This window comes from Mytilus edulis, chromosome 7 (assembly GCF_963676685.1).
Source record: "Mytilus edulis chromosome 7, xbMytEdul2.2, whole genome shotgun sequence".
Classification (NCBI taxonomy): Eukaryota; Metazoa; Mollusca; class Bivalvia; order Mytilida; family Mytilidae; genus Mytilus; species Mytilus edulis.
Window position 1 is genome coordinate 12,177,029 of NC_092350.1, and position 144,179 is coordinate 12,321,207.

Sequence of the window (144,179 nt, forward strand, 5' to 3'; positions counted from 1 at the left end):
TTCTAAAATATTTCCCCATCATGCACAGTATCTTCGTAAAGGAGATATGGATTCCCGTTACAGTTAAAACGGAATAAAACTGTGTAATATCAAATGAAACACAGCAGATGCAAAATCTTTGCAAACAGGTAATTGTAAACATTGCAGTTCAGGGGTGAATTAAGAAAATATAGTCTTTATACTATTTATTCCTTTTTATTAAATATGAACCACTCTGTATTTTCATAAACAGATAGAAAATGGTACAGGTATGTTTAATTCTATTAAAATAACTACTTTGGATGTTTTTCAGTCACATGGCAACTGTTGTTAAGTAAGAGAAAGTAATGTTCCTTAAAAGGAGTTATCTCCCTTAGACCATTTGGAATAAAAAAGAAATCAAATTTACTCAAAATCAGGACTAGGCTACATATTTTATTTTTTTATATTTTTGAAAGAAAATTATTCTCTTTAGTTTGCATATAACCATTTTCCCTAAAACATCCGGTCTTAGGAGAAAATAGTGAAATTCTTATACTGCAATAAGTGGGGAAAGTTCATATTTTCCCAATATTCAATAAAGCACCAAGAAAAATATACTGTGTTCAATGGTTTAATATTACAAATTTATTTCTTACTTCACAAGATCTTTCAAAACAAAAAGTCTTGTTGATTTTTGTGATACAGTGTGTATCACTATTTCATCATTTTGCATGATTCTTAGCCAGACTGCTACTTAAATCAGCAAGCATAAGGTTGTATTTTTTAAATGAAATATATTCTATACATAAGGAATGTTTTACAAAAGAATAAAAAGCCCTGTGTGGATATAAGGTATCATAAGCAACAAAACAGTCTACAGTGCAGAATGAAGGACAAGAGGAGGGACTACAAATTGAACATGCAAACTCACAAATCAAAGAAATACTAACAACATCATGCCAAGACACGAAAAAAAAAAACGGAAAGACGAACAAATCCGCTGTTCAATCGTCATTGTAGTGTTTACCTGCAAATAGTTCACGCTCAAAATTTTCAATGCAAATGTATGAGTGAAATCATATGTATTTTCAATCCGTAACATCAATTTCTACTTTTCTTGATTTGTGAAATGTAATTTCTTAGTGTGTAAATAAAATTTCTCAATTTGTTAACAATTTTGTCTCGTTCGTTACATGAAATGTAAAATGTCATGTACGATCCAAGAAAATATGTTAACAAATTAATAAATTGCATTTACCTTTATAAAATTTACATTTCACATATCAAGACATTTGTTACTGGTGTTGATCAAGGTTATTACACACAGACAAAGAATATCACGATAGTATGTATGCGTCTTCTTTGGTTTATATTCAAAAGAAGAATAAGAAATTCATAAAGTGGACGGTAAAATACATGTTGCAAATGAATAAATAACAAGTTACAAAAAAAAAAATTGTATGTTACAAAGTAGTAAAATGTATTTTTACAAATAATTTTAAAAAAATATATGTAAGGCGAATACTCCCTTTCGTAGATATAAACAGTACGCCTTATTTGTAAGAAAGCATGTGAAAAGGCTGAAATAAATGTATAAGCATCAATATTATGGTGTATTTCTTAACTGTGTATTGCTATATCTTATGCATACACAATAATGTATACAAGTTAATAGAAATGAAAGCCGATCAAAAAAATATGAAGTATATAAATGACAAAAAATTAAGAAAAAACACAGAATACATGTATCAGAGTAAGTTGGAATTGTTTAAGTACCAAGCAATGTGTTTATTGGTTGGATTTATATTTCTTGGTTGGTTTTGGACATGTACGAGTATCGTAATTGTATATTGGCTATCAAACCAATATGATAGTAACCTTCAGTATTTAAAGCAGTGCGAGTTTTCAAAAAAGTATGAGTGGTTTTTAATGAAGATTCAAGACCGGATAAGCGATTGTTCATTTTTTATTTACCGACATTGTTCCTGCACATTCACACAAATGTGTTATGTTGTAATTTTAATCCCATCGATATTAGTTACGCAACAAATCGATTATGTCCAGTTTTTAGTCTTGAAGTTGCAAGACATTATCTTTATCAATTTCTTTAAGCTTCAAAGATTCGCATTTGCTTATATCGCTGCCTATGATCAGATCATGACCAAAATATGTCTAAAGAAAACCTCTTTTGTGTATTTAATTTGCTATAGCCTTAGATCCCGATCCTCTTTTCTTTCAATTTATCGTCGTCTTCACGTGAGTAAGTAGCAAGATTTCCAAACTAATAATGCAATATCTCAGTACAATGTAGATTCATCACACTAAGGATGTTTCTGTTTTTAATTCGGATATGTGCAGATGGGTGCAGTCTTAACATGAACGGCTAGTTAACTTTATGACCGGTGAAAATGAACTTTGGACCGGATTAATCGGGTCCTTTGAGAGAATGCATGTTAAATTCAAAACCTAAACTGGTCATATGACTGTTTTTATAACTGTCCCAATAGTTTACTTTATAACAGGTTCAATGTTGAAGTTAATTCAAGACGATGTTAACGTAATCACAACCAGTCCTAAACACAATTTAACTTGTGACTTAATCTGCTATTCAAAGCAGTCATTGATGTAAACTACCCTGTTTGAATAAGACCTGTTTTAATTAAAGTTAATTTGGGTCTGAAAAGCCTTGAAAATTATGAAAATTCTTATTTTCAATATGTGTATAGGCGATTGACACCTCCAAAGCTTGCAAGGGCAGATAGTAGTTTCATAAGTATGTTATTGCTATAAAATATGGAAACATGTACTTCGATGTATTCAATTTTACCGATAAAATTTAAGGATTTTTTTTGTCACTTTCAAAAACATTACATAGGACAAAGATATGTCATAAGAACTTCTAAAGACATGTCAGATGCTTTAGAAAACCAGGACCGAGCTGAATAATAAGATACTATTAAAGTTTGTAAATAAGATGAGGTTTGACGAAAATAAAGTTTCCTGAACTTTACTGAAATGTTGAATTTAAACATAACACATTCGTATAGATCATTATAAAACAATTTATTTTTGTGGTGTTTTTTTTTTTTTCTTCAATCTAACATTTGAGAATACATCAACCGTTTTCAGCAAATAAAGTAAAAAAAAAACGTGGACCAATTCTTCTTATCTCTCTTTTCCTAAATTTAGAAAGAAAAAAACTTGTTCGTTTGTAGTTTAGATTGCCTCCGCTTGAATTCGATTATAGTATACTTTTTCGTAAATGGCAAAATACCAGTAAACTTCTTTCATAAACAGAAATGGAGAAAAATATGTAATCTATTGCACAACTGGGAGACTGATAAAATTATAAGTAATCCGTTTTGTCTTAATGCAAATTTAAACACATATCAAACCGCCTTATATGTAGTATGTATTTTTATACATTTCTGTATTCGCGGCCTTTGGAAGCTGACTATGCAGTATCACTTTTTCTAATAGTTGACGGTCGTAGATCGTCGTACGGTGACCTATAATTGTTCACTTATATATCTTTAGTTCTGTTAGAGGGTCGTCTCATTTGCAATCATACAACATCTTCCTTCTTCATTTAAAATTGATAATGGAAACAGGGAATGTGTCAAAGATACAACAACCCAACCACAAAGCAGAAAAGAACCAAAAGGTCATAAATGGGGTCTTCAACATAGCGTGAAAATACCGCAACCGGAGTCAATCTTTTGCTGACCCGTAAACAATAATGTGTTCTTGTTCAAAAAAATTAAGTCAATTTGATATATACAGAATATCTCAATTAAAACTTTTTCTTCTTAACAGATTTGGGTTGTACAAAGTCAGCGTTACTGTGGACAATAATAAGTTATTTTGTGTCCGTGATGATATGTATGGTTCTTATATCAACCAGGTCATCGTGTTGTAGTTGTGAATCTATAAATGGTAAAATCTATATCTTGAATCATAAATTAAAAAAAAGTGTGTCAGTGCGTAAACAAATCCCAATAGTGTCCTTTTAAATATTTAAAAAAAAACATGTGCCGTCCTCATGGATGTAAATATATTTATTAAAAATAGCCTGTTTACCCATCCTATTTTAAATAATTCTTTGTCAAGCAAAAAATCTTCATTGAAAAAAACATACATTTACAAATAATTCCAAGTATAGCACGATAGCTTCTCATACGGAACAATAAGAGACAAAACATAAGTTTCCAATGATACATACATACACGAAGATCGTTTGTGTTCTTTGTCTTTTTGACAATGGAATTGCCTGTTGAATAAGACATATGATTTTAAATATTCCATTAGAATCACATTTCTATTCTCTTTTTTTAAGGATATCAACTTAGTACTTTTCTCGGTATTTTTGTTATTTTACTTTTGAGTAAACTTCAGCTGATGGTATGTTATCTTAAGTATTGTTCCTTATCTGCATGAGAGGTGATACGACACCATGGGAAAATCGAAAATGACAAGTCGATCAAAAATAGGAGACATCCCTGTCAAAAGGCGAAAACAGCCCCACAAAACAAAACTGACGATTTAGATACACAAACCTAGCAAATCCGTCTCCGCTATTGCCGCATTTAGTTTCACCATGTGTGAGAAGACGTTATGAATCTTACTTTCGTCAAGCGTAAAATTGTTTAACATAACGGAAAGATATCAGTTATAGACATTTTATCATATTATCATGTTTTCTACACATAGATGCTCGATAATTTGTGAAACTATTACTCTCACTCACCAAAAATATTCACATTGTGACTCGCAGCTGATATTGAACGTTTTAACAGATAGAAAACATGATACATTATGACATATTTTCTTATGGTGACCAGTTGTGTCGCTGTAATACCTTTTTTTTTTGTATCTTTACAGATAAAATGAATTCAATAATTAAGCGGTTCAAAAGACTTTGCAGTTCCATAAGAGATGTTCAAAATGATCTAAAGTTCATATCGGGTTCGTATTTTAGGTACAAATTAATGGCTGATTTGCTTTTTGTGTTGAATATACTATTTGCAGGTTATAATGGCTAGTTTGCCTTAGTTGGGCTTCCGTCGGTCATTGTTTAAGCTTCCTGTGTCACTGTCGAAAGCCCATATATTCGTAATATTATCCTAAAATATGTCTTAATCCTGTAAGACAGCTTTGTAAAAATGGGGATTTGCCTATCAGTTTACAAAGTATAATCAATACAAAAAGTACTTGACAAGATCTATACGACTGTCAGTTAACTCTCCATAGAGTTATTATCTTTTCAGTGTAAAAAAATGGTTTGAATGTTGAAGATGCAGGTGATCGACACATTCTCTTTCAAATAATTTAATTAGTTTTATTTCGTGATAACGGTTTAAAATCGTAAGACATGTAGGAAGTACTTCCTTAGCTCAACCGCTTACGGCTGACTAAGTATCTACAACGTGCACTAAGGGAAGCAATCCAGTCACACGTAATTACTTTTCTTTACAATTTAGAATTGTTTTGTTTAAAAAAAATGACAATTAAACTTTCATCAAAAGGAACCCTCATAATTTCTCTTAATTGTTATTGCAATCTTTTAGTTTAATACAAAAGTGGGGTTGATCTATAAAAAAACATAGTAAAGCATTACATAAGTAAAACGGTAAACATCGCAGAAACTAAAACCTCTGGAGGTCTAAGTACTATCTTCAGCAGTAGATATTTGTCGGTACAATATGTCAGTCTTGAAAAAGTTCAATGTCTTAAGGTGGTACCTAACACTACAGGGAGATAACTCTGTAAAGTCAGCCACACGTTTTAATTATGTTGTGTTTTTAAAGGAATATTAAGCTTCTCAATGATCAAAATTGGTGTTTGTCAAATTGCTATATAACCAGTGTAATTTTTCTGACAAAACGGTTGGTTCAAAATTTTAATTTTTTTTATATTTTTGTTAAAGTGTCAAAGTAAATACTTTGGAAAATTTTATGAAAATTAAACGAGCCAAATTAATTTTAGTGAAAGTGTTGGGTACCACCTTAATACGTTGTTAATATTTTACGGAAAATAAGTCTTTTGGAATTGTTTCTCTTGGGTTGTTGATTCATTGCGAGAATAATAACGTCTTCTTTTTTATCATAAGTATCAACATATACATGTATACATACACAAAGATGTTATTTTGTACACGACAATCAAACAACAAGCCAACACATTTGATATACAGGAACCAATTTTTAGTTGTTATAGTAAATGTAAAGATAGAACAGATAACTGAAAGATATAATCTTAATTCTATATAATATATATGTTTTTTACCTAAAATTTGTATCCTTCTTAAAATATATTATTGTGTATTGTCCTGAATCAGTTCGAACACAAATGCAAAAACAGAACGAGGTTAACGTTGTTTAATATTGTAATCATACATATATGATATGCATAATTATCTACAAATACTTGATTGTGGTTTGTCTTATATATTTTCTTTCATTGGTTAGCACTGCAATACATTATGTTACCGGTCATATGGTAATTATCTTTAGTAACGCATTGTCAATTACATGCTTTATTCCTGTATAATACATATTAGTGAAATAATAGGCTTCCACAAAAAGTGAAAGTAAATACTAAAGAGAAGCCAATATTTATCTCACCTGGCCCAAAGGGCCAAGTGAGCTTTTCCCATCACTTGGCGTCCGGCGTCCGTCGTCCGTCGTAAACTTTTACAAAAATCTTCTCCTCTGAAACTACTAGGCCAAATTTAACCAAACATGGCCACAATCATTATTAGGGTATCTAGCTTAAAAAGTGTGTCCGGTGACCCGGCCAACCAACCAAGATGGCCGCCATGGCTAAAAATAGAACATAGGGGTAAAATGCCGTTTTTGGCTTATAACTCAAAAACCATTTAGAGCAAATCTGACAGGGTAAAATGGTTTATCAGGTCAAGATCTATCTGCCCTGAAATTTTAAGATGAATCGGACAACCCGTTGTTGGGTTGCTGCCCCTGAATAGGTAATTTTAAGGAAATTTTGCTGTTTTTGAATATTATCTTGAATATTATTATGGATAGAGATAAACTGTAAACAGCAAAAATGTTCAGCAAAGTAACATTTACAAATACGTTAACAGGACCAAAATGGTCATTTGACCCCTTTAGGAGTTATTGCCCTTTATAGTCAATTTTTAACTATTTTTCGTAAAACTTAATTGACTTTTACAAAAATCTTCTCCTCTGAAACTACTGGGTCAAATTTAACCAAACTTGGCCAAAATCATTATTAGGGTATCTAGTTCAAAATTTGTGTCCGGTGACCCGGCCAACCAACCAAGGTGGCCGCCAAGGGTAAAAATAGAACATAGGGGTAAAATGCAGTTTTTGGCTTATAATTCAAAAACCAAAGCATTTAGAGCAAATCTGACATGGTGTAAAATTATTTATCAGGTCAAGATCTATCTGCCCTGAAATTTTTAGATGAATCGGACAACTCGTTGTTAGGTTGCTGCTCCTAAATTGGTAATTTTAAGGAAATTTTGCTGTTTTTTGTTATTATCTTGAATATTATTATAGATAGAGAAAAACTGTAAACAGCAATAATGTACAACAATTAAAGACCTAAAAATAAGTCAACTTGACCAAAATGGTCAATTGACCCCCTAAGGAGTTATTGTCCTTTATAATCAATTTTTTAACAATTTTCATATAATTTGTACATTTTTAATAACATTTTCCACTGAAGCCAAGTTCATTATAGATAGAGATAATTGTAAGCAGCAAGAATTTCATTAAAATAAGATGTACAAACACATCACCATCACCAAAACACAATTTTGTTATGAATCCGTCTGCTTCCTTTGTTTAATATTCACATAGCCCAAGGTGAGCGACACAGGCTCTTTAGAGGCTCTAGTTAATTATAAAGACTACATACCTTTTGCTCGAGACGAGGAGTATACACTGGTCTGATTCAAACACTTTTAGTCAGACATATATTTGTGAGTCTACACGTCATTTACATCTAGAAAATGTGTTTAGTCATGTAATTAACATTTTGACCAAAAGGGGAAACTTGTTTATTGAAATAGTGTCATCAACATTTGGCGTTAATATTAATTGGTTGTTCCTTTTTTTCTTTAATCAAATGTACATTTTAGTTTTTCTTTCAGACAATATTAAATAGTCATTTTCGCTACATATGATAATGAGACGGTTTGATATGATTGTCAATGAGACAACTCTCAGCAAAAGATCAAAATGACACAAATATTACAAACTATATAAACAATGAGCAAATCCCATACACATAGTCAGCTATGAAATTTCCTTTAATGACAAATGTGAAACAATTCAACCGAGACAACTAACGGTTCAAATTAAAGTATTTACACAATTATGAACAAACAAAAAATATGTTACACGTACATCAGCAAAAGAAACCTTATGTATTCTGAATAACAAACTCCTGTCTATGTATATTTACAAACAACTTTTACATAACACTTGATCGTTTATAAGATAAAGATAATATTTACAACTATTTTTAGTGTACAAGAAGATCTCTTTTATTATATATACTGCTACTTTGTTCTGCCTGGTGGGGTTTTTGAACTTACTGTATACAGAAAGTTGCCAATGTTAGTTATAATACATTTAGATTTTTTTAGAATATAAATTTTAATCGTATATTAGCTGAAGATGAATATATAACGTACATACGCAGTAAAACTGTAAGAAGATTTAAAAAACAAATACACAAAAGAGAAGCCGCCGAAAGTCTGACAACACCAATGAGCATCTAAAAGCCTGCACAACACAAACCAGACAGCTGAGTAACATGTAACCAAATCAAAATGGGGAAATGGGGGGGGGGGTGTAGGGGGTGGGGGTGGGGGCATCCAAAATAGTAGCTTTCCAAGAATGTGTTGCATTCGGCGGAGGTTTTTGTATCCAAATAATTCAATTTACGTCAATTGAAACTTTGATAACTGTATTTTACTTTACGCTCCGACAGCATCAATTGTTGATTTGTTGGTCGCAAATTAAGTTTACTGACGACGCCGCGTTAGCCGTCGGAGCTTAAACATGTTAAAAACAATATTGTTATCTTCTTTCTAATGACACTGACAGAAAACAACGTCAGATAATACATTTAAAATTTGACAAACGTCGTCTCGCTTTCGCGTACATTTTCAAAGCATCAATTGTGAACTGATTACATCAAAATTGGTGACTATATTCAATCAAAATGAAAGTTACAAGCCGTGTTGCATAAGAATAAAAAATTCTTAACATTATAAATTCGGTTAATAAAGGGTATTTACGTCAGTACGGTTAAAACAAAATATATGAACAGACAAAAAACATTTTCAGTGTATCATTCCAGTTCATTACTGTTCATTATCCTTATTTCACAACATCAAATTCAATCGAAATTTCTACAGAAGGAATTATTATGCCATTTATTGTAATTATCATCCGTGTTTCGTTTTGAAGAAGAAAACGTTTTCCTGGACTCTTGTAAGGATAGAGCAACAATTAAAACTATTAACGAAACTGCTTGATTTGAGGAGGTTTGCATTTTAAAAGACTTTTATAAATTAATAGATCATGAATAAAGAACAAAACATAGCAGATAAAAAGCATGGGTCCAAGTGCTTATTATCAGATATAAGCCATTGAAAATTTTGCGGGAAAATGATTATCTCTAGATTTTCATATAATTATAATTGACACTTTTTTCTTTCAAAAAAACAGTGGAGCTTAGTGAGAAAAATTTGTAATGGCACTACACGGATAAAGCCATCGGCCTCCAATTATCTGACAAAAAATAAAAAAATAAGAGGAGCGAACATCATTAGTAAAGATACGAATTTACATTTTCTAAGCTGTGCTATGTAAGAATATAATGACTGATTCAGGATTTTTTTTAGTTAAATTTGTCTGTGTCGGCCTGGGAGTTGTATTTGGAATTATAAGCAGTTTTCTGTTTCTGAACAACAATGGTAAATATTTTAAATTGCAACTTTGTGGTACATGTAAACTATTATTTATTTTGCACAGATAGGGTATGTAATGTCACATTCCTGACGTAAGATTTACCTTGTTCCAAAGGCGGGTGAATGTAAACCCGAGAATGTCGAATTATATGTCCTGTCTGAAAATGAATTCTATGAATTATATTTTATTTCATTTATCTTTAAATACCATCTTGTATGGAGTATAGTTAGTTATTCAATTTTTGTCCAAACTTACTGTATAGTTGCTACTATATGTGTGTGTATATGCTCATAAACGAGCCCTTCGGTTTTAAAAGATGACCTTTTTGAGAACGTCGCATGATAACGTTTCCGTAGATTTATTTTTTCCAGTGAATGCTTAATCTGTTGGTATTTACTGTGAACATTTTGTTTATATATAGATATATGCAGCTGTGTATAATGAAGTGTATAATGTCAAATCATAAAAAATTCATTTATTTATTCTGAAAGAAAACTTGTCAGATTTCTACAGCTTTTTTTTTTGTTTAGCTATAAATGGCCAACAGTTGTCCACGTGGCAACCTTAGATTTAATTCATGCCAAACTATAACATACATGTATGATCCTGCTGAAAATAAAATTGAAAAAAGAAATGTAGAATGCGTCAAAGAGACACCAACCCGACTAAACATCTAAAAAGCACAAAGCCATCAATGGGCCTTCAACACAGCTAGAAAATCCTGCATCCGGAAGCATATGCATGCTTCAGCTGAAAATATTTATTTGATCTATTCACAGGAACGATATATTCTACGGCTATCATGATACGCACAATCTTCGATAACAAGGATGAGGCTAATGGAGTTCAAATTAAAGACCGAACCATATCTTAGGTTCAACATGTCTTTTTTAGGTGGTTTCGGATGTTCAACAATAAAATAAATGTTTAAGACAATATTAGTATTTAGACCGCACGCATACGGTATGGACTGTACGCGTACGGTATGCCTAATTTTAAGATGTCGGTCAAGTTATAAGATACAAATGTATAATAAAGATCACCATAACTGAAATCTCTAATTAATTTTAAAAGTTTGATTGTAAATGAAATAGAAACTTAGAAAATATTTTCACTATCTAGAAAAATCACGTTAATTTAATCTGTTGATCTCCTGTATTGAGCATATCAGTAATACATGAGATTTAATCATGCTCGCTGAAATTGAAGTTATCGGATGCACATATTGTTGGAAGAGTATTTCAGAATATTTAGGAACTTTACTACAAAAAAACTCATAGATACTAGACAAAAACTATAAACAAAATCTGTCTAAAATACAATGGGAAAATACGATCAAATTAATGAGGTACCAATAGATTTGTTAAGCCTCTAACAAAATGAGCTGTTGATATGATCATTCTCGATTATTATGTACGGTTAATGATATATTTCACTTTATTCATCTAATTTTAAAAATATTAATTTGAAAATTCAATAAAAGATTTTGATAAATGTTTGTCAAACATTAACTATATGGTCCAAATACATATAATTTTATGGTCCACTTAATCTTGGAACATATGAGGATACTCAGATGGTCCGACCGTACGTCTACGCGTACAGTCCAAATACTCATATGGTCTTCTGGAACATTATGGATAGCCTTCTTAAAAGATTTTTATCTTTCAGATCTAGAATTTAACAGTCAACAGACTTGTGGTAAGATTTATTTTTTAAAGTGCAATCATGTGCTTTCTGGTATGCTATTAAAAAAAAGCACTCCAGAGTTAGGAAATAAAATTGAACCACAGAGTGTCTTAAACAATATTCCATTAATACTGGCTTTGATTTAAACATCTCTTAAAAAATGAGTCCTCGAATATCAAATTTGCAATAACACATCTCAGTAACTATCCAATCTTTTTATGTATCATTGATCAAAATTACTATTTTAGTGTTTTTGGGAAGGACATTCTCCTAAATTGGATTAAACTGAGGAATACTCGCTATGACCGAAATGACTTTATGAGCAAGCCTATTTGGTTTAATATACTTTTAAAATTAAAAAAAAAAATTGAATGAAAAATAATATGAGGCCGGAATTTTTTTTGTCAATTATTAACTGAATGAGAACAATGAATTTCTCTCTTTTCATCCGGTTAAAGAAACAGATAATATAAAAACAAACATTCTCCAATTCTATGGTATATATCATATGATCCAAGAAGTCGGAAGGAAGATATCAAAAACTGTAAAAATAAAATCAACATTACTTGCGATAAGTTAGACTGTTTGAAAACAGATCAGAAATCATGCCATATTTTTAAAAATTATTTTTGTCTACTAATCATGAAATCATGAAAACTCCATAAAGCCACAAAATAAACGGGAAGAACTTGCATATGGTATCTTTTCTATATGCTTCCTTTCGTGTATACTTTAAGTAATAAACTGATTATTTTTCAATACAAAATTCTGCACTTAATTTTAAGTACAAATGATCTGCTATATGAGAGTAAACTTAAAGAAACACACCTATGTAGTTTTTGCAATGAAACAAAAGGGCCAATAGAACATATATTTTGGGAACAAATATTTGATATGTAACACTCCTGCAATAGGTGAACAAATAGAAAAAAATGGGAACCACTATGACAATTAATTTTTTTGATACTAGAAAGATTACTCTTACTTAACTTTAAAATAAATGTGTAACACAACTGGATGCACGTTGTAATTGACGGTGTTAGTGTGCATCCTATAGATAATATATATATATATATATATGTATGTAAGACTTACATATGTGTTTCTTCTTTAAAGATAATTGGATTCAAGATATATGATTTCCAGTCTTCAATATAAATATAAACTTGTGTAAAAAATAATGTATTTTTCTTGTACATTGGTATAGAGAAAAAAACATCACAATATGTCACTACATAAATGTAAGGGTAAATGTACAAATAGAATAACTATGTTATATGGAATGTTGTATCAATAATAATCTATGTACAAATGTATATCAAGTAATTATATATAAGTTAATAGTATTTTATTTTTTTTGTTTTTATGTTTTTTTGTTTTTTGTTTAGTTTGGGAGGAGATGTTAATATAATAATATAAGCGCTGACACTGACTAATCAAAATCAGTAAACATGTATTGTATTCTTCTGTAATAGAAAAATGCATATATATAATTATGAGATGAAAAAATACAAATTAAAGAATCGTAAAAAAAACAACTTTTATTTATTTTCAGAGTTAGTTCCTGCCCCTGCTGACGTATAAATAAAGAAGCTAAATCTATAGAATTATGAATTTCAGACTCTTGTAAGTACTTATGTTTGGCCTATTTTGCTTTCATTATGTAAAATATTATTTTTTTGGTTTTCCTTTGTTTTAAAAGAACTCCCAAAATTGAAATACATAGATATAGTCATAATCTAAAATATGAATACAATGTATAAATATAAAAAAAGATAAGGTTAAATGCTCTACTTTTATGCATATGTTAATAATCAACTTAATCTTACTCATCTGTCATCACTCTAGTGTGAATCATATGAATACCTTAGAAAATTAAATGCTTTCATTTCCCTTCTCAATTCTTACCACATGTATTTTTGTTAATTATACCTGCGTGACATTGAACATGGACGGCACAAGGAGAGGCAACCAGAGCTTATTAGCATGTAAGGGTCAGTCAGGAAACTTAGTGTAGAATTGCAAAGTATTTAACAACTATAGTCAAAGGGAATCAGTTTTAATACATTAAAACAAAAACAAATACACACATTTATATATATACAACCTGTTAGTCAAATGCGTTTTGTTTAAATATACTTTTTTACTTTTTTTGGTCTTTTGGAAAATGTTGTTTGTGCTGTATTTAGACCCTTCTACAACAAAATTTGTTAGACCCTTCTTCAACGAAATTTGTTTTACACGCACACGTATAAAACTTGCGGTTTTTATCCAACGCAATCATAGGTTTGAACATAGTTTTCAATTTAGACTTGTTTGTATATATATATATATATATATATATATATATAAATATATATATATATATATATAATTTAAAAGTAAAAAACACAAAAAATCACGTCATAAATCGAACATTGTTTCTGTTAGCGCTTTCACCGCATCTCCAGCGGTTCATCAGACTGATGAACCGCTGGAGATGCGGTGAAAGCGCTAACAGAAACAATGTTCGATTTATGACGTGATTTTTTTGTGTTTTTTACTTTTAAATTATATTTTCTGTACCAAGGACTTTTTATTTATCAAAATATATATATATATATATATATATATATATATATATATATATATATATATATATATACAACTCGTCTAAACATCAACCCAAGATTGTTAGATCTGTAAATTTGCTTTCGCAAATTGTTTGTTCTTCCCTCGCCGGGATTCGAACCCATGCTACTGAGATATCGTGATACCAAATCGCCTGCACTGCAGCCGTCCCGCTAGATCACACGACCACCTGGGCTTCACACACACATATATATATATATATATATACAACTCGTCTAAACATCAACCCAACAATGTTAGATCTGTAAATTTGTTCTTCTCTCGCCGGGAGTCGAACCCATTGTACTGAGATATCGTGACACCAATTCGCCTGCACTGTAGCCGTCCCGCTAGATCACAGGACCACCTGGGCTTCATAAAAATGAAGCTTTCGGTGGCCGAGTGTTACTTTTCCACGTCAGTTTTAATCTAGCGTCGTACTACAGTACATGATATATAAGGAATGGAGATGTTATTTTATAATACTCAATTTAAACTTGTTTATATTTCTTCGTTTTGGCTTGTATTATATTTTCCCTCGGGATTGTATGATCCGTTCATCTTTACAATTCAAGAGTCTATCGTAAATTTTAGTAAACTATATGGCCTTTCAAATACCGCTTCGATCCCTATCATCACTGAAGAGACATGATGTGTCCAAATCCGGATCTGGTGTACGAATTTATGTACCATGGTATACCATCTTTGCCGCAAATTAATTGTTCTCTTCTTGGTTTAAAATATGCATAAAAATCCATTTTGTGACAAATTGTGATCAATTTGTTTGAATATTGTCAATGACAGTCAGCAGGGCTTAAGAACATCAGTTGTTCTACATGTTAGTCAAATGTGTTTTGTTAAGGTAGCCCAATACAAAGATTTGTTTACTTCCAATCTCCAACCTTTAACATGCGGTTACTTTCTTAAAACTGAGTATAAATTAATAAAAGAGGTATATATAGATAGATAAAAGATTGATCTTTTAAATGAATCCAATATTTTTGTTATGCAATCATTATAAAATCAATTATTATGCAATTAATGGCAAATTCTTGGTCAATTCACTTGAACGAATTTAGCTCTTTCATTTCTATAGCTACACAAAAAATGTTAACGTTATCTTAATCGATACAGCAGGAGCTACAAAAAGGTGTCTCGCATAAATATGTAATTAGTGTAAACATCCTAACCACATAAAAGTAGATAATTTATGATTATGTCTAACATTTTATCATTACATTCTATCTAAAATCTGTGACACCCTTTTGAAGATAATGGCTCTAGGAATAACATATCATAAAATCGACCCTCTCGTGGGATCCACGAAGAAGCTAATTTCAATTGAAAGTGGAAATTTCTTGTAAAATTTTGTAGACACAGTTATCATTATATCATTTTATAATACTAACATTGCATTAATTTGAAAGAGTAATCTATTATCTATCCATAGATACCACTTTTATAAATTTTCAAGCATTATAATGAAAGTTACAGCATTTTTAAACTGAGGAATTGAAGGTATTAAATCTTTGTATTGTGCTGCCTTGAAATATACTTTTTTCACTTTTTTGGTCTTTTGAAAAATGTTGTTTCTGCCATACGTAGAGTAAGCGTTTGCAATTGATAAATGGTTGGTTATGACTTTATCCAACGTTTTTCATTTGAATTAAATTCATTTCAGCAAAGTATGTTTCACGATTCATAGGTCCATAGGTCACTGACATCTTTAAATTACATATTTGAATCTCACGCCAAAAATACTATGTTACGTTATGTGGTTAAATCAGCTAGTAGGTTTGTTCTGTATTGCTTATATTCAAGTCTATCCAATTATCTACTTTGTAAGTTTAACTGTTGTTTCTATTGTCTAATAATAATACCAGGACATTGTCCTTCCATGTCGTTGTATCGAATATTTTGAATCTCTCGATATCATTCATCGTTTAGTCGGATCAACTTATAGTCTTATCGGTATAACTATTTTGATGTACAAAGAAGATGTGGTATGATTTCCAATGAGGCAACTCTCCACAAGTGACAGAAATGACACAGAAATTTTAAACAACAAAACAACAACGAGCAAAGCCCATACCGTATACAAAGCAATTTTATTCAAAAATATTAAAGTATTATGAATTTTCTCAGTTGTCTCATTTCAATTACTTTAATTGTAGGTTGATGTATACGACAATATATACATTTATTTGAAAGAAGTTTTAATGATTACCCGGGGCTGTACAGGATGTTTCCATATATGCTGGTTGACAAAATATTATGTGCATGCGTTTGTAAAAGTTTAAGTTTACAAAAAAGTTGATATTGTTGTGAAATTACAAACGACTGCATTACTATATGTCTCTACCTTGAAAACTACATAAATATGTTAGTGTGAGACAGAATAAAATTTCAATGTGTTGTCACTTCTTTTGAATATCGAACGTCATTTTCCTGTGGGTCATTTGTTTTCATTCTACTTAAAGTAAACCAATACTTATATATAAACAAAATGAACAAAGACCAGCTCGCGCGCTGGCATTTGTAAATTTCTCTTATAGTATTACATGTATGAACAATCATAAGCTCGTAAATTGTTTCAATCGCTAAAATATAACACCAAAAGTGATTGGTGATTAGTCATATGCATATATTGTAACACTCGACCGAAAGCAATACACTTATCAAAATGTGCGGCGTCCCGCAAGGTGCATTTTAAAGATGAATGATGAATTATTTCACTGTCTAATAAAAAAAAAATCCTATAACAATCCAAGTCCGGTCGATCCTCTATTGCAGACCTATGTCTTGCATTTATTGTTAATGGGTTCTCGTCCTGAACATGTTTGATGTATTTGCCATTCGATGTAAAGTGTTCACAAATCTGTTGAAAACTAAATATAATTTTTTTTTTTTTTTTTTTTTTTTTTTTTTGGTGTTCACACTACAGTGAATAATATAAAAATATAAAATCTCATGTAAATGTGTTCTACGACCTGTTTATATTTGCCTTCGTCAAGCCCTTAATTTGTAAAGTCAAGAATGTATAATACAAAAAGGAATCTAACAAAAAAACTATGCAAATGCATAAGGTCAACTTTGTTGATGGGAGTTGCTGAAAAGAATTGAAAGATAACAAATGAAATATTTAAACTAAATTGTCAAAACTAAACTGTAATCGCCATAGCAAAAACGAAGATAAAAAGACAAACAACAGTTTATAAAAGACACCATAGACAACTACAGACTAAACAACACCAACCAAACAAAAAACTAGGGGTAATTACAGGTGCACAGAAAAGTAAGACCGATCCTGATACAAATGTGGCACCCGACGTTTTGCTGTTGGTAGTACAAACCTGGTGACAGTTGGGGAGTAGGGAATAGGATTGATGAACAGATATTCCATAAAGGTCAGCAAAATCTCCATTGAGTCAGAGGATTTATCGAAGGGATGAGTATAACTTCACCACTTTCATCTCTTGGTATAATCACCCCGTATAACCCCGATACAAATGAATCCGGACGTTGACGCGTTCGAAGCGATAATCAGGACAACATTTAGGATGACAACAATTTTGAATGCCTCTCTAGAACTTATTTGAGTGTATATAAATATGTCAATGTGCATGCTAGTTTATTTATTCAATTATACAATTGTTGTTAGTTTTAGATATTGCATAACACGTTTGATAAAAGTGCTAGATGCAAAACGCACAGACGTGGTGCAATTTCATACGTTTTATGAGATAAACAATGCTGAATGTCTTTTCGTGCATACACCTTTGCGTATTAATACCTTTAGCAATAATAAATAACTATACGTTTAATTACTACGTGCCTTCAAATGTTCCCTAGAACTAAGAATAAACGCAATATCTAGTAAATAAGTTTTCTCTTACTGTATTGTTCGTTCCACCAAATGTGTCGCGTTCGTTGTGCGTTTTTAAATAATCACTGTACAGTTCGTTGACAAAAACCGTCACAAATCATTTTCTTGTCAAGGTATTCGAGATGATGTCGGCGACCCTTTTTTCTGTATTTTATTGTAAATGTTTATCCGTTAAATTAGTCAAAGTAGTTGAACTTAAATCACCAGTCACCCAAAGCCAAACTTGCAGTGTTTAACTAGCGTACATCTGATAGGAATGTTTCTATTGAAAATTGGGACTTTCAACGTTATTTCAGATGTAATGAACAGTTAATAAATATATTCCAGAGGAAATAAAGTTTCAAAAAGTATAGAACAGTCATTAAAACATTAATGACTTCCTTTTCACAATTTGAGGCTCTTCCAAATGCTGATGTTGGTCCAAATTCGCATAGACGAAATTAGACATAGGAGCTTGTTGAGCTTAGTTTGCCGAATGCCTTAGATGGCATTCCAACTGCTTTATCTACGGTTTTTTTTCTTTCTTTTTCACATATTAAGCTATTTAGATGTGGTGTGATGGCCAGTGATACAACTTTCCACCAAAGTTTAAATGAAGTGGTGAATAAAGTAATTATTATAGTCTAATGTACAACATTTAACATTGAGGAAAACCTATACCATATAGTCGGCTATAAAAGACACCAATATAAAAAAAATGTGGAAAAATAAAAACGAGAAAACTAACGGTTATTTATTTATAACTTATGGATTATTTATCAAAGAAAAAAAAATATGACAGATCTATATAACCTATGTTATACAGGCCCATGACGTAGGACCGACACGAAAAAAATGCGGCGGGATCAAACATGTGAGCCCCCAACCCGCTCTTTAACCTGGGACACTGGTGTAACAGCACAACTTATAAAAAAACATCAAAAACCCTGTACAGTTGCAATTGGCTCAACTCAAAATGTCAGTACAAGGCACAAAAACCATATACATAAAATATCGACAAAGGAGTAATTGTAGTAACTGATAGTTATTTCAAAGCGAATTATACTTAGAGGTAAATCCTGTATCTAAAGTATTAGTCAGTGAATATGTTCCAGACCGTATGAGTATTTGGACCGTACGCGTAAGGTCTGGACCGTATGCGTACTTTTTCAAAATATTCATACGGTCGGACCGTACTCGTACATGTACGGTCTGACTAATATTAAGAAGATGGTCAAGTTTACTAGATACAAATGCATATAACAGATCAACATAACTTAACTCTAAAATTAATATAAAAAAGTTCAATTGTAATTGAAATAATAACTTTATATTTTAACTATTTAAAAAATTCACGCTTATTAAATCTGTTAATCTCTTGTAGTTAGCATGTAGAACAGTAATACATTAATTGAATTATGATCACTGAAATTGAAGATATCGGATGTGGGAGGACATTTGTTTAGCATATTTAGCAACTTTACAAAAAAAGCAAATGCAAAGGAACATGCATGAACTGCAAACATGTAAATGTAAAAAATATTACATTACTTGTGGTAGCAGGTGTCACCTAGGGCGAGAGTACCAAAATACGATTCAGATATACAATTAAACAACTATTTAATTTCAATTGTTCGTTTGTTCATTTTTACAGCAAAACTTTCTACATTGTAGCCAATTTTCTTTTATTTTAATTTATGAAAGAATTTGGTAAAGGGTGACTGGGAAATATACTATTAGATATGGTCACTTTGGTCTTTTTCCTACCGGCAGGAAAACCTGACCAAAGTTGGCCACCGTTTAGTTGTGTGGGATGTAAAAGTACGCAGTCACGTCCAGTCCGAATGGGAATATACGATGTCTCGTGTACTGTACGAACCCTTTGAGAGGTCCATAAATGGCCTGTTGAAAGGCAACATTTGTGTCCTTATTCAATATACCTCATTTTATCCAGTGGCAGTCCAAACTTCCCTGACGAAATTTCGGAGGGCCTCCTTCCAGGACCTACATGTAGTATGTGTTGCTACTTTTTGCTTATCCTGAACGTTAAGCAGCCAACAATCAGCTATTACGTACGCGTGTCATTAACAAATAAAGGGGTTCAGAAATTGTTAAGTATTAACTGTGAAACGTTTCAATTTTTTATTGATAACTATTAAGACATGATAAAAGAAACAAAGCAAATGTCTAAGGTTAAGTTGATGGTTGATGATTGATGCTTTGCTCAACCGCATAATTTACCGATGACGCCAAAGGTAACTGGGGAACATAAATATGGTCCCTTTGGTCTTCTCCGAAATAAGTCAAAATTTGAATGAAATGCATATGGGTGGGTATAGACTTTTAGGTGCTTAAAGTACCAGAATTACCAATCATTTAGATTTTGGCATCACAGTAGAAAGACTGTAATGTTCGAGGAAACTAAGCATAATCTTTATACCTTGAAAATTAAACAAACAAAAAAAAAACATAATGGAAGAAAGCAAACCAGTTAAGTATCTCTTCATCTTTATATCTTTACATTAAAGAAACTGTATTACTATTGACGGCTATAAGTTACATGTTCATTGTATACACATATTCTCTAGCCTTAATGTAACTCTATTGTAATCTATGACCCCCTTAGACTCGCCTCTGAGATGCAGGTCAAAAGCCTATAATCCATTAATTGTTTTAGATTGCTGTCTACTTTAAAAAGAAGATGTGGTATTGAAACAACTCTTCGCAAGAGACCAGACGACACAAAAATGAACAACTATAGGTCCCCGTACGGCCTTCAACAATGAACAAAGCCCATACCGCATAGTCAGCTAAAATATCACACCGAAATGATAAATGTAAAACAATTCATTAGAGAAAACTAACAGCCTAATTTTTGCACAAAATAATGAACACAAAAATATATATAACTACTGATTACAAGCTCCTGGCTTTAGACAGGCACACACATAATATGGCAGGATTAAACATGTTAGCGGGCACCCAACCCACCCCTAACCGTACATTGACTGTCGTATGGTAAACATTTTCTAAAATGCTATCAAATTAGATATTCGGACGTGTGTATCTGTATGCTTAGTCATATTTGCATCTGTCGAGTTAATGTATTTCTACCAATTCAACTTTCGTATACATAAGGATTTTTTTACATGTACAAAATACCTCCAAGACTGTTTCGACAATACAACGGATATTATGGGTTGCTGTCTGCATGTTATGGTGGTAAATTATTTATTTTTAAACATGCATATTGGTTATAATCATATCAAAACATTATTTCATAAACACAAAATTCATTGACAAACGCAATATTGTGTCAACGAAGCGTACAGTATAAAAAGGTGTAATGACAACGAAGCGTACACAACATGAAAATAAAGATACTTTAAAACGTGTATTTTTTTTTTGGTTTCTAGACACAACACAAACATACGATCTTTATAAGTTTGTTAATTTTAACTATGAAATTTTCAAAAATGTATGTTATAAAAACTATGAGGTACAAGAAACATTAAGTTTTGAATATTTAAAAATACCAAGCACGTTTTATCTTTGATATCGTCGTGCGTTATTTGATGTTTGTATATAAAAATTCCACATATTTGAAAAACCTTTTAGTAACTAATGAGTATTATGGCAAATAATATATTGGAGCAAAATATCCGAAGAATAGATATTGAATTTTCTTTAAAAGTATTAATTTCTTATTATCTGAACTCAGTGTTACACGGTGTGTTCGATTCAAACGCGTCAACGTCCGGTTTCATCTGTATCGGGGTTATACAGGGTGATAATAGTTTCTTTGTGGGCAGAAACCCTCTATCAAGGAAATCATTTTTCTTCTACTAGACATTTTAACTTTTAATGACTCTCAACAATACTGTCTCATCTCTAAATATAAAACACAAAACAGTAAAACATATAAAATATCTAATAACAGATGTCAAATTGACTAGCAATTTTATTAAACTTATACTTTACCAGACGCTACAATGAATAAGTTATAAATCAACAAACCTCATCCACGGATTAGAGTGTTCACACTTTTTCGTATTGGTATATGGCGTTGAAACGAAAGGAAGGCTAAATAAATGTATGTGTGCGGTCATGAATCAGACATGCCATTGATTACCAGCATTTGAACCAGCCGGATTGTGTAACTCGTTCTATGCAAAGTTGCATATTAGAGAAAATACTCCAAAGAACTAACAATTCTCATCTTTCTACAACTCCCTGCAAACGAATCGACCGCTACTGGATTCAAGAATTGGGAACTGTGACACCATATGGTAGCAATGATAAAAGGGTATAGGTATTCTATCTACTTCTTGTTATGTTTTGGTGGTTATGAAAGCACAATATTACAATGGCGGGATGTATAAAAACCGATCCACACCCAAAGTATATTGCCAAAAAAAGACTAAATAGTTAAAGTTAAAATAGGACTAAAGAAAAACAATATAACAAGTAATTAAGATGATAAACCACGTCAGTACCTATAATCTATACTCAAAGACCATCATGTATTATTATTTATTTAAAGTTGACAATGAATATTTTTCAATAACTGCAAGGTCTTGGTATCTTCTAATGAACTTTTTTTTTAAGAAAAAAAACGAGACGTTCTTTGTCATAACCCTGGTTAATGCTTTTTAACTTTGTACTTGTTTGGCTTTCTAACTATTTTTATCGTATTAAATTATAAGCTAAGCTTGGTACTTTTAAGAACTTTTTCTTGATTTTCTGCTCAAACACTGGTATTATAAAGTTTGAATATCATAAGCAGGCTCTTGATTACCTAAAAGACGGCAAATTTATATCCCATAGTCGAAGTTAGTTTATTGCTGCTAAAAAAAAATTAAATTTGAAAGTAAAAAAATTATAGAAATCAAATATACTTCAGTTGGCTCTTTATATGTTCTGACTTTTGTTATTTTTTTCAGAAATTCGGACATTTAAAAATGTACGTTTGTATCCAAAAAAGATAGTTGTAAAGAAAAGTAAGTTTGGAAAGGGTTGAGAATAAAGCATCGTTCGAAATTGCAGAAGATCTTTTTTAGAAACATAATCATGTAGAGAGTAAGTGATGCATATAAATGACGTTTGAAGTGACTGAGTCAAGTTTTTTTTTTGTTTACTCGTCTTTCGTTTGTGCTTTATATGTACTTTGTCTAAAGATGTCTTTATGTCATAAATTTATGAAAACTCGGCTCACATCCAACTCCTACTACTTAAACACTCTAACTTCTCCAAAACAAGAAATGAAAAAAAACCTCGAAGAAATGTGTTTAATCATTAGATTGTTTTCTTCTTTTCTTATTAAACTCCTCCTTTCTCGGATCACCTGTGTCACACAAGGACAGTACTTGCACCATTCGAGAAAGAAAATTAGTACAAATTCGCACCATTGAAGAAATGTTTCAAATCATCAAAGAGTTCTAGATTGGGTTTTTTCCTCTGAGTTATTTCCTCCGCTCTTTGAGCACCCGTATCACATGAAGACACCTTTGACACGCACTTTTCGTAAAAAAGAGAAATACTACAAACAAGCACCACTGAGAAATATGTTAATCAACAGTGTTTAAGGTTGTCACCTTCTTCTCTTGGTTATTTTCTCCATTCTAGTAGCACCTTTTTAACTACGGGTCAGAAACTCTTATTGGACATTCAAACTCTAATAGAAGAAGAACGGACAAACTAGTCAAAACATAATGCATCAGTTATTGAAACACGAATACAAAGCTGTTTATCACCATAATCATTTCAAGAAGTCTTCAAGCATCACCCGCACGGGTTTCTTTCTAGTTGTTGTTCTAGTACTTTTCTTATCACTGGGCGTCCAACGTCGTTGTCCGTTAATTTATTACAAAAATCTTCACCTGGACCAAATACAAATTAACGTGACTTAAGTAATCCTTAAGGTATATAGATTTAGAATATATATCCGATGAACCCGGCCATCAACCAAAATGGTCGCAATGGCGTAGAATAGAACAAGGGTTGGTTAAAATGCAGTTTTTGACTCATATCGGTGAAACTAATTGAAAGCAAATCTGAAAAGGAGTTAACGTGTTCATCAAGTCAAGATATATCTGCCCTGAAATCTTGAATATCAAGATAGATAGAGATAAACTGTGAACAGCAAAAAAAGGTTATTGCCCTTTAAAGTACATTTATCACAATTTTTCGTAAATTTTGTAGCCCTTAAAAAAATCTTTTCCTCTGAAACTACAGGGCCAAAGTAAATGAATCTTGGTCTAAATCATTCTTAAAGTATCATGTAATATTATCAATGTATCCGATGACACCGGTCATCAACCAAAATGGCTGGAAATAGAACATAGAGCTAAACTGCATTTGTTTGGCTTATATCTATGTAGCTAAAGCATTTAGAGCAAATCTGACATGGAATAAGAATGTTCCTCATGTCATGATCTTTTTACCCTGATATTTTCAGACGCATCAGACAATCCGTAGTTGGTGTGCTGTCCCTAAATTGGTATTTTTAAATTAAGTTTACCGTTTTTGGTTTTTATCTTAAAATTATTTTAAAAAGAGATAAACTGTAAACAGCAATTATGTTCAGCAATGTACGATTTACACATAAGTCAATATGATCAAACTTTCAACTTTCCACTTAAGGAGTGATTGCCCTTTATAGTAATTTTTTTCTTAAATTTTGGTAATCTTTTACAAAAATCTTTCCACTTAATCCACTGGGAAATTAGAATTAAACCTAGCCACAATTATCAATAAGGTATATCTAGTTTGAAAAATGTATCTGATGACCCTGTTATTCAACCAACATTGCCACCATGGCTTAACATAAAACATAGGGGTTCACTATATAAGTCTAAGGGAAAAATGTAAAAAATAACTGTTACTAATGTTTAAATGTTGAAAACATTGATGATATTAAGGGGTCTACAGTAACTATTGTAAAACTACAATTTGATGACCAGGTTTTAATTTAACCATACTGGGTCAAGTTAAACCAAACTTGGCCTCAATCATTATTAGTAGAGATGTATATTATGTCAACCGTAGTTTACATAACTCCCAAAACAAGTCGATACAGGTTAGCGACACAGACAAAAGTTCACAAGCAGAATTATCGACTAATCTGTAGTACAAAAAAAAGAGTTTAAAACTTTTTTTATGTCTGAGGCACTTTATTGATTTAACTATAATCACGAAAACTCAAAATCAAAATTGTTTAAAGATTTATTTAGAAATACATGATGCCATTATATAACCAAGAGATTACTTGATTGAAATGTATTAATCAAATAAAACGGGTAAGCAAACAGCATGTTGCAAACCTTATCTATCATCAAAGTCATTTTCTGCAAGCTTCATCAACTAAATTTCAATGTAATTATGTGCAATTTCGTACTGTTGATCGTCTAGTCTATACACATCAAAATCTTCGTACGTATCCTGTATTTCCATGTAAACTCCGGTCGTACTTTCAAGGGGGTCTTCATGAGTTGGATTTGGTGTATTGTAAACATGAATATTGTGTTCATCCTCTGGAGCTGCATAATAACTGCCAGTATACAAAAATTCAATTTAATACATATATAATATTTCAAATGACATAAAATTCGTCAGGAATAACCTGACAAAAAAAGAATTTCTAAGATTGATATAAGAAACAAATTCTAACCATCTTATGTAATGTAATCAACAAAATACACCATAACATATTTCTACTTTCGCGTATGACTATTTCTTGAAATAGTTTAACTTATTCTGCTGAGCCAAAAAAAAATGAACAATGCTAAACAAAAGTACCAAAACATATATACATAATATTACTTAAAAGATATACATTACGTACATTGCTCTCGTTTCTGTTTGACGATAGAATGCAGCTTTTCGACTTGCTAAAAAATAAAAAAAATTGTAAATCTAATGCAGAATTTTACAGGATCTTAAATTTCAAGATTCTTAACCTTATACTGCATAGCTTAATATTTTTTGATTGATTTTTTTTAATCTTCTTACACATCTGATATAGATGTGGTGTTTTGTCACTTAAGTGAAGATAAAAATACTGAAATTTACATTACAAAATACAATATTCCTCCTGAACGGTTACTCACAGTTGAATATAAAACAAGAAGATGTGGTATGATTGCCAATGAGACAACTCTCCACAACAGACCAAAATGACATAAATTAACAACTACAGGTCAGCGTACGACCTTCAACAATTAATAAAGCCCATACCGCATAATCAGCTATAAAATGCCCGGAAATGACAATGTAAATCAATTGTTTTTTTATCAATTTGATAACATTTTTAACTGCCTCAGAAATATACCTTTGTTATATCTTATTGGGTTTGTAGTGATTTGCAATAATTCGATATCTCTGTTTATTGTATAGATACCTTTTTATTGTTAAAGACACTAAGTTAAACGGTATTTTCTTCCGAGTTGTGATGTTTAATTTCTGTCTCAGGAACTTATAATTACCATGAATAATGTCATATTGCAATAGCTTCCTTTAAAAATAAATCTATATTTCTTCTCCGGTTATTTCAATAATAATTGAGCTGACATTACCTTGGTTACAGAATATCTTTTTACGAAATCGGCTTTGTTTCGAACTTTTACTTACTATGTATATTTCTAACTTTCATGGTGACAGCCATTATACCCATAGTAAATATAAATACAACAATTCCTGTTAAAGCCATTGAAATATTTAGGAAATCAAATACGCCTCCTTCTACAATTTAAACAAGAAACGTAATGAAAGATATATTCAAGGGTTAATAAGAAGCACACATAGTCTATCAACTTTTTAAATTAGTAAGTTCGTTAGTAACATTTACGAGACGGTAAAAAGTCAAAGGCTTCATAAAATGCATGCAGTCCAAAATGATCGGAATTGATACGTTTTGTGGTATATTTTAAGCTTCCATTGATACTATATACCTTTGACGGTACCACACCAGTAAAAGGTGTTGACTGAATAAAAATGTCTTATGCAATTATTTAACGTCTATACATGCCACACGTTTGAAATTTTATTAGTTTATTAGTCGGTTTATGTAAAGCTTTTTCGTTCTCCAATTATATTGCAAACTTCAAAACAAAACTCAGATTTCATTAATTATTTGAAAAATACAATTGATTAATGTGCAAAGATATTCCATTAAATGCAATTAAATATGTTTGCGAATCTTACTTATTAGAAATCCAAATGATTTGTTCTGTTGTCTTTGGGTAACATATGGGTTCAGTGCACATAAGTCACGAAAAGTGTTATGAATTTCTCCGCAAATTCATAAGTTTAGACTATTAAAAAATAACAGCCTATCTTTCTTAAAAGCACTTTCGATTATAATGCCATACAATATATAACCATAATTACGTCTGTTTTTTTATAAAATGAATTCACTCTTGCATTCTTTTTATGACGAATGTCAACTCGCCATTAGACATAACCTTGGATCTTATTTTTCTGTACATTAGATATCGTGATGTGAAATTAATGTTCAAGCGTTACACACGGTGTGTACGTCAGCCATTAAGCTCTATACACAACACCATTTATAATTTATTATTTGAGAAATTTTCAATCGAACACTCAAGGTAACAAACATAAATTTGGGGTATGGTATAAACATATAACGTGTGTGAATCGCAACGGATAGCTACTCCTAATTTGCATGATTCACCTGACATGCGAATTCACACCTAGACAAAACGCCACAATTGGAAAAAGGACATGTTATAAGTAAAATCAAAAGATTTAATAACATACATTCGAGTATCTAAAGATAGATCTTAAATTACCAAAGTATATCGTAAGAGTGTTTATATTCAGACATAACATATCGTTCAACCAATTTGCGATATAAACCGTAATGACTGAAATTGGTCTGTTTTTACCATGTGTGGTGAAAAAAAACCCACATGTATATGTTAGTTAGACTTTAGGATTTGCACTACTGACAGAGGTAACAGCAATTGAAATAAAATTAAAGATAGAAATCATTGTATATAAAAAAAAACTCATCATAGATACCAGGACTAAATTTTGTAAATACGCCAGACGCGCGTTTCGTCTACAAAAGACTCATCAGTGGCGCTCGAATCCAAAAAAGTGAAAAAGGCCAAATAAAGTACGAAGAGCATTGAGGACCAAATTTCCTAAAAGTTTTGCCAAATACAGCTAAGGTAATCTATGACTGAGGTAGAAAAGCCTTAGTATTTCAAAAATTCAAAATTTTGTAAACAGGTTATTTATAAATATAACCATATCAACACAGTTGTCCTCCCTTTTAAAGTAAGTTTTACGTGTTCACTTGATGAAACCAATCTTTGTTTATAGATTTTTTTAAACGATATATCGCCTAAAAATAGCCTTTACCTTGTATTTGTTTGAATAAATGTCTAGTTTCACCAAACGCATTCCTCAGAAGCACAGAATAATCCCCTAGCGTGTGTCGTCTTATAAAAAGTTTAGTTGCATATCCAAGTAATATAACCCTTTTACCATAAACTTCTAAAGACACGTTTTGTTCAGCTGAACTAATTGAATACATTATTGAATTCGCTATTGTTTCAGTATACTTAAACCATGTTATGGACATATTTAGATCATTTCTGTAGTAATGCACAACATACGTCAAATTAGGTTCCTTGTGCATAATAGTCTCAGCTATTACTGGAGCATCTGAAATATACATAGAACGTGTACAATGAAGATAAAATAAATATAGTATGAATTTTCAAACAGAAACTAAAGCTCACGGTATATTGAAATTATGTTCTGGTAATAGTCGTTAGTTTTGTTCAGTTCTTTGTGAATAATCTAAAAAGCTTTTCTGTAAATTAATTGTATGACAAGAAAAAAGTTGGATATGGGTTGCACATCTGCTCAGTTAAAAAAAATAATGTCAATATGGAAAAGTGCAAATCGGGAGAAGGACACAGGAAAGACTATAGTTGACCAATTCGATCACAAAACATCTTTGGTATGGGTCTATTAGGACGAAAGTAGATTTCCGAAGTTGATATTTAATGTTTAGTTATATTTGTTTAATTATATTTTAAGGAAGTGCAAGACTCATTAAAAATAACATTTTAAATCAATTTTGCATCCCAAGCACTTTTCCTGGATTTTTCTGTCATTTTTAATGATTTGTTGGAAAATGTTTGAATTGGTTAACAAAACTTTGTATCATTAAATTACATTTAATGCCATACAAAATCAATCTAAGTCTGCGTGATATATGCATCGGGAAAATTCTTTCATTGGTTACACCCAATGAGAAAAATTTTAGAAGCTCTACATGCAAATGCATAATAGTGTATTAATATTCAAAATCGAAAACTTGACTGATGTAGTGACAATCTGAAGAACAACTTTGTTTGTAAATAAAATCCTACGAATGTATAAAGTTAATCACTAGGTACCACATGATGCTATGCAAATATCGTTCTTTATAACTAAATAAATTTAAGGCAGAGGTAACAAAACTACATACGATTGACTGTAATTTTCGTTGTCTTGTTCGAATCATATATTTCTTTTCCGATTTGATTCCAGGCTCTGCAGTCATAGTCACCGACATCTTTATATGAACATGAAGAGATTAAAAGAGTCGATGTGACGTTGTTGACATTTCCTTTAAGATATCTGATGAATTTTCCATTAATTGTATGCGTCCATAAGTAAAAGCCGTAGTTTTGCAGTTCACCGGATAAAACACAAAATAGCATAATATTCGAAGTTTGATTACACTGGACAGGATTATTGACTGTCAAGACCGGAGGACCTACAACATGAAATGGCAATAAAATTTAATTTTCTTGTCTCCACTTCCACTTACATATTATTACGTAAATATTGATTGTAATGGTGCGCTCTATAATATATAAAATGTTGAAGTTACCCAAAAGTTTTATTTCAACTTCTTTATTAGCACTAATAATTTCAAGAGCAATGTTGGCCGTTCAATGTTACGACCAGAACTCAAAGCATGGACTATTTTAGGATGAACATTTAGAAAAGCAACATTCCACCAAACGTCAAATTAACTGCTGAACTTACGCCTCTTATGAATTAAGAGACGTTTAAATCGGAATTTGTCCATTCACTGATTTGATAATGATCGCCCTTCCGATTGTTCCGTTCCTCTTCATATGTTGCTTTAACGTCTTCTTGAAGAATATTTTGTATATAATGAAGACACGTTTATGAGTGTGAGTATACGTTAAGCTGTAAAGATTTAGGTTATATTTTTTTATTAAATTAAACACTATGAAGATGTTTGTTTCCTCTGTTGGGTGATCATTTGCTGTAACATTTGTCGAACACAAGAAAATCTACTATCAGCAGCATACTACGTTTAGTAAATGCTTTGAACTGTGGTGATGGTTTTACGAATATGGTCTTGTGTTATGTTGGATCTGTGAATAAATTCTTGTAACAAAAGTTTGACCACGACCGATTACCAATGCATTATATTGATTGGCTAAATTTTAACCAATGCATATATGAATGAGGGTGTAAACAAGTAGTTATCTTATGTCAATAATAATTATAAAAGAACTGTTCATTCGTTTTTGATGTGTTTTGTTATTTGATTTTGCCGTGTGATTATGAACTTTCCGATTAGATTTTCCTCTAAGTTCATTACGTTTGTGATTTTACTTTTTTACAAGAGCTAATTCAGTATTCTATGTTAAAATATACCTTTTACATTCAACATGAAGAATTAATGGTTGGTGATTGTATTGTATCAAAGAATTCTTACTTGAAATCTTGAATATTACATTTGCTGATGTAGTATAATTCCTGAAGCGAGCTATACAAGTGCAGATATTTCCATTGTAACTTGCTCGTACTTGTATAAATAATGTTGCGGTAATTGTAGCATCTTGCTGCTCTAACTGCAGAGACGTAAAATTCAGACAATCCCAATGAATTTCAATTTCTAAAGTAGTAATAACACTACATCTCAGATTAATGTTTGTTCCAGATGCTAGAGGTACTCTTACTGGGGATATGTGTGGACCAGTTATATCTGCAAATCGAAACCAGGCATGTAATATTATTTGATCTACAAATGTATTTATAACCAGTGCTCTTGATGTACACGTATGATTTGTTATGATCTTTGGTGTTTTAACGCATCACTTTTAAGCACCCCTTTTGGGCTATTTCGTGGCGGTCAGTTGTTTTTGGTGGACGAATCCGGAGTGCCCGAAGAAAACCATCGACCTGCGATAAGAACATTGACAATCCAAGTCAACTGAGATTGGCGTAGAGTGCACCTGCACGAGGGATTTTCGAACTAACAACCACAGTAGTAACTACTTAGACCACTCGGCCACCGTATGAAATAATACATGTATTGCATATCAATGAAATATGAATGGAATGTGTTCGTATTTGACGATTTGTTTCACAAAGGTATACTTTGATAAACTAGCATGTTATCTCCAATGATAAACGACCTGAATTTTGTAATGTCTCGCCAATTCAAATATCAAACCTTGAGATGACGGAATGAAATACATAAGTTTCATGTTTTGCTAAAAAGAGATAATAGTTCTAAGCACATTTGTTTCTATAAGTTTAACGCAAAAAGATATAAAACAACTATTTGAAAAGCTTAAAAATCTTAAGGTTTAAAACTAAACAACCGAAACAGTACATTTTATGATATTGATTTTTGTGGTCTTTTATAACTTGCTATTCGGTCTAACCAATGCTCCATGTTTAAGGTCATACTTTGACCTGAAATGGTTTATTTCTAAAAAATGTAGCTTGGACGGAGAGTTGTCTTATTGGCACTCATACTTGTATCACAACTTCTTATATCTATGTACACTTGTAAGATGTTCGAGATAACCTAAACCTTAATAATATATATATAATGTTACCTAAAACCTGAACGGATATGCTGTCATTTCTAAAAAATGTCCTGTCTGTTTTAAATTTCATTGAACATACAACATCTATATTTGCTCTTTGCTGATTTATCATTATTCGTATTCCGTACGATTTTCCGTCCTTTGAACATTGACAAGTATCCTTTCGACATTCTGTCCTAGTATTTGCACTGTAACAACCGTTGCTTTGCTGTTTTAAGCTGTTCAATGATACTCCGTTTACGATAAATTCTGTTATTCCGCCTGCTGGCTTAATGTCTGATGAGCAGTTGACCCAAATTTTATCCCCTCTTTTGGCATACAGAGGTCCTTGGAGATCAACTATGACTGCTGCAGCTATATCTGTGATTAACATGATAGTTAATGATTTACTTTAAATTCATAAATTGGGAATAGGATGGAGTGATGTCTATTTGGCACTCATACCACATTATCTTATATCTAATTAAGAGTTTAAAAGACATTTGACAAATATCTATGTGTCTATTCATGTTTAGCCTTTTAATTTTTCGTTATGGTTTCGTCTTTTATACTATTATTATAGACGTTTGCGTTATAAATTGTAATTCCTTGATTTCCAAATTGATATTGGTCACTGAAACTCAGCAAAAATAGCAAGCTTATATATTGTTATGACAGACGTCCGTTTCCTCTACAAAAGACTTATCATTGTCGCTCGAATTAAAACAGTAAACAGTACAAACAAATATAATGTTGAAGATATCGAAAACCAAACATTTTAAAAGTTTGATCAAATTGGGTTAAGGTCGTCTTTGCCTTTGGAACGTAAAACATTCGTGATTTTAGTAATTTCAAATATCAAGTGATACAGACTTTAATGTATCAATGGCATTTTATGTCTGGTTTCTGATACCCTCAAAGAATATACGTCCACCAGTAAGTACATCGACCCAGTGGTTGTTTTCTAATCCACTTGCTAGTTTCTTGTCAGATCGGATGTCACTGTAATTCAGGATCTATTTTCAGACAAAGTGACAAAATAAAAGGACATTTAAACGCATAAGAATACAACCTGACAATGCGATGGCCAAAACATCAAACGACCATAAAAACTAACAATAGTAATGAAAACACAACATTGAAAACAAATAACCACACAACAATCAATAACAATAACGCCAGCACGTGGTAGTTCCTTTTGGTCCGTATGGGGTTAGCAAATTGCATATGGGATTCATGACGTCACGTCTTCTGTTAATGGTGATCTGATCTCTTGAACTTGTTATTTTTCATTTAAGAATTAAATGCTTCTTTTTGTAAAATCATTGTTGTGTAAAAGCGTTGATTGAAGTACATTTTGTCTTAAAATGTACGCATGGTCAACGCTTTTACAACCCTATAAAATTATTTACAGAAGCATTCAATACTTATATTTTACATTTTCTTCGCTATGATCATGAAAAACACAATTGCTATCAAGTTTTTCTTTTATTTACTGTTGTACTTTATTGTGGAAACGTATGTCATCATGTATGTTACAATTCATGCAGTTCATTTTGAAATGAAGAATGACGCTAGATTTCTGTTAGCTAACCAAAATAACGTATAACAATGAACATACATCTGATGTAATTATTGTTTATTGTTCGACAAAATGCGAAGTGGAAAAGTCCCGCGTGCGATAAATTCATGACATGGACATTGTTTCATTACTGACCCTCTTCGGCCTCAAAATCTACGGATTTACTAAACCTCTATGGATTCGTTCAGTTCAGTAGCGAACCATATAACTTGTATTCTGGGAAAATAGGTCGATCTTGCTCTTCATGGTGTGTTTTGGCTACGACATTGGAACATATCTGTCGTCGACCGTGAAACAGATATTGCATACCAGTCAACCAGCTCGTGATGTCGAAAATAAAATTTGTGAACATATGATTTCTATGTTTTAATAACTTCCTTGTAGCAGTTAACTTTTATTAATGAAATCATTATGAGACATACCAGCTGAAAATTTAATTAACTAGGATACATAGGGTACATCTACTCCATATATAGGCTGTGATGTTGCTATATAGGAATGGTAAGTTCATAATTTGGAAACCTCGAAGAAATATATTCATCTTAACACATCCATGAAATCGTTACAATGACACCATTTACACATGTATGTGCGACCATTTACATTAAAACACAGAGCAGCTTGACAATAAATACAGCATGTTCAGAGACTTGCCGCAATTGCAATGTTTCCTTAATTTATTATCTGAAATCATTATTTATATGAAAAATACAAATGTTGAAGAACATGTGTAAGCTGTTGCTTAATTATTTACAAGTTTACTACTTGTACTGCCGAAAGAAGGAATATAATTGAGATGGAATGAAAACAATGTTTTATAAAGCTTTTGATAATCTATCTGCTGCTCAGTGTTATCAATACTTAACAACTGTAGTCAAACACAATTAAACTTACCTTGAGTAAGAACAATAATAAACAGAATTAATTTCACATTCATAATGATAAGGCATAGACAAAAAATGAAATGAAAACATATTTGTAATATTTCCTTGTTACAAACTTTGTCCTTTGTCCTTTAAACTTTAAATTTTTCTATTCATTTCTGATAGTCTATTCATGTGTATCCTCTTTTAAATCAATAACTTGGATACTGATCAATATAAATTATAAAAGCAGTTCCAATGTGTTTTCCTTCCGTTGGAGTCAAACGACCTGTTACTCAACTAAACGTAAGAATCATTTGATTTGCAACCAGACAACTGTCAAAAATAATAACATAAACGGTACCAATTTTTCTCCACCAGATACACATGTCGACGATAAATGTCTCTTTGGTGATTATCGAGGCCAAACGATTTGAAAATTCAAAGCTTTAGAAAATGATGAAGAGCTAAATTTCAAACAAAGTCAAAAAAGAAAAGCAAAAGACGACAAGGAACTAAAGCCTTGCACCAGGAATATCTGTTCCTTAGTTTACAATAATGCTACACTGCAACTTTTGTATAAGTACTATTTCTGTACTTAAAATCTGTAGTACTGGCCAATTATATAAATCTATTTTTTAGTACCATTTCTTTTCTTCAAAATTATTGTTATATTTAAGTACCTGTTTTTACAGTACTTGATTTTTACATAAGGTTTTGGTACAGACATAATACCAACAGTGATCACAAGATTCCATGTTTGAAAATCATAACTGTAAGATATTTGAACAAGACTAACTTTTAAAATGCTGAAAATGTAACGATGTATCTAAAAATCTGTAATAATTAAATTTCAAGTACAAATCAAGTAGTTTAAAATACAGGTATCTAAATAATACAATAATTTAAAGTAACAACATAGTACTGAATATTAAAAGAAGATTTCCAGAACTTTAGATTTTTGGTACAGAAATAGTACCTATGCAAAAGTAGCTGTGTATTTTTTAAAGATTGTAATTTGTATGCGTATATAATATAATGTAATGTATAGGACTACAACTTAATTTACACAACAAACAATACAAATAAGCAACACTGACCACTAACAACTATGAGTTTTTCTTCCTCTCGTGCTTTGCGCATTTCTATCGAATCTACGTTATATGGTTGTTTATTTTCTTGGACTTTTATAGGGAGAAACTTAATTTATGTAACTATTTATTGCCGTAAAACTACTTGCAAATGACCTCGAAACTTTTATTAATGAACGGACCATACTACTAGGATAAGAGGACTCTTCTAGTATGTAACTCGGGATAAGTCAAGAGCACCCTACTGAGAACTTGATATACCGAGCAAAGTCATTGTGTAGGCTGTAATTTCTCTTTGTTGGTGTCTGGTTTGGTATGTTGTCCTCCCTCTAGGATTTATGGTGATTCATGTTATCCTTTTTGTAGTATGTAAAATTGATAACAATAATTTCAAGAAAATAATATAATTTGAAGATGCCTTTGTTCTCTTCATTACTACTACTACATTTAAAACAAGATAAATCATTAATAGAAGAAAGTCAGTTTTTTTACCGTCATAAATTGCAATCGTCCATGTACTGCTTCAGTTATGTTTTTTCCTGTATCCATTTCTATTTGAAGGATTAGTGTTTACGACTTTGAAATACAAATAACTGCGCCAAAAAGTTTTAAATGTTTTTGCGTCACTGATGAGACTTTTTTAGACGAAACGCGCGTCTGGCGTATTTACAAAAGGAGTAGGTTCAGTAAGACCCCTTTTTGGCCCCAAAATATAGCAGTTTTACAAGACGATTTTGAATGGTGGAATCCGCCATTGTTTTGACCGGAAATGTTTCCGTGGAGGTCAACTTCATAAAATTTGCATAAAGCGCGGGAAACTTTATCACATCAATGAAAAGAACATTACAGGAAACTCCGAAAGTGACGTGCGTCATATGTAAACAAAGGATCCTCATAGAAACGAAGACGGCGGAATTACAATGGAAAACATTCTGGAAAATGTGAAGGTCAGGATTATTACAGTGTGATCACATTAAAGGTAGGTCAGTAGTTGTTTTTCTTTTGACGATTTATGAATGGAATACGAAAAACTATATCTCGAGTGCATGCGATTGATATTGCAGATTATTTTTACCGATAACCGCTACGAATTTCAGGTGACGGCGACTATAGTCAATAGTTTTTTATGTTATGTCCTCTGTTCTATTATGTGTCTGTTTGTCTTTTTGTTTTTGCAATGGCTTTGTCAGTTTATTTTGATCTATAAGTTTGATTGTCCCTCTGGTATCTTTCATCCCTCTTTTATATAACTAGTCTAACTAATAGTATATGCAATGATTGTTAGGTGTACATCTGTTTGCACGTTTCCATCTGAACTTGACGTCATTTCAATTGTTCGTTGTCCAATGCTATTGTTATTTAAAAATAATCTTTTTTCAGATAAGAAATATTAGCCAACTTTATTTTGTCTATGGCATGATAATCAAAGAACAGGGTGTATCTAACCTTAAAATTAGATTCATGAATTTTGATAATGTTTGTGAGATATCATTAAGTATTTTAACCAATACTTTAAACACGACCAGTTATCTAGAAGGGACGTCTCAGGTGTAACCTATTGTTATTACAGAATTGTACTCATCGCACTTGTTTTATTGGAGCTGCTTTGAATCTCACTAGATTGGTTCGAATTAGCCTCAGATATATCCTCGTAATTTAATATCGATTTCGACAAACTGTTTCTTTTCATTTTCTCTGATATATTTTCAATCATAATCGCCGGTGTCTTTGTATCACAACATTCCTTCATGTATTTTATTGGATTTTCATCGTTTCCATTTGATTCGTTCGAATTTATTGGTAGAAATGAAAGAGTTAATTGTTCAAGAGACCCTTGTTTTAATTCAGAACGACCATAACGCTGAGGACACATTGATGATTCAGTGCTCGACGAATCTGATTTTTTTTCAAATTTATTTACTGTTGTGCTATATAAATGTACAAAATCAGAATCTCTGTGACATTGTAATATTTCATACGGCTTTAAATAAAAACTATAATCTACAACTTCCAAGTATGATCGATTTGATGGCGATGATGATTTACTAGTTTGGGAACAGCTGCTTACACTTGCCGACTCGGTTTTATCTTGCACACCAATGTCAGCAGGAACCTGTATCATCTCATTTTCATTTATCGACTCATATACTGACAAATTGTTTTCAATTTGACGCAGTTCTGTGGCGGTATTTGCAATGGAGGTTCTGCTTGAAACGTTTGGTCTCATAAATTCCCCCCTGTTTTCTAAATTCACAGTTCGACATTTCCGACTTATCCCAATATTCACTCCAACGAATAAAGACACAAATAATACGAGTCCACCAGCTAATGGTCCATATGTTATGCTAAGGTTACTGTCTGTAAATATAAATTGCATGTAACTTTGTATGCCCGTTCTTTGTCGTTGTTATCCTATTGACTATACACGTCAGACAAGGTTTTTTCTGTTTGTTTTTTTTTTATTGCGTGCGTGTTTGTATTTTGTTTTGGTATATTAACAGGATGAAAAGTATCTTGTTTTTTTTTAAATATTGATAATGACAAAGTGTCCAAACGACGTTTGATGGCTATTACAGCTTGTATGGTTATGGGTTTGAAAGGCCGTACGGCGATCTACAGATGATTCTACATTGGAATCCTCCACGATATTTGGTCTCAAGGATACATTTGTACTAGACGGGTGCCACATGTGGAGTGGGAACTTTTTGGTGATTTGATACTACCACTAGTTTTTGGTGTGATTCGTGTTGCTTTGTCCTTATTTTCTATTTTGTGTCTTGTGTAATATAATTGTCTGTTTATCTTTTTCCTTTTTAGCCATGGAGTGTATTTTCAATCTTTGAGTTTGAATGTCCTTGAATTTCCTTCCCTCTAATATCTTTCGCCCATCTTTTACCACATCTTTCTGAATTTGTATGTTAGCTTATGTTAGAAACTTGATATGTTTTACATGTTATTGATAGCCTCATTTTCAAAATCATCATCCACTTTTTTCTAATCATGATAACGACATCTTACTTTTGATCATTTTAGTGCTTTACATGTACAAAATGTTTGGAAAGTGCGAAATAAATCATATTTTATTTAATGTGAAGAAAGATCAATAAAAATAAAACTTTTTTCTATTTTTCATCTTTATTGGACCTCGTTTTTAATTGCCTACAGACTAATTTGTACCTGTGTGTCTTTCTGTTGTCATGTTAACATTGTGCTGTGTACTCATTTTCTCGTACTCATCACTATATATATTCTCTACAAATTAACATAAATTGAGATTTTTAGTGTTGCACTTTTATGTATTTTCGTTGTTGATTATTTCCATTGTGGTATAGTTTTAATCTGCGCTTCACACCTTTTTTTGTTTTGGTTTAGAAGAAAATATATGAATACCTATTATCGTAAACCAGTATAATCGCAATATATCTACTTTAAGCGCAAGCGCATAAATACACAAAAGTGGATGTTCCGCCTTATGCCCATCTTTACTATTCTACCAGGTATTCTCAATTTTCGACATCAAAACCAACAGTTTACATAGGATAAGAATCAGATCCAATTAAGTTATCTCTGTAAACCAACTTTTTTTCGCGGATATTTTATTTCGCGTTATACCAATTCTTGTCCATTTCCGCGGCTTTTAAAATTTGCGATTTTCTTATTTGCTTGATTTAAATCGCGATATTTTTCTACTCGCGAGAGTCGCGAAAATGAATCGCTTGCGAAAATAACTTGGTTTACAGTAATAAACAAGATTGTGCAACACGAACCCCGCCTTTGTTACAAAAACAAATTTCTCTTTCAAATGGGCATTTTGTATGAAACACGATAGTTTATGAATGTGCATTTTCTTTTATAAATAATAGTGGGGTATGCAATTGTTTTACCATTTTATGTCTATTTGTTTGAATATTAAAATTACATCTAACAAAGAAAGAGAAGAACTCAGTATACATAAACCAACTATTTGAATCAGTTGGAGTATTGCTATAAAACTGTACGGCATACGTCAAACTAGGTTCAATGTACCTGTTTTTCTAAGTGTTATAGGAGCGTCTATAATATACATACAAATGTAAATAAATTAATAAAGCTGAGTGCGTTTTCAGTATATATTCTATACAGAATCAAAACATTTAACTGTAGTTAAAACAACTGAATAAGGCAAACCTTATCATATACTTATACTATGTATTGGACAATATATCAAGAAATAAAGGCAACAGTACTATACTGCCGTTCGAAAGTCGTATCTCGATTGAGAGAAAACGATCCGGGTTTTAAACTAAAACCGAGAAAAACACATCAACTATAAGAGGGAAACAACAGACATCTCCTTATCAATTTTAATTGTTAGAGATGATTTGATATAATTATGATCATACATGTCACGTTTATCATTTTATGGCATTAGAAGAGTGGTGTAAAATAAATATGCAACCATACAAAAAGTGTTTTTATATGTTTCTTTTGATTTTACTGATTCATTGTTTGTATTTTCTTTTCTTTTTCTTCAGATATGTGGTGGATAGGTTGGGCAATTTTAATCAGAGAAAACAGAGAACAGGGTGAAATAAATTATTGCTCCTGAAAATACTGATACCATATGTACAAATTACAGTGACTGCAATACATTCTTTTGAAAAGATCTTCATTACATATGCTCAATGCTAAAAGTTTTGAAAGTAATTTGCTTATATACATTATAGACAGAAATCTAAAATAGCTTTTACCGATAACCTTAGTATTATTTTCGTATTATTTCCTGGTGCAACTTGCATTAAGTAAAACTTAATTTGTTAATAATACGAGAGTAATGTATCAATTAAATAAAGCTAGAATGGTAGCACCAGATAATTTGAGGATGTTGATCTTGGTTACTTCATTGATATTAAAGAAGAAGAAAATATTTACGATTGACTGTAATTGTTGTTGTCTTGTTCGATTCATATTTCTCCTTTCCGATTTGATTCCATGCACGACAGATATATTCACCGGAATCTTCAAATGAACATGACGAGATTAAAAGAGTCGATGTGACTTTGTTAACATTTCCTTTAAGATGTCTGATGAAATGTCCATTCTTTTTATGGGTCCATAAGTAAAAGCCATATGTTTGGAGTTCACCGGATAAAGCGCAAAATAGCATAATATTCGAAGTAACATTACACTCTGTTGGATTGCTTATTGTAATAAGTGGTGGACCTAAAAAAACAATGAGGAAACGTATTTGTTGACCGTTTATGGTTAAGGCAACACCTTTTATACTAAAACATATGTCAGCATTGATAAGTTGTGTAATAAATCAAAGGATTTATAAAATTAAGCAAAACGTTGCTTTGAAATTCTGACTATTTCTTATGAGCCTTTTTTCTATTCTTACACTTAAACACTCCTATATCCCATTAATGTGATATCTAAAATTTCTATAATATATTTGATGCTGAACATGTGTTGATTAGGTAAATATCTGGAAAAATTAAAGTCCATTGATAATTGTCATACTCTGAAAACCGTACGCTCATCAAAAATACAAATAAAAAGATGTGGTCACGGCATTTTCTATCACTTACAAAGTCTCATAAAATATAAATAGCCAACAAAAAGTTCTTCGTCAAAGCGATCGTTTTCTCTTGAACAATGTGTAAACAATTGAGAAGATATGGACAACTGTTCATTTAAAAGAATATGTTAAGGCTTCAGTTTCTATAGCCCAGGAAGAAAATTTACTAAATGCCTGTGATGACAAAATTAATATCAAAACCAATGTTACGCAATTAAAAACGAAAATAATGTAAAAGTTTTTCACAAAGAAATTTTCTTTTAATATTTTAAAAGGACATATGAGTCACTCATATTATTGAAATATATGATGCATGTCTGAGATAGTACCATTTCATTGCCAATACTTGTCTTTTTCTTAATCTAGATCATAGTGTCAAAAAAGGCCCTGTATGTGACGGCTCTAGGGCAAGTGTATTATTTATCATTTAGTTATGTAAACTTACCCTTCCGGAGCACCTGAGATCACCCCTAGTTTTTGGTGGGGTTCGTGTTGTTTATTCTTTAGTTTTCTATGTTGTGTCATGTGTACTATTGTTTTTCTGTTTGTCTTTTTCATTTTTAGCCATGGCGTTGTCAGATTTATGAGTTTGACTGTCCCTTTGGTATCTTTCGTCCCTTTTTTACTTGAGATTATTATTTTCAGTAATATAATAGGACACGTGACAAAGCAATGGCGGGTTACTCAGGTTTGAAGAACCCTATATAATTAACTAGAAAAAAAGTATTTATAATATTTGTTCCTAGCTTATGAAGCCTTTTTCAGCATTAATATTGGTGACTCTCACCTTACACGGAAAATTCACTTCAGACAAAGATTCAAATTTCAACGCAGGAATGTGAAAGCTCAAATGATGACAATATTTCTATACCCCCAGTCAACTCTTGGATATATTACATATTGGTCAATAAAGATTAATTGCATATCTAATGTCTGTTTTATTATTTTTTTTCAAGTCAAACCTTACTTGAAATATTCAAAGTTATAGTTGATGATGTAGTGATTTGCTTGAATCTTGCAACACAAGTGCATTTCCTTCCATTGAAACTTGATCTTAGATGTAGGAAAAATGTTGCAGTGTATGTAGCCTTTGTCTGCTCAAACTGAAGTGATGTCAAATTCAGACAATCCCAATGCATTTGAATATCAAGAGTTGTAATAAGACTGCAACTTAGATTAATGTTTGTTCCAGATACCAAAGGTGAACCAACTGGGGAGATCTTTGGGTTGGTTATATCTGCAAATCAAAGAGGAAGACTTGACCTTAAAAACACACCTAAAAAGCATTGCATGCAATATTTTTTGTTGTGACAAACATAATTTAATGCAACATCTGTATGGTATTTCTTTTTATTCAATGATTATTCAGCAAACTAAAATCACATAAAGAAATAGAAATGAATTTGGTGTGCCATGATTGTTGACCTGGTTTGAAAATATTATGTAACTCATTGTATCTTGCATCAATATGATTAAATTTTAGATATATCTTTTATTATCATCCTTCCGTATGCTTATATCTCCCTGCTCAGTCTCCCCGTAACTCTCGTATCACGGTTTTGAGGAAAGAGCAGGCATTATCAGCGGCGTCAAAATGTCTGAGGAGAAGTTATATGCAACGTCACAATCAGTTATGAAACGTTATCAAGCTTGCTTTCGTCAAGAGGGAAACTGTCTCAGGGAGGGATAAAAGACCAGAAAATGAACGATAAACAGATATTCGTGTTTTCTTCGTATATATATCGTAAACGAGAGCTTCGTGTTAGTGATATTTGTTTCTTGAGCTATATTTAACTTTTGTGCTCTAAATCATTGTTGGTAGAAAGTCTATAACATAAGTGAGGAAACCTTAAAAAATGCAAAAAAGCTGAAAATCAAACGGACGAAACTGTTAAATATCAGTTTTGCCGAGGGGAGCGCCAACCTTAAATAAATTCATTATTACCTAATACATTAATGGATATGCTGTCATTTAAATAAAATGTCAGACCAGTTTTAAATTTCATGGAACATACAATCTCTACATTTTCATCTGGTTTTTGTTGATTCATATTTATTCGTATTCCATATGTCTTTCCATTCTCGGAACACTGACAAATGTCCCATGTGCACTCTTTGCTTGTACTTGCCGAGTAGCAACCGTTGTTGTGTCGTCTTAAGCTGTTTATTGTTTCCCCGTCTAGAAGGAATTCTGCTGATTCCCCTGCTGGTACAGTATTTGATGAACAGTTAACCCATATTGTATCACCACTCTTGGCATACAAAGGCCCTTGAAGATCAACATTAACTTGTGTGGTAATATCTGTGATTGATATAATCATTTAAGAATTATTAAAAATTAAATAAGGGCAACAGTAGTATAACGGTGTTCAAATGTCATAAGTCGATTGAGAGAAGCAAATCTGGGTTGCAAACTTAAACCGACAATAACACATCAACTATAAGAGGAAAACAAACGATCAGTAGAAACACTAAAGTGAAACAACAAAATTGAATTGATTATGATTTTGTTTGTTTTAATTTCTTTTGTTTATTGAATTGGTTGACTAAATTTCAAATCTTCAAAGTTATCATAAGATTGTGTACCTTTGTATCGTTTTTCTTTAATGATCTTTGCAAAATGATAGTAGAGATGTTATAAGTTATATTCGTATAATATCTTTTAAAAAGTAAATCTTATCACTTACTAGTCATTTATGTTGATACATATAATTTGGGGAATTTTGAACTCTTTACGAAGAAGAATTTTAAGTGCACAAACGTACAGGTTCAAGGAAGTGCTCTTGACTCTTATGTCTTTCTATGAACGTAAGATTTTAAGTGGCTGTATAACATTTCTGTCACATTTTATGTATTATGACCAATTAGTCAAAGTTTAATATCATCTAAACCTTACTAAGTCTTTTATTAGAATTCCTAGATGGTTTCCCAATAAAAATGGATTGCTAGAAAGATTCCAGCTTGTATAGTATTTCCAAATTTCAGTAACAACAATAATTAAAGAATTATTCATCCACGCACATGCGCATATACAAATTGTTAAGCATTGATGACTATTTATATGTCAATTTTTCCAACTGAAGATAATGAACAGCTATAACATAATGTCCTTTATAGTCCTCTTCTGATCATGAAAGAAATATAGTATGACAGAGCAAATCAGTTGAAGTATTATAGTATTTCCTGTATCGGTCATGCATTAAAAAATGGAAAACAACAGGTTTAATAATTTCATACGTCCAAAGCACTTTTCTGGATTTACCTTCATCAGGAACGCTCAAAGCAAAACATTTGAAATATTTGAAATAATATGGCATGAAACATGTTTTTCAAATGCTTACAAAGAAATAAGTATTAGTAAATTGATATGTGCTTAGTGTTACGAGTGCTTCATTAAAACTAGTCCTCAAAATTCAGCTTACCTTGAGTTAGAACAATTACAAATGTAAACAAAGTAACACTCATTTTGAAATGAAATAGGCTCATTCACGAATTTTAATATTTCCGTGATGCATGGTTTGTCCTTGTGATTTGATATTTCCCATTTTATTTCATATTGACCATTCAAGTGCATCCTATTTTGAATCAATAATTCTTAATTGCATATTGTTAAATTGTAATAAAAAGTATAATTGTACTTCCTTCCGTATGTTTGTATTGCAACAATTAACCTAGAAATGTGTTTTTTTATTTATTTTTAAAATCCTAAATTTTAAAGATGGCGTACAGTTCTCGTAAATTATCTGAATTTTAGTCTTGTTCTTTGTTTTCACTTTCTTTGTAGATCCTTCCAATCAGGAACACCAAGCAAAAAGTAACCTTTTTATTTCTACTATTTATAGTTGGTTAATATATACAGCAACTATCTAGATATAAAATAGTTGACGTTCCAACCTTTATATAAAAAAGAGAATATCTGCAACAGAATTGTGCAATATCACTTGTGTACTTTTTTTTTATCGCCTTTTTTCCAAGGTTATTTATGGTCGTCTTGTTGATATAGTTTAACATCTAATCCTTCTTTTTTTAATGCATTTTTTATTTACATTGTGTTATGAAATTTATTCGTTCAGTGTATATTCATTTCTTCATTTCAATTGATAATATAGAATGTTCCTTTATATGTTGTGATATTACATTTTGTTTCAGTTTTGTTGAAGGTTGGCGTTTAAACCTACTGCAATTATTTTTTTGCAGCTCTCATATGTTATCAGGAACCTGATGTTCAGTGGTTGTCTATTGTTGATATGGTTCAGAAGTATGACTCGTTTCTCGTTTTTTTCTATAGATTTTAATTTTGGGTTTTCCTGTTTGAATGGTTTTACACTAGACATTTATGGGGCCCTTTATATCTTGCTATTCTTTCTGTGTCAAAGCTCAGGCTACACTTTGACCTATTTCACTTTTATAAATTGTGACTTGGATGGAGAGTTGTCTCGTCAGCACTCATACCATATCTTCTTATACCTATATAAAGTAGGTGCCAAGTAGAAATGTCAATACAATATCCCCAGTGTTTTAGCAAATTTATAATATATTTTTACATTTCTGAATTAAGCTTTACATTTTTCAAGAGAGCAATTAGGAAAATCATAATCATTCAGTAAAAATCGTACAAGGCGAAGGTTGACACACATCATGGTCAAACGAACGATTAACAGATAAATATACATTAATTTTTTTGTATACAAATAAAGTCGTTAACTTTCTCGTTTGAATTGTTTTACATTGTCATATCGGGGCCTTTTATAGCTGACTTTGCTCATTGTTGAAGGCCGTACGGTGACCTATAATGTAAATGTCTGTGTCATGTTGGTCTCTTGTGGACAGTTGTCTCATTTGCAATCTTCTTTTTTATACGCAAGAACTTAGAAATTCACACAGAAAAAAAAAGAAGTTAGCAGGACATTTACACCATCAAATAATAGGGAATTACTTCAGCTGTTCAAAAGGATAAGTGCTTCGCATTCCAACAATGACACTTGTTTAGAAACCTTTGATTTTTAGATTTGATTTTTATAAGTTACGCGAAATAACGTTTCAGCAAAAAATATTTGTACTCTTAACACGAATTTTCTAAAATAGAATTAAGAATGGCAACGGAGACTGTACATGACAGACTATAACCCAACCAAAGAGCAGAAAACAGCCCCATGCCTCCAATGGATCTTCGGTGCAACGAGGAAATCATGCATCCGGAATCAGTGTCAGCTGTTCATGTAGTTTAAATACTTGAGACCAAAATCTAATAGATCTACATATTAAGTAAAAAATTCAACACTAGGTCAGGACGTTTTGAACTTAGTGTATGTATAACTAAAGTCAATTATTTAGACCTAAGATGTTAATTTTACAAGTTTGAAGGAACGGATATTACTCTCAATAAAATAAGGGGTTGGCTCTACTAAACGGTATAAAACTTAAATAACGCGTTTTTTCACAGAAATATTGAATGGATTTAACACTCGATAATAAGCAACCACAACGAACATACATTCAAACATTTATACATTTTTAAAGACAAAGTTTAACACAAAAGGTGCTCAACGCAAAGTTAAAAGATGAAGTAATAAGCTATAAACAAATATAAAAGATGTGCTGCTCGTGGTGTTGAGACTTAAACTATATTCAGTGAATGCTAAAGCGTTTATACTACATGAATTTAACAATAATATTAATAAATGGTATTTGACGAAAAATAAATCTATGATATAATCAATTTCTTACACAAACAGTCCACTAGCTGTGTTGTTAATTACGTATAGGCAAAATTAGTTAAACGATTTCCATTTCTGTAAAAAATCCAGTTTGAATATATACAAATTAAGGTAAAGTATTTACATAAACTTCAAAAGCATCGAGTTTTGGTAGGAATGACAGAAAAGGCTTTCTTATAATGCATCAAAACTTTAACAACACGTTTAATAGTTTCATGCGTCCGAAGTACTTTTCTGGATTTACCTTCGTTAGGAACATGCAAAGCCGTAATTTTGAAGAATGTAAAATAACATAATCATTTTAAGAGCATTATGACAAAAATGACATACAAAAATAGTAAAATTATAAGAGAATGCAAGTATCAAGTATAATGCGAACGTAGACTCAGACAGGTTGACACAAGAAGACATGTGACATGTACAATGTATGACACAAACCAAAATATGTACCAGATGATTTTGATCTGAGATAATACTCCATATCAGATGAATCTGTGCAATCACGGTCGTAGAGTATTCCATAATATACCAGTATGAAAGCCGCACGGTGAACGCAGAGACAATAAATCGGAAAAGCACAGCAACATGTTTTAACTGAGGGTGTCAGATCACTATTTCAATTGGCGGAGTTCTACTACTAAAAAAAACTTGTCCTGTTACGGACAATCTTGATAAGAAGACTTGGTTTAGCACAATAACTCTCAAATTGTGTTGCAATTGCATGTACAAGTAAATAATTAGGGCTCAAAACTATCAAAATATATTTTCATATCGGTAAAAGTAATAATCATGTACGTTCATTTGAAATGAAAAAAAAATTAAAAAAATGAAAACTCTCTTTCTGACAATGGGGTTACATTTTCATATCTTCTAAATAAGAGTATGTGAATTGTTGGTCTTACATCTACATAGCAATTACTTCTTTAAACAGGCAACACCAATTGTAACTCTGGATAAACGCAAACATGTTTCATAGTGAGTGCAACTTCCACCAATTAAAAAGATTGTGCTCAAATAAATTCATCATTTTAATTACAAAATATTCAGCGCATATAACTTATTTGCGTAAATTATTTGTCAGAATGAAAACAAATCTTGACGGTGTATAACATACCTACATACGTACAATTCAATACAATAAAAAACAATCCATCAACCCATCCATCTACCCGTCCAATTCATTCATTAATTCATCTGTCCATTCGTTCATTCATTTCTCATCTATACATTCATTTTCAAGGTACATCACATATTTAATATAAACAATCATTTCGAAGCAGGGATGTAATTTATCAAATATACTTTCTATGATTACTAGTATTGCTATGCAGAGTATTTTTGCTTCATAACCTATCGCATTGAGTGGAAGAAACTCGCATAAAAATACTTTTTGTCTGTATAAGACATACAAGATATTTCATACTATCCCAACTCTCAGTTCGTGTATCTTAAAATAAGATCGATGAAATTCGTTGTTTTACCCCGTTTAAGCAATGTATGAAAAGATTTATGAAAATATGTTTTCGTGTAACGCCCAACACACATTGAGAAGCGATGCGATGCAGGAAAAAGTATGCTAATGTTAAATATATGAATCAAGTGAAGTGTTCAAAAGGTTCATAAGGAAATTGACAGTCAGTGTGTAATGATAAAAACCATTAAAGTATACCTGTACACATGATCTAAATATCGACAACAATGTTATCTAACTAGCTATATATATATATATATAGAGAGAGAGAGAATGACAGTTAACGGTTTACTTGATTACATAATTCAGTAGCACATAACACACTTGAATTTCTGCTTGTACATTGACTGGAAGTTCATATAAATAATGAAACCATATTTCAAATCCTCAGGTCACAACAATCGTTTTGCATTCACTTGCGTCCAAATTGCAAATAATACTAAAATTCATTTCAATATCTTGATTACTGCTCGCAACCTTTCTACTATTCTTGAGATCTTGAAAATCTTTGAATAGAAAATAATTAAAGTGATGTGATACAGGCCTATCAGAAATGATTAATATAAAAAGATTATGATAAAATACATTCAGACATTCAGGCTTTATATATTATTAAAATTGTTAAAAGAAGTGTAATGCCAAGGATGACAGTAACTTGATAATGAGAAGTTCATGCTTTGTATTTGTAAATATTAATATTTACAGAAATGGCTGGACTTGCAGAAGTTGCTGAATATCATAACTGATTTCTAGGAGTCTCTAGTGGAGAATTTTCTCATGTCTATAATGGAAGGTTTTCTCATCGGCAATCGTATCTAATTTCCCTATGCTTACATTGAGTACCTACGCAATACTTTCAGTATGACATCATTGACCGTAAGCTATACCTGTTTATCACTGTTTGAATTTGTCACAATTTATATATTTTGTTAAAAATCATCATTGCTCTGATGATCTTACAGCTTTGTCCTTTAATGTTAATCTGTTGATTATAATGTTGAGAAAATCATTAAAACAATACATGCATTTATACTTTTAAAATTAGTCCTTTGTGCATGTTTTTTTTTGTGAATGTGGGCGTATGGTTCAAGTTGTCAACTAATGTAAATACATATATTGTGAGTGCAAGCTCTATATTGGGCAGTTGGTGCGTTTTTGTCCTGAAAGTGGCGTTTAACAAGAAAAATCATCTATTTATAAAGGATCGATAGCGTATAACTAATAACATTATTTCATTCAGCGCTTGAGTGTAATATTTGATAAGTGTCAGAATCGAATAAATATAGTTGCTTTTTCTTCTATTAGAGTTTAACTCTTTGAAATTAAACTGATGTATTGCCCACAGATGGCAATGTTAAAGTTTTTGTACACTAAAAGTTTAACACAGCTAATAATATTACTTCGAACGAGCAAAACAAAAAGTTAAATCCGTGATATATGTCATTTTCGTCTCCGAATAACGCGTTGCAGGGTACATATATATATACCTGGCGTCCGTCCGTGAGTTCGTCCGGTCTTGGTAGCGCTCTTAAAGGTACAAATTTTACATGATTTGTACAAAACTTATACTATAAGTAAATGTCTGCCATATCTAGAACAAGTTCTAAAATGGTGAACGATCGACCATTTTATAAAAGTTTCATGTTCCTTGAATTGAAAATATTGAATAAGTTGGACATTGATATAGATTTATTTCGTCTTCAAGCCATTGTTCCACTACTCAATTGTCTATTCTTTTTACCAGCACACTTGGTACAATTAAAAACCTGATAATAAATTGTTCAAATAAGGCCTTCGAAAATAGTGGAATTAATTACTTTTGGAGTGTCAAGAACTCGTTGGAAGTACTTGATAAATTGCATGCTTATATTTGTGATTTTGAATCTGTTCAAAGTTTTGATTTTTCTACCCTGTATACCACATTGCCTCACATTCTCATTAAGAAAAAATTCACACACCTAATTAAATGGGCATTTAAAAAGTCAGAATATGAATATATATGTTCAACCTCTTTTAGGTCATTTTTTAGTAGTATTAAACAAAAAAACTATGTCAATTGGACATGCTTTGATACTATATAGGCCCTTGAATTTTTACTAGATAACATTTTTGTTCGCTTTGGGGATTCCGTATATCGACAGATTATCGGAATTCCAAGGGGGACTAACTGTGAACCACTTATTGAGGACCTGTTTTTGTATTGCTATGAGTTACAATTTATGACAAAAATAAGCAAAGACCCATCGAAACAACATCTGATAAACAAATTTAATAATACTTTTAGATATTTGGATGATATTTTGGCTCTCAATAATGACGACTTCAGTATGTATATTAAAGAAATTTATCCTGTTGAACTTACTTTAAATAAAGCTAATACTAACAATGACCACTGCCCTTTCCTCGATCTTGATATCTATATCACTAACGGAAAGCTGAATACTAAAATTTATGATAAAAGAGATGATTTTTCATTTCCTATCGTTAACTATCCATTTTTAGATGGTGACGTTCCCTTGTCACCATCTTACGGTGTTTATATATCCCAACTTGTACGATTCGCTCGTGTATGTAACAAAGTTTTAGATTTTAACGAGAGAAATTTATGTATTACTGAAAAATTATTACACCAGGGTTTTCGATATCACAAACTAGTCAAAACATTTACTAAATTTTATCATCGGTATAAGGACATCATTCGTAAATATAGCTCAACATGCAGACTTCTTATACGTTCAGGTATTTCACATTCAATTTTTTATGGAAATATTCTTTATAAAGCACAAAGGTGTCAGTATTCACCTCAAAAACTAACAAAACCTTTGAATAGACTTATTAAGAAGGGATATAGTTACGATACTGTTGTCAGGTCATTAAAGATTGCATATTTTGGCGTTAATATTGATTCACTTATAGGGTCTTTGCATCGGAACTAAACACATTTATTCAAAAACCAGTTGTTGGCATGACACGGGTTATGTTCTTCTCATATATGTTATGATGGTATGATACTAAACCCCTAACGGGAAGGATTGTGCCTGATGTTCGTATGATGAAATAATAATCTTTCAGTCAGTTTAATTGAAGTCTGGAGCTGGTATGTCAGTTAACTGCTAGTATTCGGTTGTTATTAATGTATTATTGTCATTTTGTTTATTTTCTTTGGTTACATCTTCTGACATCAGACTCGGACTTCTCTTGAACTGAATTTTAATGTGCGTATTGTTATGCGTTTACTTTTCTACATTGGCTAGAGGTATAGGGGGAGGGTTGAGATCTCACAAACATGTTTAACAAGCCGCATTTTTGCGCCTGTCCCAAGTCAGGAGCCTCTGGCCTTTGTTAGTCTTGTATTATTTTAATTTTAGTTTCTTGTGTACAATTTGGAAATTAGTATGGCGTTCATTATCACTGAACTAGTATATATTTGTTTAGGGGACAGTTGAAGGACGCCTCCGGGTGCGGGAATTTCTCGCTACATTGAAGACCTGTTGGTGACCTTCTGCTGTTGTTTTTTTCTATGGTCGGGTTGTTGTCTCTTTGGCACATTCACCATTTCCATTCTCAATTTTATTGAAACTCTGCTCTTTTATTCAACATTATAAAACGATTTACCTCATATATTTGATTCTGTTCAAGTGTTTCTATCATTTCATTCGTTGATTTCAATGATCATTGGACGTACAATTTGTTCATCGAGGTCATTTGCTTGTTGATCTAAAAAAAATAAGTAATTCATTTCAACTAAATAAACCAATATGTCATTATGCAAGGTAATTATATATCAACATAGAAATAAATGAGATATTGATGTTGTTACGTGTATTTTCAGTCACCGACGTGTGCACAACTTGAAAATATTGAGGTATTTAGAAGTTAGCGATATAAAATACAATGTCACTATCAAATACAGTAGATTCCCTTGCTAAGAACTTTGAAATATATGTCATTGGCAGTCTTATTCAAAGCATAATGACGTATTTGAATTACAATATTGTCGTTATGTCTGATTTAAAATATTCGGTACCCGGTAAGTGTTGATTCATTGGCAATTAAATAATGTACCACAACACATCAATCTTACACAAAGAAAATTTGTGTATAGCATTAATCGTTTTTTGAGAGAGAGCAATTTTCGATTAATCATACTTTGTATTATACAAGATTTCTTTAATGAATGGTGGTCTTAGGAATTATCGTGATGAGGTTATATCACCAAGCGGGGGAATCAGGTGTGGATTCTTGAATATTTTAAAGACTATTATATTATATTAATAGTTATCAAAGGTACCAGGATTATAATTTAGTACGCCAGACGCGCGTTTCGTCTACATAAGACTCATCAGTGACGCTCATATCAAAATATTTATAAAGCCAAACAAGTACAAAGTTGAAGAGCATTGAGGATCCAAAATTTCAAAAAGTTGTGCCAAATACGGCTAAGGTAATCTATGCCTGGGATAAGAAAATCCTTAGTTTTTCGAAAAATTCAAACTTTTGTAAACAGGAAATTTATAAAAATTACCACATTATTGATATGCGTGTCAACACCGAAGTGTTGATTACTGGGCTGGTGATACCCTCGGGGACGAAACGTCCACCAGCAGTGGCATCGACCTTTATTACAACTTTTTTGAAGTAACATTTAAACCTGTGATTTTTCTAATCATTTTCATAACTACTGCCCTTTCTCATTTGAAACATTTATTACATCGTTAATAAAAGAGCATTTTAACACAAATCTGAAACTAAGATAGCAATTCTATGTTAAAGTCCATCAACAATACTTGAAATACAACAATACAAAACACAAAAGATTATGTCATCATAAAAACTCATAGGTCAAAAATAAAAGGACAACGCCATGGCATGAAGGGAAAATTTAAACATATGTTTTGAGTTTTGTGGATTGGTGCTCCGGTAGGACAGGATTTTCCCACTAGACATGTGCTACCAATCGTGATGCTCATTAAAAAAAACAACCCGAAAAGATGACTAGATTATGGTAACTATAATTGAATCTGTCCGTTGTTCGTTTTCATCTATGAAACAGATATTACTAAACGGTCAACCTATTCATGATGTTGTCCGTAAAATATACGAAGGGAGTTTTTTTAATCTTTCTTGTAAGTTGCAATCCTCTTTCAAAGAATATATAATAGGAAATACAAACCCTGAAATATTATATCAGCTAGGAAATATATACTACGTGTACAGGCGCTACTGAAATGTTGCTGCATCGAAATTGAAATTTAAACATTGAGGAGCTGAAATCAGGTCTTTTGTCGTACAGTTTTGTTTTCAGCCGACCCTTTTTGGCAAGTTTTAATGTTAATCAGGATATGACAACCTTTTTATATCAAGAAGTTCCCTTAGGAAGTCAGCATCCTATACTTAAAAGAACAAGTCGACAAGAATAGACGCACATTTGGTTCCCATGGGAATGCCGATTGTTTGTTGAAAACTATGTCATCCAAACGTACCAAATATATTGTCAATTAAAAAGGTAACCATCTAGATAGTTTTAAATCTTTAGTCTTATGAACATGTGTCGATCAAAGTCGTTCTTCCTCATTACACTGTTTTGGTAGTTTTTTTCATTTTTCAGGAGCGTATTACTTATGATTTCGTATAATGTGAACACAAATGAGCGTAACGTATCAATCAAGATATGTAAATACAACAATGAAACAATGGTTATGTGATATATCATGACGAAACGCGAATTAAAACGTTCAATACCAGTGTCTTTACAACATTTATTTGAAGCACATGCGTGATATTTGTATCTGCGTTTGGCATATTTTTGTGACGATAAATTGTTGCATCCTTTCAAATTAGTTTGGTTAAACGTATAGTATATCAATTACCTGGAGCGTTTACTCTGTTCATATTTGTTATATTTCTTTGTTCAACTGAAATACAAATAATATTTACTTGATATTGTAAAAAAGATTGTGATGAATTTCATGTCTAATGTTGTGGAAAAATTTGTCTTTTAAATCAATCTTTTCTCTTCAAAATTTAAAATTTATCAGTATCGATGCCTCTTGAAACCAATGATGTAAAGTACACACGGGTATACGTCTCAGTCAAGATCTGCTAAAGCTCTTATAAGTAAAGAAATTATTTGTTTGAAGAAGGTAGTAGTTTGAATTATTTTCGTTACGCATTCGTTTTGTGTGGTTGTTTTTTTTTTTTGGCTTTTTTTTTATTCTTAAATGATTCTGATCAACAGTAACTGGTTCTAGATCACTATTTTTGTAACAGATGTATTTCGTCTATTATTATCGAAAGAACGCTCCCTTGTCATTTTATTCAACATTCAAATTGCTTTTCTGTACTTACAAATAAATTTGTTGTCTTAGAAGCAATTTATTCAAATTTCTAAATTATACATTAAAATGTGTTTACCTGCAAGATTAATAAAGAATGGGGTACTAACACATCCAAGTACACATCCAACAATTGGTAATATAATTCCAGCTATAGAATTACAATAAAAACATAATTTTTAACATACATTTAATTTTGTGATAACTACATAAAATGATCTGAATAACTTTTTATGTAATGCAGTGCTGCATTAATATTCAATTCATACAAATTAAGAAAATAATTTCTAGTTATTTATTTGAACGTGTACATGTTAGACCATAGCTCCTACACGGGGTAACATTTGGTCATTTTATATAGAATACTTAAACCCATATATCTTTTTAAACAAAATATATGCTTTACCTCATCATATGATGATTTGACAACGCTCATAGGAACACTGATTTATTTAGGACGCAATATATGTTTTCGAGCGGGCTAAATCGCTTGTTCCTGAACAAATGGGTTTTCACTGTTAAAACAAAATAATTAAATCAATCCAACTTTGTAAATCTCATTTTCTTTTTCGACCACTATCAATTTTCTATTTATGATTTTGACGCCAATACAGGTTGTTCATAATGTATCAGCGCATAGATAAAATGAAATGAAAACAACATGAAGTGTTGAGAATAAGTCACCGATTGTCAATCATCATTTAAAATAACTAAGAATTACATAACATACTTTTAGAGTGTGTTCTGTAATCCCAACAGGCAGTAATCTCAAAACTAAGAACGTCGTGATTTTTTAATTATTTTTTTTAGCCTCACTTAGAAGGACATACCATATGGAATCATTAGTTAGTTTTTATATGATATTTGACAACTATTTATAAAGTGGTGAGAGTCCTGGATTATGACAAGCACATGAAATTGTTGCTGTTAAATTCGTTCTTTCGTTACCTCTGCCCATTTTTTGGTTTAATTTCAATCAATAAACAGACAAAAGAAGTCTTCTTTTAATGTTTCGTTATGCACCAGATTTTCTATTTTCTTTAATGGTACATTCATTCGTGAATCTAAGCTTTACACAAACGTCAAATGCAAATGATGGGATGTAACGCATTGATTCTTTAAAAAGTTTTGATTTCAGAAATTATATTTTTTTAAGTGAATTTTGTTGATAATGGTTAATTTAAAAATTTGGAGGCTAACTATAACATTGATCTTGAAACACGAACAATGTGTTTTCGAGAATCAATTATTTAGAATTCATATTATACGTACAAATACACGTAGCATCATCGATAAACCCACATACTGCGCATATTCCGAAGAATAGAGAGATACATGTGAAGAAACACACAGTCTTCCACACTGAAACGATATTTGGTAAAATAAAGAAAATAGAAAATAAAACAATATTCGACTGAGCTGAAATACAAATTTCTTTAGACAAATCATTTATGAGTCGCATAATATCTCCTCTTGCGATTGAAAATCCTGCCATTTTTACGATTGTTGTCACTTCAAGAATTTTTTTAAATGTTGATTATATGTTATATGTCGTCGGTATATAACCTCTGTGAATTTCGGCGTTTATTTATGAAATTATCCTTTGTTATCAAGGGCATCACTCGACCAGTATTCAACACTAATATAAAATATTAATCCGATATGTTCTTTTCTGTAAATAAACTTTTTTTATAAAATGTGAAATATTCAAAATTCTTATACTTTTCTACCAAAGTAAAGATTGATAAAGCGTTATTGACACAAATTTTGGGAGATTGTGTTTGGCTTTCAAACTGTTTCAATTTGAGCATCTCTTATAAGGCTATAGACGAAATGCGTGCTAATGTATCAAATTAAAAGCCTGTACTTTTGGTGATTTTTACACCATAAATCAATAGATATGCACACCTCATACAAGTTATCAATTCACTCTATTTTTAACACAATAAGTAAATAATTATAAAAAATAAGTGTTGAGTAACTATGCTGTTAACATACCTGGAATTTTTGTGATGCACATGCACTTTTGCCAACTATCTGCAAAAGGTCAAGATAATTTATTGTATTTTAACATCAGCAGAATATAGGTTTACAATTAAAGACATATCACTTAGATTGTTAAAGGATTCATGAGCAAGTTACTTGAAAAGTAATATGATACTCGCATACATGTACATATTATAATATGGCATTTTATTTCTTTTCTTAAGGATGTACTTACATGAACATGAAGATGAGGTTTCGGAATTTGTGTCGAATATTTGGAATCCTTTGGGGTTTTCCTTTCAATACAGGGTAAAAGAGTTTGCTCCATAACACCTATTTTCCTTTTCATATATATATTACTTCAATAGCATAAAAAGGTCATTTACTAAAATTTCAGGAGATTTTAGATCTCTTTTCTATCGATTTAAGACCCAAAAAATACGAATGCAAATAAAAGGTAAAAGTCCCAGAATGCCTTATCACGCAATGTTTTTATATTTAAATATTTTGAAAAGGATGTCTATAATCTTTTTTTTTAGCTTATTTTGTATCTGTCCTAATGCTCTTTCGATTTAAAGTATCAATTTTAGATTCTTGATTTTTTTTTTATTTCACCCAGAAAGTAAAATCACAAAAAAACTATCTCCGACATAAATTCAAAACGGAAAGTCCCAAAATAAAGTGCTAAAAATCAAAAACTCTAACTCATAAAACAAATGGATAACAACAATCATATTCCTGACTTGGGATAGGCAACTCCCCAAGTAGAAAATTGGGGATTAAACCTGATCTTATAGCTAGCTAAACCTCTCACTTGTATGACAGTCGCATAAATTCCATTATATTGACAACGATGTGTGAACGAAACAAAGAGACATAAAATGTTAAAATGTCATAAATAGGGTAACATCAGTCAGCAATGTGTTATAATCGTAATCACTATGAAAACAATCACATATGTAACAAAGAAAGCATGTAGACAAAGTACCGTAGCAAAAACAAAAGATAAAAAAACAAAAAATATATTTGTAGCCATGTCAAATGTATATCACAAAAAACAGGCTCAACAGTAAAGGTAATATTTATAAAAACAAATTTAAAAAATGCTTTAACAAGTTATCAAGATAATAAACAACGTCACTGCCCATATTCTACATTTCAATACCATCGTGTATTATTAGTGGAATTGATACCAAATTATGAATCTTTTCTTGAACTAGAGGCGCTCAAGAGCCTGTGTCGCTCACCTTGGTCTATATGCTGCAGTGCATATTAAACAAAGGACATGTTTATGTGTTTTTATGGAGTTAGTTGACAATTTGGTCATGTTTACTTATTTGTAGATCTTACTTTTCTGAACATTCTTGCTGTTTATAGTTATCCCCATCTATCAAGATTTGGCTCAGTAGTTTCAGAGTAATTTTTTTTATAAGATTACAAAAATCTACTTATAATATATTAATTGTAAAAGGCTGAATTCAAAGGGCAATACCTCCTGAAGGGATAAATTGACACTTTTGATCATGCTTAATTATTTGTATAGCTTACTTTGCTGAACAATTTTGCTGTTTACTTTATATTACTAGTATTTTTCTAGCTAGTATAATGTTCAAGATTATAACCAAACACTTCAAAATTTATTTAAAATTACCAATTCAGAGGCAGCAACCCAACAACGGGTTGTCTGATGCGTTTGGAAATATCAACGCAGAAAAATCTTCACCTGATGAAAATATTTGTTACATGTTTGATTTGTTCTAAATGCTATAGTTTCAGAGATATATCCCAAAAACTGCATTTTACCCACATATTCTATTTTTAGTCATGATGGCCATCTTGGATGATTGGCGGGTTCATCGGATACATTTTTCAAACTAGCTACCCTTTAGGATGATTCAGACCAAGTATGGTTAATTTGGCTATGTAGTTTCAGAGGAGAAGATCTTTGTAAATGTTAACGTAGGACGACGACGACGACGACGACGGACGTCAAGTGATGACAAAAGATCACTTGATCCTTCCATGTGTAAAATTAACTTATGTCTCATTTCCAAACGCTCTGTTATGGTCTGCTTTTCACTGAAAACACAAAAAGCATATAATGTCTTACCATCAATCTTAGGCTTTATATACTCCCCTACTTTACACCACACCAGGATCCAAACTAACATAGCTCCAAAATAGGCAATCATTGAAAAGAACAAAACTTTATGCATGCATTGGTTACCTAAAATATAAATAGAAAGAAATAGGAATATTTTGAGTTTTTGTTATCATATCTTTATTTTTGTAGCATTTTTACAATATTTATATACGATAAAGTGGTCATACATGTGCATGTAATTAAATGAAAGAAGATGACACAAAGTTCAAACATAACTTTTTTTTATTAGAATCAGGGTTTTTAATGGTTGACCAAACTGTATTTTTATAATAACTTCTCATGTAATAAATAAAACTTCATTCAACCTCCTATAAATTGTATTCTGTGCGGAGAGTAAATTTAGAACAACACTCAGATTGATATTATTCAAAAAGATATATGTTATTAACGATATTATCCAAACACATAAAACCGAATCAATACCATACGCTTGTCCATTCAAGCAATTAAAGAAAACCTTATATTTTTCAGAGAAAACTTTACATTTATTATTTGTTCCTTTAATTTCTTTTTCCATATCAACGTACTTTTACGTGATTGCAAAGTCTCATCTTGCAGTAAAAGGTAAGATACAAATACTGAACTCAAAGGAAAAATCAAAACATTTTCATTTAGCAAATGACAAAATCAAAAGCACAAAAACTTCTAACAATTGTGATATTCCTGAGTCAATACTGTCATTTCATAATATAGAAAATGGTGGAAAATGTTTAACATATTTAGCACAGAAATGTGATAAAAAAAGTTATCATGCCTGAAGGTCATGAAGAAATGATACATATTTCGTTTGATTGATTGCGGTTTTTTGGTTTTTTTTTATTTGTCCTGAAGTGAAGCTTTTTTTCTCACCTCAAAGTTAAACACTATATGCGATAAATCAATATTCTATATAGTGAGAAATGTAAATGATTATACCTATTTTGCAATTTTTCATGATAAAGATAAAACCAGAGGTAGTAAGCCAAGGTTAAAGGAAATTACATGTTCTTTCTACTCTTCTTGATTACCTGAGATCACAACCGGCTTTGGTAGTGTAAGTGTTGATCAGTCTGCAGTATTGTTTTGTATACTGTTATTTGTCTTTTGTTTTTATTCTCCTTTTTCCCGTGGCATTTTCTATTTATTTTCGACTTATTAGTGTGAATGTCACTTCAATATCTTTCGCATCTCTTTTGCATTTCTGTCGCCTCTCTTTCATTCTCGAGATATATAATCCATATTACTTACTATTCGAGTCTGTATTGTTTTTGTATTTTTGGTATCCCTTGTTCAAATCACTACCAAGTTCTCCTGTTATACATAAGTATAAAATAAGAATGCTGATTTGGATAAAAAGGGATCATCTGAAGACACCAATTAATATAAAAAAGTTTAAATATCGTATAAACAGCGATACATAATTTACCAGTTAGTATCATATTAGAAATAGGAATCCGTATTATTATATCCAATATGTAGTGTAAAGTAAAATCACGAAAATACTGAACTCCGAGGAAAATTCAAAAAGGAAAGTCCCTTATCAAATTGCAAAATCAAAGGATAAAACATATCAAACGACTGTCATATTCCTGACTTGGTACAGACATTTTTAAATGATGAAAATGGTGAATTGAACCTGGTTTTATGTTTCAGTTCTTCAAACATGATACGTTATCAAAGAAAACAACAAACAGACCCGTGACTACAAATGAAAACAAACGAAAAATAAAATGCTTCATGAAAATCAATAAAAGTATGAACCCGATTCAGGCCAAATAAAATCAGAAAAGAAGAATTTCTTATTCGATTTGTGTCAACTGCTATATTCCTCCTGTCGTAAACGTTCATTAAAATGTGATATTTGATTTGCAGTCGTAAATATCTGTTGTTTACAGTTGTTGGTAACTTTTGGCGCAAACAATAGGTTTTGCAACCTGGCAATGAGACTTTTTTGCATTTTTTAATATCTACCTGCTATTTAAACTGCTTATAAATAAATACAGGTAGCTCCTTTGAGAGAGAAAAAAAACTCGATGGAATTAATACTATATTCAAATGATTATAACTGGTGTGAGGTATAGATATATAGATCATTGATTATATTATATGTACATGTGTACAAAGATAAATGATATTTATAAAGATAGATGTTAGATATAGGAAGATGTGGTGTGAGTTGCATGATTATTTAAAATGGGAGGTTTTTTTCTCATTTGTTTTTCACCAAAAAATGAGACTGTAAAAATCGATGGACCCCTTAGTTGCTTTCCTGGGCAACTTAGGGTTGATGTAAAAGGTGATTATTAATAAAAATAGGTTTAAAATTAAAAACAAAAAATATCTACCTGCTATATTCAATATTGTAACTTCAACTTTAGCAATATTTTTTTTGAGGCCATGAAGACAGGTCCAATTTCCATTCAGTGATTTGTCGATTTTACCTTGCACAGTAAATATTGTTTCTTTTGTTGTACTGTTCTGTGTTATGCTCCCATTTTTGTAATAAGGTTCACATTTAACGGATGATAGGACAGGTTGTAAACAGTCAGCTTGTATGTTCCCAGATGGATCAACAAAGAAAATAGAGAATTGTAGATGATCGACCTTGCAGGTAAGAGTCAATCTGTCTTGCGTTATTTTCCATTTGAAGCATGTATGAATGTCGCAAGGGCAAGTTTCTAAAAATTATATATTTAAACATCATTAGATATTGACAATTTACATTAACAAAACACTTAATTTCATAAGGCATAACCAAAGTGCATGCTAATAAGTCACCGTGACCGTGTATGACAAATTAGCAACTGTACGTTATTAAAGCAGCAATCAATGAACCATATAACATATATTTAAAATCATATGAAATCACGTATTATTTAAACACATATAAGTCAAGGCTTCCCAAGCGTTCACTTTAAATTTTTGTTCCAAGTGGTGAAGTTGAAATCATCTTTTAAAAGTTTTACGGATGATATATTGCGTTTGTTGGAGAATAAATAAAGGCAATAGTAGTATACCGATGTTCAAAGTCATAAATCGATTGAGAGAAAACAGATCCGATTAAACAACTAGAACGGGGGACCACACTAGAAGAGGACAACAGCGAAGCAACAAAAACAAACACCAACATACATAGAAACAAACTATTAGATAGCAATTGCCTTATTCCTGTCTTGATACATTTGGTGCTTCGATCTAATGTATTTTTTTTAACATATGTGTTATATACATGCATATTCAGATTTAATTTTGTGTCTCTAGAAACTGACCATCTTAAAACATTATCGTCAATTAAAGTTAAAGTTATAACCTTCATTTTGCTTACATACAGATTTAATAACTTAACATGAATGTTGTCATGATATTGTTCTGCGAAATATTGTTCTTTTTTTCATCGGGAATATTCAATTTATACCGTGCCCTTTTTTCAAAATGAGATACTGACAAAGGTATGTGACTGTCTATTTTAGTTTAACAATAACTTAAAATATGAAGAAAAAGTATATATTTTTTAAGACAGAATTTTCTTATAATTTGCCAAAATGAAGATTTTACTATACTTTTTTCAAAAATATAATAAAAAGTATGGGTCACCGTGCTATTTTTAAAGCTATGAGTCGTTAAAAATTGCCTAAATTTGGTTAGTTTGTTCATGTAAAACCACATTGGTGTGCATAAAAAAATTCTATGAGATAGAATTTTGAAATAAATTGTGAGAAGATAGGTTTCATAATATTTTTTAAGAAAATAAAAGAAAACATGGTGTCACCGAATTTGTTTTCTTGCTATAAGCCAAGTATAAATTTTGTACTAAAAGAGTTATCTCCCCTTAAATGGCTCATTAAAAAATGGTTCTAAAAACAAATTTTCTGTATGAGTTAAAATATTTTGAGTAATACAATAAATTACAAAGTTTTCTTTATAGGAATAAACAGTCTAACCATTAAATTGCAAATCTGTCTCCAAATTTGTAGATTTGGGCAAATAAATAGACCGATTTTGTACTGTGATTGTCCAATCTTAGATGGCGGATTCTACCTTGCGACTTTTTAAATAGTGATTGTCATATGTCTTTATCTAGGAGCCTCAAATTAAAAAATTCAAATCTTTACTGTAATAATAATTCGGAGATATCCATATATAAATTATCAAAGATCCTGTCAAAAAGAGTTGAATATACCGATAAACAAGTCATTCGTTAAAATGAACTGATAAGAAAGGGATTATGAATATCAACAACTGTTTTCAAGAATCTTATATATTTGATATCTGTAAAATGAAATGAATGCACGATAAATGGTGGCCATCTGCTGCTTTTTGATCGGGTTGTTGTCACTTTGACATATTCCCAATTTCCATTCTAAATTTTATGAAATTTGGATAATGCATTTACCTTGAGTGAGAAACATGAGAAGGAAGATGACAATTCCATGATATTCGTTAACAGTCATGGTATATCTGCATCTGCAAAATACATAATCAGAGTGATTTTGAGTACGGAATGAAATTCAAAACAAACATACAATGGCTTCAACATTTCTTTTACCACATCAATATATTTATTTGATTTATTCACATTGCCGTTAAATAAGAGTGAGGTTTATAAAACATTTCATAAAATAATAAATGATAGTTTCTGTAGCGATCAAAACAACAGGAAATTTGTTAATTGCCTTACAATTAGTACTTTATTGAAGATAAAAAATTCAGTTGCTTAATTATTATTCAATTATATAATCATATACCCGTAGCAAGGGGGTTTCGGGGGGTTCGGACGACCCCCCCCCCCCCTTGGCAACTCCTGGCTACGGGCCTGCATGCATATAATATGATAATATAAGATGTAAAACAATAAAGATCACGACAAATGGAAAGCTATTGTGAATTCTAATATGCACTGTTCTAGTAAAACCTGTACATAAAATTTGTATATATAAGGTGTACAAGAATTGTAATTAGCACGACATTGACGCTATTGTAACCAATCAAATATTCTACAAATTTTCGGATTTTTTGTTTAAATTTCAATTCTAGCATTATATAAAAAAGGGGAAATATATATACATCTATTACATAATAATTCACATAAATAACAATTGATTATTACCTGTACCATCATAATGAAATGAATTTAAAGATATGTAAAAACGACGCAGTGTTTTTCTTCCTCGTAACATATATTTATAGCATGTTCAGTCAGGACAATACTACCCATTCGCTATTATAATTTAAAGATATTCAAAATGGCATATGATATTTAAATGTTTTTCAGATACGTATTTACACGGTACTTACTATATCTACCCTAGAAATATGAGATCATCGATAAGACTGTAAAATTCAATGCGCTTAGTCATGCGAATTCGATATCCTTTCATTTTAAAATGCTGTTTAGATTTAAACATTAAAAGATTTTCGACGGCTATTTATAGAAAAGAGTCTACTGCGCACGAATACCTTAATCATGGCGGAAAAGACGTAGAATAAATAATGTGAGTTTTATATCATTTTCGAAAATTGATTTATCTCTACTATTAGATAATATTGCTATTCATTGGCTTCATAAATGTAGAAATTAGTTATAAAAGAGTTGAGAAAGATACAAAAGGAACATTCAAAGTTATAAATCGGAAGCAACTGACAACGTCATGGCATAAAGGAAAAAGACAAACAGACAAGCAAAATGACACAAAACTCAACATATAAAACTAAAGACTGAGTATCTTGAACCCCAACGAAAACTCAGGTAATCCGAAAGGGTAATCTGATCCTGATCTTCATGTGGGTTCTGTTGTATTACTAATATATGTATAAATCTGCAGTATAATGCGATCGGTCATATTCGAGGGAAGGAGGACGGTATTGTAGTTACATCATTTGGTACATGTCCGTTGTTATCTTTGAAACATATATTCTATAACAGTGAGCTTACTCGTGACGGTGTCTGTAAAATTTACGAAGCGATGGTTCAACTTCACTACTTGGAACACTTGGTTGAATAGTCTTGTGAGGAGCAACCCTCGCTTACGAAAATTCAGATAACTAATACAATCCCCTGCTCTTTTTACCAACTGGGATATATATTCTCTCTCAAGAAGAGCAGAACAGTTGGTTTTCAAACATAACTAATATGGTTTCCAATTAAAAAAAAAATCAAGCATCTTGATTATGTAAGTTTCAGTGGATTTTTTTTTAAATATTTTTTTTTCACGAAGTTTTATTTATCCCTCTTTAAGACTAGATTCTTCTTTCTACGCTGTATAGTTTTGTTTAGGACAAAAGCAGTACCAACCCTTTCAATTTTTTATTTTTTTTCGTTTTGAAAGGGGAATAGTTGTGTAAAGTGTGAAAAAGTCAAATGTTTTAAGACTTTTGCAGGATGAAAGGGTCTTAAATTGTCTTTGAATGTTTAAGTATCCGCATCTGAGTAACACCACCTCTAGAATGGGTAGTTTAACAATAACTTGAAAACCAATTTTGATTTACAATAAAGCTGATAATTTAAAAAAAAAATCAGTTCTTCATCTTTGGTTGAAAACCCAAAAGAAAATTGACGAGACTTATGACTATCCAGAATGTCCTCAATGATCAGTGTTGTGGGGGTGTATTTTGAGTTCCAAATTGAATTGTCAATACCTTGTTCATATATAAGGCAGTTCATTTAATGAGACCTGCACACAAAGACTAATTTATTAGGCCTATAGCTGTCAGGACAACACAAATTGCAACATTTTTGTTCTTATAGCAAAGGTTTATATATATCCATTCAACTTTTAATTCGAATTGATATTAACAACTTCACAGCCATAATCCATATCTACGTCTTGTTCAAACTGTATTGAATAGAGAACTGGATCTTCCTACACTGTATTGAAAACTGTAACTATTTGACCTTCAGTTTGAAAGCCTTGAACTGAAGTATACATACATTTTGTTTAATTGTTTAGCTTGTTTTATCTGCGATGCGACATTTGTCGATAGTTAAATCACTATTGGCGTTAGTTAATACATCTCGACCTTCCAAAATAAAGTTTCAAAATAAAACTTTATTTTGGGGTTAATTGGTTTTATAGTTTAACTCTTTATCCGTCATGTTGAAAATTGTTTACGTTACTATCATATGCTTGACCACATTTTTGTGTAAAATGATATCACGGAAATGTTTCACTCATCGAATCCCCTTTCCTCTCTGATATGCATATTCTAGCGATTGTCATTGTAACGTATAAAATAATCATCGATTTTACAATAGCGACGACATGGTGTGTGCCACTAAAATATTGGGAACTTTTACATTTCAGTTTACCTCTGTTTAGCTCTGTTTTTGTTTTGTTTTTTGTTGGGGTTTTGTTTTGTTTTTTGTTGGGTTTTTGTTTTGTTTTTTGTGGGGTTTTTGTTTTGTTTTTTGTTGGGTTTTTGTTTTGTTTTTTTGTTTTGTATTTTTTTTTTTTTTGTGAGTTCGTGTCGCTTTATCTGTTATTATTTATTTAGTATTTTAATTAACTGTTACTTTTTGTTTTGTCCTTCCTCGTTCTGACATGTGCTTTTTATCGATCTGTTGTAGCTTCTTTCTTATTTCAGATACACAAAACTGCAACTAATCTGCAGTGAATTTCTATTATTTTCTTTAACAGATAGTGGATCCAGATGCAGTTATGATACAGAAACACACTATTAAATGAACTACTCGTCATGAATAAAATATTGCTGATACTTACATTGTATATCTTAGAAGGTAACATAATTAAAAATTTATACACAATTTAAAAAAAAATGCTTGCTTTCTTCTCTAACATATGATGGAGCAAATAAGAAATTGAAAATATTTTGACGAATTCGCTTCAAGTCAACTATTCTGATCATCATGAATTTTTGAATAACTTTATTATTTTCAAATATAATGATATTTGTTTTTGAAAAAGACAATAGATAATACATAATGCTAGAATAAAAATAATCATGTGCAACGCTTGACAAAATACAGTAAGCGATTCGTCGAATATCCTTCTCAATACAGGATCAAGTTTTTCAACACATGAATAATTTAATGTTACAATTTTTCTGTGAACATCAATTCTATGAGGAAATATTGTTGGATGGTTGAATAAATAGGCAAACATTATTGAGTTAACGTTGATGAGACTATTAGCACGTCATAAATAATAGTTGTACTAAAGAAGAAAAGTAAAGAAATGTGTAATGGAAGTGCTCACCTTTTCAGAGAGCCTGAGTTAATTTTTGGGGGCTCAAACCTTAGATATTTAAGTTTGGTCATGTTTTTTATATGGTTTTCCTCGACATTCGCTCGTGCAATCTTGCCTTTTTAACATAGAAAATGCATAAAATTAAGATATAATAAGATAGATTCTTGAAATAAGCAACCATACGGCCTCCAACGATGAACAACACATAACGTATGGTCGGATGAAAATGTCAGGGTTTTTCATATATAAGCAACTTAACTATTGTTTAACAATGTTCTAATTTTGTAAATCGATTTGGGAACAAATTAACCTCAAACTACTTATGCAAATACAAATACAAATATACTACACGGTCTTAAGCAATATTTATTATATCCGTTGGCACACCATCACGTTTTCAAAATTGAGCATTGTTAATTTTAGTATCTAAGACATCCTCTGGTTTAACAGAACTTGTAGTAAATGAAATGTTTTAACATTATTTTATTTATATGAGAGTTTCTCCCTGCGTTGAAGACCCGTTTGTGGCCTTCGGCTGTTGTCTGTTCTGTGGTCGTTTTGTCTTCCCTTCGACACATTCCCCATTTCCATTCTCATTTTTATTATTAAGATTTTCGTTTTTAACAAAAAATAGCCTAATGCAATATTTTTTTCCAGATGAATATATTTAATTTTTATAATACCGTTGCAGATGCTGTCTTTTCTGAGATTCCTTGTTTAACATGGGAAATGACTTCAGATAAATTGGATATCATTTGTCGACTAGACAATGTCGTTTTACCTGTTTCAATTTATGATAACTTTGAAAATGAACTAGGAAAATGTGTTTTCAAAGATTTTGCGGCATTTTGTTCATCTATGAATAAACTTGCAAATATAACAGCCAGCTATTCAAAGGGAGAATTCAAGTTATCATTTACAAACGTGACAAGAAGCCTTGTCAAAGGAGAATGGAGTTGTATCCAGGGAACACAAACCTTCAAAACTACAGTTTCTCCATCAGCAGGTTATACTTTCATATCTACTAGTATTGTTTATGATACATAGATTATTATTTTTATGCAAAACTCTTTCACAAATCAACATTAATCCCTTTTAAAATATCAGCTGATTTGTCTTCTATTTCAAAAAAAAAGAGGAAGATACTGAGGGCACAATAAAAACAGTCAAAACCATTGCTAAAATTAAACGTCGAAAGAACAAACAATAAAAATAAAAACACAAATCCTAATGAACATAATGAACTCCAGGGAAAGCGGGATGACCTCTTAAATTCAAAATAGCAAATGGTTTACCTTTAATTAATGTGTGTTCTAATCAGTGAGAATAAAAATACTTTTCGGAATAGATCTCCTTATATATTTTTTCTTCAGCCACTCTTATGTATTGTGTAATAGTTTGGTTCCGTAAGATACGCTAAATTATTTAGTTTATAATATTGAATAGGTAATTACATTAAAACCTTGTTTAAACAAATATTTTTCGTTTTTCTTTGCAAAAGCTATCTCCCAATGTTTTGTCTTGCTATTACTTATTCGATGCCGCTGTAAAACAATTTGACAAAGATACTTTCCCAATTTGTTTGTAACATCATCAGGCAATGATTTTGACCGAAGCGATCTAGAAATTCTATATATTGTATTACCATCTTTTGTGTTAACATAATTTATGAGTGGGTTCAAAAGTAATTTTAAGTCCTAGAGTATGTTAAATCTATGAAAGAATATAAAATCGTATTCTTAACTTAGACTTTGGTTATATCAGCAATACATACCTGTATATGTCATCATTAATCTACATGATATAAAAGTTGACAATTATAGGTCACAATGTGGGCTTTAACAATGAAAAAACCCAATACCATATAGCAAGTTATAAAAAGCCACGAAATGAAAATTTAAACAAGCATACACGGTCTGACTTATGAACAAAGCAATAAATAATGAAAAAAAATATGCAGTATAAAAAAACCGACTTGGTTTCTTAATACTCTTACTAAATGCAAACGTTCTTTTTCGATTGAAGAAGAATGGGGAAAACTACGAGACCTACATAAGCAACAGCAAAACAAATGAAATAAAGTATTATTATAAAAGAGAAATAAAAAGCGGTCTGCTAAGAGAACATGTCTTTGTTAAGTTGAAATGATGTTTTGACCTAGCTTTTATTTATAGAACGGAACGTGAGGCCTTCTGTTTTTTATTATGAGTGTTTGTCAAATGTGACCTTCCCACTGATTTTTACAAATTCCTCGAATTGAATTCCTATATTGTATTGGTACACCACTGTCCATGAAATTAAAATGTAAAACTCCGGGACATGTTTTATTTCAGGAGCTTTAAATCAATGATTGTCGTATGTTGCGTTAAGTCGTATTTGTTGTTTTGTTCATTGGTGTAGTATACATCTCGCCATGAGTGTTCTGATATTTTATCTGACTGAGTCTATATAGCTGACTGCGCGGTATGCGGTTTGCTTGTGTTTGAAGGTAAAGCTGTGACATTTTTTTTTTCAGATATTCGAAAGTTTCTTTTTTGAATATAGTCTTATTTTGGCATTCATTTAACACCTCATTATTTTATCTCAAATTCTGATACCAAGTTACCTCTTAATTATAATAGAGAAAGGACATTCTAGTTCCAAGTATCGTCACCTCACATTCCCTTTTCTGTTACCTGTGATATAAAGCGACCATTTGCATTAACATTTGAAATCAAAATAATACCTTTTTTAAAATAGCATTATAAATTCGCTGTCCCAAAGGTTTGAAATTAAATATAGCAGCTATATGGCAATGTCTAATTGCTAACAATATATCGGTAAAAACTGTATAATTCACAATGACAACCATGATAACAAACACACAGAATATCTCGTGGTAAACTTACCATTTGCTTATTAAATCATAAGAAATCCATTATTATGAAACAAAAATCATACTCAAAACAGTAGCCTGTAGTTCAGTGTTTGTCGTTGGTTCAATATGTTTTTCGGTAATTGTTTTATTAAAAATTAAAACTTTAGTTTCGTTGTTTGATTTTTTTTTTTTCTCATTTTTTATGTCGGTTCCATTCTAATTTTCTTATTTTGATATTTCTAAGTGTTCATTGTTCCAAAGTTGTCATTTGGAGCTTCTTCTGTTTATAAGAAAAGCATGCATCGATTAAAATAGCACAAATTGATAACACATGTGTAGTTTAAATATACTTAAATTTTCAAACAATGCGGAAATCGTGAAAACAGTCACCAATTAATGTACTGAATTTCTTTATTATGAATAGGAATTATCTCGTCAACTGAAGTTGTCTTGACTGAGAATATAGGCAGTGATAGAATCAGCATGAAAACAGTTAATATGTCCTGTTTTTCCTGTCGCGAACCTCATGGAAATCATGTAGAATTTCTAATGAACCAGCATTCGGTAGATAACGTAATATATGACCGTGTCACAGAAAAGTGTTTACACAAAGATGGTGAATGCAGAGCTGACCAGTGTGCATGTTCAAATAGTGGAAATAGGTTTACTTATACATTCGATACAACAGATATAACCGCGGAAACCAAATTCTCGTGTGGCATGAGATTTGTTGATAAATTAATATCAACAAGATTTTTAAAGTTTTCAACTGTTTTTTATGATGGGAAAGGTAAGATAAAAATACCCTCTGAAATTATTACCAAATTAAAAATCTTGTAGGAAATATTGCGACCTTTAAATTCATGATCACTTGCAGTGTTATAATTACCATTGTAATTCAATGTGCATTACACAATATCCAAATGTTATGGTAATTAAACAAATATAATAGGGTTCTGGTTATATGAGACATGTCGTCAATCACACCTATTGTATATTGATTCATTATTTAACTTAAGACGTAAAAATTGCTATATAGTTTTGTGTATACATTTTCAAATTGGAAACGTTATATAAATATTCGATAAAAATAAAACTACAAGTTCTCTTTATGAAAAGATGGTAAACAAACAAAAATATGTCATTGACCCTTAATTCTGTGTCATAACTGATGGCCATTTATATCGATTTATCATATGTTTAGTAGTAAATACAGTAGTTTTGCATATGTGATAAATAGCCTGCTGTTTAATCCATATCGCGCAACTTTGATGCGCACCCTTTATCGCATACCGTTTATCACACCCCTACCCTTTATCGCATACCCTTTATCACACCCCTACCCTTTATCACACCCCTAATTTTTTTTTTTTTTTTTTTTTTTTTACATAAAGTCAGTTTTGGTTTTTTTTTTGCTTAAGAAAAATTTTCTTCAAAATAGGTAAATTTTTTGAATGACGTCATTGTTTGGTATGTGACGTCACGAAACGTCGAGTTTTCATATTGAATATGACGTCACGAACGTCAAGTTTTCATATTTTTTGGCACACTAAATGCAACTATGAAAAATACAAAACACACAAATTAATACAATAATAAACAAAATATTTTTAAAACAACAGCACACAAATTAAAAGGTAACCCAGGTACTTCGGATAAGTAATTGAGCAGTTCTTTTTATAAGGCCTTTGAAACAAGACAAAAGTAGAACTGAAGGTAACCCAGTGCTATGGATCAGAAAACAGTTCATATAATATAATACTATTCTGTTGAAATATATGATAAAGTGTATAATACATGGCAAAATCCGTATCACATGCCGTATCACCCTCGACCAATATCATCCCTCGGGCCTAAAGGCCCTTGGGCTGATATTGATGTCTCGGGATGATACGACATATGATACGGATTTTTCCATGTATTATTCTCTATTTATCATATGTTTAGTAGTAAATACAGTAGTTTTGCATATTTGATAAATAGCCTGCTGTTTAATCCATATCGCGCAACTTTGATGCGCACCCTTTATCGCATACCCTTTATCACACCCCTACCCTTTATCGCATACCCTTTATCACACCCCTACTTTTTTTTTCTTTTTTTTTCTTAAATAAAGTCAGTTTTTGTTTTTTTTTTTGCTTAAGAAAAATTTTCCTCAAAATACTTAGGTCAATTTTTTGAATGACGTCATTGTTTGGTATGTGACGTCACGAACGTCAAGTTTTCATATTGTATGTAACGTCACGAACGTCAAGTTTTCATATTGTATGTGACGTCACGAACGTCAAGTTTTCATATTTTTTGGCACACTAAATGCAACTATAAAAAATACAAAACACACAAAAAAATACAATGATAAACAAAATATTTTTAAAACAACAGCACGCAAATTGTAAGGTAATCCAGGTGCTTCGGATAAGTAATTACTAATTACGCAGTTTTTTTAAGGCCTTTTAAACAAGACAAAAGTAGAACTGAAGGTAACCCAGTGCTATGGATCAGAAAACAGTTCATATAATTTAATACTCTTCTGTTGAAATATATGATAAAGCGTATAATACATGGCAAAATCCGTATCACATGCCGTATCACCCTCGACCAATATCATCCCTCGGGCCTAAAAGCCCTTGGGCTGATATTGATGTCTCGGGATGATACGACATGTGATACGGATTTTGCCATGTATTATTCTCTATATAAAAGATCATCATTGTGCTTTGATGAACATTTGATTCTCGTTGTTTTTCCGATGGTTGTCACCGCTGGCGGCATTAAACCAATCACTTATTCATAATTTACCCACGGTGTGATCAGAATGAAAAGGCTACAAATATGGGTATTCATTTGGACACATGACATTTTAACGATATTTTCTTGCATTGCCATCTAAGCAGGAAGATTTGCTAGCTGTTAAACCAGGTTCAAACATCCATTTTTCTTTAAATGTTCTGTAACCGGTCAAGAATATGGCAGTTGTTTTCAAATAGTTCGTTCTTATATATGTTGCATTTGGTTTTGGTTTTGTTGCAATTCAGTGTTCCTGCTGATTTTCACAGATAGATGATGCATGTCCCTCTGTTTCAGTTTGTAACATGGATTTTTTTCTATTGATCGATTAATGACTTTAGAACAGAGTATACTTCTAATTCTGAAAATATATATTCAAAATCAATAATCTGTATATTTATGAAATAATTGTGGCAATTCTCGTGTGAATGTCAATGGCTACTTCACCATCAACAACGTTTATTTACATTATAATAATTTTTTCTCTCTCTGTCTCTCAATTATCAGTGTCTTTTTTCCCACAGAATTTAAAAGCAATGGATCGGAAACTGTAATAACTAAAGCTCCTGTGATAAATCCTGAAAATGAAACAGGTAGGTCAAAAGAACCTTATCATCTATGAATCAAACAAAGTATTGACTTTTTTTTATAATTATGATTTTATTAGTGTAAAAAGCTAAGTTCAAAAACCTTTAGGAATTTGAAAATAAATACTTGATCAAGTATAAGTTATCAGTAGATCTGCTAAAAACAAACTTATGAAGGCAAGCATTATTTAATTTATTTTTCCAGTTTACAGACAAATATTTCTTTTCTATATTGCTTTACTTTTTCAGATGTCAGTCCTAATACGCCAGTAAAAGAGGATGCCAACATCACCAGTATGTTAACCACTACTTATTTTATTTGCCATTATATTTTTAAAACTTTTTGCATTCGACTTTTTAGTTTGAACAAATCATATCAATAGTATATGCAGTATATGTAGATTGACCTCAGTTTAAGTTGCATGTACAAATCTGTATACAAAGTTTGTCTCTGGGAGTTTATACATAAACCCAGAAAAAAAGATACCTTCAATTCGTATTTGCATATTCCAAAAACCTATCAAAGTCTTTCAAATGCACATGCATACATTAACTAGCATTAAAAAGAAACTCAATACTAATGCCAGCTAATGAGAGTTGCACAAGGCTAGTAATACCAACAGGGGAAAATGTCTATGCGCAGTAGCATCGTCCCAGTAGTTATAAAAAAACACAAAATACCAAGTTCAAAAACTAATAAGTCTTTTTTCGAAACTAAAACATAATCAAATATAACTAGAGGCTTCAGTTGTTATCTGCTCCTTTCGGGTACATTGGAAGGCATGTAGTCGATTTGAACGATAGCTGACCTCTAGATTGATAAATGTGTCTCTTTTTACTTAGAAACAGGACTTAAATGGAGTTTTATAGCCATTGCAGTGGTATTACCTGTCCTCCTTATTTTGACATTTTGCTACTGCATTAAAAGGAAGAGAAAAGGTATGCTTGATACATACTTTCAGTCTTTTTTCTATATATATGTATAATGCAACTCAAATAAGATTTACAACAAAAGAAAGAGGAACTATACTAAACGTTATGTTAAATACTGATATTACAATTGATACATTATCCAAGTAATTGTCCAAATATATAGCAGTAAGATACAAAATCACAGGCTACACAATTAAGTACGGAATATTGAACCTGACAATAGTTCTGCGGGGAATGATTATCGAATCGACTAAACTTAAATGTATTTGTCGGTGGAAAAATTCAATTCGATGTTACAGCTCAAGTCGTGCAAAGTGCTTACATGTACGTATTACGTATCCAGTTAAAAAAAAGCAGCTAGGTCATTGCAATGGGGTAGAGCAAAACAATTATACATTTTGTTTTAGTATCAAATTAATGATGCACCAGTGTAAATTGTTAATAGTTACATATGATATATTGTAGAATTGGTGTTACGAAACTACATTCCCGAGACAGTTGAACTAAATAAACCATTATTAACAGGTATAATACAGTAAACATATTTAGTGTTATATTTCATCAAATGTTTAACCATTCATGTAAAGGCATGAAAATGATGGCAATGTTACAGCTCAAGTCGTGCAAAGTGCTTACATGTACGTATTACGTATCCAGTTAAAAAAAAGCAGCTAGGTCATTACAATGGGGTAGAGCAAAACAATTATACATTTTGTTTTAGTATCAAATTAATGATGCACCAGTGTAAATTGTTAATAGTTACGTATGATATATTGTAGAATTGGTGTTACGAAACTACATTCCCGAGACAGTTGAACTAAAAAACATATTTAGTGTTATATTTCATCAAATGTTTAACCATTCATGTAAAGGCATGAAAATGATGGCAATGTTACAGCTCAAGTCGTGCAAAGTGCTTACATGTACGTATTACGTATCCAGTTAAAAAAAAGCAGCTAGGTCATTACAATGGGGTAGAGCAAAACAATTATACATTTTGTTTTAGTATCAAATTAATGATGCACCAGTGTAAATTGTTAATAGTTACGTATGATATATTGTAGAATTGGTGTTACGAAACTACATTCCCGAGACAGTTGAACTAAAAAAAACATTATTAACAGGTATAATACAGTAAACATATTTAGTGTTATATTTCATCAAATGTTTAACCATTCATGTAAATTCAACACATATAATTCATAGATATTTTCAAATTACGAATTCGATTTTAGTTGTATATTTATTTATTTTATATTCATGTATGTTTTTGGTATCGTACGTAATTTTCAAAACTCCTCTTTTCATCGGGTAGCCATTTCCGAACAGGCGTTTTATTTTTCCTTTCGAACATCAGAAACACATTCACATGTTTCTTTTTGTGATTAAACCTTTTACACCGTTTATGATCTTGTCAGCACAAAATAAATAAAAATACATTTTTATTAACATTATAAAGTGGTTTTCTTGTTCTGATTTTATCAATATTCTATTTTTTATGTAAATAATTTTGATCCACCTTTTGATATTAAATAAGTTTTAAGGGTTTACGTCGCTTACTAATATGCTTACGTTTATACAGTCACATCCTGATGCAGGAACATTGTCAAGAATTTAAGGTAAAAGTAACCAAAGTTAACCAACGCGTTATAAAATACAACACATACAAAACATACAATGTGAATATATTGACATAATAAACTTAAAACGAGATCCCCGGATTAACTACTTGAGTAATGTTGACTTCCTTATGTTGAAAATCTGAAAAATGACTGCCTCAGAACAGTTGTTTAAGATTTGAACAAAAATTGATAATCAATTTCTTCCGCATAAGTTATCTGTACTAGCTATAGGTCAATGCCAAGTGTGTGACGTTTTAAACAATTGCTTTATTAAAACCTTGCAATGTATATTATTGTGATTGGGTCTAGTTTGACGAATTCAATTGCTATTGAGGAGTAGGTTTTTTTATATGAAAGATTGGTTTACTGTTTTTCTTGTCTTTCATTTTCAGTTATAAATGAATGAACTTGGGAGATTGATTCCTTTTAACCGTCATCATTCCTTTACTATCAAAAATATTAAAATTTCTTGAATCAATTTTCAGATAATAAAGAGCCTACGGAACACAAGCAAAGTGTTGGGAAACTGGTATTACTGATTGCAAAAATTGCAAAGAAAGTTATAAAAAGAATAGTTACTTGCACATTACTAACTGATGATCAAACATTTACGTCGTATCTAAACAATGAGAATAATAAGCATGCATTATTTCATGCTTGGCATTATAAGAAAAAATGTTGTCAATGCAAGCCAGACGATAATGGTCAAAAGGAAAGTCTGCTAACAAAACAACAATTTCAAATCATGTATAATAACAGCGGTTCAGTTCCACAAAGCCATGTACACGAAATGGATAGCAAAATCCATTGCTTATACAATATCGCAGTCAATGAAAATGTGTCTCTAGATGCGTTAGATGTCAGTGTGGCTAACTGTTTAATAGTTTGTGGTTGCACTCCCGAAATAAAGCAGGAGTTGTCTGACACAAAATCAATTTTAGACTCGATGAAGATAATCAAAGATAAACGAAATGAAATTTTCGATACGGCAGATGTAAACAATCTATCCGATAATGAATTTATGGATAAATGGCAGAAGATTCGGAGTTCTGTAGTTGATCTGGCCTCAGTGGTAGATACCGACTTCTGTAATGAAATTAAGGGAGAAATAGATGATTTACAACATAAATATTTAAAAGATACAACAGCGTGTTCAGAGAAGTTGGCAGACTTGGCGATGCAGTCTAATCAAGATAAGAGTCTGAAGATAAATGTAAGTTAAAACTGTTATGTAAATGACTCAGTTTTATTTTTAATCCCATTCTTAGTTTTTAAAAAGTAGTTTGATAAATTTAAATGTTGCATTGTGAAAAGCAATGCCTAAACCTATATTTTTCTTAAGATTTGAATGCTATGACATATAATTCAGATACTAAATGAAGTAAGACGTAAAAAAAACAATTACGAGTAAGCGAAATATACAAGAAAAAGGTTGTCGAAATGTATTAAAAAAAACACTATCTCGCATGTCTCAGTATATTTTTTTTTAAATCAATTAAGAATGCGAAAGACCCTATAACCTAGTTAATTATACTGTGACATCATTCATTATATATATATAGTAGTAGTGTTATTTACATTTGGTTTATTCTTGCATCCATTTCCATTTATCTATTTTTTTCTATTAAATTATTAACATTAATTATAAATATTTGATCAATTATACAGATACTAATGTAAACAAGTCAAAATGACTAAAACTTACTTTATGAAAGTCCATCTATTACGATTCTGTCTGGTTTCAAAATTCGTATATCGAACAGCTATGTTGAATTGATTTATATATGACACTAGATTTCTAACATCGATCTCGAGAGATGTCTTCAACTCTTTTCTCATTCGGGCAAATTTTCATACAATTTAAGGATTTTAAATCCTATTAATATGAAACCTTCTTCATGGTACCTGCTATGAAACATTACTTGAAACTGGAATTGATTGGTTGTTGATTGCCAAAAACTGTCCGTATCGCGTCGAAAACATAAGTCTAACTTATAGGTGGATATTTTTTTCTTGAACTGATCTTCATACAATATAACACTTTTGTTCTTGCTTAAAAAATTCTTTGTTTACCAAATTGGCTTCATTTTTGACTGTAGATAATTGAATGTAATTGGCAAATTGATTGAATCAGTTGCATTGCTAGATGACCAACTTTACCGGGTGTTTTTATGACATACAATTTATATTTGCACAGATTGTCGGAAAGACAATTCATTTGTCTGTCATCTTTTATGACTTTACTTACAAATATTCTAAAATTCATTCAAAGAATGCTCATATTTACGTTAACAATATTTTATTGGTCCTAGGAAAAGAGCGAAATATTCGAAATAGATCTAATGCGAGGAATAGACGGCAAATAAAGAAATTAGTTCACGAGTCAACAGCCAAAAAATAAATTTTGCACTTATACGATCTTCATCGTAAAAATATGATTGATATTTCGACGAGATATGCAGTTAAGTCCTTGCTTATCATGTTAATTGTATAAGAAACAAAAGAATAATAAATACATGAACGGGCTTTTAAAGCGTTACACAAAAAGAAAAACATATGTAATGTTATGTTATTTAGATAAACTTGATATATACATGAAAAATGTAAGTAAGTAGTGTTATACTTATATATACAAGGAAATCATATCATGTTGCACTTCAATATGACTGTAAGTTTCTTATATTGTTTCCAAAAATATCCAGTCAAGAGAAAGAAAATTATTTTTTTATCCTTTGCATTTAAAAGAGGATGACTAAAGAAGTTTTATAGTCACATCGCATATCGGTTACCTAATACGCTAAGTCAGTGTGTTAACTCACTACTTTTGTAGATCATACGATTCCATAAGTTTTGAAACTACTGTCGTTTTATTTATACCGATAATTTCGTAAATACTGAAATTGAAACAGATGATTACACATATATAGTTTCTCATTTCACCCTTGTTTAGTAAAATGATTATTTTCATAACCAGCAACTGTATGAAGAAAAGTTTAGGTCCAAGTTAACAGAAGCTAGCAAGATTACCGGTAGTCATCGATACAAAGGTAAATTTTATTGATACTTACAATATTTAACGTTAGAAATCAAAATAAAAGACGTGTCTTTTAATTCAAAAATATGCATTTATAATTGTTAAATAAAATCGACTTAATCATAGAATATAATGCTGAAATAGAATATCAAAGCAAGAACCTTAAAAATAAATAGACGCGATCTGATTGCCAATGATACAACTATCCGACAGAGTTTAAAGGAAGTGGATGAAAGGAATCAAAGGCAGCTATATGCCCTTGAACAAATAAGAAAAACACAAACAGTATAGTCGGCGATGAAAGTCCCTGGCATGGAAATTGTGGAACAATTCAAACGACAAAACTAACGGTATAATATTAAACAAAACAATATACGACAAATGAATATAATAGACGTGAACCAGTTACCACCACTGAACATAACGAAAGTTGTAACCTTTAACATGTTTGTGAAAACTCATCTCTCTATATAACGTGGACAATGACGTAACAGCATAATATATGAAAATCACTGGACTGTAGCGTTTCAAAAGATCGGCTCAATGCACAAAATCAACTAACAAAAATGCAATGAATACAAAGCACCGAAATACGATAAGTCGCAGTTACTGACTAATACAAGTATTCATAATTCATAATTCATGTCCTATCAGAAGACAGTAGCAATCAGTACATATCCAATGGATTTAGTGTAGAGACGTTATAAATAGTCTGAGAAATCTGTTTTACCTTGTGCAATGCCAAAATATAATGTGTCAGTATAGGATGGATAATCAGTTCTCAAAACCGTACTTATTTAGCATCAAATATTCAGTTGAGGTTTGTACCACTAAACACGACATTTGGATATGTTACTACTTAACAACCTTTAAGAATAAGTCTATTTTAAAATTCAATAACTTTACGTTAATGGTATCTAAATTCAAGGGAATCATTAACAACATCACCTTAAAAATAAGAACGCAATGGAAGCAAAACTCTCAAGAATCATTTTGGTAAATGAAAGTTTTCCGTTGTTCGCCCCTTTTCAATTCTACTTATTTTTTTGAAGGTGTTATAAAAATCTATGTTCCTCTTCCCCTTCTTTCCTTTCTCAATATTTTACTTTTGGTTCATTTAATATCAAATTAAAGTCAAATGTCTCAATATGCATTTTTTGGTTTCTTGTGTGTCAATAAGATAAAAATCGTTTTTCGTCTTGCATGCTTTAAAAAGAAATTCCTGCTTGTTGCCGTCTGTTTTCACGTCTTTTAGCACGATTTTTCTTTTCATTAATTTCGGTTAATAATAATAGATATATTTATTTATTTCTATTTTTGAAGAAACGAATATCTTTACAAAGATGGACCAACTTTTAATACGTATTGTGGAATATCCGGATGTAAAGATGGAAGACTATCCAGGTAAGAAATAAATAAATGATTGTTTTTTGAAAGGCGCGTTATCACTTTGAAATTAAAAAAACAGTTATCAAGTCAAATTGTTTTAGAAGTATGAAGTATTCAAGAAAAGCTATTCCCCTTTTTGCCTCGTCTTTAATGCATTCCAATTGATTCGTTACTGTTACTGTTCGTGGTTTATTCTATTAAAACATAATTGTATTTGTTGCATATACAATAAATTTTTAAGGACAACAGTAGATATTTCTACTTTTGAATAGTCTATTTTAAACAGATAAAAACCTTTGTTTACATATTTTGAATATCTCAAGCACACACTCTTAGATAATTTTGATAACGGAATATGATTCATTGCTTCTCATCACATCAAAAAATGAACTGAATTTATCATAATTTTAATTTTTTTTTAATCTATTATTGATTCTTACATATGGTATTATTACAGTCATACTTGATTGTCCTTTACTCTGATCGAGAGGTACTATGTAATGTGATGTCCTTTAGTTTCGATCATTAACTTTTTACGTTTTTTTAATTTTAATTTTAATTTTTTAAAGTTATTCTATTAGTGGATTCCAGTACTTTTACATTTCCTTATTTCTTATTCAAGCAAATCAAAAGGAAGACAATATTTTGTTCTTTTGTGACAAGAGGAAATCTTTATTTGCTGTGGAACATGTAGCTTTAAAAGTTTGTTTCCAAAAGTATATCAGTTAAAAGAAGACTATTATTTATCAATACCAAGAGCAATAATTATTTAGTCATGAAATATTGGTAATGACTTTATCACACAAAGAAATATATTTTATAGTATATCAGTTTATTCAAACTGACCTCTTCTGATAGCATATCAAATAACTTATGAAAGCATATTTCAAATGTGCGTTCTGTTTGAAGGCTAAGAAACATATTTTAAAAATCATTTACTATTTAATAGTATGTGTATTCCATATTTTTAGACTCCTTTTACTATTCTTGTTTCATCTGATTGAATAACTCATTATTTAAACAGATCGAACCACATTGGATGTTCTTCTGCAAGTTCAAGCACCAAGTGATTGGAACGAAGATGAAATAATGGAAATTATACGACAAAAGATAGATCAAATAAACAGTGGAGGAAACATAAAGATCAAAGAAACAACACTTGAAAATTTTATGTTAATAGTTGAAATCAGCATTGCAACATTGACCAAAGAGGAGCTCTTGAAAAACGAAATTGAAGATATCTTCCGAATCATATTTCTGCAGTGTGATATTGATATTACTCAGCCAAACACTTTAGAAGTATCAATTCATACAGATAGTAAGTATCACTTTCGTTTGTGCTATTTTATTTATTTTACCTTATTTATTTGCTTCTATATGTCTGCTAAATTCATGTGTCTTTCGTCTTTTAATACAGTTTAATCCTTTAAAAAAAAATTTCCTAAAAAATGGTTATCGCAATACTTCTGATAATTTTTCACCCGACGGTGATCAAGATATTAAAACACCATATATGGCAGAATGAGATCACTATAACTGAGTATCAGAAGTAATGTAATCATTTTCATTTCATCACTTCAAATTCACTGTATCAATATGTAAAATTCGTTTTGTTTCAATTTATCGTCGATTTTAAAATGTTCATTAATTATTATGAGTGAAAATAAATACAGTTTTTTGTAAGACTAGGATAGGGAATTAATTTAGAAAACATCTTCCTTTTACTTAGTATAATTTATATAAACAGATATATAATGTCATGGTTATTATTTAGCCCAATTGATTGAAGTATTTCACATGGGTCATTTTAGAAGAAATCTATGCCAATATGTCTACAGCTGAACATTTCAAAGGCGCTTATATTTTAAAATAAAACTGTATGACTAATTAAATTTGCGTGACGACTTTTATACATTCGCTAACGTCTGGTAAATAACAAGTTGAGTACTGCACATTTCAACTTAACTTGAAAAATGCATTTGATCATTGTGATCATTGTGGTCCATCTTTTTTTATATGCAAGTGGTCAACAAGCACCTGCACGTTTAAAATACTAGCATGTCTCTCAGTTGGTACTAAATGAGTGTGTTTTCAAGATATATCAGTTAAATAAAGTTGCCGTCACAAATGAGAAAATTATCACATTGTTTTAGATATATTATTCACATCAGTTCATTCAAAGCTTAATGATCACCATCTTGACTCTGCAACATGTATCCAACACATGTTCATAGATAGATTGAAATGTACAAACAGGCAACTGTAAAGTCGGGTTTTCCATCTATTACTATAAATGGCAATAACAAATATATTAGTCTAATTTGTTGAAACTAGCATTAATAGAGTTGTATTGATTTTTTTCCTTTTCCGTACTATGTCAGGACTGCTACAATAACATACTCGAATTGTAAGTCTAGATACACTATTCCGTCTCATTTTAATGTTCTCGTGTATAGCCCCACTAGCATTGTATCCTTGTACATATATATGTGTGTTTTCAACAAAAGGGGTATATAGCTGTCAATTTAATAACCTAATAGGAATCTATCTTTTTTCGTTACTGCTAACATACCTACAAATAATTTCATAGATTGATAGTATAGCTTTGCTTTTAATTTCAGATCCCTCATTAGACGAAAAACCATCTGATTTTGAACTTGATTTTATAAGGAGTTTTTATGTTCAAAAAGGAAAAGATGCTTTCTTTACCAGCTGTGCAGTATGGTCGGACGATCATTACATTCTAATTGATCGGAACAATACACTACTCATTACGTACAATCACAGGACTTGTGATGTTCAATCGGTGAATCTGAGAAACGAACCATTTAGTATGGCTATAATTGATAACAACAATGTAGCCATTTCTTTTCCAGAAAGACAGGAGATTGATATTTATTCTTTAAGCCCCAGCAACGAATTCGCATTTAGAGAGTTTATAAAAGTCGACGGTAAATGCTTTACACTTACGAAGAAAGACGACAAAACCTTGCTAATTTACATCGAAGAAAAGGGAATACATTCTTTTAACATGTCAAAAAAAGAATCTAAATCCCTCGACATAAAAATTCCATCTTTTGTTCCGCATTCTGACGAAATTTGTGCGAATAACAATCGTCTTTATCATACTAGCCGCTCCACTAGCTCTGTATTCTGTTATGATATGAACGGAAGCATGCTGTGGAATTTCGAAGGAGTTTTGAAAAGACCTACGGCATTGACATGCGACAAATTTGGAAATGTGTATGTTACTGATTATACGTCTCACCATCTGCATTTTATCTCTGCTGATGGCCTTTCACACAAAACATTGTTAAGTAGAGAAGACAAACTGTGGCATCCAACCTTTGTTTATTATTGTATGAAAAGAAAGTGTTTGTTAATAGTTAATAGGGACAACGGATACGCTGCATGCTACAGTGTTAATTATAAACAATAGTAAAGTGAATCAAGGCATGGTAAAGTATCTCTCTCAAACTCTGAGCGTTTCCGGCTGACGATGGTAATGTGCTTTGTACTCACGAAATGTACACAGTAAATCAATTTCAATCACATGCGCGTCGATTTTCAATTGAAAAAAATGTTTGGGTTGATCTCAGAAATAACTCGCAAATGTGATATAGAATTGTCTTGGCAAAGAGCTACATAGGACAAAGTTTATTTTTATTATTGATCGGTATCATTTAAGGAAAATATTGTGGTGAATAAATACCAAATTGTCTTATAAGATGGATCGTATATGCACATACAACAGTTAATCTTAGTGTTGTCGGTATTTTTTTTTAATTTACATGTTTAATCTAGCTTTTACTGATTTTTAGATAGCGACCAAAACTGTAAAACTGTAAAAATCATCATTGAAGGACAATAACTCCAAAAAAGTCTGGTCATGCTGGTAATTTTTACTGATTACACTTAACATAGCTCATATGGTGTTTCAGAAAAAATGTAAAAAAAAAATGTTTTTAAATGTATATTACAAGGTCAATAACTCAAAAAAGGGTTGACATTTTATCTTATCGGGTAGTGTTGCTCTGATCATTTTTATAATTAGAACTTAAACCTAGGACTATATTTATTCAAGAAAACACAACTAATGCAAAAGATAATATTTCAGGGGCCATAATTTGCAAGATAATTACATGTTGTCATGTTGATTGTTTTTCTTTATTATTCACACTTAAACCTGGCTCCTATACTTGTAACATGTAGGATAACATACAATAACTGCAAAAATAAGACAAACATCGAAATTTCAGCTTATTACTCTAAAACATGTAGTTAGATTTTCTCCATTTTCAGGATGGATACATTATGCAGATATTTTTTTTATTTTATTTTATCGCCATTAAAATAACATTTTGTTTGATTCCATTATGGATTAGGTCAAAGAGGAGCCAGATCGTGCAATAATATATTTCAAGGTGGAATTTAGAACATTGGTCTAAAAAGGAACAGTATTTTATTTCACTAGTTTTAACAAAACAAGTTGTATAACATTCATGTAGAATAGATGGACATTGTAAATTTCAAACATAAATATATTACAATTATTGTGTCCAATAAATCTCTCATAAATCTTTTTGAGATTGGTGCATTTATTTCAAACCATTTGCAGTGTTATTTTGTCATTCTTTTTGTATATTTATATGTTGTGAGTCTATAATAAATATTGAATCTGAAAATAAGTTCCTCACATTAATAATTCCTACGACAAGCGGTCAACATCGGGATTGGATAGTGCAATAAATAAATGTCATTGATTAAAGTACTCCTCTAGAGATATCTTTCTCTAAGATCAAATAAAAAATACTATTCAAGTTTCTAATAGATGTCTTTACAAAACTGTCCAAATGACAAAATTATGATTTTCTGTCACTATAAATGATTAAACATCCATTTTTTTTTCTTCATTATTTTTTGTTTGTATTTTTTTTTGGGGGGGGGGGGTCATGTTTTATCGAACAAATTAGAGGTCGGTAAATTTAGTTCCGATAACGTCTAACAATAATATTTTGTAATAAAATGTAATTTGCAAAGCTTAACATTCAGAGTTCCACGACCTGCCTAATCAATGGATATCAACATGGATATCAACATGCAACAATTAACACCGCGAACACAGAAACGACATTTAAAGAAAACCTTTCTGGTCATTTTTATAAATTTCCTGTTTACAAAACTTTGATTTTCAAAAAACTAAGAATTTATTTATACCAGGCATAGATTACTATAGCCGTATTTGGCATAACTTTTTGGAATTTTTTATCCTAAATGCTCTTCAACTTTTTACTTGTTTGGCTTTATAAATATTTTGATATGAGCGTCACTGGTGATTTTCAGTGCTGTACAACTTTGTACTTTTTTTCGCTTTCGATCTTTTATATCTGGGCGTCACTGGTGGGTCTTGTGTGGACGAGGCGCGTTTTTGGCGTATTAAATTTTAAAACTGATGCTTTTTGTTAGTCATTAATCATGTGTTTCTTTGTCTAATACGTTTTCCTATTTATTTGTATTGTAGTCCTGTAATATTATGTTGTCATTTCTATGTTATATTGAACATTGCCATTAAAGTGCGAGGTTTGGCATGCCACAAAACCAGGTTCAACCCACCATTTTTTCCTTTAAAAATGTCCTGTACCAAGTCAGGAATATGGCCATTGTTTTATTATAGTTCGTTTCTGTGTGTGTTACAATTTAACGTTGCGTCGTTTGTTTTCTCTTATTTTTGAGTTTAAATTGACATTGCGATAAGACGTGTCACGGTACTTGTCTATCCCAAATTCATGTATTTGGTTTTGATGTTATATTTGTTATTCTCGTGGGATTTTGTCTGATGTTTGGTCCGTTTCTGTGTGTGTTAGTTACATTGTAGTGTTGTGTCGTTGTTCTCCTCTTATATTTATGCGTTTACGTCAGTTTTAGTTTGTTACCCCGATTTTGTTTTTTGTCCATGGATTTATCAGTTTGAACAGCGGTATACTACTGTTGCCTTTATTTATGTAGACGAAACGCGCGTCTGGTGAAATAAATTATAAACCTGGTACCTTTGATAACTATTTGATGCTTCAAATTTTGTATTTGACGAAATCTAAGGGAGGAAGGCATTTTCACGTGCAGACTTTGATATGAACATGTTTGACAATTGAATTGTTTTAAGTCTGATATAAATAAATAATCAGCAAATAACTCGTTATATAAAATGGTTCCGTCTGAAGTCCAAAAAAAAATTCCTTGTTAAGATTATTTGCTTAGTCTGTTGATTACAAAAACGAAAATGTATTGTCGACACAAAACTTACATTTTGTAGCAGACGATTTTATCAATATAGCTAGACGAATATACCATTTTCATAAAAAAAACAAAATTATAAAGGGTTCTGTGGAATCCTGTGTTTCGCCTGCAATTTCTGCTCTCAGTGCAAAAGTGTAATACTGACTTTAAAAGTAATTCCATATATCACAAAAATTCCGAATTTGAAGAGAAAGATCATACTTTCTTTCAATGATCCCTCTTGTTTTTGAAAAATTGGCACTTATTCAAGCTTCATAACATTTCGTGAAGGGTTCAAATGTATCATGTTAAAAATATTAAATCTCGGTCTGTCTGTAAATGTTGGCTGTTAAAAAGTTTATCTATAAGAAAAGAGATTCTGCCAAAAGTAAATATATGAAGGTTTGAAAAGTGTATTAATGTGTAAAAAAAAACGTAAGCCTCAGAGTGTATACACTTGTTATCGGTGGAACAATCTTTAGTCAGTTAATCAGTGAACTACGGAAAAATGAAAATATTTTTTTTTTAACATTTTGCTCTAGATACCGTCTTGGGGTCATAAACAAGCTTATGTTCAAATGTCCTAATATTCTAAGATGGTTTGACAAAGTTATAGATGTCTCAAAAGAATTTTAACCGGAGACAACACCTTTTAAAATAATGACGGCACCAACGCGGAATCTAGAGTCGCTCGGTCTCGCATTCGCGAAATAAATTTCACAGGCTCGACAAAAAGAAGTGTTGACATATTTTCACCATTTGATAGAATAATCATTTTTGATTCGTATATCGCAAAAATAGATAATGTGAATCGCTTTCTCTCTATTATTTACTCCCTCCTCAAAAGGTACGGAAGACTGTATTTTTTAATCCGATTTCAAGAAAAAAAATCTTGACAAGTCTTCCATTTTCCCTAACACCCCCCCCCCCCCCCCTCCCCGATCCCCCCCCCCCCCCCCCGTTAAACTAACCATTCACCATTCCCGATTTAAAATTTATGAATGTATTTCTGGTTATGTTTTATATTACTATTAACAACATAACTAGACTGACGAGGATATAAATCTTAACATCTATACATATTTCTTGTTCAAATCGTATCTTTATCTTTAAGTTGTTTGTCGTGTTTAATTTTTTAACATTGCCATATAAACGGAAGACTTGGAAACCATAACACCAAATTCAACCCATAATTTTTTCCTAAAATGTTCTATACTTAAGGCAGGAATATGGCAGTTGGTATACAATCCGTTTCTATGTACGTTTGCGTTTGTTTTGCGAGCAGTTTAGTGCTGTTTTCCTCTTAAAGTTGATTTGTTTCCCTTGATTTAGATTTGTGAATTTGTTGTCGCTTAATTGATTTATTTACAGCGGTATACTAATGTTGTCTTTATTTGAGGGCATACGATACAGTTACAGGGGAGGTAATGACGTTGCAAACGTAAATTGTTATTTTTGCGACGTCAAGCGGTGACTTATCGATAGGGAAAAGATGCAGTTTTCGGCTGATTCTTAGCATTCAAACTGATTTAACTTGAAAACAAGTTCATGGACCCCTCTTTTTTAAAATGACATTTGGTTTGAATACGTAAGAAGATGATGTGTACTAATTTTCATGAAACGTAAATAGTACATTTTGTTTTTTAAATTTAATTAATATACAGCCAAAAATTACGATTTTTTCTTACATTCATAATCATTTTATAAATTTGAGTTATTTGTAAAAATAAAATGTACAAATTTATGCAATATTTATATGAAACACAAATAATCAACAAATAACAGATAGTGTTTATCTTTTAAAACAAAAATGTTATGTATTTCTATCGAAAGGAAAAATACGTCCATAAATCCGTATTTTCATGAAATATCTTAAATTTCAACCTCAATTTACTCAAAAAGTAGCACACGAAGTTATATTTCTTATTACATATTTAAATTTAATCAGGTAAAAAATAGCCTACACGCAAATTTTCATGAAAATTTGAATACGGGATCAAAACTGTATCGTATGCCCTTAAAGGCGGATGTCTCGTAGAGTTTTTTTACTTTATTTTTTCAACAGAAGGAAAGATACTGGGTATTATTTTCCCATGTTAAACTTTTTTTCTGATGTGGAGGGCATTTGCAACTTTATCTGCAATTCTATTACAAAGGCCTTTGTTCAATATTTCAGAAATTATAATCTGTTATTTGTTCATCAAAATGTTGATGATATTTTTAAATAGAATCACTATGCTCTTGTCGTACATAAACTAATTGTTTTTAACTAAAATGTGTTTTTCTTTTCTTTGAAGCATTCCAGAGAAAGTAAAATTGTTTCCAGGCCATCAAAATAGTCATAAATGTTAAAAGTAAATATATCAACACATTTAAGAATGTCAGAAATGTTAAACAAAAACAATTAGATCAAACTATAACGTCAACATGAGTGATATTTGTCAAAATTTATTCTAGTACAAACAAACCTGCATATCTTGAAAATTTGTAAGGTTTTAGATAGACCAAATACAAGTGCATTCTATGTTTTAGAAAATTCAACACTAACTTTACTTTTGCAGTGCACTTTTTTGTTGGGTTTTTTTTTTTGTCATCAATCAAATCACAAACAGTACTATATAAAAGTTCTCTTCAGTTTGTACCCAGTTTCTATTACTTAATTTTGGATTATATTGAGTTTCTTTAAATAAGAATGATGTGCATGAAAATAAAAATGTTTTTCGTCATCAATTTCATTTGAAGTGCACCTGAGAAATACTCAAGGATATCGACCTTGTTCAATTCAAAGTCTATGTACCGAAATACTCAATCACGTAAGATGTTTCTTCTTTCAAGTGATAACAATAAAGTAAGATATATTTTAAGACCAAAATCTGTCTTGAAAGTGCTGTAGCTTGAAATCTTTCTATCAGCACTGTTGTGAATTTAAAGTCTCCACTGATCCTCATAGCACTGGCCTATTCCCTTTGGATAAATATCTAAAGTTGTAAACTGCCAACTCCTTTTGTATTCTCTGAGACCACTATAACACTATGTTATTATCAAAGCAGTATTCTTGTTCCTGCATTCTTCTGAACAAAAAAAGGTTGTTTTAATTAAAATGGAAAAAATCAACCCAATAGAAAATATTTGTACCCACAGGACACTCGGTAGTTTATTATCTAACGTTGGTTATTGTATATCATCAACCTACAGATAAACACTGTTCTGTTAAATCAACATGTTCAAGATAAAACGTGTTTCAATTGTAAAATTAACCTTTATTTCTTAATGTAGTAAAGGGAATTTACTAAGGTAGGTGGGAAATTTATCAACCTATTTATATCAACCAATCAAATAAAACTGAACTACGTACGTTTGATCTTAATTCTTTTCAATATAGTATAATACGTGTCCCTATTACTTGTTCTGCTTCTGTTGGGTAAAATGGATCATAGTGCTGACTTTGATATGCAAACTGATGACGATTTTACGTCTCTACAACCTACTGAGTTAATTTCACAGAATACACCAATTTCTTATGACCAGGTGGAAAACAGTACTGGAGGATTTGTGTATCAAATAACTGACTTAAAAAGAGTTCTAAGATTTCTATGTTTGGGTACAGAAAAAGGATCGTATTATGCCAAAGAAAAGGAGCTACTGCGAGAAAACATACAATGCATCGACCGGTAATATTTTGGTTGCATTTATTTTTTACATGTATATTGTGTTTCCCAAACAGCACCAACAACACATATTAATTTAAAAATATTTTTGAAAGGCTGAAAATTCTCCATAACTGCAGTATTTAAAAAAAAATCACTTAGAAATTCATAGTATTTCAAATAAGGGAAAACATGTTTTTGAAGTAAAATTGTTTAAAACAAACTTCTGTCCTGAAAAACCCATGCGTTTCAATATTATCTTTTATAATGTTCCTGATATTCCCATTAAATATATATATGTGTATGAAAGTAACATGTATTCAATTAGTGTTGGATACTGCAAAGAAACACCTTCATCAAAGCTTTTAAAACATCGAATTATCAAAACCAAAATCCAAATATTGTCTCTAATATGTTGTTTTTTGTAGGGTTTCTTTTTGTTTTTTGTTCAATTAATTTCCGAGAAATAAAGTTTATACTTTATTAACCAATTGACAATGTTAAATTTTACTGTTTTATCAAGAATATAGTATTGAGTTAGACAGCACGGTTGCATTTTATTTTATTTTTTTAACTGACGTAAAGAAAAGTCATGTCGAAACTAGTTTTTTTTTATAAAAAATCTGCTTGTCTTTTAGATATTGTTAAAAAAAATCAAAAATATCTATTTCTTATCTATTATCGTTGATTTGATGATAGCGCACGGCGGGCAAAAAATCAAAATTTGTTTAGTGTTTCGTGATTTCATTAAAACATTTATTGAATATAACACTAAAAATATTTTTTACATGTCGAAATATTTATGCAAGGCAAAAATGCCCTTTGCTTTAAGGTATGGTAAGTGTTAAGAGGTCGCTAATCTGTAGGATTATACAAAGACAATGCCCGCCACATGCATGAATATATTCCTACAGATACAAGTTAATTTGATTTACCAACCATAGATATTACTATACTTATATCCTTATTTAGGACAATTCAGTTGTTGTACCTTTTAATCTTCAAACTATGTTTTGCAAAATTAAAAAGGAAATTTTTCGATTGCTTCAGTGTTCTTTGTATAACGTTTTGTGACTTTTTACATGCATAGTTAGGATACAATATGTTCCTCATCGGAGTTATCGGGATGATGGTCAGGAATTTCTACTATCAATAGAAAACAGGGTATGTTAGATACAAGAGTTCTTAATATGCATAGAGCATGAAATTCCGTACATGAGGCACCAGTTTTAAATTCCCAATCACATACATTTACCATTTGTGTTTTCCCCCTAGTCCCTATAGTTAAACAGTTTATATTTCAGCGTGGGATTTACTAGCGGATATGTAAAGTGCCTACTCCTATGCCCGCTTCAGTCCTTTGGATGGATATTTTTTAACAATATTTCACGGGTATAAACCATGCTAGTTAACTTAACTATGTTATCATAACTTTAAAATTTATGGAAACACGGTAAAAGAGATGGAAAAAATCATGTGTTTGTTCGGTTTGAAGAAATGTTCCAAGCTAAATGTATGATTGTCAGAATCTACCAAATGTGTACGTATTGCTAGTATACATTAAAACATACATCAAAAACTAAAATCACAAAAATACCGAATGCCGAGGAAAATTCAAAATGGAAAGTCCCTTATCAACTATCTTTGCAATGAATATTAGCAAAATTTTGTTGTTATCATGCAACCCAGGCATAAAAACACCTGAAGAATCCATGTTAATTTGTAAAAATTTTAAAATTGCATGATGTTCAATTCATTGGTTAGAATAGAATATTTGCTCAGCCCAATACTGTCATTAGCATAGTTTTTGTAGACATTTCAGTGATACTTTCAATTTTTCCAGACATTTTCAATAAAAAAAATATTGCCTGGATTTTTAATCTAGAAAATGACTAAAATGTTTATGTATTGCACAAAATTCCTTAATTTAGAAAATACCCGTAACAGTTATATATCATTTAGTTTATATGAATATATATATGTTTTCATGGAACATTGGCCGTGTAGACGGTAACTAAAAACTGTAGCTATCATCCGAGTAACCATATGACTAATAGTTTGTGTTATTCTTAGGCATTTTATTAATGCTGAATAATAATTCTTATAAAGGAATATACATGTGCACAGACAGATAAACAGTACTTTTTGTGAAGATGTGACAATAATATTTATAAATAAGAAAAATACAATTGAAAAAGTAACGTCCTTGTTTCACAAAAATGAACATAAAAAGACAGTTAACAGGTGTGTTGGTTGTCAGGTTAATGGTTGCATCATTTTTAGTTCCTTAAAACAACAAAGGTATAACCAAAAGAACGAGAACTGCAAACAGAAATATACAAAGTAAATATTTTAAAGGAGGAGATATGAGAAGGCCACTTTTTGCCCTCTTGAATACAATATCAAATTTATAAATCTTAAAAAATCTCTTATCTCTAATAACATATTGTATATCATTATTTCCTTTAGATATACAACTCTAACGAGATGTATATGACAAACAGATTCTTAAAGTAGAAAAGGGGAATTCATTTGTGGCATTTTGGATTTTATTTTCCTATTTATAGATCTTACCGACTGAACAACCAATCGAACACAGTTGTTTCTGGACGTCATTTATCAAATCGGTCGAAAATCTTATTTCTATTCGACGATACACCTATCCCAATACATTTCTCTGTTTTTGTTAAGTAAAATGGATTCCACTGATAACTGTAAAATGCAATCTGAGGATGATTTTGCGTCTCTGCAACCTACTGAGTTAACTTCACAGGATAACCCAATTTCTTATGATCAGGTGGAAAACAGTACTGGTGGATATGTGTATCAAATAACTGATTTAAAAAGAGTTCTAAGATTTCTATGTTTGGGTACAGAAAAAGGATCGTATTATGCCAAAGAAAGGGAGCTTCTGCGAGAAAACATACAATGCATGGATCGGTAATATTTTGGTTGCACTGATCTGTTTGCGTGAATATTGTTTTTCCAAATTAAAACAATTAAACAATAATAACATTTTTAAATATGGAAATCATAAAATATTAAAATGAATGAATCTTTGTTTTGAAAAAAATGCATGGTAAAAATACTAATAAAAAATAAAAGTTTTTATACGACCGCAAAATTTGAAAAAATTTTCGTCGTATATTGCTATCACGTTGGCGTCGGCGTCGTCGTCGTCGTCGTCGTCGTCGTCCGAATACTTTTAGTTTTCGCACTCTAACTTTAGTAAAAGTGAATAGAAATCTATGAAATTTTAACATAAGGTTTATGACCACAAAAGCAAGGTTGGGATTGATTTTGGGAGTTTTGGTCCCAACAGTTTAGGAATTAGGGGCCAAAAAGGGCCCAAATAAGCATTTTCTTGGTTTTCGCACTATAACTTAAGTTTAAGTATATAGAAATCTATGAAATTTTGACACAAGGCTTATGACCACAAAAGAAAGGTTGGGATTGATTTTGGGAGTTTTGGTTCCAACAGTTTAGGAATAAAGGGCCAAAAAAGGGCCCAAATAAGCATTATTCTTGGTTTTCGCACAATAACTTTAGTACAAGTAAATAGAAATCAATGAAATTTTAACACAAGGTTTATGACTACAAAAGGAAGGTTGGGATTGATTTTTGGAGTTGAGGTCACAATAGTTTATGAATTAGGGGCCAAAAAGTGGCCCAAATAAGCATTATTTTTGGTTTTCGCACAATAACTTTAGTATAAGTGAATAAAAATCAATGAAATTTAAACACAAGGTTTATGACCACAAAAGGAAGGTTGGGTTTGATTTTGGGAGTTTTGGTCCTAACAGTTTAGGAATAAGGGGCCCAAAGGGTCCAAAATTGAACTTTGTGTGATTTCATCAAAAATTAAATAATTGGGGTTCTTTGATATGCCGAATCTAACTATGTATGTAGATTCTTAATTTTTGGTCCCGTTTTCAAATTGGTCTACATTAAGGTCCAAAGGGTCCAAAATTAAACTTAGTTTGATTTTAACAAAAATTGAATCCTTGGGGTTCTTTGATATGCTGAATTTAAAAATGTACTTAGATTTTTAATTATTGGCCTAGTTTTCAAGTTGGTCCAAATGGGGGTCCAAAATTAAACTTTGTTTGATTTCATCAAAAATTGAATAAATGGGTTCTTTGATATTCCAAATCTAACTGTGTATGTAGATTCTTAATTTTTGGTCCAGTTTTCAAATTGGTCTACATTAAGGTCCAAAGGGTCCAAAATTAAACTAAGTTTGATTTTAACAAAAATTAAATTCTTGGGCTTATTTGATATGCTTTATCTAAATATGTACTTTGATTTTTGATTATGGGCCCAGTTTTCAAGTTGATCCAAATCAGGATTCCATATCAAGTATTGTGCAATAGCAAGAAATTTTCAATTGCACAGTATTGCACAATAGCAAGAAATATCTAATTAATTTTCAATTGGAGTTATCTTTCTTTGTATAGAATAGTAGTTGATAATATATGTTGGAAATTTGCCAGACATGACTATGATGTCATTTTCTATTTTTATTTGCCAATAACTTTATGTAAATAACTTCATTGGAAATTTGCCAGTATAAAATGTTGCTGATGAAGCTTTTTCCCTTATCTTATCTAAAATGTTTTTAGATAATGTATGTTGGACATTTGCCAGACATGACTATGATGTCATTTTCTATTTTTATTTGCCAATAACTTTATGTAAATAACTTCATTGGAAATTTGCCAATAAAAAATGTTGCTGATGAAGTTTTTTTTTATTGTTTTATACAATAAACAATGTATATTCACTTTTACTACCAACTAATCTTTACCATTCAGTGATAACAAGCACTTTATTTTACATTTTAATATTTTATGATGTATTTAAAAGAGTAGTTATTTTTGCAAACTCCATTAGAAATTTGAATTGATATCAGTTTTGGAAAAAGGGAAACAGGGATGTGAAAAAAAAGGGGGGGGTTTAAATTTTTCTCATTTCAGATTTCATAAATAAAAAGAAAATTTCTTCAAACATTTTTTTGAGAGGATTAATATTCAACAGCATAGTGAATTGTTCAAAGGCAAAAAAAAACTTTTAAGTTCATTAGACCACATTCATTCTGTGTCAGAAACCTATGCTGTGTCAACTATTTAATTTTAGATTTAAAAAGTTTGAAGAAGAAATCTTTAATTGATTTGTAAAATCTTGACATTTGTTTTGTGTAAAAAAAAACCATGTAATGTCAAAAATTTGATCACAATCCAAATTCAGAGCTGTATCACGCTTGAATGTTTTGTCCATACTTGCCCCAACTGTTCAGGGTTCGACCTCTGCGGTCGTATAAAGCTGCGCCCTGCGGAGAACCTGGTTTAAGTATGTCGTTAAAATAAATTAATGACACAAAAAGGCTAAACCTATTAAAATAATTTTGAAATTTAAAGACATTTTTTTCATTATCCGGCATAGACTTTCATATATGTTTTTTTCTTTTGTGTGTAGTTTTTTGTATCGTGTGTTTAAGTTATTCTTTCATCGGCATCGTCGCATTGTAATTGCTTTAAAAAAACCCGTAATGGTAAAAAATTCTAACAAGGTTAGCTATAGAATTTTATTTTAGTTGATGATAAACTAAATCTTTCGCACTAAATATCTATTTTTCTAATAATAATATATTTAATTTTACAATGCATAATATTTCGATGCTATAAAAAAAAATCGTTGATTTAATGAACAAATAAACGGAAAACTTAAACAATATTTAGAATAAACATAGTAATTTGATTGTCATTTGGTTTCTGATGGATACATTGTATGTGTCTCATTGGCATCTTTTTTTTAATTTTTACCATTAATTCTTCGAAACATTTTCAAAATTTTTAAATATGATACCATACATAATATATTACAAGTACGGTATAGTGCTTGGGTTTTGCTCCAAGATAGTGTTCGTGTTAATTAGAGGTGAGTGATATTAAAAGGAATAAAAATAATATGTACGCTATAAAAACGCTTTTTTATTGTTGTGGGCACATTTCATAACTATTACCATGTAATGTAATAGGTAATTGCAAACCAATTTGAAAAATAATTGTTTTAGTATTTTTTTAAACAGGTAAAACTGTTGACGGGTTTATTTAACATATTTTTACTGCGTGTATCTCGTAATCAACGTCAAATAATATATGTCTTTTATGATTTTAATTTGATTTTGTGGGATAAATGTAACCTATTAAAGACTCTAAAATGAAAAATGGGAAGGCTATTAAATGAAAACTGAAAAGTTGCAACATTTTATTATAGTTAGACGGAATGAATAATACACCTAGTCATCTCCATTCGAATTCCCAACCAAAAACATAATTAATAATACAAATAATATGTTATCTTCGTGATTTTTTTTTTCCTGAAATAGGTATCAAAATTATTTTATTATAACTTTCTAATTTTAACATATCAAGTAATCTTGCAATTTGATTAGGGACTTTCCGTTTTGAATTTTCCTCGCAGTTCGGTATTCTTTTATTTTTTTGATATATTTGAATGGTGTCATGCAACAATAAATCACATGACGGACGTTGAATACTACAGCTTTTTATACAATAGGTACGGATATGGAAAATAGTTTCAGTTATAATAGTTGCGTAACATTGATTCTTAACCGTTTGATAAATGAAAATACATGCGTTCAGAGAATTAAACAGTACAAGTGTGCGAGTTTTGTAAAAAAAAAAAAAAAGATATAGCAGAACGAAACTAAGAAATTCAAATAACAGCATCACAAATAAATTTTAAAAAAAAATTGGTGGATGTGTCGGTTATTCGATCAATGCGGATTACATACTTTTTTAGTTAAGGAACAGAACAACGGATAAACAAGTACTGCAGACAGAAATATGCAATGCATCGATCGCTCTGTGAAAAGCATGATCTTGTTTACACTGGTGTATTTTCTTGTTTGAAAATTTCTTGTCGCAATTATAATGAATGTCATGTAAACGTGTTAAAAGAGGGGGTATTTGTCAAAGAAGGAGGTTTTTTTTTGTTTCCTCGTTAACAAAAATCAAAAAGAATTACAAAGTCTTAAAATAACATCCTCCAGATGCTCATAAGACGTCTTTTATATCTGTATTTGAAATTTTGAATGTTGTCTTACATATTTGAATTAGGGCTTAAAATTTCTTGCATAAATGATTAAGTGTAAAATTGTCAAAAAAGCCCCATTTTGAAACCTTGTCATTAATAATCAGATATGAGCCAAGTCTTTACCTAGACAGATATTTTGGTGCAAGATCAATATTTCAAAGTTAGAAATGTTTGAAAAATATCTTTGTGTGTATAACAATGGTTCAAATCTATTTTGTCATAAAACTGTGTGCATCTAAAAGTCATTTAAAGATCTAAGAAATCTCCTCTTTTGTAAAGGCATTTAATATTATTTGCAACGAGTCTTCTCAAACATAATAAAAAAATAAATCGGTTATAATTTTCAAATAATTTAAGTAAAGTTAATGAAATTGCCCTTTACACAACGTTATTTTTTTTAATTTTTTTTTAAATTGAATTGATCTTTGCCATATTAATATTTTTAATATTAAACTGTAACGCTGATTTTAAATAGCGCTGAACACAGTGCAAGCGGTGTTGTCGCGATATCCATATAGCATGAGTTTGAATCCCGGCGAGGGAAGAACAAAAATTTGCTTCCTGCAAATTTGCAGATTTAACATTGTTGTTGATATTTAGAGTAATTATGAATATAATATGTGTTTTCAACCGTGTACCACCTTAACTGGTTGTCCAATAGAAGGATCGGGTGTAGAGTTAAAACTTGTTTAGACGTACCTATAAAAATAAATATTTATGTGACTGCATCTTCGATCTTTAACGATAGATAACTTAGCTAATCTGCAGCAATGAATTCCGCCTTCATGCCTAATATAGCATGTACTGCGTTACAACACTAGATTCTACTAACGAGGAAAGGTTAAACTAGACCACCAAAAGCAGGTGTTTGTTAGTTCAGTCCAGTTGCATATTGGCAGAGGGGTCTAGAGCGTTAGACACAGTGAATATGGTGTTATCTCGATATGTTCAACTTCCGACGAGGGATGCACAAAAATGGCAAGGGTGCAGTGAAAACAAAATAACAACTTTTAAAGCTATCGAAAATATGAAATCTATAATGTTATTTGTATCGAAACTTGGGTATTTAAGAGGAAGACCATTTGATTTATTTGGTGATAGGAAGATGAATTATTTCAACCTGTTGTTAGGCTGGATTATTTCTTTCGCACAAAAAATCGTTTTACTTCCTGTGTTTAGCGGGAAAAAGGGTTGTTTTTTTCATTGTCTTGTGCTAAATTAATTTTATTTTCAATTCTAACCAGGCAAAAATATTTCTTATCCAAAATCATTTTATGTTGGTATGTGACGTTTCTCTAGCTACTAGTATTTCATTGTGATTTATTTTCCTATTTATTTTAATTTTTAAATATTTGTGTACAGAAATATACAATGATGTTGTAAGAATCCAAGAGTGCACACTCAATATTTCGATACTGTGAATACTACTAAAATTCACAGATATCTTGGTTAAGTATTACATTGAATAAATAAAAATAATCTCCCCTAAAAAAAATCAATGGAATTTTACCCTTTAAACAAACTTAACAACTATAATTATCTGCTTGTTTATTTCTTTTTAATACGAATATAAATACACACAAATTTAATATTTATTCAAATGACAAACCGGTTCGTCTGATATATTTACATACTATAAGTAAACAAGAAATATTTTTATCGGTTTTCTTTAAAAGCATATTGAGACAGTCCCTTCGAATCGATATAAATAGTAAGGTAATCCAACAACTAAATATAAATTTGATCTTATAAATAGCAAGGTAATTCAATGCCTAAAAATAGAATAATTGTTGAATTGTATTCTACGAATTATACGTGTGAAAATATATTTCTTTCAACTAAGACAAAAATATTAAGAAAGTTCTTATTACAAAAATGTTAAGGGAATTCTCATTTCAAATTAACTCGAATAATTCAGCGCCCTCTATCGGTCAGTGTCCTCTCGAGGTTAATGTAGCGATCGATAGTGAGTCGGAATATAACGACTGGATTAGTCGGGTTAATTTCAAATATAAGTTAATTAAATCAATACTTTACTGCGATGGCTCCTTTCAAGAAACGTTTCCGGTGAAAAGTCCCTAGCCTATTAATACTAAAAGTGACGTCATGTATAATATTCGATAAGCCCAAACGACAACACTTTTACTAACATGGATTCAATAAAAGATTCACAAATGCAAATTGACGGTGAAGATTTTGGATCGATTCAACCAAGGGGGGACCTTAAGTCTCAGGACGAAAAAATGACTTATGATCAAGTTGTGAACAGTACTGGTGGATTTGTGTACAGTGTAAATGATTTGACACGAGTTCTGAGATTCTTATGTTTGGGCACTGAAGGTGGATCGTATTACGCAAAAGAACCTGAATTAAAAAGGGAAAATATTCAGTGTATTGACAGGTACCTTGGAAAAATTCAAGTTGTTATATGTTGTCAATTTAGACTGCCTAGATGCCAAAATAAAAGAAGAATTAAATCAATCAATATCGGGTACCATTTAATTAGTAGGAATGAAGGCATGCTTTACATTTGACATTTGACTAGAAAAGATCTCGAGTCCTGGTTTATTTCCCTACGAAATGTTTAATGTTTACAATAAATTATAGCGCCCAAAGTTTATGTAGAAATGGTCAGAAATTCTTTATTTGGAGGTCAAGAAAACACTTTAAAAAAAACTTCATTGCTGCGAAAAGAATTCATAAATAATATGAGCTTATTTGAAAGTAAAATATATGTAAAATATTTACAATGCTGAACTGGGCATTTAGTAATTAGGTTAAAGAGATGGATAAAATTTGCACACATGTACACAAACTTTGTTAGGTATTTTTTTTGGGGGGGAATGCGCTTGACTATTAATACGATTATCAAGAAAATCTACAATTAATGATACACTGCAATACATATGACCTTCTTTTTGTTTAGTTTAAGAATATGTGGCCTATTATATAAATATTTCTTTAATAGTTGAAATAACAGAAAAAATGTCCTAGATCATTAATAACCTTATCCAATTTGTCCCTTTCTTGTTAAATGTTAGGGTAACCGCAAATGATGTACAACCCTCAAGTACAGTCCATCTAGAGTTCAACGCTCTGTTCATCAATATGCAAGTGAAATGGTCATTCCAAATTCCAAATGGCAATCTCTACAAAATACTTGGCTATAGAACATGACAATGAATTTGACAGACTTTCGAATATTATTTGTATTTAAATAAAATAGTAAATCGGTCTAAAGTAGTCTTGTAAATAATAACAAAAAACTTTTCAGCAAACTGATAAAAAAAATTGTGTGTTTTTCATTTTGATAGTACTGTGAAAAAGCATAATTTCTTTGTTATTTTAAGAAAGGAAAATAAACGTGATATCTGGAATTCCACTAAATGGGGAATAAATATATAGAGGTAATTTGTAAAATAAGGAGGAAACTATTTTGCATATATATTTTACATTTTATTTTCAGACTGATAATGAATGGAAGGGGACCGGAAGTGGTTGATTTAATTTGTACAGTGAGTATCGAAGGGCGAGCATGTAAACAGGGGCCAACATTGTATGCTTTGGCCATATGTTGCAGATGTAATGATTCGAAAACAAAAACCGCAGCCTACAAAATTCTTGGCAGTGTTTGTCGGATTCCTACACATCTTTTTGAGTTTGTTAAGTACTGCGAGAAGGAAAGTTCTGGGACGGGGTGGGGTAGAGCCCACAGGGTGGCTATCGGTAAATGGTATAATGGTTTTTCAAAAGACCCCAAAAAGTTGGCATACCTTGTAACAAAGTACCAGAATCGTCACTCGTGGAGTCATCGGGATGTGGTCCGCTTGGCACACATCAAACCGGAAGACAGCAAAATTGACATGATTTTGAAGTACGTTGTCAAGGACATGGCAAGTGCAAATAGTCTGTACTCTGAAGATAGGTCTGTTGTAGATGTAAAAGCTTTTCTTGACGGCGTCGAAGAAGCCAAGAAATGTACCAAAAGTGACATCGAAAAATTACGATCTTTAATCGTTGAACATCAGTTAGTCCGTGAACATGTTCCAACAGGACTTCTGGACTCGAAGGAAGTATGGGACACCCTCCTTCGTTTAATGCCAATGATGGCTATGATTAGAAATCTTGGCAAAATGTCTACCTTGGGACTGTTAGATTCTAAATCTTTCGGGGAAACACTAGTAGTGGACAAACTTACAAATGAAGGATTGCTGAAGTCTGCTAGAATTCATCCGTTCTCTCTTCTTGTTGCATGGAATCAGTACAAAGCAGGTCGGGGTAGTAAGGGCAAACTTTCGTGGAGCGTGAATGACAATATAACAAAAGCTTTAGAGGAGGCTTTCTACAAAGCGTTTAAGAATGTTCCTCCGACCGGAAAACGGTACCTTCTAGCAGTAGACGTCAGTGGATCAATGCAGACACCTGTAATTGGGTCGTCCGAAATCGAGGCTTTCGAGGCTTCAGCAGCCATGATGTTATTGACTGCAAGAACAGAGGACAATTTTGAGGTTATTGCATTTTCAAAGGGTTACACAAAACTCGATATCAATAAAGTAGACACTCTTAACACAGTTCTGAAGAAATGCAGTAATCTTCCGTTTTCGGGCACTGACTGTTCAATGCCGATGTTGTATGCTATTGACCACAAAAAGAAATTTGACGTCTTCATCGTTTATACCGACTCCGAAACTTATCATGGAAAAATGCATCCATCTGAGGCTCTAAAACAGTACAGAGAGTACGCAAAGATACACGACGCACGACTGATTGTAGTTGGTATGGTCAGTAATGGCTTCTCAATCGCGGATCCAAACGACCCGTTTATGATGGATGTTGTCGGATTCGATACTGAAGCACCGAAAGCAATGTCAAATTTCGTTATGGGAAAGTTCTAGTTTTTATTATCCGCTAGGATGTCCATTAAGAAATTATACCTTGATTAATACAATTTGACTCGTGTAAATACATTAAAATTTAAAAACTGACTATATTAAAACAAAAAGTAAAAAATCAAGCATAAAAGATATGTAAGTCCAATAAACAAACACGTGGGGTCATATTGTTTTGACACCTCTGTATTGTAAATGTTTGTAAATATATGCATATTTCTGTACATATTTCACATTTTCTCTGATTAATGATTGTACATTGTATAAATTGATAAAAATGTATATATATATAGAAAAATTATATTATGTATAAATAGTGAGTCGAATATAATAAGTCAAAAAATCAACGATCAATAAAGCACTCTTGTCACTCGTTTAAATAGATAGTTTAAAATGATTCTTTAGAATGAAGAAACAAACAAATAATGCGTAAATATATCACTCGAAACGTGTCCAACCCCATTCCAACCCTCTTTCAAAACCCTGGATCCGCTCCTGAATTCAAATCGGTTTATAATATTTATTTAACTGTAGATAATTTTTATTCATCTTTAGACAGTACTAATTTAACTGAAGTAAATAAATTATTTAACACACTGTGCATAAAGTTACGTTAATTGTTTATTTTTATACGACCGCACAATTTTTTTTTGCTTCGTATAATGCTATAAATAATGTCGTCGTCTGCGTCGTCGTCCGAAGACGCCTTTAGTGTCCGGACAATAACTTTAGTTTAAGTGAATGGATCTCTATAATATTTTACCAGAAGGTTCAATACCACTTAAGGAAGGTTGGAATTGATTTGGGGGTTATGGTCCCAGCAGTTTAGGAATAAGGGCCAAGAAAGGGACCCTAATAAGCATTTTTGTAGTTCCCAGACAATAACTTGTGTTTTAGTGTATTTATCTCTATGAGATCTCTATGAGATTATACTATATAAGTTTTCATACTACAAAGGGATGGTGAGGATCGAATTTTGGGGTTATGGCTCAACCCATTTAGAAATAAGAGTTAAAAAAGGGGGGGATATTATGTTTTTCTGGTTAATGGACAATTAAGACAATTTAAAAGCAGTGTAAAGAGTAATTCAAATTGAAATACATTTAAAATACAATGTTTTTGAATATACCTCCCTTACACTACTTGTAAATTATGTATAAAGAAATGTCAGGTTTTGGACTATTTGCCCAAAAAAGGGGGGTCAATAGGCAACAACATAGTGTATTGCACAAAAGCGAAAAAGGTTGGTAAATATTTTTTTAGGGTTTGGTTTGGGAGGAGGTCAATTCACAACAGCATAGTGTATTGCACAAAAGCAAATAGGGAGTCAACTTTCTTTTCTTTTTTTTTTGGGGGGGGGGGTCAATTCCCAACAGCATAGTGAATTTCACAATGGCAAATATATTCAAATCATATAGCCAATTATAAGTTCTTTGACTACCGTCATTATGTGTAAGGAACCTATTATGTGTCAAATATTTAAATACAATCAAAATTCAGACATGTATCAAGCGCGAATATTGTGTCCATTATTGTCCCAACTGCTCAGGGTTGGACATTTGCGGTCGTATCCAGCTGTGCATGGCGAAGCAGTTTATTGTACTATTGTATGTATATATTTTATTTATTATTGCTTAATCCTAGTTGTAACGAAAATATGTGCCAGTAAAAATTGCACTTAGTCGATTGTTTCACCTTGCAGTCTGTTTCGAGATTTTTCCTTTTTGATAGCCTCATGTTCCCAAAACGTCTAGTTGGTCTATACAAATGCATTGGTATAAAATAATTTAATTCTTATCCTCTTATTCAGACAAAACAGTAAAGAGCTTTTTCAAATTTGCTCGCCCATTTGATATTGTAATAGAATTACTATTAAATCGGTTACAATACTCGGTTAGTATATATGTTGCTTGTTTTTGCTTTGTTAACTTACAGCTGTAAACAAACACGTGCATGGGTCATATTGCTTTGAGACCACTGTATATAAATGTTTGTGAATATAAGCATAGTTTTGTACTTATTTTGCACGGTTTATGAATAATGATGGTACTTTACATACTGCATAAACAGATTAAACATGCATATCAAAATTGGGACGCTATTAAGAACTTTATAATTGCATGGTAATCGACTCTTATTAGTCATATCGTGTCAGAATGCAGAATCTTTTGCGTCCATTTTGAAATTCCTGTAGTAATCCGTATGATGCCCAACTTGATGTATTACAATTGAATAAACCGAGCAAGAAGAGAGAGAATACACACAAGTATCTAGTTCATTATCAGTGTGTGTCGTTTGTTGATGTGGTTCATAAGTGTTTCTCGTTTCTCGGCTTTTTTTTTAAATATAGATTAGACCTTGGTTTCTCCGTTTGAAAAATTTACACTAGTCATTATGTGGGCACTTTATAAACGTGTAGCTTGATGTTCGGTGTGAGTCAAGGCTCCGTACTATTGAAGTCCGTACTTTGACCTATAATGGTTTACTTTTACAAATTGTAACTTGGATGGAGAGTTTTCTCATTTGCACTTATATAACATCTTCTTATATTTAACTGTAATGAAGCAATGTACTGAATTCAGCTGTAATGGTGTTATTATCAAACATGTTTTATTTTGAACCTTGTATATGTAGTCCAGTTACAATTAAAGTTCATTTCAAAAATTGTAAGTCTTTTATACTTGTGTGTATAAAAACAGATGCGGGGTTTACATTATTGAGACAGCAACCCTAAGACAAAATACTAAAAGTACATATATATAGGATATCTCTATAATAAGGCAAGGTTTAAATTCCCCAGAATTTTTTAAAACATTAACAAAAAAAATCAAAGACCTGTCGTAAACATCGAAATAACTAAATATTGAACAGCGGAGATCTTGTGCAAGGCCTTAAAAATTTATGAACATTTTATTATGGCCTCAAAATATACTTTACTTTTACTTTACCCGTTTAAAAAAGTATATGGTAAATGGATAACAATACTATTATAAAAAAAATCCTTACCAATTGCAAATGCATTTGAATATGGGTGCAATGTAATATAAAAATCAGACAATGTGGTATACTTGCCAACCATGTACCAGAGACAAAAAAACAGAAGCACTTATCAACGTGAAGTCAATGCACGACCTATGAAAGGCTCCGAAAGGACAAATGTAGAACATTTCAAACGAGAAAATTTCATGTTTATAAAACGAAAAATAAAGATTGAAGGAGCAGTGTTAAAACTATAAAAAAAAAAAATAATAATAATAAATTCCGCAACAAATTAGTGCATAGGCGAATCCAGGGCGACGGGCATCCCCTTTCGTGGGAAAAAATTGGTTGATTATAGGGGGAGTAACTGAAACATGACTAGAGCCCCCCTCCCCGACCCCCTCCCCCCTTATGAAAAGTTTTGGATCCGCCACTGTTTAGTGTCAAGAAACATGTCAATGCTTGTATTAAGTCCATTTTTTGAAGAATTTGGTGTTGATAGAAGATCGTTCAATGTTGTATGGTTAATTATCATTGATTATGGCATCGGGGTTGCTGTGACAATTACTTATATCCAATATCCACTATTTTTCGTATTTAAAGTAACGTTGTTTTTCAAAAACCTAATAAAAATATTTTACATCAAGATTCAGCATAACAATTTGTCAAATTATATTTACTTGAATTTTCACTAAAACCAACCTTTTCCCGGACTATTGTCATTCTATTATTATTTTTTTCTTTTGTAAATTCCCAGATTCTTATATTGACATCCAAATTTTGCAATTTTCACAGCTTTGTAAATATTTTACCTTAAGTTTAACTTCAGAGAAACCAGGTATTTCTTGAATTGTACTTGTATAAGTTTTCTTGGTGCCAATTTTCAACATACCTTTCAAGCCTTTTGTTTTAAAGTTCTATAAAAAAAAAACTGGAACAGAGGTACTCCAAAAATAACCCCTGGTTTTCTGGAAATCTTAAATTAGTAAACAAAGGAGCGCATTAATTCTCAATTTTTAATGCAAAGTCATAAACAAGTAAATTTTAGCTCAAAATGGGCTAAATATAATTTTCTTTCAACAAAAGTTAAATTTCTGCAAATTTCTTGGTTAATAGTTTAAGTAAACAAGGACATCAAAAGCACTATTTTGTGTCAGAGTAGGGCTACTTTTAATACGTTCTATATTTGAGGGAGTAATTGGTGGTCTAGCACAGCCTCGATCTTAATAGCTTCAGAAAGAATGGCTGGTCAAAATAATGAAAGTTTAAGCAGACAACGTCTCCTTAGATTTTTGATTTACGGAAGAGATGACGGAAGATACTTTGTCAACAAGAGACGGGTAAACGTGGTGAGAGATTTCTCCCAACATTCCAGGATTATCGACAGGTACTGTACACTAACTACTGGTCGATTTATACAGATGATCAATTAAAAATAGAGTTAGTTATAGTGACATATACCTATTTGTTTATCTTATATGAAATATGTAACATATATATATATATATATATAATAAAAACTATAACACAAATTCCCATACGTTTCGGCCATTACGGCCTTCTTCATTGGAATAAATTACAACATTGAAACAACAATTACATCACTTGGATACATTACGTTATACCCAATTAGTTTATATATAATAATACATTGTATAATATAATGTATATATAGATCGAATAACGTGTGCCTGCCCGAACCTCCATCTTTTGTGTGATATATATATATATATCTTTTTTATCGTACTATCAAGATAAAATTATTTCCGAATCAGTTTGATGAATTTATTTATAGCCACTATTCTATCAGGCGTATAAGCTCTATATATAGATTACCCCACAGATCTATGGCGTATTAGAATCATAGGGACCATATCAAAGCACATAAATCATTGTTAAGATGTGGAGAAAAAAATGTTTTTGTTCAGATACAACTCAAAGTTGGAGTGCTATTCTTTTTTCTCAGGTCTTATTATATTTTATTTTTATAATAATATTAGAATTAAAATAGTAATGCTATTTATAAGAGGAATTGGAATGTCCTTTTTCCGTTGGTGTTGAAACGGTCATGTTCGTATACCTTTATGGTCATTTTATCTTAAGAGGTCTAAAATTTTGACGATGATCAGTCGACTTTTTTAATCGTCATAAAGATAATACACATTTCTATCGTTTGGCAAAATTTGTGTTTCATTATTTGGCATGAAGGACTTCGGAAAGCCTCCCCAAACAACCCCCAATTAGTTTATATATAATAATACATTGTATAATATAATGTATATATAGATCGAATAACGTGTGCCTGCCCGAACCTCCATCTTTTGTGTGAATAACTGTTTATTGATTGCATACGGAATCACTGAATCATGACTTGAGCGGGCCTCTCTTATGCAGTCAGTGAGTCCTACCCTTATGAAAATTTCTACACCACCCCCCCTTTTGCAGAGTAAACTGAAAATCCCTACTAACATTTGTTTATTTTTATTTTTAAAAATGTTTTATTTGGAGAAGAGAAAATAAAAATATTGTGTGCTCAGCAGTGATGATCATTTGATCTATATAAAGTCAGTGCTCACATATTTATGATGAAACTATGCTTCAGTTAAAAATGAAAACAGTTTAAAAATAATACAAATCATACCTAACTGTTTTCAGATTTCTGCAATTTGCAAACGGTAATATTTATTGTCAAAAACATTACAACATTGATAACAATAGCACTGTTTTTCTCTAAATGTTTCAATAAAATCTTTATTTTATTGTTTTAATTATAGGATGATTTCCGAACGAAAAGGAATGGAAGTTATAGGCTTGATAAAAGAAGTAAGCATGCTTGGTCAAGCACCAAAACAGGGCCCACTTTTGTATGCTTTGGCAGTTTGTGCACGTTGTAACGACGAATCAACAAAAAAAGCAGCACTGCGATGTTTGACGGATATTTGTCGTACACCAACACATCTGTTTCAGTTTATAAAATTTACGTCAATACAAAGAGAAGGTTCGAAAGGTTGGGGAAGAGCACAGAGGAAAGCTGTTTCAGAGTGGTACAATCAGGCCGCCTTCCAAAACAATCCGATAAAACTTTTGAGACTGGGTACCAAATACAAAAAAAGGCATGGATATACTCATAGGGATTTAATCCGTCTTGCGCATGTGAAACCGAAAACACATCACATTAAGTTTGTTATTCAATATATCGTTAAAGGAATGTGCAGCAGTGCGAATTCTGATGATTCCGATGGTATGATCAAGGATGCAGAGCAGTTTATTAATGGCGTTGAGCAAGCTAAGGAATGTAAAGGCAATGATATAGATGATTTGACATCGTTGATAAGAAGATACAATCTTACCCGTGAACACATTCCAACAAATATATTGAATAACAAGAATGTATGGAGAGCCTTAATGTACGAAATGCCGATGCATGCTCTAATACGTAATTTAGGAAGAATTTCAAAACACGCATTGCTACGTCCTGATTCGCCCGAGGAGCAACACATACTTGACAATCTACTGGATGATGTTAAATTGCGTTGCGCAAAGATTCACCCTTTGACGATTTTAACTGCTTGGAATACCTACAAACTGGGCGGATCAATCCGAAATGCAAGTCCAATGGAGTGGGAGGTGAACCAAAGAGTTGCTGATACTCTGGAGACTGCATTTTATAAATCATTTTCCTCTTGTGTGGCCACAGACAAGAGAATTCTTCTAGCTATTGACGGTAGCGAAGAAATGATGAAACCAGTTGTTGACCTTCAACAAGTATCCGCGCGGAGCGCAGCCGTTGCAGTTGCACTGCTGATGTCAAAGGTCGAGAGATGGACAGATTTTGTCCTTGTTTCTGATAGTGTTTCACTGGTTGACGTCCTTCCTACCGATAACCTTGAAACAGCGTCATTTAAATTTTCAACATCAGAATGCGCCTGTTTAAGTGATGAAGCGTCTAACCCAATGGATTGGGCAATGACACATTCAAAGCAGTACGATGCAATCGTTTTCTTCACCTCGTGCGCTACGAATATAAATTTGAATGAAGCGATGACACAGTATCGGAGTCGCCTAGGACTTCCTAGTACACGTCTTGTAGTGGTAGCTATGACCAGTAATAACAATCCTATAACAGACCCCAATGATCTGCATATGCTAAATGTTGTAGGGTTCGATACCAATGCAATGAAAGTCATCACGGAATTTATAAGAATTTAGATGACAGCAGATTGTGTAGATAAATTGATGATTCAGCTACCTCAGAAGGAATTATAAATTAGTTTATCAATAAAGGGTTAATGCCACTTCCTTTTATTTTCTTTCTGGCAGATTATCGAGCCATAACTTACCATGGTACGTACATCATGTAAATAGGTTAAGAGTATTTCTTAGATAAGTACTTATCTCACCAAAATATATTTGAGATCAATTAAGTGAACGATACGATCTTGCAGAAAAAATACATCAAATAGTCCAATAAGGTTAAGCGGTGATTGGTTGATGCTTGTTTAACCATTTTATTAGGTATTTGCCTTATGACTACTACTAATTTAATTAAAATCAGATTTATTTGCTCAGTAAATATAAAAAAAGAAGATGTGGTATGATTGGCAATAATACAACTGTCCACAAGAGACCAAAATGACAAAAATTAACAACTATATGTCACCGTACTGCTTTCAACAATGAGCAATGCCCATACTGCATAGTCAGCTATAAAAGGCCCCGAAATGAGAATGTAAATCAATGATTCAAACGAGAAAAAAACACGGCTTTTTTTTTATGTAAAAAAAAGAACGAAAACAAAACAGTAACACATAAGTTTTGTTTATCAACGAATGCGTAATATAATGTAAAATCTATCATACCACAAACGTTAGTTTCCGGTAGCTTTCACATAATAACTAAAATATATATATATATATAACACTAAACATTTCCAAATGAATTTCGTATCCGTATTTCTTGATAATGTCAAATATCATTAACCTTTAATCAATTGGTGCATGAGTGCTTAATATGTGTTAAACAAATTCACGTTTTAATGGTTAAATAATTATTCCCCAAAAAGAAATGGATAAAACAAATCAGGAAATATTTGAAACAAAAATTTGGAATTCCCCGAATTCATTTTGGATACATTAATTCTGCACTAAATACATATAAATAGAAACAAGAATTTCCACAGCTATTTATAGATTGAAATTAGCCATGCTGTTAGTTTCATTTAGACATAAGCAACACAGCTAGACTGATGGATATTTACACAGTTTCAGACTTAGAACTTGCTACTAGGTTTCTATTTTATGGAAGAGAGGACGGTACTTATTTTGCTACAAATGGAAATTATCAAATCGACAAACACACCACGAGTATCAATAGGTAAATTTAGTTTATTTTTATCTCTATTATGCTCGTGTATTAATAGGTTGTTATATATTATTTTGCACAAATGTTCTATACAGGCTTCTGGTGGGGAAGGGGGGTTCTCACTATGTTAAGAGGGGTAGTGGTGAACAGCTGGTATAGATATATTAGTTTTCAATCTTCATAGTGTGAATGACAATGACTTAATGATAAGAACTTAAGAAATAATATGCACTCAGATTGAATTAATGCTGATGTCGTTTAGCTTAAAGCACCACCGGGTTTAATATTGAGCAAATATATTTAGTCGCAGACTGTATACGGTCTTACATTCAACAACAAATTCTGCTGACTAAGGAATAGCATGAAGCATAAATAATGACAGCATCTTTGCATTTACAAATATTTCATATTTTGTTTCAAAAATTAAACAAAAGTCCGCCGATTGTGTGTTATTCAAAATATTTTAAAATCACGATTTCAGCCTATAGAAAATCAACGAGCGATCAGAAGAGAACTTTATGTCTCGCCCAGGGTTAAAACGGAGAAGGCGATATATATAGCAATCGTTTATCCCGGCGTCAACATTTTATAAAATATAGGATTTAGATTTCTTTTTAAAACCTAATCTCGCGACACCTTTACAGACTAATTTGCACTTAAATGGAGTTGGCTACTCGTTTCTGTCTCCTTGATTTTTCATATAGCTCCCGAATAGTTTACATTCTTGTTATCCGGGGTATCAAATGATTAGGTTTAGTTTTGTTTAAAGAAGATGAAAAAAGAAAATCAGCGCATTAAATTTACCTTTGTATACGACCGCAAAAAAATGTGTTCATTATGAAGATCCATTTGGTTTCTGGACAATATCTTTAGTTTAAGTGAATGGATATCTATAAAATTTTAACAACAGGTTTCAATACCACAAAAGGAAGATTTTTGGGGTTATTATATGGTACCAACAGTTTAAGAATTACACGTAGAGGTCAAATAAGCATTTGTGTAGTGTCCGGACAATGCATGACTTGTGTGTAAGTGTATTATCACGAAAGGAAGGCTGGGATTGAGGTTGGAGGTAATTGCCATTAGGGGTCATAAAAAAGGCATTTTTCTAGTTTCTAAACAATAACTTGTGTTTAATTGTATAGATCTCCCTGAAATTATACTTCAAGGTTCCATAATAAAAAGGGAAGGCTGGGATTTGGTTTGGAGTAATTGTTCGAAATGTTTAGAAATTAAGGGCAACCTTAGGGGCTTTTATGGATCTCTATGAAATTATACATTTTTCCTGAAATGAAAATTATGTTTAAAATATTAAAACATTTGGAGGTGTCAAAACATTTTGGTGAGCTTTTTTTTTTTTTGGGGGGGGGGGGGGGGGGGGGTCATAATTTTTCTTCAGCATGATTGAAATTATTATTTATTTAGTTGTTTTTTTTTGGGGGGGGAGGGGTTCTCATGTTAATTATAATAAGTAAACAAACTAATAACTTACTGTTTCAGGTTGATTCGGGAAGGTAAAGGAAGAGAGGTTGTTGATCTTATCAAACAGATTAGCATCGAAGGTCGGGCCCCAAAGCAAGGACCACTTCTGTATGCTCTAGCTCTATGTGCTAGATGTGATGACAAACTAACGAAGACTACAGCATATCGGAGTCTTATAGAGGTTTGTCGCTTGCCAACTCATCTTTTCCAATTTATTAAGTATGCAGAGGAGTTAAGTGGAGAAACGTCGGGATGGGGAAGAGCCCAGAGAACAGCAGTGTCACATTGGTACAACCAACCAAGTTTTCAGAAAAATCCAATGAAGCTTCTAAGGCTTGGGTCAAAATATCGGCGTCGACATACATTTAGTCACCAAGATGTCATACGTCTTGGACACGTTAAACCAGAGGGCCCCCATAGTGCATTTGCAATTAGATATCTGGCTAAAGGAAAAGAAAATGTCGACAATATCGACACATCAGATGGAATGATAAGCAACGCATATCTATTTGTGTTGGCCTTAGAAAAGGCTAAAAACTGCTCTCCGAACGATACGTCACTCTTATGTCAGCTGATCAAGGATCATGAACTCTCACATCAGCATTTACCAACAACAAGTCTGACGTCTGCTGAAGTTTGGCGGAGTCTCATCTACACGATGCCCATCACAGCATTAATACGACACCTAGGGAAGCTGTCAAAACTGCATCTCCTGGAAAACGGATCAATGGAGGAGGCCCATGTTATTGGTCGATTAGAAAATGTTGAAAATCTTCGATTTGCCCGAATTCATCCATTTACACTTCTTACTGCGTGGAACTCGTATAGAAGAGGTCATTCGGGACCATACAAGCGTTTAATATGGACAGTCAATCACAAAATCGCAGATGTCTTAGAAACAGCTTTCTACAAATCATTTGCCTCTGTAGAACCAATCAAAAAACGAATTCTCATAGCTGTGGATGGAAGCGAGGCAATGATGCAACCTGCTAATGGAATGAAGGAGGTTTCTGCACGTAGTACAGCAGTGGCAATGGCTTTTATATTTGCAAAGATGGCGAATAATACAGAAGTTGTTCTATTCAAAGACCAATTATATCCCGTTAATTTAGATCAATCCGACAACCTTGAGGTTGCCTCTCAGAAGTTTTCTATTAATGGTACTTGTGATTATTGTGATCCATGTAAGCCAATAAATTGGGCTAGAGAAAACAAAATGAAATTTGACGCCATTGTGTTCTTTACAGCTTCATTGGCATTTAATAACAATGTGAACCCATCGGCTACTATGCGACAATACAGGGAGGAACTTGGTATTCCACGTGCTCGTCTCGTGAATGTTGGAATGGCGAGCAATGAATTCACTGTAACAGACCAGACAGATATCGACATGCTCAATGTTGTTGGCCTTGATTCAACTATTTTGACAATAATTTCAGATTTCTTTAAAAGATAATCCATAGGGAAATGTTACTGTTGTACCACGTACTTTTTCGTTAATTTTTCAATTTCTTTAAAAAACCAATAACTAAAACAACTGCTTCAATATTTCCTTGTAAAATAAGACGTGGTTTCTCATTTCTTAAGCCAAAAATAGGTTGTAAGAAATTTTAATGATGAGTTTTGTTTTCATCTGAATAAATGTATTTCTGTTTCTCTCTTCTGTTTTGTCCGTACATGTACCTTTGGTAATTCAATAACTTTGAAAAGCTTTATGATGTTCCTTTTTGTATTTGAATGAAATTGAAAGGAAATTTCGAATGCGAGACCAACCTGATCACGTGTCTCTCAGAAAATCGGAATTCTGTCAATTAGCATAATAGATGGTTTTAGTTTGTTAATCAAATGATACACCCAATTAAAACATATTCATATTTATATTGATAACATGTTAGTTAACATTTACCGGACATGGTAAATATTGACAAAATATTGCCTATTTCAATCAAATGTGATCGAAAAATCAGCCAACATCGGGGGGGGGGGGAGGGGGGGGACTCTTTATGATAGTCCCTCTAACCCTTGTTATGTTATAGTAATATTAATGTTGCTCAATTAAATAGAACACTTTGTCACCAAAGCATCTTATGAACATGATTGCTACACCGAAGTTAATTCACGTAAATGATACCCTTATAGTCCATCAGCTAGTTCTTAAAAGCGCGCTAGTTAAGGAGTTTGTGTTACACCCCAGGGTACCGCGATTTTTTTTGATAGAATACAACTTCATTATCTTATTGATAAAATACAAGGTGTTAGACAGAAAAAAAAGTGTCCAAAAGAGGATTAAAAACGTCCCTTCCAATGGTCCCCTCATTTAGCAATCACGACTAAGTAATTTTTAATTAAAAATTTTAATATAAAGCGATTAAAAAAAAATAAAGTATAGGTTTAAACAACTAAAACATATACAAAACTATCATATTAAATTTAACTCGGAACATATTTTGTTTAAAAAAAATGTTTTTTTACATTACAAACAATCCGATTTTTTTGGGTTCAAATTAAGGCACATTTTCTCCTTTCTTAAAGAAATTCGTTATACAATTACCCGTTTTAGTTAATTAAACTTAAGAATTAATCATTATGCAATGTTTAAATCATTTGCAGTATCTATATATCGTCTAAAATATGAATTATTTAATAAAATATATGTACGTGCAAATACTCGTGAAATACCGGAAATCATCAAATTACCGTTTTTGATTCAGTATACAACATGTACAATGTATTCACACATAAGGTAGCAATAAACAGTTAGGAAAAAATACTAAAATTTGCCCTCATGAATTTTACCCTCCCCTTTTCTTTGCTTTCTTGCAATATCAAGCTTACTGTTTGTGTCATATATGGGCATATGTATGTAACCAGAATCTTCCATAGATTTTATATCCAGTATATAAAATGGTAAAATATAATTTCTTTTTGGTGTATCCATGGCAACAATCTGCATTTATTTGTTATAAAATATTGCAAAAAGGGGGGGAAAGATGTCACATATTTCCCCAAAATTTGGCTAAAAGTAGAATTTCAATCGCTTGAAGTAATACCTTTTCTGAAACTGTGTACATATATCATTCAGCAAATCCAATGAAAATCATATGTCTTTCATCTGATTTTTTTGTAAAATTACGTCAAAAACTTCGTGTAGAAAAAGAGTGTTTGTAAACAGTACATTAATTTCTGGACCGATGGCCGGTCTAGCTATGAAAATACGGATTGTCAAACAGAAAACAGCCCATAAAACAGGTAAAAAATAGTCTTGATGCACTTATAAACCATCTTTGAAGGCTAAATTAGCACTCATCTATCTAAAAATGAATTTTATTACACAATAACTTTCCTATTTGAAAAATCCACAGGGGCCAAAATGCGAAACTAAACTCCTAACTGTGTATTGCTACCTTAATAGTAAATATTTTTTTCAAATTCTCCCTTTTAACTTATTTTCTGAGTTCTGCTAGCTAATACGAGTAAAATGGCCTTTTATTTTTGAAAATTGGTTGAGTAATGAATATTTTATGAAGGTTAGCAGTTGACACTGAAACGCGACAAAAACTGATTTTAAAGAAAGGTGCCAAGTCAAAATGTAAAATCTTGTCTGTACCTCAATTTTTAGCCAAATCTTTAAAACTGTATAAAATTTGTCAGGTTTTTAATGTTGCATATCATAATAAGATCTCTGATGATGCAAAATTGTATAAAATTTAGCAATTTCAAGCATAAAAATGTTAATCTTTATGCTTATTGCATACCAAAGACTTGATTAAAAAACTTGGTGATAGGGAATCAATTTCTTACATCTGATTTAAGTATACATTGTACATTTAATATATGCCAAAATGTAACATGAAATCTGGATAAAAACAATAATTTGATATATTCGCAAGAAAAAAACCAACGCGTTCAATACTTAGGCTACTACATGCAGCCCAATCCATCAGAAGCAAGAGTTAAGCCGATAGAGTACAAATATACGCCTGGTGTCAAAATGTCTAATTTTGGTTGCTAAGGACTGTAAACAATAAAAATTGACATATATTGTCATTCTTAAACACTTAATTTACTCAGAAGTTGATTTAGAATCTAAATATCAATAGATTTGTGGCATGAAAAGTCTTAAATTATACAATTCTGAGCTTGGTAAGTATACCATAAGGTAGCAATAAACAGTTAGGAAAAAATACTAAAATTTGCCCTCATGAATTTTACCCTCCCCTTTTCTTTGCTTTCTTGCAATATCAAGCTTACTGTTTGTGTCATATATGGGCATATGTATGTAACCAGAATCTTCCATAGATTTTATATCCAGTATATAAAATGGTAAAATATAATTTCTTTTTGGTGTATCCATGGCAACAATCTGCATTTATTTGTTATAAAATATTGCAAAAAGGGGGGGAAAGATGTCACATATTTCCCCAAAATTTGGCTAAAAGTAGAATTTCAATCGCTTGAAGTAATACCTTTTCTGAAACTGTGTACATATATCATTCAGCAAATCCAATGAAAATCATATGTCTTTCATCTGATTTTTTTGTAAAATTACGTCAAAAACTTCGTGTAGAAAAAGAGTGTTTGTAAACAGTACATTAATTTCTGGACCGATGGCCGGTCTAGCTATGAAAATACGGATTGTCAAACAGAAAACAGCCCATAAAACAGGTAAAAAATAGTCTTGATGCACTTATAAACCATCTTTGAAGGCTAAATTAGCACTCATCTATCTAAAAATGAATTTTATTACACAATAACTTTCCTATTTGAAAAATCCACAGGGGCCAAAATGCGAAACTAAACTCCTAACTGTGTATTGCTACCTTAATAGTAAATATTTTTTTCAAATTCTCCCTTTTAACTTATTTTCTGAGTTCTGCTAGCTAATACGAGTAAAATGGCCTTTTATTTTTGAAAATTGGTTGAGTAATGAATATTTTATGAAGGTTAGCAGTTGACACTGAAACGCGACAAAAACTGATTTTAAAGAAAGGTGCCAAGTCAAAATGTAAAATCTTGTCTGTACCTCAATTTTTAGCCAAATCTTTAAAACTGTATAAAATTTGTCAGGTTTTTAATGTTGCATATCATAATAAGATCTCTGATGATGCAAAATTGTATAAAATTTAGCAATTTCAAGCATAAAAATGTTAATCTTTATGCTTATTGCATACCAAAGACTTGATTAAAAAACTTGGTGATAGGGAATCAATTTCTTACATCTGATTTAAGTATACATTGTACATTTAATATATGCCAAAATGTAACATGAAATCTGGATAAAAACAATAATTTGATATATTCGCAAGAAAAAAACCAACGCGTTCAATACTTAGGCTACTACATGCAGCCCAATCCATCAGAAGCAAGAGTTAAGCCGATAGAGTACAAATATACGCCTGGTGTCAAAATGTCTAATTTTGGTTGCTAAGGACTGTAAACAATAAAAATTGACATATATTGTCATTCTTAAACACTTAATTTACTCAGAAGTTGATTTAGAATCTAAATATCAATAGATTTGTGGCATGAAAAGTCTTAAATTATACAATTCTGAGCTTGGTAAGTATACCATAAGGTAGCAATAAACAGTTAGGAAAAAATACTAAAATTTGCCCTCATGAATTTTACCCTCCCCTTTTCTTTGCTTTCTTGCAATATCAAGCTTACTGTTTGTGTCATATATGGGCATATGTATGTAATCAGAATCTTCCATAGATTTTATATCCAGTATATAAAATGGTAAAATATAATTTCTTTTTGGTGTATCCATGGCAACAATCTGCATTTATTTGTTATAAAATATTGCAAAAAGGGGGGGAAAGATGTCACATATTTCCCCAAAATTTGGCTAAAAGTAGAATTTCAATCGCTTGAAGTAATACCTTTTCTGAAACTGTGTACATATATCATTCAGCAAATCCAATGAAAATCATATGTCTTTCATCTGATTTTTTTGTAAAATTACGTCAAAAACTTCGTGTAGAAAAAGAGTGTTTGTAAACAGTACATTAATTTCTGGACCGATGGCCGGTCTAGCTATGAAAATACGGATTGTCAAACAGAAAACAGCCCATAAAACAGGTAAAAAATAGTCTTGATGCACTTATAAACCATCTTTGAAGGCTAAATTAGCACTCATCTATCTAAAAATGAATTTTATTACACAATAACTTTCCTATTTGAAAAATCCACAGGGGCCAAAATGCGAAACTAAACTCCTAACTGTGTATTGCTACCTTAATAGTAAATATTTTTTTCAAATTCTCCCTTTTAACTTATTTTCTGAGTTCTGCTAGCTAATACGAGTAAAATGGCCTTTTATTTTTGAAAATTGGTTGAGTAATGAATATTTTATGAAGGTTAGCAGTTGACACTGAAACGCGACAAAAACTGATTTTAAAGAAAGGTGCCAAGTCAAAATGTAAAATCTTGTCTGTACCTCAATTTTTAGCCAAATCTTTAAAACTGTATAAAATTTGTCAGGTTTTTAATGTTGCATATCATAATAAGATCTCTGATGATGCAAAATTGTATAAAATTTAGCAATTTCAAGCATAAAAATGTTAATCTTTATGCTTATTGCATACCAAAGACTTGATTAAAAAACTTGGTGATAGGGAATCAATTTCTTACATCTGATTTAAGTATACATTGTACATTTAATATATGCCAAAATGTAACATGAAATCTGGATAAAAACAATAATTTGATATATTCGCAAGAAAAAAACCAACGCGTTCAATACTTAGGCTACTACATGCAGCCCAATCCATCAGAAGCAAGAGTTAAGCCGATAGAGTACAAATATACGCCTGGTGTCAAAATGTCTAATTTTGGTTGCTAAGGACTGTAAACAATAAAAATTGACATATATTGTCATTCTTAAACACTTAATTTACTCAGAAGTTGATTTAGAATCTAAATATCAATAGATTTGTGGCATGAAAAGTCTTAAATTATACAATTCTGAGCTTGGTAAGTATACCATAAGGTAGCAATAAACAGTTAGGAAAAAATACTAAAATTTGCCCTCATGAATTTTACCCTCCCCTTTTCTTTGCTTTCTTGCAATATCAAGCTTACTGTTTGTGTCATATATGGGCATATGTATGTAACCAGAATCTTCCATAGATTTTATATCCAGTATATAAAATGGTAAAATATAATTTCTTTTTGGTGTATCCATGGCAACAATCTGCATTTATTTGTTATAAAATATTGCAAAAAGGGGGGGAAAGATGTCACATATTTCCCCAAAATTTGGCTAAAAGTAGAATTTCAATCGCTTGAAGTAATACCTTTTCTGAAACTGTGTACATATATCATTCAGCAAATCCAATGAAAATCATATGTCTTTCATCTGATTTTTTTGTAAAATTACGTCAAAAACTTCGTGTAGAAAAAGAGTGTTTGTAAACAGTACATTAATTTCTGGACCGATGGCCGGTCTAGCTATGAAAATACGGATTGTCAAACAGAAAACAGCCCATAAAACAGGTAAAAAATAGTCTTGATGCACTTATAAACCATCTTTGAAGGCTAAATTAGCACTCATCTATCTAAAAATGAATTTTATTACACAATAACTTTCCTATTTGAAAAATCCACAGGGGCCAAAATGCGAAACTAAACTCCTAACTGTGTATTGCTACCTTAATAGTAAATATTTTTTTCAAATTCTCCCTTTTAACTTATTTTCTGAGTTCTGCTAGCTAATACGAGTAAAATGGCCTTTTATTTTTGAAAATTGGTTGAGTAATGAATATTTTATGAAGGTTAGCAGTTGACACTGAAACGCGACAAAAACTGATTTTAAAGAAAGGTGCCAAGTCAAAATGTAAAATCTTGTCTGTACCTCAATTTTTAGCCAAATCTTTAAAACTGTATAAAATTTGTCAGGTTTTTAATGTTGCATATCATAATAAGATCTCTGATGATGCAAAATTGTATAAAATTTAGCAATTTCAAGCATAAAAATGTTAATCTTTATGCTTATTGCATACCAAAGACTTGATTAAAAAACTTGGTGATAGGGAATCAATTTCTTACATCTGATTTAAGTATACATTGTACATTTAATATATGCCAAAATGTAACATGAAATCTGGATAAAAACAATAATTTGATATATTCGCAAGAAAAAAACCAACGCGTTCAATACTTAGGCTACTACATGCAGCCCAATCCATCAGAAGCAAGAGTTAAGCCGATAGAGTACAAATATACGCCTGGTGTCAAAATGTCTAATTTTGGTTGCTAAGGACTGTAAACAATAAAAATTGACATATATTGTCATTCTTAAACACTTAATTTACTCAGAAGTTGATTTAGAATCTAAATATCAATAGATTTGTGGCATGAAAAGTCTTAAATTATACAATTCTGAGCTTGGTAAGTATACCATAAGGTAGCAATAAACAGTTAGGAAAAAATACTAAAATTTGCCCTCATGAATTTTACCCTCCCCTTTTCTTTGCTTTCTTGCAATATCAAGCTTACTGTTTGTGTCATATATGGGCATATGTATGTAATCAGAATCTTCCATAGATTTTATATCCAGTATATAAAATGGTAAAATATAATTTCTTTTTGGTGTATCCATGGCAACAATCTGCATTTATTTGTTATAAAATATTGCAAAAAGGGGGGGAAAGATGTCACATATTTCCCCAAAATTTGGCTAAAAGTAGAATTTCAATCGCTTGAAGTAATACCTTTTCTGAAACTGTGTACATATATCATTCAGCAAATCCAATGAAAATCATATGTCTTTCATCTGATTTTTTTGTAAAATTACGTCAAAAACTTCGTGTAGAAAAAGAGTGTTTGTAAACAGTACATTAATTTCTGGACCGATGGCCGGTCTAGCTATGAAAATACGGATTGTCAAACAGAAAACAGCCCATAAAACAGGTAAAAAATAGTCTTGATGCACTTATAAACCATCTTTGAAGGCTAAATTAGCACTCATCTATCTAAAAATGAATTTTATTACACAATAACTTTCCTATTTGAAAAATCCACAGGGGCCAAAATGCGAAACTAAACTCCTAACTGTGTATTGCTACCTTAATAGTAAATATTTTTTTCAAATTCTCCCTTTTAACTTATTTTCTGAGTTCTGCTAGCTAATACGAGTAAAATGGCCTTTTATTTTTGAAAATTGGTTGAGTAATGAATATTTTATGAAGGTTAGCAGTTGACACTGAAACGCGACAAAAACTGATTTTAAAGAAAGGTGCCAAGTCAAAATGTAAAATCTTGTCTGTACCTCAATTTTTAGCCAAATCTTTAAAACTGTATAAAATTTGTCAGGTTTTTAATGTTGCATATCATAATAAGATCTCTGATGATGCAAAATTGTATAAAATTTAGCAATTTCAAGCATAAAAATGTTAATCTTTATGCTTATTGCATACCAAAGACTTGATTAAAAAACTTGGTGATAGGGAATCAATTTCTTACATCTGATTTAAGTATACATTGTACATTTAATATATGCCAAAATGTAACATGAAATCTGGATAAAAACAATAATTTGATATATTCGCAAGAAAAAAACCAACGCGTTCAATACTTAGGCTACTACATGCAGCCCAATCCATCAGAAGCAAGAGTTAAGCCGATAGAGTACAAATATACGCCTGGTGTCAAAATGTCTAATTTTGGTTGCTAAGGACTGTAAACAATAAAAATTGACATATATTGTCATTCTTAAACACTTAATTTACTCAGAAGTTGATTTAGAATCTAAATATCAATAGATTTGTGGCATGAAAAGTCTTAAATTATACAATTCTGAGCTTGGTAAGTATACCATAAGGTAGCAATAAACAGTTAGGAAAAAATACTAAAATTTGCCCTCATGAATTTTACCCTCCCCTTTTCTTTGCTTTCTTGCAATATCAAGCTTACTGTTTGTGTCATATATGGGCATATGTATGTAATCAGAATCTTCCATAGATTTTATATCCAGTATATAAAATGGTAAAATATAATTTCTTTTTGGTGTATCCATGGCAACAATCTGCATTTATTTGTTATAAAATATTGCAAAAAGGGGGGGAAAGATGTCACATATTTCCCCAAAATTTGGCTAAAAGTAGAATTTCAATCGCTTGAAGTAATACCTTTTCTGAAACTGTGTACATATATCATTCAGCAAATCCAATGAAAATCATATGTCTTTCATCTGATTTTTTTGTAAAATTACGTCAAAAACTTCGTGTAGAAAAAGAGTGTTTGTAAACAGTACATTAATTTCTGGACCGATGGCCGGTCTAGCTATGAAAATACGGATTGTCAAACAGAAAACAGCCCATAAAACAGGTAAAAAATAGTCTTGATGCACTTATAAACCATCTTTGAAGGCTAAATTAGCACTCATCTATCTAAAAATGAATTTTATTACACAATAACTTTCCTATTTGAAAAATCCACAGGGGCCAAAATGCGAAACTAAACTCCTAACTGTGTATTGCTACCTTAATAGTAAATATTTTTTTCAAATTCTCCCTTTTAACTTATTTTCTGAGTTCTGCTAGCTAATACGAGTAAAATGGCCTTTTATTTTTGAAAATTGGTTGAGTAATGAATATTTTATGAAGGTTAGCAGTTGACACTGAAACGCGACAAAAACTGATTTTAAAGAAAGGTGCCAAGTCAAAATGTAAAATCTTGTCTGTACCTCAATTTTTAGCCAAATCTTTAAAACTGTATAAAATTTGTCAGGTTTTTAATGTTGCATATCATAATAAGATCTCTGATGATGCAAAATTGTATAAAATTTAGCAATTTCAAGCATAAAAATGTTAATCTTTATGCTTATTGCATACCAAAGACTTGATTAAAAAACTTGGTGATAGGGAATCAATTTCTTACATCTGATTTAAGTATACATTGTACATTTAATATATGCCAAAATGTAACATGAAATCTGGATAAAAACAATAATTTGATATATTCGCAAGAAAAAAACCAACGCGTTCAATACTTAGGCTACTACATGCAGCCCAATCCATCAGAAGCAAGAGTTAAGCCGATAGAGTACAAATATACGCCTGGTGTCAAAATGTCTAATTTTGGTTGCTAAGGACTGTAAACAATAAAAATTGACATATATTGTCATTCTTAAACACTTAATTTACTCAGAAGTTGATTTAGAATCTAAATATCAATAGATTTGTGGCATGAAAAGTCTTAAATTATACAATTCTGAGCTTGGTAAGTATACCATAAGGTAGCAATAAACAGTTAGGAAAAAATACTAAAATTTGCCCTCATGAATTTTACCCTCCCCTTTTCTTTGCTTTCTTGCAATATCAAGCTTACTGTTTGTGTCATATATGGGCATATGTATGTAATCAGAATCTTCCATAGATTTTATATCCAGTATATAAAATGGTAAAATATAATTTCTTTTTGGTGTATCCATGGCAACAATCTGCATTTATTTGTTATAAAATATTGCAAAAAGGGGGGGAAAGATGTCACATATTTCCCCAAAATTTGGCTAAAAGTAGAATTTCAATCGCTTGAAGTAATACCTTTTCTGAAACTGTGTACATATATCATTCAGCAAATCCAATGAAAATCATATGTCTTTCATCTGATTTTTTTGTAAAATTACGTCAAAAACTTCGTGTAGAAAAAGAGTGTTTGTAAACAGTACATTAATTTCTGGACCGATGGCCGGTCTAGCTATGAAAATACGGATTGTCAAACAGAAAACAGCCCATAAAACAGGTAAAAAATAGTCTTGATGCACTTATAAACCATCTTTGAAGGCTAAATTAGCACTCATCTATCTAAAAATGAATTTTATTACACAATAACTTTCCTATTTGAAAAATCCACAGGGGCCAAAATGCGAAACTAAACTCCTAACTGTGTATTGCTACCTTAATAGTAAATATTTTTTTCAAATTCTCCCTTTTAACTTATTTTCTGAGTTCTGCTAGCTAATACGAGTAAAATGGCCTTTTATTTTTGAAAATTGGTTGAGTAATGAATATTTTATGAAGGTTAGCAGTTGACACTGAAACGCGACAAAAACTGATTTTAAAGAAAGGTGCCAAGTCAAAATGTAAAATCTTGTCTGTACCTCAATTTTTAGCCAAATCTTTAAAACTGTATAAAATTTGTCAGGTTTTTAATGTTGCATATCATAATAAGATCTCTGATGATGCAAAATTGTATAAAATTTAGCAATTTCAAGCATAAAAATGTTAATCTTTATGCTTATTGCATACCAAAGACTTGATTAAAAAACTTGGTGATAGGGAATCAATTTCTTACATCTGATTTAAGTATACATTGTACATTTAATATATGCCAAAATGTAACATGAAATCTGGATAAAAACAATAATTTGATATATTCGCAAGAAAAAAACCAACGCGTTCAATACTTAGGCTACTACATGCAGCCCAATCCATCAGAAGCAAGAGTTAAGCCGATAGAGTACAAATATACGCCTGGTGTCAAAATGTCTAATTTTGGTTGCTAAGGACTGTAAACAATAAAAATTGACATATATTGTCATTCTTAAACACTTAATTTACTCAGAAGTTGATTTAGAATCTAAATATCAATAGATTTGTGGCATGAAAAGTCTTAAATTATACAATTCTGAGCTTGGTAAGTATACCATAAGGTAGCAATAAACAGTTAGGAAAAAATACTAAAATTTGCCCTCATGAATTTTACCCTCCCCTTTTCTTTGCTTTCTTGCAATATCAAGCTTACTGTTTGTGTCATATATGGGCATATGTATGTAATCAGAATCTTCCATAGATTTTATATCCAGTATATAAAATGGTAAAATATAATTTCTTTTTGGTGTATCCATGGCAACAATCTGCATTTATTTGTTATAAAATATTGCAAAAAGGGGGGGAAAGATGTCACATATTTCCCCAAAATTTGGCTAAAAGTAGAATTTCAATCGCTTGAAGTAATACCTTTTCTGAAACTGTGTACATATATCATTCAGCAAATCCAATGAAAATCATATGTCTTTCATCTGATTTTTTTGTAAAATTACGTCAAAAACTTCGTGTAGAAAAAGAGTGTTTGTAAACAGTACATTAATTTCTGGACCGATGGCCGGTCTAGCTATGAAAATACGGATTGTCAAACAGAAAACAGCCCATAAAACAGGTAAAAAATAGTCTTGATGCACTTATAAACCATCTTTGAAGGCTAAATTAGCACTCATCTATCTAAAAATGAATTTTATTACACAATAACTTTCCTATTTGAAAAATCCACAGGGGCCAAAATGCGAAACTAAACTCCTAACTGTGTATTGCTACCTTAATAGTAAATATTTTTTTCAAATTCTCCCTTTTAACTTATTTTCTGAGTTCTGCTAGCTAATACGAGTAAAATGGCCTTTTATTTTTGAAAATTGGTTGAGTAATGAATATTTTATGAAGGTTAGCAGTTGACACTGAAACGCGACAAAAACTGATTTTAAAGAAAGGTGCCAAGTCAAAATGTAAAATCTTGTCTGTACCTCAATTTTTAGCCAAATCTTTAAAACTGTATAAAATTTGTCAGGTTTTTAATGTTGCATATCATAATAAGATCTCTGATGATGCAAAATTGTATAAAATTTAGCAATTTCAAGCATAAAAATGTTAATCTTTATGCTTATTGCATACCAAAGACTTGATTAAAAAACTTGGTGATAGGGAATCAATTTCTTACATCTGATTTAAGTATACATTGTACATTTAATATATGCCAAAATGTAACATGAAATCTGGATAAAAACAATAATTTGATATATTCGCAAGAAAAAAACCAACCGGTTCAATACTTAGGCTACTACATGCAGCCCAATCCATCAGAAGCAAGAGTTAAGCCGATAGAGTACAAATATACGCCTGGTGTCAAAATGTCTAATTTTGGTTGCTAAGGACTGTAAACAATAAAAATTGACATATATTGTCATTCTTAAACACTTAATTTACTCAGAAGTTGATTTAGAATCTAAATATCAATAGATTTGTGGCATGAAAAGTCTTAAATTATACAATTCTGAGCTTGGTAAGTATACCATAAGGTAGCAATAAACAGTTAGGAAAAAATACTAAAATTTGCCCTCATGAATTTTACCCTCCCCTTTTCTTTGCTTTCTTGCAATATCAAGCTTACTGTTTGTGTCATATATGGGCATATGTATGTAATCAGAATCTTCCATAGATTTTATATCCAGTATATAAAATGGTAAAATATAATTTCTTTTTGGTGTATCCATGGCAACAATCTGCATTTATTTGTTATAAAATATTGCAAAAAGGGGGGGAAAGATGTCACATATTTCCCCAAAATTTGGCTAAAAGTAGAATTTCAATCGCTTGAAGTAATACCTTTTCTGAAACTGTGTACATATATCATTCAGCAAATCCAATGAAAATCATATGTCTTTCATCTGATTTTTTTGTAAAATTACGTCAAAAACTTCGTGTAGAAAAAGAGTGTTTGTAAACAGTACATTAATTTCTGGACCGATGGCCGGTCTAGCTATGAAAATACGGATTGTCAAACAGAAAACAGCCCATAAAACAGGTAAAAAATAGTCTTGATGCACTTATAAACCATCTTTGAAGGCTAAATTAGCACTCATCTATCTAAAAATGAATTTTATTACACAATAACTTTCCTATTTGAAAAATCCACAGGGGCCAAAATGCGAAACTAAACTCCTAACTGTGTATTGCTACCTAAGCATTATCAATTTGCAACTGAGAATAAACATTTAATGGTCGATTTAAGATGTTTTTGTGAGACAAATTATTTTGTAAAGTGAATGCGTAATGAAATATTTATGAAAACATTACAAATTAAGGTGATTTTTTAGCGTTCAGAAAAGGTGCACTCTTTCGAACTCAATAAAGGTGTGCTTGATAACATTTTGGTTTTTAGCTTTGTTGTGATTGACTTAAGATTGTTAAGTCATTCAATCGACACACATCGCTTTGAACGAACGTCAAATAGTCAGTTGTGGGATTTGGCAATACTTTTTACTTTCTTAGGTTTCTTCGAGATACAAAAAAAAATACTTTGTTTGTTTCAGTTTAAATAAAGATTCTGATAAACGTTGTTTGCTAAATGCACATGAAAGAGCTTCAAAATCCTTAAAATATCGATATTTGGTAGGAATGGTTAACCATGAAACATCCGCCCAAAAAAACCCTCTGAAAAACTTGAATGAAGTGAGACGAAACTGATGTTTTAAAATTGTTTTAGACACTGCAAAGCTGGCCAATTCCATTATAATACCTGGGCAGTTATATGGCTTGTTATCGGGTTCTGTTGCTTCTTCGAAATTAATGTGCGACCTTCTAAACGCGTATGAAAAGGGAAAATTTGCTTCAGAAATTTTCTTTACGGAACGGCTTATTCAAAAGTCAACCGATATCTTCAAAACACTCAATAGCAAATCATTGCTTAAATACATTTTTAGAAAAGGAAATAAAAGGCAAACAGTTAATGGCTGATAAGAACATCAAAACATTGAGAGCAGATGAAAAAAAATGTCGCCAGCTTGTCATAGCCCATACAAGATAGTTGGTTATGCGATAGGTTCTCCAGTTTGAATAAGGTCCTTTTCCAATATCTCTTGCAAACTTTGATGGTACACAAAATCTGTCCTGAGTGGTCTGTTAGAAAAGGCTCATTCCTTAGGAAAGCATGTGGATATTTGATGACATGGCAGTTATTCAAACCATTACTAGGATACCGACCACTTTTTTTCGATTTGGCAATTATTATTCTAAAAACCATTCTTTTAGTTTCGAAAAGTAGTCCCACATTGATTTTGTCACTGATTAGTATCCCACAATATTAATAAAGAAATTAGAACGGCAGGTCTTTGGGAGGGCAAATCATTACGATAAGTTCTAAACCATCACAATCGTGATCTTTGGGAATGGAAGAAATGTTTCTTATAGGGTGGGGGGACAAAGTTGCTTTTGTTGAATTTTTTGGTTTTGAAAAGATTAAACAATCATGTATATTTAAACTTGAATGTATTGATCTATTTGTATCACATGGAAGTATATGCCACAAAATATATTTTGAAAATGAAGTAGCTTAGAATGGTTTTAGCTTATAATCAAACAGGAAGAAGCCGATAAAGAAATGTTTCTTAATGCAAAAACATGCAGCTGACAAAGGTTACGACTACATTGTTAAAAAACCTTCTGACACTCATGTGGAAGTATTGGCTTACTATTTACACAGTTGCATATCAATTCTAACATTGTAAGTCTGACAGATACATCTTCCAAATGCAAACTATTAAATGAGCAATCAATTTGTGCGAAATTTGGTGAGATTGTTTGTAGAAAACTGACAGGATTTTTTGCCAATACAGGTTGTGATTCAGTAAGTGTTTTGTCTGGTAAAGAAAAAAGCAAAGCATTCGGCTTTTTGACACGTTTTGTGGAGTTTTCAGAAGGTCTATTCCATCTTGGTGAAACCTTTGAAGAGGTTGGTGAAGAGTTGTCAAAACACTCGAGAGGTTTTCGTGTTCTATATATGGCTATGAAATTAAAAATATCGATGAATAAAGATCAGAACGTTTTGAAATGCAAAAGATGCAATGTTAAAGCACATTGAACAACTGCCAGACGAAGGTTTGGAAATCTGCTCTTAAACACAACATTGGTATGTTGCCAAACAACTATGGTTGGATTGTTTAGAGCGCTTTGATCAGTATCAATTTGCTAGACCAACCACCAGCGTTAGATGCTTTGATAATTCTGATGTGCTGTTCATGTAAAGCTGGTTGTGCCAAAAAAGATGTTCATGTGTTCAACAAGATTTATCCTGAACAGATAGCTGTATGTAAATGCTCGAAAGCTTGTAGATATAAGGATTATCAAATCGTTGATATTGCTAACGATGACGACGAAGATGATGGAAATGATGATAATGATAATTCGTTAGATGCAGGTGACCAAACTGATGATGATTCTATGGATTGATCTTCTGCGTGACCTTAAATTGTGGTGATTCGGTTGTTAATTTAAAAAAAAAATCGAAATCTAGAAACCCTGACAGTTTTGTGTGTTTTAATATGTGTGTTATGTCATGAATGTGATGTATAAGTTTGTGACAGAATCGTGCATTTCTGGTTGCTTATGTTTGTGTTTGTCGTTGATTCGATGTTCTTGTTTCTTACCCTTTTTTCAACAGCCTTTATATACTTTATGCTCTATGTTTCAATGTGAAAAAAAATATACCATTTTATCAAGAAAATTAGTACGTATGCCTCTTTTCATTCAAAATCATGACTTTTGGAAATTAGCCTCCCCCTTTTTTCTTGGTCCTCTACGATTTAAAATTTAATTAAAAACTAGCCAGCGTTTTAATAAGATATGATGTGTTCCATTTAATAAAAAGTATAGTACTGAATATTTGGTTATTTTTACATTTTTCTGTAAATATGTGCAAAACAAAATTTTTGATATACCCCTAAATAAGTCCCCTTTTAACCCCTTTTGGACACTTTTTCAAAAGTCTACTACCTCTTAAAATATTCTTCAGATATTACTCTTTACATTTATACAAAAAAATTGCGGTACCCTGGGGTGTAACACAGAACTTAATTTTTGCCTTACCAGCTGATGGACTATTATGATTTGCCACAAGGTGTCACTGTGGTACTGTAGTATTTGACCAAACATAACTTCCACAAAAAACGATGGTATTATATTGTATACAACATATAACGACAATTTAAACGATCCTGTCCAGTATGAGAGCTTTCTGTCAAATAGTGAACAATAGTAAAAAATGTAGTAAAATCAAATTGACTACATAAATTGGTCAACTACTCATAATGGCAAACTATCCTATAATGTAACAAGTATTAAGCGTTTTCGAGGTCTATGGCAATTGCTCCCGCGAAAATAGTTAATTAATATGACGGTATTATATAGTCAGTCACATGAATCAGTCAGGTTATGAGAGCTTTTGTCAAACGGTCTTGGATGATTTGCGTTTTCAGTGTGTCAAAACAGTCTCACTATGAAACATTGTGATTCAAAATGGCTGTATACTATATGGTCAACTACACGTGAAGACGAACAATTCTTATAAATATTACAGTTTTCTTTCAAACGAGCAAGATGTTTCAAAATGGTCCGTCTCATTACAACCGTAAAAATTGCGAGTCGAAACAAAATAAAACAATATCGTCAACTGTAAGAGAGGCGATAGATACCACAGGGACATTCAAACTCATAAGTCAAGAATAAACTGACAACATCAGGTGTAACAAATAAGAAGGCCAACAGACAACCAATATTAAAAAAAACAAACATAAAAAACTAAAGACTGAACCCCACAAAAAACCGGGGTGCACCAGAACGGTTATTAAATCCTGCTTCACATGTGACATCCGTCGTGTTGATGGCAAGCAATCCTGCTGTGTAAAACACTCAGGCACGGAGGAGAAATGTTCACTATGTTCATTGGAAGGACAGGCGGATATTATTTACATATCACTCGCTACAAGGGACGATATATAGTCTTGCGATTGATAGATGAACGCTCACAGGCAAATATGTTTGGCAAATTCAGGATAAAAGCAAATAATCAATAATACAAAGGGAAGTTTCTGCAAGGGCATAAAAATTGGACTGCAACAGGAAAACAAGGATATATATGTTGGATTAACAGGCCACCCCTTTGCTGGTTTCGAATCTGATCAAAGTTTTGACTTTCTGCTTTATTTAACACTTTGCTTCATAATCTCTTTAAGAAAAATACTCCCACACCTTATTAAATGGGCTATATAAAAAGTCAGAATGCAAATACATATTCAAACTATTTCAGGTCTTTTTAAGTAACAACAAACAAAAGAACTGCATTTGTTGTATATGTATGTCAATTGGGCCTGCTTTGATACGATAACTGCACTTGAAAATTTTACTAGATTTTTGTTCGCTATGTAAATTCCGAGTTCCAATGAGGACTTGCACATGTACTTTGCACCACTTATTGCGGATCTGTTTCTGTATATTTATTAGTTACAATTTATGACTAAATTCAGCAAAGACTCATCGAAACATCTGATACAAAAATGTAGGAACACTTTTAGAATATTGGAAGGACTTTACATTGTCTTATCGTGGCCTTTTATAGCTGACTATGCGGTATGGGCTTTGCTCATTGTTTAAAGGCCGTACGGTGACCTATAGTTGTTAATGTCTATTTCATTTTGGTCTTTTGTGGATATTTGTCTCATTGGCAATCATACCACATTTTCTTTTTTATATTTAGTATGTACACTAAAGAAATGTATCATGTTGTACTGACCTTTAAATCAAACCGATACAAACAATGACCACTACTTTTTCCTGGATCTTGATATCTATATCGTTAAATGGAAGCTTAATAAGTCCAACATTTATGATAAAGAGATGATTAATTGTCATTTCCTATTATCTATTTTCCATTTTATTGTGTTTATATATCTCAACTTGTTTGATTCACTTATGCATTTTATTTTAACATCAACATGCACACATCTTTGAGTTCAGTTATTTCAATCCAATTATATTTTATGGTAATATTCTATACAAAGCACAAAATAGCGAAGAGAACAAAGTCGATACTTTGAACTAACTCAGTTAGTGTGTATCCCCACCCCTATGGAACTATAAAACTAGGCCATTTAAACGTGTGTAGCCTTTAAAGTTATAATAACTCATTCAGGACTACAATAATGGAAGCCGTCATTGCTGATATTTTCAGTGTATGTTGAACATAAATATGTTGTATCTTATAAATATAGCAGTTTAAAAAAAATTGTTAAAAAACAATGGCTACAATTTGAATGAATAAATCAAAATTTAGTTTTTTGATACGCGTACATTGAGCTGTTCAGTAGCATCAATCATTTTTTGGGCTGCTTTGGTTGGATTTAGTGAGTAATTAGTCACTGTTGATTTCCCTTGAGTTAATCTATTTGGAGTAAATTGACTAGATAGTTGCAAACGTTCCCTGTTTTTTTGTCGTGCTTTATGTTTTGCAACTGCTAGACTTGGTGTATATCTATATGGAGAGATTTTCTCTCTGTGTGATCTCCTTGGAGAAGACATTTTAGAATCAGATAACAGCAAAGCAGTCTTTACTATACTGAAGCTATTAAATCTTGACAAAAATTATTTCCTGAGGGTCCTTTCCTTATTCCAATAAGACTAGATAAAATTTTGGACAGCAAAGCAGTCTTTACTATTTTGAAGCCAATGAACTTGGCAATTTTTACTGAAGTTTCTTTCCTTTCTCTAATAACTCTGGATGAATTTATTTGTTGTTTGTTTTTTTTTGTTTTTTTTTTTTATAGCAAAGCAGTCTTTACTATTTTGAAGCCAATATAAGTTGACAGATTTATTTACTGGAGTGCCTTTTCTTTCTCAATAACTCTGGATAAATTTTGGACAGCAAAGCAGTCTTTACTATTCCTAAGCTAATGTGACTTGATAAATTTGTTGACTTTGTTGTTTTTCTTTCTCTAAGAAATTTGGTAGAATTTGGGCAGCAAAACAGTATTTACTATCCTTGACGTTTGACGAACATATATAAATTGGTGCACAGATGACACAAAGTATGTAAGCTATGTGTAAGATAGGGTGATCCCTATGGACAGCAAAACTGTTTTTACTATCTTGATGATAAAGCTGAAGAATCAGGTTATATGATGATTATAATATAGAATAAATATAGGGTTATGACAAAAATAGGATGAACTATAGTTAAATGCTCTTAGCGGAATGTATGTTGATAGTAATGCAGAAGCTGAATTTGTCTGATATATAAAAATGGACAGCAAAACTGTTTTTACTATCCAAGATTTCTGAACCAAACTCTTGTTATCTATATTATGCAGAAGCAATTATAACTTAATCTTGATCTGTAACTCATCATGGTTAACTCACGTACCAAAAATTAGCCCAATATATGAAAGCGTTTAAAAAAAAGTCCGTATAACTGTGATTTTAACAATTTCTCAAAAGTCCAAAGCCCGTAATTTCGGCAAAAATTAGAGGAGCGGAACGAAACTTAAATTGATCTGTAACTAATCATAGTTAACTCACATACCAAAAATCAGCCCAATATCTGAAGGCGTTTAGAAAAAAAGTCCGTATAACTGTGCTTTTCAACAATTTCTCAAAGTACAAAGCCCGTAATTTCGGCAAAAAATTAGTGGAGCGGAAAGAAACTTAAACTTGATCTGCAACTCATCATGGTCAACTCACATACCAAAAAATCAGCCAAATATCTAAAGGCGTTTAGAAAAAAATCTCCGTATAATGGTTTGTTGCGGAATGACGGAATGACGGAAAGACGGAATTTCGGAATTTTGGACAAGGGTACAACTTCGTTGCGGGGCCAAAAAAAAATATGCTCTTTCTGGTACTGTCTGAAAAAGTCATCCTTGGGGATATTAAATTCAGATAAACAAAGACTTATTTCTGAAGATGTATTATTTAACAATGTATACTGTTTGTATAATAAACTATTCTGTAATTTATACTGTGTATAATATGCTCCTGTTATGCAGTCTACTGTGGCAGTTTTCTTTAATAAACTATGAAACTATGAGACTATGAAACTATAGAAATTATACAAACTGGATTAAATGATGTAATTAAATGAATAATGGTAAAAGCTCCTCTGGAACGTAGGTTTTGACAATCCCATTCATTGTAGCCTATCGGTCCTTATCCCGCTCTGATACCTTCATCTCATTTGGTCTCACTTTTGAAATAAAAATTAAGCTACGCCTCGGAAATATTTAGCAAAAAACGTCGGGAAAGAATACACAGGTCCATGTAATGTAGTGATGTTTTGTATACGCTCTGACAGTGCTGTGAAAGATAATATCTGAGCAAAATGTCTATTCAAAAACCTACTCCCGAACACTAGTAGGAGAATTCCCTTGTCACAAAGTAGAACTGATTGCGTCAAAAAAGCTGATTTAAGAGTCAACAATTTGCGGTTTTTAATCCCTGTAAATGATTTAAAGATAAAATGTGGTTAACAGTCTTTTATCTATCAACTCTAGAGTTTTAAGTTGTGATTAAACTAGAAATGTTTGTAAGTCGAAGTAACACATTCTGGTTTATATCAGGTTATTAGTGTAAATGTATATTCATGTGGTTTTTTGTTTTAATGTACTTTAATCATTCTAATCATTTTCTGGGCTTTATTTTGTAATTGATTGTATAGCTCAAATTTTGGGCACCATGATTGGTTTATAAAATTATCTTATCTTATCTTATCTTATCATAGTCAGTTTTCTTTATATTTATCACTGCAGTGAATCAGGATTTTACCAGTATACTTCCCAATGTAACAGGAGGGGTCGATGGCGACAACTCCCGGGCATGAAGTTGTTAGTACTTCGTCCCTTTATATATTCGATCATCTGGAAACTTATGTCAAATGGAACTAACCAATTTATTTACGCAAAATAACAAGTTTATATGAAAGTAGTGTACAGCGCAGGAATGGTTTCTGTCATCGAGAGTAATAAGTCATTGATTTAATCCATCTATCAGTATACCAACATCGTAAATAGTGGGTAAAGGAGAGCTGACCCAGAACGTCCTTTGAGTCCCCAGACTGAGACGTGACTGGATTGATGGATGATTTCACATCATGTGATATGCATGGGATTGATCAATCTCGACGACGACTGGCTGGCTATACCGTCTTTGCACGGTCAGTACGGTCCGGAGGGGTTAGATTAAAGCAGATAACTTTCAAAGATGTAATTAAAAATATGCTGAAGAAATACTGAATAAATGAATATTCATCATCATATATGTAATGTAACATAAAATTTGAATACCTTTGTAGTTAAATTATATAGCTGATTTGTATTTTATCATGTCTCAATCAATTAAACATTTACTAAAATGAAACTATTAAAGGGAGACTATCAAAAAGTAAAATAACAAACATATCGAACCCGAGGAAAACGGAGGTTCCTAAACAAACCGAAAAAAGTTCCAACACAACGCAATGGGTACAAACACTGGCATACTGTAGAGTGGGGTGCTCATTTTCGCCATATCTTTCCATGTTTTCTTCAGTTTATGTTCATGTCTTTATGTTTTTGAAGTATACTGATATTTTTATATGAAGATAACTCCAAATGAAAAATATTCGTAACTTTAAAACGTGTTTTGTAATATATACGTGTTTCTCGTTTCTCGTTTTGTTTATATAGATTAGACCGTTGGTTTTCCCGTTTGAATGGTTTCACACTAGTAATTTTGGGGCCCTTTATAGCTTGTTGTTCGGTGTGAGCTAGGGCTCCGTGTTGAAGGCCGTACTTTAACCTATAATGGTTTACTTTTTAAATTGTTATTTGTATGGAGAGTTGTCTCATTGGCACTCACACCACATCTTCCTATATTTATTTTGAGTTAAATCATCTGAAAAGTTGGATTAAAGGGTGTTTGAAATTTCCTATTTTTTTGTCAACGGGGGACACATATTCGCCGTTTTTACATATCTATTTAAAACCAAATAACTGCAGCTTTAAACAATATTTATCAAATAAATTTCATTATAGACGAATAGCAGACATTTGAAAGGTGTAAAAACTGAAATTTAGGGCAATCAGTCAAAGAATTACTAATGAAATAACATATATTTAACAACAATGAAAATTATTCGTATTCAATTGTTTTCGGGACTAAGTTTTTAAAAAGTCCTATACTCGAATAGCAAGACAAAATTATTTATTTGTACTTCCCGCCATCAGAAATGTTTGTTTAAAACGGATTGCGCATACACATTTAGAAATCGAAAGTAGAAAAAACTATTCTTGTCACGAATTATTCTTGAAACTTTATATTCTTGTAACGAACCTAACCCCTGAAGCAATGAGTGTAATAATCATTGTTTTTAAATGTTTGTTTTTGTGCAATATGACTAAAACTTTGCAAAATATACAATGGAAATCCCCTTTACTATTTATAGGAACATTCTAGCACGCAGAACGGTTACGGTGCGGTAGCCATTTTATATGGTGTAAATTGATATATTGTCTATTGTTTATATACTCGGTTTATATATCAGATCTACGATTTAAGAATGTCATTTTTAAACCAAGCACAACCGTCTGGAAACCCAGTATCCCAAATGGAGTCACTTGTTGGACAAACAAAGAATAAAGCAGGAGGTTTTTCGTATGAAGTTGACGATTTTACTCGTCTTTTGAGATTTCTGATACTAGGGGCTGAAGGAGGAACATATTACAGTTCCGAGAAAGAACTCAAACGAGAAAATGTTCAAAGTATAGACAGGTAAACTAATATAAGATTTAAGATATGTATATGTTAGCGGCAATAAGTGAAATTAGGCATTAAGCTTAAATCCTAGGCAATAAGCTAACGCCTAGGCATTAAGTTATTGCCTGAAATTTTCAGGCATTAAGCTTATTACCTGAAATCTTATGATGATTATTCATCCTATTGCCGAACATAATTTTAGGCAATAAGTGAAATCTGGAATTAATGCATATTTGGTGATTTATTCTTGATATAAAGGAGTTACTTAATTTATTTCTAATATAACATGTGTAAATATACATTCATTTGAATTTCCATTCTCAATTTTATTTGACAGATCTTCAAATTTAGTAAGTTTATTTAGTAATTTCAGCAGTTAAAAAACAGAATTTACACATACTTTTTTCATGTTTTTAGATATTACAAAATATTAAAAAGATTTTAAAAAGGGATTGTTATAATCCAATTAAACAAGGGGGAGATTCTATAAAATGATTTTAATATTTATTTGAAAAATTTTTCACTTCACTATAGTCGAGCTGATTTAACTGGTCAAAAGTAGACAAAATTAAAATGTGATTATTTTGCTCACACCATTTTTCAAATTTTTTTTATAGGATAAGTAAGTTTTCTTTATTAACAGTTTCACAACTTGTGATAACAAAATTATTTGAACACAAATTTTTATCAAGTTTTCATATTTTTAGATTATTATTTTAAGGTGGTATGGGAGTCTAAAATAAAAATGATAGAATTTGTTCATACTTTACCAAAATGCTGTATCTATTGATACATGTTGAAAAATATAATAAAAATGGTAGGTCACCGCGCATTTTCTCAAGTTACAGGACGGGACAAAATGACACATTTTGTATGGATTATACAGGAAAAAACACCATTTTGTGATTAGAAACTAAACAAAATGATAGAATTGTTAAATACTTCAGGAAAAGATAGCTTTCAGACACTGCTTTGAGAATATCAAAAGAAAAGATAGGGTCACCGTACGTTTTTTCCGGCTAAAATACAAAATAGAAAAATTCCATACAGAATCCTTCAGAAAATGCACTTTTTTAGAGTTACCTCCCCTTAAAATGCAAATTTGAAAAAAAAATAAAAACAACCAAAAATAATTAACATTTGCAAAAATATCAATATTTAGAAGTTATATTCTTATAAATTGGTACTTTTAAATGAAAATGTACATTAAACATCTGCATTCCTGCATCAAATTTTGCTAACTTGATGGAAAATCTGGACCTTTGATTCTCTGTTTTTTACAATCCAAGATGGAGGAAGACACCAATACCACCTTAATATAGATAACATATCTTATTAGTGATTTTATTTCCAGTCTCTTGTGGAGTGTTGTGACACTTCCATTTCAGCTCCCTCAAAGCATGATTTTACTGATTATATGTAAAATTTTAACTATTTGCAGTTAGTTTGTTCAATTCTAATATAAAACGTAGTTATATTTTTTACTTATGTTTTGTTTCATATAGTTTATAATGTACAAATTATTATAATTTAAAACTAATATTTATTTTCTAATAATTAGTCGGTTTTTAAATTAAAGTTGTTGGTAAAATTTGATACAATATTATTTTTTTTTCATTTGCTATTTTTTACGTCAATACGCGGTTAGGACATCCTAGCTAAGATAATCCTCAGATAGCTTCAATGTGCATCCTGAGACATGTCGTAAGTCGGTCCTAATTTTATCATAATTTCTGTCCTAGGAATATCTTATAGGATCGATCTTAGGACAGTTTCGATAAACAGGCCCCAGTTCTCATAATGTTATTATTTTACAAATATATTGTTATTTAAATGAATAAATGTCTTTTATTTACTAGCATTTATGTTTTAGGCATTAAGCTTAATGCCTGCACATATTTTTCAGGATTTAAGCTTAAATCCTAGGATTTAAGACTAATGCCTAACATCATTTAGGCAATAGACTTACTGCCTAGGCGTTAGCTTATTGCCTAGGATTTAAGCTTAATGCCTAATTTCACTTATTGCCGCTAACATATACAATACATTAAATTTAGATTAGTGAATAAGAAAATTGTATAGTGATTTTAAATTTTATAACTTCCTGTGTCAATACTTTTTTATCTTGACTGTTCTTCGAAAAGTTGTCGTCATGATTTACATGCACTTGTTTCTAATAATTACTGACAATATGCATGGGAAGGTCGACTGTTCATATTCTGGGACTATTATAACAAATTTAGTCTCATTACTATTTAATATGTACGGATATACATATCATATGTATAGTCGACCGTCTCATTGATATATTCAAGTACCTGTGTCATGGAACTTTCATGTGTTTCTATGTCTATGTAAATATCTGTTCTCAATCATTTACAAATATCTTTGAACATATGTTATTGAAAAGCATGATAAATGCAGGGTATCTTTATATTTCGTTTACAACATCTTTTGTATGTGGTCCTGTGTCAGTCACAGTATAATATATTTACACCAAGAAGTCGTTAAACGATATTAGATACTGACTTTTGAAGCACATGCACAAATCATTAGTTGGAAACTATGATCAACTATGTATTTTGATTTACCTGGATATAACCAGGTCCTACTGTCATTTTAAGAAGATGTAGTACTTGTATGATTGCCAGTGAGACAACTCTCCAGTCCACACAAAACCAAATGTCACAGAAGTTAACAACAGTTATTAATAAATATAGGTCACTGATAATTCTTTTTTTGTGGAATATATTTAAAGGGACACTAGCTACGAAATATATAAACAAAAATCTAAAATATATATATATCTTTTATCTCAACCATTAATGAAATGCAAATAGTGAGATAATTATAAGCAGACAGTATGGTTCAATTTTGTCAAAATAGGCTAAAAAAAACCATTGATTATAAATTATTCTCTTGCAAGTGAATAATTTGACCTCATTAAAGCCGTATTCATGTGAACATTAATTTAACCCCTTAGCTTGAGATGGATAACACGTGAATTGTATGTGTAAAGTAATTAAAGGAAAATAATGTACATTGAAGTGAAACAAAGGTAAACTATTTGATGGAATCTTTTGCTCAAGGGGATTTAGAGATCATCTCTAAAAAGGCCAATAAAACGTAACTGTTTAATTTTCGTCAAATTCTGCTTCAGGCTAGTGAATAATTCATCAGTGATGATCCTTATCTATTTTATCAAACGTTGACTAACTTTGAATATTGAACAAACTTGGCTGCTAATGATCGAAGTTGTTTGAAGCTTGAATGTTGTGTCCATACTCACATGGCACTAGCAAAGTTCAAATTTACTAAGAAGGTTTATTACCACAAAAGGAAGGTTGTGATTGATTTTTTGGATGATGGTACCAGCCGTATAGGAATTAAGGGTCAAAAAGTGGCCTAAAACAAGTATTTTTCTATAAGTATTTTGATTGCTCTGAAATTGTACCAAAATGTTAAATACCCCAAGTATATAGAGGGTTGGGATTCTTATATAATAAGGTGGTTTTGGAGCCAACAGTTTAGGAATCGATAGCCATTTTTGTAGTTTCCGGAAAATTACTTGTGTGTAAGTGTATGGATCTCTCAGACGTTGTACCACAAGGTCCCATATCACAAAGGGAAGCTAGGATTATGTCTGAGCGTGATTTCCCCAAACATGTAGGAATAAGGGGCCAAAAAAGGAAAAAAAAAATTCTAGTTTCCAGCCAATAACTTGTGGATCTCTCTGAAATTGTACTACTAAGAAAAGGATGGGATAGTCTTGGGGTAATTGCTCCAAAGGGGGGGGGGGTCCAAAAGTTTGGGGGGATTCAATTTTTTAAAGGAATTCATTTATTTTCTTTTTTTAATTTTCAAATTTCAAATCTTTGAAAAGTTTCAAGAAGAAATCTTCAATTGCACAGTAGTGCGCAATAGATGTGTTAGATCTTAATGATGTAATAAGGTGAGGTTTTGGAATTCGTGTCAAATGTTCGGACTCCTTGGCGTTTTTTTCCGTACAATGCAAGGTAAAATATTTTGCCCATTACACCAATTTACTTTTTCATCTCTTTTAAAATAGCTCATGAAAGGTCATTTACCAAAATTTTAGAAGATTCTTAATTTTCTTTCTTTTGTTTTGAGACCCAAACAATACCAATGCAAATATAAGGTAAAAGTCCGAGTCAGCCTTTTCCCGCCATATTTTGAATCTCAAATATCTCAAAAAGGAGGTCCATGACCTATCGATATGTTTAGCTTATTTCTATCCTTGAGGAATGCTCTACCAGCTTATAGTATCAATTTCAAATTCTTAATTTATAAATTTTTACCTTACCTCACCTTCACATCCTTAAGCTTTGAACACATTTATTTTGTATCAGGGACATGTAGAAACCTATATTATAGAGGGGAAAAATGATCACAATCAAAAGTCAGTCAGTATCAAGCTTGAATATTGTATCCAAATTTGCCCCCAACTGTTCAGGGTTCAACCTCTGCGTCGAATCAGGCTGCACTCAGCGAAGTATTTTATTTCTTTTGATCTTGGATTATTATACTTGTCCCAGTAAGGTAGTTTTGATTAATTGATTTCTGAAACAGATAAACTTATTTCAGAGTTCACATATTTAAAATTAAGATCTTATATTTCAGGCTGATAATGACTGATCAGGGCGAAAAGGTTGTAGACTTCATTCGTGACGTCAGCGTCAATGGCAGGGCTTGCAAACAGAATACCACTATCTACGCCTTATCAGTTTGCGCAAGATCAAACGATCTAAAAACAAAAAATGCTGCATATCGTGCACTAAGTGACGTTTGTCGCATTCCTACACATCTTTTTGAGTTCGTGAAATATTGCGAGAATGAAAGTGCAGGAAGCGGATGGGGGAGAGCCCATAGGGTAGCCATAGGGAAATGGTACAATAGTTACAAAGATAAGCCAAAGAAACTTGCATACCACGTTACAAAGTACCAAAGTCGACATTCTTGGAATCATAAAGATGTTCTTCGATTGGCGCACATCAAACCTGAAACAAACGCCATTGGCAAAGTCATTAAGTATATTGTCAAAGGTCTAAATGAGGCAAAAACGGACCCAGTGCCGATGGCCGACAATGGAAACGTTCAAGAAGTTTTAGATTTCTTGGAAGGAGTGGAAAAAGCAAAGAAATGTCCCCGACAGGAAATTGAAAGCATGAAAGAGCTGATTGCGCTTCATGAGCTTGCAAGAGAACATGTACCGACTACCATGCTTGACTCTGTCGAAATTTGGAGCGTTTTGTTCCGACAGATGCCGATGACTGCAATGATCAGAAATCTAGGGAAAATGTCCAGCCTTCAGATGTTTCAATCGGATAATGAAGAGGGAAAGTTTAGAGAAGATTTGGTGATTGAAAAACTAGGTAGTGAAACTATATTGAAGAACGCGAAAATACATCCGTTTACAATAATGACAGCGTGGTATCAGTATCAAGCTGGGAGGGGAGATAAGGGAAAGTTGTCATGGCCAGTAAACGATAGAATTGTGAACGCTTTAGAGGGGGCTTTCTATAAAGCTTTCGAATTTGTTGAACCAACAAACAAAAGGTATCTATTGGCTGTTGATGTTAGTGGATCTATGACGGCACCTGTTCATGGTTCCAGTCACATTACCTGTCGTGATGCCTCTGCTGCAATGATGTTACTGACCGCAAAAACGGAAAAGGCCTGCGATGTCCTTGCTTTTTCTGAAAATTTTACTAAACTAGACGTTTCAGCAACAGACACTATGAAGTCTGTCATTTATAAATGTTCGTCTTTACCATTCCAACGTACAGACTGTTCGCTTCCAATGCAGTATGCTTGTAAGAACAAAAAACAGTATGATGTTTTCGTCGTGTACACAGATTCCGAAACTTTCTTTGGAAACATGCATCCATCGAAAGCTCTAGAAGAATACAGGAAATATTCAGGAATCCTAGACTCTCGTTTGATTGTCTGTGGAATGGCTACTAATGGGTTTAGTATTGCTGATCCGAGCGACAAGTTTATGATGGATGTTGTTGGATTCGACACAAATGCACCGAAAGCCATGGCCTCTTTCGTCAAAGGGGAATTATAGAATACTTTGATCCATGAAAACCATGTAAAAATAGATTTTTCATCGAAAATTTTGGACGTTTTGTTATACAATCATTATCATACGTTTTACAATACAACTCATCGTATTCTGACACTAAAGTTAAACTTTACGTTTTAAATTGTCGAAGAAATTATTTGTACATATAACATTCATATTTTACTTACAAAGATAAATTTCTCGAAAGGCCATATATTAATATAGAAATTCCGGTTACTTTTATACATACGTATATTTTTGTGTTACTTTGAACTGTTTTTTGTTTATTTTTTTATGAAGAGGATTTTTTATTTAAAATTCGTTTGATTGTATCGTTTATTAAGAAAATTCGATATATTCAAGAATAGTTTTGAATAGTTTTACATTAAATGTCATTTCGGTGCCTTTTTAAATCTTACTATGCTGTATGGGTTTCGCTCATTTTTGAAGGAAGCACAATGACCTATGACAATCATATTACATCTTATTTTTATATCTATACTCTGGTCACAGAAATGAGAAAAACACATATGTCAAGATTAAATTAGCATGTAGTAAAGTGATTTTCAAATTTCAACCGATCAAATAAAAAAAAGAATTCCTTTAAATTTCAGTTCAAACTAGTTTTTTAAAGAAAAGAAGAAGTACAAATTGTCGTTCTTAATTTTAAATTATGATAGTAATTTTTATTGAAGTATCTATTTATGGTTTTTATCACGCCTCTTACGAATTAAGAAAAGAATGTTTGTCACTCAAATATATATATATATATGTTTGTCATTCAAATATATAAATATATATTTGAATGCATTCATAGAATTTGTAACTGCATTATATTATACCATTCAAATTAAAGACACCTTACTAAATTGTGTATTTTTTTTAGCAAATCAGTAAACATGATCACTAACATGCACATACATAACAAGTAGTGTTCAATATGCAAACAAATACGAGCGCTGATTAATACTACTAATAAGTGCAGTATATATACATGTAGAAGAACAATCAGTTTAACACAAAATAAATTAAACGACACATACATAACTATACCACATGCAGTCAGGATGCAAGAGTATATTAAACTCGGTTATGTTATAGCACAACTTGAGTTCAGACTCTGTCAATCTATAATTTTAAAATGTACATCTCTAATTTCGTTATGCGCATACTTTTACTTACTCACGAGTTCCTACAGATTTAAATTTTAATCAGATTGACATGATGGACGAATAAAAGCGTTTCAGACCATGTCTGCGAATTGGCTTTTCTAGTTTCATGTCTTAATCCGAAGAACAAGTCTGTCTAATTGAAAATCGCATAGATTTTAGAATACCTCCCAATTTCCTCCCTGAACGATGCCAGTAAATAATAGCCGAGTATGGAGAAGTTCTTACTTCAAGCCCAGAATAATGAACTAAGCTACCTTTTGAATGTATAAATAAGCAAGGCTGAGATTTTGTATTCAAATTTACGTGCATTGTGTTATTACTATACACTGCAAATATTTAAACGGAGTTAGCAATGTTTCGTTGGGAAATAACGGTTTATAGATACTCTTGTACTCGAAATCCCATGCAGCCCTTGTGTAAAATATAATCTTGCAGCTTAAAAGGTTAGATATTTTACTTGGAAGTTGTACAAGTCGTTTAACGAGTATTTGTACGAGTCGTTTAATGAGTAGTTGAACGAGTTGTTGAACTCATTACGATGCAAGGTTTTTTTCGCACAAGGAATTTGGTTTTATTTTGAAATGAGGCTTAACTTTTTAGCTCACCTGGCCCGAAGGGCCAAGTGAGCTTTTCTCATCACTTGGCGCCCGGCGTCGTCTGTCGTCGTTAACTTATACAAAAATCTTCACCTCTGAAACTACTG

At 31.6% G+C, this 144,179-nt stretch overlaps 7 protein-coding genes across 18 annotated transcripts; 5 read left to right on the top strand and 2 right to left on the bottom strand.

Annotated features, from left to right (window-relative positions):
- Positions 1-35,919: 35,919 nt before the first annotated feature.
- Positions 35,920-44,625, bottom strand: LOC139529952 (uncharacterized). The gene is made up of 7 exons (XM_071325951.1): positions 44,495-44,625; positions 43,018-43,374; positions 42,040-42,309; positions 40,424-40,714; positions 38,690-38,764; positions 36,912-37,870; positions 35,920-36,138 (listed from the first exon to the last, which is right to left on the bottom strand). Exons 1-6 carry the CDS (start codon positions 44,556-44,558, stop codon positions 37,077-37,079), a joined length of 1,851 nt encoding a protein of 616 aa, XP_071182052.1. The 5' UTR covers positions 44,559-44,625; the 3' UTR covers positions 35,920-36,138; positions 36,912-37,076.
- A 1,938-nt stretch (positions 44,626-46,563) lies between these two features.
- LOC139530000 (uncharacterized) lies at positions 46,564-64,150 on the bottom strand. Of its 3 annotated transcripts, none has more exons than XM_071326014.1 (11): positions 64,020-64,150; positions 63,118-63,188; positions 61,070-61,402; positions 59,973-60,035; positions 58,692-58,808; positions 56,594-56,632; positions 55,868-55,957; positions 54,675-54,746; positions 54,131-54,175; positions 51,876-51,977; positions 46,564-48,766 (listed from the first exon to the last, which is right to left on the bottom strand). In XM_071326014.1, exons 2-10 carry the CDS (start codon positions 63,173-63,175, stop codon positions 51,913-51,915), a joined length of 882 nt encoding a protein of 293 aa, XP_071182115.1. In that variant the 5' UTR covers positions 63,176-63,188; positions 64,020-64,150; the 3' UTR covers positions 46,564-48,766; positions 51,876-51,912. The 3 variants fall into 3 exon arrangements, with proteins under 3 accessions (XP_071182115.1, XP_071182114.1, XP_071182116.1); XM_071326013.1 differs by lacking the exon at positions 64,020-64,150 and adding an exon at positions 63,832-63,964; XM_071326015.1 differs by lacking the exon at positions 64,020-64,150 and adding an exon at positions 63,832-63,964 and having other exon boundaries at positions 48,643-48,766; positions 51,876-51,968.
- LOC139529999 (uncharacterized) lies at positions 64,101-84,822 on the top strand. Of its 6 annotated transcripts, none has more exons than XM_071326006.1 (14): positions 64,150-64,216; positions 66,359-66,459; positions 67,620-67,934; positions 70,210-70,575; positions 73,097-73,165; positions 73,409-73,453; positions 74,003-74,098; positions 74,558-74,617; positions 75,157-75,216; positions 76,200-76,927; positions 78,689-78,761; positions 80,072-80,152; positions 81,162-81,455; positions 82,759-84,822. In XM_071326006.1, exons 2-14 carry the CDS (start codon positions 66,417-66,419, stop codon positions 83,574-83,576), a joined length of 3,048 nt encoding a protein of 1,015 aa, XP_071182107.1. In that variant the 5' UTR covers positions 64,150-64,216; positions 66,359-66,416; the 3' UTR covers positions 83,577-84,822. The 6 variants fall into 6 exon arrangements, with proteins under 6 accessions (XP_071182111.1, XP_071182107.1, XP_071182110.1 ...); XM_071326009.1 differs by having other exon boundaries at positions 82,771-84,822; XM_071326007.1 differs by having other exon boundaries at positions 64,172-64,216; positions 66,306-66,459.
- A 4,947-nt stretch (positions 84,823-89,769) lies between these two features.
- Positions 89,770-103,759, top strand: LOC139529953 (RNA-binding protein RO60-like). Of its 4 annotated transcripts, none has more exons than XR_011665927.1 (4): positions 89,770-90,081; positions 100,643-102,203; positions 102,359-102,640; positions 103,659-103,759. XR_011665927.1 is itself a non-coding variant. In XM_071325953.1 (2 exons), the coding sequence occupies exons 1-2, from the start codon at positions 89,837-89,839 to the stop codon at positions 102,069-102,071; spliced, it is 1,674 nt and encodes a 557-aa protein (XP_071182054.1). In that variant the 5' UTR covers positions 89,770-89,836; the 3' UTR covers positions 102,072-103,759. The 4 variants fall into 4 exon arrangements, 2 of the variants coding, with proteins under 2 accessions (XP_071182054.1, XP_071182053.1); XR_011665926.1 differs by lacking the exon at positions 89,770-90,081 and adding an exon at positions 99,265-99,577; XM_071325953.1 differs by having other exon boundaries at positions 100,643-103,759.
- A 1,007-nt stretch (positions 103,760-104,766) lies between these two features.
- On the top strand, positions 104,767-109,346 carry LOC139529955 (RNA-binding protein RO60-like). Its single transcript, XM_071325954.1, has 2 exons — positions 104,767-106,431; positions 107,819-109,346. Exons 1-2 carry the CDS (start codon positions 106,286-106,288, stop codon positions 109,251-109,253), a joined length of 1,581 nt encoding a protein of 526 aa, XP_071182055.1. The 5' UTR covers positions 104,767-106,285; the 3' UTR covers positions 109,254-109,346.
- Positions 109,347-110,225: 879 nt separating this feature from the next.
- On the top strand, positions 110,226-113,543 carry LOC139529956 (RNA-binding protein RO60-like). Its single transcript, XM_071325955.1, has 2 exons — positions 110,226-110,417; positions 111,906-113,543. Exons 1-2 carry the CDS (start codon positions 110,290-110,292, stop codon positions 113,341-113,343), a joined length of 1,566 nt encoding a protein of 521 aa, XP_071182056.1. The 5' UTR covers positions 110,226-110,289; the 3' UTR covers positions 113,344-113,543.
- A 22,267-nt stretch (positions 113,544-135,810) lies between these two features.
- LOC139529957 (RNA-binding protein RO60-like) lies at positions 135,811-143,173 on the top strand. 2 transcript variants are annotated; one of them, XR_011665928.1, is made up of 3 exons: positions 135,811-136,231; positions 140,858-142,464; positions 142,530-142,704. XR_011665928.1 is itself a non-coding variant. In XM_071325957.1 (2 exons), the coding sequence occupies exons 1-2, from the start codon at positions 136,020-136,022 to the stop codon at positions 142,305-142,307; spliced, it is 1,662 nt and encodes a 553-aa protein (XP_071182058.1). In that variant the 5' UTR covers positions 135,895-136,019; the 3' UTR covers positions 142,308-143,173. The 2 variants fall into 2 exon arrangements, 1 of the variants encoding a protein (XP_071182058.1); XM_071325957.1 differs by having other exon boundaries at positions 135,895-136,231; positions 140,858-143,173.
- Positions 143,174-144,179: the final 1,006 nt, after the last annotated feature.

Excerpts from the sequence above, each read along its gene's own strand:
- LOC139529952 (XM_071325951.1), bottom strand. The coding sequence starts at position 44,558 with ATGAGCCTATTTCATTTCAAAATGAGTGTTACTTTGTTTACATTTGTA. Across the intron at positions 43,375-44,494 it reads TGTAATTGTTCTAACTCAAG|ATATTACCACACAAGTTAAT; the intron begins GTAAGCTGAATT and ends TATCAATCACAG. Across the intron at positions 40,715-42,039 it reads TATAACTTTGAATATTTCAA|GTCCACCACTTATTACAATA; the intron begins GTAAGGTTTGAC and ends TTGTTTTTTTAG.
- LOC139530000 (XM_071326014.1), bottom strand. The coding sequence starts at position 63,175 with ATGACTGTTAACGAATATCATGGAATTGTCATCTTCCTTCTCATGTTT. Across the intron at positions 58,809-59,972 it reads AAACAATACAGACTCGAATA|GTAACCAATGCATGCATAAA; the intron begins GTAAGTAATATG and ends TTTATATTTTAG. Across the intron at positions 51,978-54,130 it reads GAACAGAGTAAACGCTCCAG|ATCAACAAGCAAATGACCTC; the intron begins GTAATTGATATA and ends TATTTTTTTTAG.
- LOC139529999 (XM_071326006.1), top strand. The coding sequence starts at position 66,417 with ATGAATAAAATATTGCTGATACTTACATTGTATATCTTAGAAG. Across the intron at positions 70,576-73,096 it reads TGTTTTTTATGATGGGAAAG|AATTTAAAAGCAATGGATCG; the intron begins GTAAGATAAAAA and ends TTTTTCCCACAG. Across the intron at positions 76,928-78,688 it reads ATAAGAGTCTGAAGATAAAT|CAACTGTATGAAGAAAAGTT; the intron begins GTAAGTTAAAAC and ends TTTCATAACCAG.
- LOC139529953 (XM_071325952.1), top strand. The coding sequence starts at position 99,327 with ATGGATTCAATAAAAGATTCACAAATGCAAATTGACGGTGAAGATTTT. Across the intron at positions 99,578-100,642 it reads AATATTCAGTGTATTGACAG|ACTGATAATGAATGGAAGGG; the intron begins GTACCTTGGAAA and ends TTTTATTTTCAG.
- LOC139529955 (XM_071325954.1), top strand. The coding sequence starts at position 106,286 with ATGGCTGGTCAAAATAATGAAAGTTTAAGCAGACAACGTCTCCTTAGA. Across the intron at positions 106,432-107,818 it reads CATTCCAGGATTATCGACAG|GATGATTTCCGAACGAAAAG; the intron begins GTACTGTACACT and ends TTTTAATTATAG.
- LOC139529956 (XM_071325955.1), top strand. The coding sequence starts at position 110,290 with ATGGATATTTACACAGTTTCAGACTTAGAACTTGCTACTAGGTTTCTA. Across the intron at positions 110,418-111,905 it reads CACACCACGAGTATCAATAG|GTTGATTCGGGAAGGTAAAG; the intron begins GTAAATTTAGTT and ends TTACTGTTTCAG.
- LOC139529957 (XM_071325957.1), top strand. The coding sequence starts at position 136,020 with ATGTCATTTTTAAACCAAGCACAACCGTCTGGAAACCCAGTATCCCAA. Across the intron at positions 136,232-140,857 it reads AATGTTCAAAGTATAGACAG|GCTGATAATGACTGATCAGG; the intron begins GTAAACTAATAT and ends CTTATATTTCAG.